The sequence below is a fragment of the Hydra viridissima genome, unplaced genomic scaffold (assembly GCF_058129835.1).
Source record: "Hydra viridissima isolate aposymbiotic clone 2 unplaced genomic scaffold, HvirCarnegie_v1 scaffold_10, whole genome shotgun sequence".
NCBI classification, from domain to species: Eukaryota; Metazoa; Cnidaria; class Hydrozoa; order Anthoathecata; family Hydridae; genus Hydra; species Hydra viridissima.
The window spans coordinates 11,291,474-11,395,800 of NW_028324309.1; the positions used below are offsets into that span (position 1 = coordinate 11,291,474).

Here is a 104,327-nt window from a genome sequence, read left to right on the forward strand (position 1 = left end):
TTTTTAGTATTTGACTTTTTCAATAAAAATAGATTTATTTTCAATTTAGTTTTAATTATTGAAAGATAAAGATTAGATCATTTCCTAGCAATCTTGATGCTCTTTGTTAAATAAGATTCTTCAAATGGTTTTCAGTGTTTTTTGATGGTTTTGATTGGTATTTATTTCCATTTACCTGTTTGATTGGTTCTCTCATTACATTAGTGATAAGTTTGATTGGTTCTCTCATTACATTAGTGATATTTTTAATTCTTTCTTTTTTTATTATGGTTGTTCAACAATAATGCTTACAATTTAAGTAAAATGCAGATAATTTGTTAATTTTTTTTAAGATTTGTAAAATCAAGTAAAACTTGGTCCCATTACTCTCTTTTGGATAGGTTTGCTGCTTAAATAAAACATCTCTGTTTTCACTTTAATTGATTTTTTACTAACCATTAATCAGCTATGATGTCTTGTAAATATATCTTGTTCTCTTTTTTCATTATAATGTTGTTTTTTTTTTGCTTTTTTTTTTTTCCATTATGTTTTAACTATTTTCTCTCTGACTTACTACTTTTTGTTCTTTATACCTTTATCTGTAATTCACTTAATTATTTCCAAGTTGCTAAGGTCACTAATGGCTGCATGGCTTAAATCATTAAAGGCAGTTAAAAATATTGATACTGTCTAAAAAAGCATTTTGTATGTTCTCATAAATTAATTTGAAAAAAAAATTTTGCAAAATGATTGTTATAAAATCTAAAGTTTTTTTTCTACAGCAGCTAAGTTTCTTTCTTTTTTTTTTTTTAATTTTATTTTCATATATACTATGCACCAATCATAACCTTTAATATTTTAGGGAAATAACAATTACTATTTGATTCTATTGTGAAACACTAAAGTGCTTAACATTAAAGTCTTGTTGGATTTCAGTTTCTTAACATGATTGGTGGTGAGGATGATAATGATCATCCAGTGGTTGATGAAGAGCCAGTCAATGCAGAAGATTTGTTTGGAGAAGATCTTGAAATATCTTTAACAAGTAAAGATGACAATGAAGCTACTGTCACAGAAGTTGCACCAAAAAAAAGGAAAACTGTTAACAGGCTTCCTGCCCTCAACCAAGCATGGCTCTTAAACGAGAACCATGAAGGACTTGCTCAAGTAAATAGTTATTTTCAAGGATTAAAGTTTAAAGCAGGTCGAGGACATGAACTCACAAATTTGAAGTTAATTCTAAAGCGCTATGAGTATTGGGCTCAGCAGTGCTACCCCAAATTTTGTTTTCAAGATTTTGTAGAAAAAGTTGAGGATTTGAGTAGTAAAAATGGAATTCGAAGCATTTTACAGCAGAATCGAAATAAAAGTCGAAATATGCCTTTTTCTAATGCTCGTTCTTCAAATATAAACAATGAATCTCCTAGAGGAGAAAGTAATTCAATTCTATTTGGCGGAGACTCACCTAACAAATCAAAACAAAATTTAATTGAAATGATGCCTGAATCATCTGTAGTAATAACTGAAAATTTGAGAGAGAGTATTTTGCGAAAAAGAGAAGAAGCTATTGCAAAACGAAAACTTAAATTAGAACAATCAATGATTCAATCAATTGAGGAGAATTCAATTGACTTCTCAATTACAGAAACACAAGTAGATAACACAAGTAGTCCATTTGATAAATCTTCAGTTTCTGAAAGTGTTCATGACAAAATAATTGAAGAAATTAACAATTGTGCCTCATGATTAAATTTTTTAGAAATTGTTTTTTCTGTGTTAAATATTATAGACATTAACTTTTTGATTTGTTTTCTTAATTACTTTTTAAATAAACAAGTGCATTTTACTTTTTTTCTTCTGGTGAAAGAGTTTTTGGAGTGTATGATTTTCATACACCAAGAAACTTACCAAAAGTTATCCAATCCAGAAAAATGGAATTAATCATCTAAGACTACTTATAAAAAATGATTTCAGACACTTAGGAATTGTTATCAGATACAAACATCTTTTTGTTTATTGTAAATTTAAATAGATAGTTAGAACATTTATAAGAAATAGCCTTAGTTTTCTTGTTTAATTTTTATCAACTATTCTATTTATTGATAATTCACAATCTAAAAGAAGACTCACCACTCATTTAACACTGATGAAAAAGTTATTTTTAAAAATAATTTTAAGATTTTTTTTATAGAAACATTAAGTTTATTGAAAATATCATTAGAAAACAATGAATGATGATGGTGCAGTTATTTATGGTGTTGAATTTCAAGCTCGTGCATTATGCCCACAGCATGGAGAAACAGATGCAGTTCGTTTTCTTGTTGGCACACAGTCCTTAAAACGTACAAACCAGGTTCATTTGGTTGATTTTGATGAAGAAAGCAATTTGATCAATAAAAATATAGTGACTCATGAAGCTGGGGAAATATGGGACATAAATTCAAATCCTTCAAATAAAAATGTTATTTCAACTTGTTACAATATTTCAGAAGATAATAAAATCCAAACAAAAGCATCCTTGTGGCAAATTCCACCATTAGATGATATTGCTCCACCAAGTTCTCATAATATGTTAGAATCATTAAACCCATATCATAGTTTGCAACATATTTGTGACCTTAACACAGAGCATGGTCATGTTCGTAAAGTTCTTTGGAACTCAGCTGGTGATTGTAACAAATTAGTGACACTATCAGAGCATCATATTGATATTTGGGATAATAATACTGTACAACTTACAAACAGCATTTCTTTAGATGGAAAAGTTCAATTGCAATACAGTAATGGTCGATTTAGTCCTCATCATAGTGGATCACAAATAGCAGCTGGAATTGATACAGCAGTAAAAGGTTATGATCTGCGTAGTATGTCTGTTGCTTTTACAATCGAAAATGCGCACAGTCAAACTGTTCGTGATTTGGATTTTAATCCTAATAAACAATACTATTTAGTTAGTTGCTCAGATGACTGCAAGGTTAAGTTTTGGGATACGCGGAATACCAATTCCCCACTTATGATTAGGACAGATCACTCACATTGGATATGGAGTGTGCGATACAATAATTTTCATGATCAATTAGTCTTAACGTCTAGCAGCGATAGTCGTGTTATTTTATCCAACATTGCATCATTGTCTTCTGAACCATATGGTCATATTGATGAGGATGATAATAGTGAATCAAAAGAACCAGATTCTGATCGTATCATCAATATATATGATGAGCATGAAGACAGTGTTTATGCTGTTGAATGGTCTGTTGCAGACCCATGGACTTTTGCATCTTTATCCTATGATGGAAGATTAGTTATTAACAGAGTTCCTCGTGTTGAGAAATATAAAATTTTGTTATAAAAAAATTTTAATGCATTTTTTTGTTGATTTATTTATTGCATAAGATTTTTTATGAAACAGTTTTTTATAATTAGTTAAATGTTTTCTCTTTGATGTAATTCCTCTTACACAAAGTGATTTATTGTATCGAAATTTTATTGTAAGAATGTTATTATAGTAAGAGTATGTAAAAAGAGTGCTTTGGGATTTTGCTCTGATTTTTTTTTTTGTATTAAGTCTTTCAAATTTAAATTTACTAATTTCAAAAAATATTTAAAATTTAAAAAGCTTCATATTTGAAGTAAATTACATCTTCATTTTTCAAAGAAATAATGAAGACGTAATCTACCTCTTGGCAATAACATTTTTATCTTTCAGAATCAGATATGAGTTAACAGCATAATGAGCGAGTTTAAGGTTCATCATCATGCATCAGAATTACTTAAACTTTTTGATATTCAAGGTGGCGATGGACCAGAAGTTTATGCAGAACTTCTCACAAAAGATATAACCCCCTATGTTACTTCTCAAATATCTAGCCACACTGCAAAGCGAAAAATTGCTGAACACAGTCCAGTACCTTCAGAGTTTCAAAAAAAGTATGAGGAGTTAAAGTTAAAAAATGTGAGAGAGTTGGATTCTTTTGTGTACTTGCTGTCTTCAATTGTTCAAGAGCGGAGTATTGTTAAGTTTGTTGAAAATAATGAAAAAGAACGCAGAAAACTTAAGTCAACTGCTGGTGCTAGTAGAAAAAACTCAGCACCATTAACTCAAACAGGAAAAGAACTTGAGGAACTTGTAAAATCTATCCCTAAGTCATCTTTTATGTCTCAACAAGATGTACTTGATCTTAAAACCAAGTTAGCAAATATATCAGCAAATGCCTCTCAAAGCTCAACTGATGATCTTGTTAAAGCATTACGAGATAAACATGCTAATAAACTTGGAAAAGGTTTGCCAGTTCTGCCTAACTGGACATATGAGCGACCTTTCTTAACTCATAATTATGTTGAAATATATCGCTCAAATTACAATGAGCCCATAGCTATTGGAACCTTACCATTGAAAGCTCAACAAATTATGTTAATTGAAGATCTTCTATTTTTATTTATGGGAGTGGAAGGAAAATACATAACAATTAAAGATGAAGTGGTGAAAAAACAGGTACCTAGTTTTGTTATTGACAGAACGCTAGATAGCTCTTTTCAAGAAATCATAAACCGAATTTTACCTCTTTGTATTAACTATTCAACAGTGTGTCAGTTTATTGAAGAAGGTTCACGGTTTGAGAAAGGACTTGTGAGTCATGGCTTATGTTCTGCTATGCGCTCTCTTCTCAAAGACTACTTTGTTTTTGTTGCTCAGCTTGAGAAGCAATTTAGAAATGGTCTTCTTACGTTGCAAAAACTTTGGTTTTATGTTCAGCCTTCTATGAAGACCTTGGATATTCTTTCCCACATATCTGTAATGATAGAAAAGGGATCTTGCAGAGGAGCTTCAATACTTACTGTTTTACATGAGAAAACAGAAGCATATACTGGTGACCCAAAAGGAAGAGATTTGTGCTTGTATCTTACACAAGCTGCTTGTGTGCCATACTTTGAAATAATGCAAAGATGGATTTATGAGGGTATGCAGTATTTATGAATTTTTCTTTATAGTATATATTTACATAAATGATTACTAGTTTAACACAAATGTTAAAGTAATCAAATGTTACATATATGTATATATGCAAAGCCATTTAAAAATTTCAATCTTATATTTTGGTGTACATTATTACAGGAGTGATTAAAGATCCATATGGTGAATTCCTTGTAGTAGAACACGAATCTGTGCATAAAGAACGAGTTGCTGAAGATTTTAATGATCAATATTGGGAGCAACATTATACAATTGAAAGAGAGAGAATTCCAAAGTTTTTAGAGAGAGTAGCAGAAAAGATTTTACGAACTGGAAAATATTTAAACGTCATACGGCAGTGTGGCCTTAGTATAAACTGCCCTCATGCTCAAGAGATTGTTTACTGTTTGAGAGAACGTGACTATGTAGAACATATTGAGAAGGCTTACGATTATGCGTCTTACACATTATTGGATATGCTAATGACAGAGAAAAAACTTTTGCAACGATTACAGTCTATCAAGCATTATTTTTTGTTAGATCAGGGAGATTTTTTTGTTGGATTTATGGATTTAGCAGAAGATGAGCTAAAAAAAAATATGGATGGTATATTTTTGATATTTCTCTCTTTTTTCTATATTTGTGTTTTTTTTACAATATAATAAGTATAAGAGTAAAAGAATTTTTTTATTTTTTTCAATGTTATAAAACTATATAAAGTCCTTTTTGAATAAATAGGTGTCAAATTTTTTATTATATATTTATTTAGATATAGTACCTACTCGGCTTGAAGCTCTATTAGAATTAGCAGTTCGTACAAGCACTGCTAATAGTGATCCTTTTAAAGACGATCTTAAGTGTGATTTACTACCATACGATCTGATTTCTCAGTTGTTAAGGATTTTATCCGTAACCAGTGATAAAAACGCTCCAAATCATCGAGATACTGCCGAACAGCAAATTTCGGGACTTGAAGCATTTACACTCGATTATGAAGTAAAATGGCCGCTATCTTTGATTCTTAGCAAAAAAGCTCTTACTAAGTATCAGATGCTGTTTCGACATTTATTCTACGCAAAGCATGTCGAACGATTACTTTGCAACTTATGGTCAAGTAGTAAAGCCACAAAGAAGCATATGTTTTATAACCGAGCATGGTATTCTGTTGCGTTTGCGCTTCGTCAACGCATGATCCACTTTGTGCAAAATTTTGAATATTACATGATGTTCGAAGTGATTGAGCCAAATTGGCATACTCTGGAAATTAATTTGCGATCAGTCGTAAATATTGATGGGGTGTTAGAATTTCATAACGATTTTCTAGACAGATGCTTAAAAGACTGTATGCTAACAAGTCCTGAACTCTTAAAAATTGTTAGTAAACTAATGGCTGTGTGCGTGACGTTTAGTAACTGTATAATTCGGTTTAATTTAAGTGTCGAGGTGCCTCAAGAAAGCGAATCCTCTAGAACAGCTTCTAAAATTTCCATGCATCATTTTGACAAAATGATGTCTTCAATTGAAATCGAGAAAACGATTTCGAACTTTGAAATAAATTTTTCAAGTCTTTTAATTGATTTACTGGACAAGCTAAGTGTGGTGTCGAGTACCGAAAAAGAGCAAGAAATGATGAATCTCGTGTTCAGATTGGACCATAATAGCTTTTACTCGGAAACTCAAAGAAAACAAATTGCCGAAAAGGGTTCATAATCAGCTCTGAACTTTTGTGCAATGTCTTCTTTTCTCGTATATTTTTCAAATCTTTCAGTAAATTAAACTTATTCAGCATTAGCTCTTACATGAAAAAATACGATAAGAATATAAGCCCAAAAAAAATACACTTTTATTCTACAATTATTTTCTATTTGACCACGAGGTTCTGCAGCAATTTGGTTTCCTTAATTTAAACTTGGTGAAAAAATATTTTAACTTCAATTTGTAAAAGTGCAGGGATATTTTTATATTGATATCAATGAGTTTGATGGTAAATAATCTTGATGAAGAAAAAATGTGATTTAAAATCTCTTTTAATATCAATAAAGGTTCTTTTCGAAAAGCATTCTTTTTGACGTGGAGTTTTTTTTTTTTTTTTTAGATTGCAAGCATCCCAAATCGTATGGGTGTCCTTAAAATAATACTGTGAATTTCACTTAAATTGTTAAGTAACGATGTTGCCAGAATTATGATGCCGTTAAAATGATGTGAACAAATTTTTTTATTATCTTGTAAAAATGTAATTATAGATGTTTAGTTATGCATACGTTACATTACTAATACATTAGCAATACTAGTAATTTTTAGGGAAAAAATATTTGCGCCATTTTGCGTTTTTTAGAGACTTTGTAATTATATTATCTACAGCACCTTAAAATCACTAAAAAAACCTAGTAACAAAAAAAAGTGTGAATTCAAAACTGTTTTAAGGAAAAATAATTTGTTTTAAAGATTTCTCACTTGAATTTTAAATATATTACTCAATAGGCCACTTTGATTCGAATTAATTCGCACAGCTTCGATTCTAGACCACTTACAGCTCTTCTTGATTGCACGCCGTTGGGTATGACATTCCACTGCTTAATGATGAAGATCATTAGGGCAGTCACTTATGAGGAGATACTCAAGCCCTTTACTCAATGTATTTCCAGATTGAGTAATCAAGTGGATTTAAATCTGGTGCACAAGGAAGTTAAAAAACTTTTCCTCTTAAATCACGTAAATTTTCGCTAATCTTGTCTTGGGTGTATCAGGAGGAGCTAAATCTTGTTAGAACTTCTTGAATCGAGTTATAAGGTCGTAAACAGTCTTTTTAGCCATCTCTTATCTTGGTATGTTCTTGGTCTTGAAAGTAAACTACATTTTTGTTTTTTAACACTCATTTTGAAAGTTGTAATAGCATTAAGGTGAGTTTCCGCTCATCCTTTTTAGCTACAGGAAAGGGAAAGGGATGGGAAAATTAATCACGTGAGCATTTGCAGTGATTAATTTTCAAATTTAAATTAGAAACTGCAAATGTGTTGGTTTCTCAAACTCTTGTATTTCATCTTTGTTCTTAGCCTGATCACCTTATTCTGCGCATTAAATTTTATTTCAGGCATTTTTTTCAATTCATTTTGCAGACTTTCCTATGATGGCAACTCCTCGGTATGCCATCATAGGAAAGTCACCATATTTATTAAAACAAGCTGTGTCTTCCTTACTCTACACATAGCATTAAAACAAGTATTCTAATAAATGCACAAAACCTGCAGGTGAATTGCATGAAAATTTCACTTCTGTATGATGTATAATAAAATCGTAATCCTAAATATATGAGGGCATTAAAAATACAACACCACATGCGAAAATTTATGTTTGTTGATTGCAAAAGCATTATTCATGACAGAGGGACGAATTTTTACCAGAAGTAATGAATTACTAATATACACATGTTGGTCTAATTACTTATGCACCAAAACCAATATTTTTGGAGATATGACCAGTATGCCATCATAGGCGCTATGCCATCATAGGCACCTTCCCCCTATAAATATTTTTAAAGCAAAAAAAAATGGCTGTTTTGGAGCGATTTTGAAGAATATTCTATTGGGATTAAGATAATGACAAGTTCTTGGGATCATCAAAAGAAGACATGACATAATTAAATCGGTCATTAAAATTGCAATTTTGAAGAAATTTATAGCGCATTTTATCTTATTTTATTATGATCATTAAAAATTATTTTAAAAACGTTAAAAGGCTTTTTTTTGTTTGTTACATATGCACGTTGTTTGGTTTAATTCTGTTTTGCTTTATAAACTTGTGTTTCGTCATGTGCTTACCTAAATTCAAATAAAACTGCCCACACACATCGCATCTTTTAGAAGATTTAATTTTATGAACTAAATGATAATGTCTGTTAATATCAGTAAAAGTTTTATCGCAGCGACTGCAAAATCCTTCCAGCGCTTCTTTACTGACTTGTTGACGAACACATATATGTTTTTTTAAAGTGTAATTGCTATGATAGTGACCTCCACACATTTTACACACAAATTTTCTCATTATGCCATGTAATTTTAAATGTCGTTCTAGTAAATCTGTTCGCTTAAAATATCGATTGCATATATTGCATGCAAAAGGCAAGACCTTTTCGTGATTAGCACTGATGTGTCCACGCAGATTATCAGCTCTTACAAACTTTTTGCAGCAGAAAGAACAAGAGTAGCTTTTAATATTCGTAAAAACAGCGCACGTGTGAACCAATAAACTAGATTTATCTGCAAACGTTGAGAAGCAAATCTGGCATTGAAATCGCGTCTCGTTCCCAAAACGGTACTCAAGTAAACGCGAAGATACAACAGGTTTGTGAGTATTTACTAAAGGCATTTTAAATACTGTTAAAGTGAAAAGCTGTTATATAATAATAATAGAATTTATTGCAAAATTATAAACATAGTTGCAGGCTAAGAAAGCTGTTTAAAACTTTCTAAAAAGAAAAAATCTAAAGAGAACAAAAAGGTTTTATGAATTGATTATTAAAACACTACTAAACTTGATGAATCCAGCTTAAGGTTGATAAAAAAGAATAAAACTTGTTGTAAACGCTAAAGTACGTAATGAAAATATGTATAGTGACAAATGCAAAGAAATATTAATAACAATGATAAGAAAAAAAAAAAAAATAATAACAATAACAATTAAGACAACACTGTTAAAAATTTCCGTTAAAAAACGGAAAAATATTCTGTTACTTGCACGGAAAGTATCCGTATATCCATGTATGGGATGTACAGATACATTATGTACGGAAATTTTCCGTATCTGCGGCCAAATTTTCAAATACGGAAGTTTCCGTTGTATTAATAACTGCAGTTATAATCAACATGTTAAACCGCCATAAGTGATGATTTTTCAAACTTATATTTGGGTACACATTTAGCTTCAAAAAGAAATAGAAATATTTATAAAAGTTGACAATTGCATCTTCTTCTTCTTCGATTATTTACTGAAAAATTTGTAATGCTTTTATCAAAAGTTGGATTTCATTCTAGATATAATATTTATAACATAACTTTTTATAAAATATAATAATATTGTATATTAATTTATATAAATATTATATATATATATATATATATATATATATATATATATATATATATATATATATATATATATATATATATATATATATATATATATATATATATACTGATGTATTATCAACTCCAGGGATATTAAATTAATTATTTTTAATTATTTTGTGTTTAGCAAAAATATTAGTAATAAAGAGAGATATAGTGGTTTTGTAACAATTTTTAGCTTAAGCAAGAAAAAGTTAATTTTCAAACATTCTTAGAATAATGAAATGTTATTTCATAAATTTAGTTTTTTTTTTAGCGATGATTTAGGACCAGATGGGTTAAAGTTATTAATTTTCTGTTATAAAATATTCATTTTTCATTATATTATAATATATAACAATGGTATATAAAATAAGTAAAATAACTTAGTATAAAAAATTTAAAATTTTATTTTTTAAATGGTTTTATAATAAATCAAAATAAATTTTTATTAAAGATTAGAAAAGAACATTTAGATTGTTAAAATGTTTATTAGAATGAATAATTGTTATTAGAGTTAAAATAGAGTTTTAAACTTTTTCTTAATTTATCTGCTGCTCAAAAAATCATCGTATTATTTGGTAGGTAAATTTAGTAATTGATTATTAGAATTTGATTTCAAAGAAGTTCTAAAGATTTTTATTTACTTAATAATATAAAAAAATCTAATTTTCTAATTTTAATTTAAATCTAATTTAGTACTGGCACCAACAATGGTAAAAAATTGGCCTTCGCTAAATCAGTCATATAGAGTAACAACTTTAAAGTAATCAATCATTGCACACAATGAGTTTTTTTTTAAATTTATTACTTTATTAAATATTAAAATGTTTCCTTACTCAAAAACTCATGCATTTTTATTTTTAGTTGATTCGAAATGGATAAGAAAGGAAATACTATATTTTTTTGCATTTGAGTTGATTTATTTATATTTTACGAAACTAATATATATATATTAGATAAAAATAAATTTTTATGTACTGTGGGGTGCAAAAAAAAGCCACACTGATATTTTTTCTTGATTTCAAGTATAAATTGTATAATCAAGCAAAACAAAAAAAATTGGATGTGGCAGTGAAAAATTCAGGAAAGAAGAGGTATGCATATATATAAACTAATATTTATATAACAAAAATCATTAGAGATACAGAATAATATGGGCACATTTAATATTTTAGAAAACAGCAAACGGATATAGAAATTGGACGAATTATTGAAGCTGCTGACCGAGGAGAGTCTCATAGAAGCTATGTAGAGCGTTTTAAACTCCACTATTAGCAGATTGGTGAAGAAATACAAACAAAATGGTACAACTGAAAGCTCTATTGGATCAGGGAGAAAACCTAAAACTTCAAAAAAGGAAGATCGCTACATTCTTAATGTTGTCAAAAAAGATTGTAAAATCACATGTAGTGAGATAAAACTAGATTTGAACCTTACTAATATCTCAAAGTGGATAATATCTCATCGAATAAAAGTATCAGGTGAATTTTTTTCTGGAAAGCAAATAAAAAAACCATTTGTTAGTGAAATCAATCGCAAAAAAAGATTAAAGTGGTGCATTGAGCACAAAGATTGGACATGTGAACAATAGGCTAAAGTTATTTGGAGCGACGGGTCTCCTTTCATCTTGTTTTATAATGGTCGACCTCACTGTTGGAAATTAATTGGGGAAAATTCAACCCCCAAACATGAAACGCAACCATTAAACATGACAAAAAGGTCAATGTGTGGGGTTGTTTTAGTGCACACAAAGTTGGACAACTTTACCGGGTGAAAGACACCATGGACCAGCATTTGTATCACAAAATCTTAGTTAATCAACTTGGACCAAGTGTAAAAGAATTTTTTCCTAATGGTGACTACATCTTTCAACAGGATAACGATCCCAAACATACAGCACGGTTGAATAAGAGATATCTAGAATCTAAATTGATACCAGTTATGTCTTGGCCAGCACAGTCTCCTGATTTAAATCCAATTGAAAACCTATAGTCTATATTGGATAAAAAGTTGAAAGATCGTAGGGCAACAAATGAAGATAAACTGTTCCAAACTCTTCTTGTTGGTTGGAATGCTTTGCCAAATGACTTATTAAAAAGGCATGTAGATAGTATGCCTTCTAGATGCGCAGAAGTCATAAAAAACAAAGTGTGGCCAATTAAGTACTTATACAACTAAAACTTGAAAAATACTTCACAAATCCTAATTTCTTTTTATTATATGCAATATAGAATAATGTCAAAAGCATTTCTATCAAAATTGTCTTATATCACTTTTATTATATGAGTTTGAGACATTTTTTATTGCTTTTTTTTTATTAAAAAATTGAGTGTGGCTTTTTTTTTGCACCCCACTGTAAATTTATATAGGATTATGTAATATAATTATATTATTATGTACTAATACTTTATTAACTATTTTTTTTATTTTTTATTTGAAGTTGTTTATTTACAAATTGATTATTTAATCACGGAAAATTTAATATTTTATTGTAAATCAAAAATGATTTGTTTTAGATAATATTTTCGATAACATTCAATCTATTTTACATTTAAAATGTTCACTTTTTAAATTTTCATATGAACAACATTCCTTTCATTTACGAAAACTATACGGCAGTTGAGTTGCCACAACCTTTCTGTTGTTTAACGGGGAAAACGCATTGATTTTCAACGGAAATTTCAGTTTATATGCGGAAAATTTCCGGCAGCTGCGATGACAAAACCTCCCGTTATTTAACGGAAATAAACGGAAAAAACCCATTGTATTTAAACGGAAATATCCGTTTATTTACAGAATTTCCGTTTACATGTGATGGGTTTTTCCGTAAAATAACGGGAAGTTTTGTCATCGTAGCTGCCGGAAATTTTCCGTAGAAAACGCGATATTTTTTTAACAGTGAATAATAAAAGAATGATAATAATAATGATAATAATAAAAGAATAATAATAATAATAATAATAATAATAATAATAATAATAATAATAATAATAATAATAATAATAATAATAATAATAATAATAGTAATAATAATAATAATAATAATAATAATAATAATAATAATAATAATAATAATAATAATAGTAATAATAATAATTGATGATGATGATGATGATGATGATGATGATGATGATGATGATGATGATGATGATGATGATGATGATGATGATGATAATAATGTTAATAATAATAATAATAATAATAATAATAATAATAATAATAATAATAATAATAATAATAATAATAATAATAATAATAATAATAATAATAATAAAAATAATAATAATAATAATAATAAAAATAATAATAATAATAATAATAATAATGATGATGATGATGATGATGATGATGATGATGATGATGATGATGATGATGATGATGATGATGATGATGATGATAACGTTAAAAAGCATAAGAAAAAAAGACGGAAAAGCATAAGAGAAAAAGACAATTAAATTAAAAAAACAGAGACAAAATGACAACAAAAACTAAAAATTGAAAATGATTAAAAATAAATAAACTATAAATACCTGAGGAATCTAAAATTAAGTCAAAACTTTGGCCATTTTGTAATTGTTGTTTCTCCTCTAAATGGAAAGGAGGCACACAGTAGTGATCAGTTTCTCCAAATTCAGGGTTAGAAGATATTGGATTGCACTGAGTAACAGCATCGTTTTTAACATGAAGATTCTTTGTTAAAATGTCTTTATCAAACAAAGCAGTGCGATCAGCAATATTTAAATTTTCTTTTGCATTTTCATGATTACATAAAACATCGCTTTTTTCATTGACGAAAGATAAACTCTCTAGAAAAGAACATTTTTCACTTTGCTGCCTTAAAAGATCCTTAATATCCACATCTACATTGTGTGATTCGTTTCTCATTTGGATTTCTTCTTTTAAATTCCGTTCTTCCAGCAATAAGTCCTCCTTGATAACCAAACTTTGACTTTCATTAAGAATGATGTCATCAATCAATAAATTTTGTTTTTCATAACCTAATTCATCAGGAAAAGATTCTGTTTTTGTTTGACCATTGCTGCTTATGCCTTTAATTGAATTAGAAGATGCAACAAATATCTCACGCAGCTCATTACCATAAGCATTTCCATACCATACTAAAAGCTCCTAAAAATTTTTTTTAAACTTATTTTCTTTTTATAGTTAAAATTATTTTTTTTTTATTTGCAAAGTTTTCTTATTCATCATCTTTTAAAATTAAAGATTGCACCAACCACCTAAACAACTAAACTAATTATATCAGTATATAACCATTGTATTCAATAAAAGACAAAAATAACTGACAAAAATAATAGACAAAAATAACAGATAAAAACAACAGACAAAAATAACAAAAATCTCAAAAATCTTTTTAAAAATGCACTATCAATTGTCAAAGTATGTACAACCTAGAATTAGTAAAAATATATCATAATATATTTTTACAAATTCTAGGTTATAATCTAGATAGATTCTATCAGCCTCTATTTGATGTTTTATGGCCTAAACTAAATCATGGTCAAATGAAAATTTATATTGGCTACCATAATCTCCATAATAAAATTTATCCATTCAAAAATGTTCATTACTTACATCCCCTGGCAATATTTTTTTGTATGCTTTGTAGTAAATTCCATCACCATATTGCTCAGCTATCAGATTTTGCTCTTCCTCAAAGCGAGCACAATTAACAAATCTCATCCAGTCACTTTTTGTTTCATCTTGACAGTCAAGGTAATGCAGAATTTTAGTATTTTCATCATTGTATACCTAAAAAATGAACAAAGGTGATTTCAGCATTTAAAATTTCAATTTGAGTTTACTAACAATGTGTCAGTATTTTTACATATAGACACACACATGGTAAACTCAAATTGTACTAACTTGTATATCGACACATAGTAAACTCAAAATGTATTAATTTATATGTAAAATTGATGTTTATACATTTAATATAAAAATTTGAGAGTGAAAACTAATACAAGTATTAACTCTTACCAATAGAAAATTAGAAATCTACTTATACAAGAAAATAATATTTGCATAAATGAAAGATTTTAAAATTATCTTTTTAATTGATTATATTTAAATATTGACTAAAATAAAACTACATAGCACTTAGTTCTCTAACATATTATAATGTGATTTTAGAAATTATCCAATTATAATGTGATTTTAGAAATTATCCAATTATAATGTGATTTTAGAAATTATCCAATTATCAAAACAAAACAAATCAAATTAAAAAATTTTACCTCCCAGACATAAGCTTTATTTACTCTGGCATTATACTCATTTTCATTGAGGACTTCTCCCTCCATTTTTCCAAACACTGAACCTGCCTCATGTACAGCAACTGCAAAAACACCAAGTCCAGCATTTGGTATTGAAGACTCTTGAATTGTCATACCAATAGGGAGAGAAAGTACAGCTTTTGTTTGTTTTAACTTTTTCATTGGATCTCCGTGCTTCACGCATGTTCCATTTAAATACCTCTTGCAAGATAGACAAACTAGATGTAACCCATATATAACTAGTACAGCGACATGCAATCAAAATAAATTTGAAAATATTAGAGGTACAAATAAGTTTTGAGGCAATATTAAGGAATTTGAGGAAATATTAGAGGTACAAATAAATTTTGTGGTTTTTTTGTAACATTGAATCTTTATTCAGAGAAATTGGTAGAATGCATTATATTCAAAGTATTGTTAATCGTTCCCTACAACTCATCCTCATTTTTCAGGCAGCATGCATATTTTGGATTAAAAAAATTTCTCATCTTTTGAAGTGCTCCAAGAATCAATCAAATTTTTGACTTCTTTGCAAAAAGTGAAGTGCTGTTTTGGGTTGTCGCAGTGGATTCACTTTTCATCCCCCATGATGATTCAATTATAAAAACTCTTCCAATATTGCCTTTAGAGTTATTGTTTGTGCATGAAAAAAAAAAGCATTTGACCTTTCTTAGCTTGAGTTCATACAGAATCCAAGTTCCTTGTTTTTGCATCTGTGGCCTTGAGATTGAAAACATTTGTTGAGCCCAAAAGTTTCAATGAGCTTCTCTTCAGTTTGTAATGAACTTTAGTCTAATAATCCCTCTAACTCATTTTCAAACTTTACAGGCCTCTATATGCACTTTTAAAATTCTGAAACCAGTACTCAGATGTTTTTATTGATAGTGCATGTTAAGCTTCTCACAGCAGTTAATGTCCATCAACTACACTTGTCTTCAAATTGAAACAAAAAAGCAGTGCTTCACACTAATTGTGTTTTGCTGGTACAAAGGTTGACATGGTTAGAGAATAAAGAAACTATTGTTTACACTTCAGCAAAATGATACATACTGGAGAAATGGAAAATGATGACACTTTAACATGAATATAATTACAAGATAGTCAAATGCAATTTAATGCTAGCTATGCCATTTTTTGTAAACCCCTCAAGATTTAATTGTACTCCAAGTAATATAATTATTAGAAAAAAACATAGGACATGCAGATACATTTACATAGTTTGCAATATTTACATAAATTTGAAAACAGTAAAATCAATTAGATATATTCAAAATAAAAAAAAAAATAAAACAGTGATAATTGTGCTGCCATCAAAATTTATATACATAAAATGAATTAAACTGTATACAGTTTCTCAACTTTACAAAGTTGTTACTAATTTAGTAGTTAAGGCAACTTGTGAGATGCTGTTTTATCTGTATAAAGATCAACTTAAAGGGTAATAATTCTTTAAATTATATGAAAACTAAAAAATACAAAAGTAAAACAAGAAAAGTACCAACATTTTGCATTTGTTTCAGATTCACTGAGCAGAAAGAGGCTTTCAGCAACACGAAAAAGTACATCATCTGGTGCAACCTTTGAACTTTGAGAAGCATCTTAAAATGAATTTTAAAAATGCTTTTAAAAATCATCACAATCTATAACAAATACTTATATGTATTATTTACATACTATATATCCTAAAAAATCACCAAACAATATCTATTTCAAAAAACATATAATTTACTTTCTATAACCGAAGTCAGATAAAATGTTTAGCTGAAGAAAACTTTCAACTTAAAATTTGTGTAAAAAGACTTTCTACTATGAGAATAATATTAAAAATACAATCATAAATTTTACAGTTTTGTAAATTTATATGCTCACAATGCCCAATATACTAAATAAATATCTAAATATTATTTTCCAAATCATGTCTGAAAACTAATTAAAATAACTGTAGCAAAAAAAAAAAAAAAGTAAAGTAAAAGGCTTCTCAAATCAGATCATTAAGAAACATACTGCAGTTTCTCACAAGATTTTAGAGCTGTGCTGATAGTAAATGTTTCAGGTTTGATTAATCTTTCATTTTTATTGCTTTTATTAAAAATAAAAATCAAAAACAATCATGAAAACTCTACTATTAAAAACAAAAACTTAGAAAGAAATTCGCTAAAGAATTAATGCAATTACCTATGGCTTAATAAAAAAAAAAACCATTTAATTTATCTAATGATTATTTTAAAACTAGATACAATTCTACACTGCAATTATGCAGCTTATTTTAATGAGAATTAATAGATTATTGATTACTATCAAATGTTATACATTAATGTGTAAAAAATGTTTTCTGGGGATTTGAAGGACTAAAAAAATAGTTAAAAGACCTGATAATATAAAAATTTATAGCACAAATTGTACAAATTTAAAAAAAACAAAAAAAAAAAAACAAACAAACAATTATTTAAAAATAATCGAAATGTGAAAATGATAATTGATTAATCTATCTATTAAACTCAGATCCATACCATTCCACGTAAGAATTTTTAAACATCACTAATAATCAAAAGAATGCAAAAAACTATTACTTCAAAGTATTCCAATGATCAATGATTTGAGAACAAAAATCTTAGATTTCCACAAATATCTGGATGCAGAAATCATCAAAAATTTAGGAACTTGATACAAAAATTTGTATGAATTTAAGGGCTACTTTAAATACTCTTTTATTTTCCATTTTCCTCATTGGATCCTTAAATTATTATTACAATAATTGCTCTTCTAGATATACAAACTTACTGTTGCCCCCTCCCCTGCCAGCTATAGGTTACTCTTAGATGACTTAAAAGATAGTTAAATAAAAAAACATAAAAAAGAAATTATGACATTTTTATAACATTTTCTTCAAGTTTAATCATTGATCAAAGTTCAGAGTTAATTTCCATACTTTTAGAGCATAAAATAAATTCTAACTTAGTGTTGGCTCAAAAAATACCCTTTATTATCTACTACTTCTCAAAACTATACTTTCTTTAACATTTACTTGTGTATTCAGTATAGGTACTTGTGTGCTGAATAAATTTGATCTGACATTAGTTTGAAAAACATTTAAAATCTAAAGAGATTCACAAAATAACAAACCTGAAATCTCTTCTTCAAATTTAGTGGCTGTTTTCAACAAAGTATTCTCTAGACTTGAAGAAATTTTCGAACTGTTATCATAATCAGATTTTCTAGAAACTATTGTAAAATCAATGTCTTCATCATAAGAATCATTTGAACTTTTCAAAAGATCTTGACCAACCAAAAGATTTTGTTCAACTATTGGATTTTGATCAACTATAGGATCATGATTAATAGGTTCTTGTTCAACAATAGGATTTTGATCAACAATAGGATCTTGATCAAGTAAAGGATCTTGATCAACTAAAGAAATATTGTCAAATAAAGGATCTTGATCAAGTAAAGGAATATTATCAAATATAGGATCTTGATCAACTAAAGGAACTTTGTCGACTATAGGATCTTGACCAATTAAATGAACTTTGTCAAGTTTAGGATCTTGATTAACTAAAGGAACTTTGTCAGCTATAGGATATTGATCAGCTAAAAAAACTTTATTAATTCTATGGTCTTTTTTAGCTTCAGAGGTAAAAACTTGCCATGTTTTTGTTTTATTTTCTTTGTGTTTCTGAATTAGATATTCTAAAACAGCAGTGAAATCATCATCAGTAGGGTCTTTGTTAAAAACAACAGCTATAATTCTTTCACCATCTCTTTTTAAGATTAATTTTTTCATTTTTTTAACAGGTGACAAAGGTTCTGGAAATTTTACTAAATCATCAATATCAAGTTTATTCCTCTGTGTTTTATCCATAATTTTTCCTGTTTTTAAACTCCTATTTTTAATTCTGATTGATAATTTTCTCGTTATTGGGTATGGAACATGATTAGATTCGTGGTCATATTTTTCCAAAACAACTTTGCAAGGTTGAGTCATTTCTTGCACTGTTTAAAATATAAAATTTTAATGTCAACAGTTTGATACCTTACTAAAAAATGTTTAAGTATTACTATCATGCTATAAATGAAATGCTATTATGTGGTATACTCAAATAATATAAAATGAACTATTCAATTTAAACCAGTTAAATTTTAAAAAGCAGTATCTAAATAATTAGAAGCTGGTTAGTAAAATTAACGACACTATATTTGGCAACTAAAAGCTTTAAATCAAATTTAAAGTATTTTTTAACAAAAAATATATTAGCAGCATCAGGCTCAATGTGTTTTATCAAAGGTATCTAGGAGAAATAGAAAAAACAGTCTGAACGGTTGATTTAGCACGCTGAGTTAAATCGACTGTTTAGGCTGCTACCGTGTTAGTTTTTTCACCCTAACGTATCTCACAGTGAATCCGCTTAATACATATTTGACGATATCATATATTTAAGTAATTTGGAATTTTCAAAAAAAAAAAGAAAAATTTGGGAAGTGATTTTATCATGTGAAATAAGGGTATGCGTTTGCTTTAAACAACCACAAAGTTAACGAGAATAGCAAACGAGCAATTACGATAAAATCGTTTGAAATGCGTCCGTTAAGTTTTGGCCTGTGATCGCGATCGTTCGATATACGATCAAAAGTTTGTAAATTTTGTTATAATTCGACTTTTAGCAAACGAGCATTTTTAAGAAACTTAAAACTTAAAAAAACTATTTAATTTTTTCAAAGCTTTAGCGAGGTTTAGAAAGCAATGCGGAATTTTCCGAATTTTAACGAATTTTTTTGCTTTTATTCTTGTGATTCTTTCATAATTTGTTCTTATTTCTTTCTCAAACCTTCTGATTTCAATAAAACCTTTTTAGAACCAGAAGTGTTAATGAGTTATTGCTAAGATTCCAAGTACCTTTAACTGTGATTGCAGATTTTGTAGAAGTCAAAGTTAGCAGTTTAATAATTTAAGCTGCTATATAATTAATTTTAACGATTACTGTTAGCTATTTATGATTTTTACATAATTAATTTTTACGAATTTTTCAGGAAAGAGCATTACCTCTGGGATTTTCTATTTTTTTTTGGAAGACATGAAAAATTAAGCTCCTGTCAAAAACGTTTAGTTTATAAATTTCAGTTGGAAAAATTTTTCTGATAACTGCTAAACATGCCTCGAGCTAGAAATCCGATCTTGTAGAACTATTTTATGAAGTTAGAAGACTGTTCTAATGTTGCTCAATGCATCAAGTGCAATCATCGACTAAAAAATAATGGAAGCTCAACAACTGGACTTCATCGTCATTTTTCAAATGCGCACCCTAAGGGCTTAGTTGTCTTCCAAGAAGAACAACTATCAAAAAAAAAAGAAAGCAAAATGGCCTACTTCAGCTTGAAAAAACTGATAATGAAGAATTTGAAGATGCTTGGGATGGCCAAACCCATGTGTGCTTGGAAGATCAATTAAAAAACAAAATTTTTTTAGGCAAAAAAATCATAAACTAAAATGGAAGCCATTAAACATAGGCCAGCTTTGATTTGATTTGGAAGTGATGAAATGCCTTGTACGTGATAACGTGACTACTAGGAAAAGCGGATTCTGAGCCATTGATATATTCCTATACTTAATCCTAGCATACAAGATGGCGTCGTGTTTTTTTTCCGTTCTAAAATTATTTCTTTCTGCAATGTTAAGGAATGGATCTGATTTTGTAGTGTCCAATGGCTAGCGTATGTATTCCATCTTCCAAGATGAATCTTTTATCGTCGTTAGCGCTGAGTGCTACTTTGTTGATTTCTTCAGTGTAGACATCGTGAAGATGTGATCGTATAACATTCATGGTTGCGAGCTTTTCTTTCTTGTTCATTAAGCAGTCGTAATAATCTTGATGAGTGATGTGTTTTTCAACGACTTTCTTTTTAACCCCTTTGCATTTTTTGTGTTCTTCTTTTTCATTAAACACCTCATAGGAGTAGAGTTTAGGTCGAAGCCCAACAAACTCTTTAATTTGCTTACCAGCAGTCTCGTCCTTGAACATTCCAATAACTTTTTTGTTTAAACCAATCTTAAGCCCAGCGTTTTGAATGGCAGGATGATCTTTAGGAAATTCGCTGGTGTCAAATTTTTCAAGTACATCGTCGGCAATGTCCTGATAAAAATCTTCCGTTTCGATTTCGTAAAACAGAGAGTCAGTATCAGTCATTAACAATTTCAGCTTATCCCCGTATTTAGGCTTCATGTAGTCGTAGTGGTGCTGAAACATGAGAGTTTTGCTGATGTCTAGGATGCTCATTCCCAAGAAAACAGGCTTGTCGTAAAAGACACTTGTTCTTTTCATGTGGATGGCGATTAGGTTTTCATCAAAATGGTATTTCGCTCATAATTAGGTTTTCTTGATAATTTTAGAGCTTCTTTTCTAGTGGTGATAAGCCTAACATCAACGCGTTTTAGAATATTCTCCATAGTTTGTTATTTTTAAAAAAACTTTATTCTTTAAAAATTTCACCACAAGGTATTGATAACTTCTTGAAAATCAAGCCCTTCATTCAATTTTTTTAAAACGTAAAGACACAAATGACCACAATAAGACGTATCACCAAACTGAACTCTCTCGCTGTTGTAAAAGATAGGACTTTTTAAATAATCAATGAGCTCTACAAGAGGAGGTTGAGCATAAGAGTCAAAACTGTATTTCTTATCACCGTCTTTAAACCAACACACCCAATGAAACCCACCAGTGCTTGAATCTCCCGTATTTACGATTCCACATTCTTTTTTTCTTATCTTTTTTGGTAAATCATCCCTCACAAAAACACCTCGAAAGTTTTTCAATTTTAACTGTTTAGCAGCCTTTATCAATTGAAAGTTAGTTAAAGCCTCATTAGGTAAAACAATTCCTTCTACGTCAATCCATTGAAAGTCGATCATTTTTTTTAATTTCTTAAAAAGTTTATCCAAGTTTTTGAAAAAAGGTGAAAGAAGTTTCAGAGAATGGCGCCTAAAAAGGGGATGTTTGAGAAGGGTGAATTGGGTCCGAGCAATAAACCAAAACCAGTGCTAATACGTTTGTAACCTTTTCCAGTTTTAATGAAGAGTCCATCACCGTGAACATTTTTAGTCCATGGGGTGATAAACAATCCACCTCCACCTACAGTTTTTATCTTCATTCCTTTTCCATTTTTGCTCATGTAAAAAAGACCTCGCCCAGCGATTTCGTCAACCATGGCAGAGCCGGCAGAAGCTCCAACACCTGAAAGCAGACCAGTGGCAAGAGCAGGAACAACCTTTGTGGCTAGAGTTCCTAATAACGGTAAAAGAGCCCCAATGAAGCCATCTTCGACTTTCGAGTTGTATGCAATTTGTCTTTTGCTCAATTTAAGAGTGACCCCTTTTCCAGTTTCATACGCTTTTCTAATTTTGTTCAATTATTGATATAATTAGTGATAGCGAGAACATGTTTACCGTTCAAGTCTTGATGAGAAAGCTTAATGCTAGTATCGGTTTTGTCTTGAATGGCTTTTTTAATTTTATCAGATTGGCTCTGCGAGATATTAATTTTGATATTTTGATAATTGCTCATTTTTTATGTATTAAAAATTATTTATTTCACTTCTCGAATATGATATCGTATTGTAATATCCTCTCCACGAAAATCAACCAAATCTCCATTCTGATCAATGATGCGAGTAACCATTGTTGAAATTTCAAACAGTTTAACAGGAAGATAAATCAAATGCATTGGTCTCTCGATGATTTTAAAGCCTGGACTAACATTTGGATAAAAGGAGTAAATGCAATTTAATTGGGTTCCATTAATATAGGATGATCCGATAACGTTGTTAACGATTCTGATGGTGTTAATGCTTGAAATTCTAACGATATGATCCGACTCGTATTCGGAATTGGAGTTTAATTTTCTTTTAGTAAACCCTAAAACTGAAGAGATGCTGTTCTCCACGTTAAAGTCAATCAAATAATTCAAGCCAAGTTTAATGGTTGATTTTAAAGTATTAAGATTGATTCTAATTTGAAGGTTGTTTGGAGAGTAATTAATTTTATTTGCAATAATATAACTTCCACGTTGAGCTGTTTTTATTGTGTTTAAAATAGACCTTTGCAAATACTCATTGATGTCTTTAATGTCATAGCTTCCTGATGGAATGATAATGTTCTCCCAATTAGCTCCATTGTTCATGCTGTATTTGAAAGAATTGTTTTTACTGCTTACATTTGGAATGCTGTTGTAAGTCTCAAGACCGAGAAAAGCCATTTCATAACTTTTTCCTTCGTCAAAAACGATTTTATCCAAAAAATCAGTGGTAATAACACTTGATTTTCCATCTACATCGATGATTATACCTGACATTTTTTAAATGAGAATTATTTTTTAAATTGTTTTAGAAAAATAAAAAATCATCAAACCCGCTTCGGTACTTTCCCTCGTTCTTTTTAGAAGAGAGATCAATGACGGCAAATCCGTGAGGTTCATTCCAGCAATGATTGCAAAAGGCTTTAAATTCTTCTATTTTCATGTCGCACGAAACGTGATCTTGATAAATGTGGTTAACGCTTTTTTGGTCTTGTTTAAAGAGACAAATAAAGTTAGCATTTTCTCTGATGGTATGTCTTGGAATCTCGAAATAGTTTTGAGCGAGATAAAAGCAGTCAACGTTGGAGTGTCTTCCTCGGATGTAATATTTTTCGCACTTGTTTTGATTGGTCAATTGCAAATCGTCAAAGATCATCAAATTGTTTTTAGTTGAATCGAGATCTTGAGGTTCAGGTACATCTTCTTCACTTTCAAAGAATTGACACTCCATACCATCGTTACCAGGATATTTTTTTGAAAGGTTGTCAATAACATCTTCAGGGTTTAAATTCAATTTTTCACTTTCGTCTTGTACATCATCCGTAAACAAATCAACAATATCCTTTTTAGGAAGTTTATTTTCGAAGGACCTTTTGAGTATTTTGTATTCGGGTTGGAAAAGGGATTTGCCAAAGACTTGCAAGCGGTTGTAATCTAGCCACCCAGGTCTTAAAAGTAAATTTAAGAGCAACGTTGTTTTTCCGCAACCGGACTTTCCAACGATGATTTCTCGAATGCTTCTTGGTAAAAGCTTGCTGTTGTTTCTTTTGGTTTTCCCAATTTTACACGACAAATTCATCACTTCCATTTTTTATATAAACTTTTTTATATATGTTAAAATGTACTGCGTTAAGTGTAGAAGAGAGACTGAAACCATTCACTTGAAAAACGAAATCACAAAAAACAACAGACATATGTTAAAAGGGATTTGCGACTCTTGCGGGACAACCAAATGCAAGTTTGTTTCTTCTCATGGATCATCTTCAGCAACAAAAGGATTTGGTGTGAGCGATTTGAAATGGACGGATCAACTTGCAGAGGAGCTTCATAAACCGGTGATTCATCATTTTAAAAGAAGAAAAGTGTTTGTGGACGACATTGATGAAATATGGGCTGTAGATTTGGTTGACATGCAGTCGTTTTCAAAATTCAACAACGGAATTAAATGCTTGCTCATGGTGATCGATGTGTTTTCAAAGTATGGATGGATTGTTCCGTTAAAGAGTAAAACTGGAGTTGATGTAGCTAACGCTCTAAGCAAAATATTTGAGGAGAGAAAGTGTGTCAAAATGTGGGTGGATAAAGGAAAAGAGTTTTATAACAAGCATGTAAAAGCTCTAGGTGTGCAATTATACTCCACTGAAAATGAAGAAAAAAGTTCTGTTGTTGAACGATGGAATAGAACAATGAAAGAGAAAATGTTTAAATACTTTTCAGCTAACAACACCAATAAATACATTGACGTTTTAGACAAAATGGTTGATAACTACAACCACACCAAACACTCTTCCATTAAAATGACTCCAGTTGAAGCTAGCGATGAAAAGAATAAAAGCAGGGTATGGATGAATCTAAATGGAAAGGTGAGAACAGAAAGACAAGAACCTAAATTTTCCATTGGAGATAAAGTGAGGATCACTAAAAAGAAATCACATTTTGAAAAGGGGTATACACCGAGATGGACAGAGGAGGTTTTTACAGTGTCAAAAGTTCAGTATACGAATCCGCCCACGTATAAAATCTCTGACGCTAACGGTGAAGAAATTCAAGGCACCTTTTACGAGCAGGAGATGCAAAAGACACATCAAGACATATTCAGAATTGAAAAAATCATTCGCAAAACCAAGAGCAAGTTGTTAGTCAAATGGTTGGGATATCCAGACTCGTTTAATTCATGGGTAGATAATAATGAATTGTTAAGTTTGCAAAAATGATCTAAAAATTTATTTTTAATATGTAAAATGCATGCTCCTCACAAGTTTTTTAGAAATGTTGTATCAGCAGAAGTTCACAGTTTGGATTTGCAATTAAAAATTTTGGAAGAGAGAGTTAGAGAGTTGGAGGAAAGAAGACCGAGTAACATTATTGTGTCTACGAAAACGTTAGATCATCCACCTTATTTCAACGTTAACGAACAATATGAGATTTTTGCTCAGAAAGACATTAAATTTGCTGCTCTCTCACATACAATGTTAGCTTTATCCATTGGGCTGAATTTGGAGAAAGGTGTTGCAGTGATAACATTAATGAATAAAATTACTGATCAATTGAATTATAGAAAAAACGAAGTTATTATTTCAGAGTCTGTAGATGATGTTATTATGGACGTGAATAGTAACAGCAAACAGGACGTGATTGTTAAAAAAGGAGAAAAACTTTGTAAGATTAGTTACATTGATTTAAAATAGTTTTTTTCTTAATAAAAATGGAAATATTGAATGAAAAACTTTATCCAGTTCTTCCATCAGCTCCTATAGAAGAAGGAGGGCATGTTTACCGTCTTCAGAAAATAAGCGAAATTCAGAAAGAGATAGAGAGTGAAAAAGCAAAGCGAGTTCATCTGAGCAAAAAGTATCATCGCGTGTTTAGGATCATTTCTAATGTGGATAATACAATGCAAGCCTTATGCATTGCTTTAGGTGTGACTGGAATTGGTCTTTTATCAACCATTATTGCCAGTCCTGTTGCGATTGCGTGTGAAGGTGTGGCTATTGGCATGGGTTTTATATCCATTGTAGGAGGGCAAGTCAACAAAAAACTAGCATTAAAAGCGGAGAAGTATGAAAAGATCAAAGTGTTGGCTGAGTCGAAATTGAATACAATTAGCGAGCACATTTCCAAAGCGTTGATGGATGGAAAAATAAACGATTCAGAGTTTCAATTGATTCTTGGTGAGCTTCAAAAATTTAAATCCTTGATGGAGGAAATACGAGTCAAAGCCAAAAACGGAATAGATGAAGTTACTAAAGAAAACTTGATTCAAAAAGGAAGAGAAGATGCGATTCAAACTTTCAATAACATGTTTAAGAAAGGATCAACGTAGTCGTAAAACCAATTTATGTTTTTTTTCCACGTATTTTAAAAAGGATCAACATAATCGTAAAACCAATTTATGTTTTTTTTCCACGTATTTTAAAAAGGATCAACATAATCGTAAAACCAATTTATGTTTTTTTTCCACGTATTTTAAAAAGATGTTTTTCTTTAAAATACACGATCCGAATAAAAGGGATGAAATTGTGAAAGAAATTAATGACAGACGAAAGAGAATTTATCAGAACAGCGTGAATGACAACATTTCAGATACGAATTTTCAAGCTGATGTGAGCAAGCTGTTCAAGCCGATCATCGAGAGCAATGAAAAGATGATCGAAAGCCTGTCAGTCGATCAAAAAAAGAAAAGACCTTTCGAAGTGAACAAAGTTGGAGATAAAATGTACATTGGAAAAATGGAGGTTGAAATAGATGGAAATGATATCATTGTTGGTGATGAAAGGTATGAAGGAACAAAAGGCCTTTGGGAACTGGAGACTGAATTAACAATACCAAAGAGTTATACCGATGAAGATTTGCAAAATTATGAAAAAATTTTAATGGACAGTGATGCTATAAGATCTGATTCGCAACCGCATAAACCGAAATCATCAAGAAGACCAAAGTATCAGCAACTTATTGCTCCTATTTGGGAAAAAATGATGCGTATTGAAAAAGGTAAAAAAGGTCGTGGTGTCATTATTCTTCCAGGCGATCCTAATGCGTTGGTGGAAAAGCTTGAATTGAGTGTAGCTGCATGGCATGCTGGGAATAAAGAGTCAAGAAATGTGGCTGTTGCTATTTGCGATGAGCTGTTGAGACAGGGGGAGATTAATAAAGAGGAATATAAATCGTTAATGAGGACTATTGATAAAATTATTTAAAAAAATTGTTTTATTTAAAAAAATGCTCATTGTGAACAAAAGAAGATATGTGAAAAAGAACGTTGTTGGTGGAGGTGGTATTGTAGACATGATTAAAAATTTCATAAAAAGAGCAGCTGCGTCAAGTGTGTCAAAAGCAACAGTGAATTTGCTTAAAAATGCTGCTGCAAGTAAAATTGGACAAGAAGCGATTACAGCTGCAAAATCTGCTGGTACAGAGTTAGCCCTTTCAGCCATTTCCACTGCTAGAGATGTAGCTATTGATAAAGGTAAAAAGACCATTGAGAAATTAAAGACTGGTTCATCTATTCAAATTAAGAAAATGTCTAAAAAGAACGCGATTCGAATCCAAGACCTGGTGAAAATGGGGCAGGGCATGAAAATAATATGAAGATAGCATTTTGTTGCGATGACTTGCAATGAGAGACATTTAAATGAATTAAATAATTTTTTTATTATATAAAAAATGATAAGTACAGAGCGATTAAGAGTTACTGAGAACCCAGAGTATGATATTGGTATTGAAAAAGTTGATTTTTTTGAGTACCTTCCAACCAATCTCGATTTAAATTCTTCAGGCACGATTACTTTTGAGATTGACTGCCAATCGATTCAGTACCATCAGAGGCTTACATTCTTATTGAAGGAGTGTTGAAAAAGAGCGATGGAACCTTTTATGATGCTAAAGACAACATTGCACTGGTGAACAACGCTTTGATGTATTTGTTTAATGATGTGACTTATGACTTGTCGGGAGAGCAAGTGGAAAGAGTGATGTATCCAGGTCCAGCCACCACCATACTTGGATTGATGAAATATCCTTATGGATTTCAGTTTGCTGATGGATTAAAACAGATGTGGTATATGGATACGTCAAATCTTGTTGGAAATTCAGGATTCAATGTTAGACGAGACCACTTGTTTGCAGACACTACATCCGTTGGAGCTTTTTCGTTTAAAATTCCGTTGAAACACATTTTTGGATTTTGCGAAACCTATGACAAAGTTGTTTACGGGTTTAGACATACCATCACCTTTACAAAGAAAGAATGCGTTGATGCAATTTATAGAGCGGAAAGTGTTAGTGCAGGAATGATCAACCTTAAAAAATTCAGACTTTATATGCCTCGCGTTGAATTGGATATTTCGAAAAAGACTGATTTCATGAATTTAATGGCTCAAAAAATCCCCATTCAAGTGGCTTATAAATCAAACAAATGTGAAAGACAGCTTATTCCAGCCGGTCAAACAGAATTTACCTGGTCGCTTGGAAGAGTCACTGACAAAAGCATTCCAAGATTTATCTTGTTCGGACTTCAGACAAACAGAAATTCCAGTCAAACAGTTAATCCGTCACTATTCGACCATTGTGATGTTAGCAATTTTTACGTGACTGTTAATGGAATAAAGTATCCAAATTACAATTACGACTTGAATTTTGGAGAAAAGAGAGTGGTTATGGCTTATTCAGATGCGTTCTCTTTTGATGAAAAATATTACGGCACAAATGATCTTGTTTGTCAATCAGGGTTAACCTTGCTTGAATATATAAAATTATATCCGTTGTTCTTTGTGGATATCAGCAAGCAAAAAGAAAGAGTGGCGTCGGAAACAGCTGAATTAGTGGTAAACCTTAAATTTCGAACTTCAACTATTGCAAATACAGTTATTTTTGCAGTGGTTATTTCTGACAAACTGCTTAAATTTGTTTCAGATGGAACCAACATAACTGCTGTTTATTAGTTTTTTATCTGAATAAAAAAATGGATAGCAAAACGGTAAAAGAATTGCGTGAATTAGGTAAAAACCATGCGATAAAAGGTTACTCGGAAATGAAAAAGGATGAGCTTGTGAAAGCAATAAAAAACACAAGACCAGTCATTGGAGAGTATTCTAAAGAATCATGATTTTTGAATTGACTTAAAAAAAATCTTGTTATAATAAAATGAGATATACAACATTGTATTTGAAAAATTTGTTGAATGAAAACGGCGTTAGTAAAACAGCAGATGATTTAATAACGTTGATGATGCTTGCGGTTGAAAATAATTTGATCAGTAAAGATGAGATTTTAGAAAGAGCAAAAGAAAAAAAAGTAAAGCCTCCTCCAAAAGAAAAAAAACCTGTTGATCCAAAATGGGAATGGCTTAGTTTTGTTAAGAAAAAACCCATCACTGTGAGAATAACCAACATTGAAACGGGTGAGGTGGTAGAATACAAGTCTCTTTACAAAGCGATGGCAGGAACTGGGCGTGGATGGAGATATTTAGAGCGTCGAGATGGAAAGGTGGATAATGGAATCAAGATTGAATTTTTAAATTCTGAAAAGCTTGAAAAACGTAAAAAGCAGCAAAATTGATTTTTTAACTTTTGTCATGTTAAAAAATTGGCTTAAATAAAATTCTTGGCATAAATAAAAAGATGGAAAGCATGCAAAAGGATGATCTTTTAAATGCTCTTGATGATAGCTTTGAGCCAACTTCTGATACGGCTAAATCAAAAAGTTTGCTTAAATTTCTAAAAAACATAAGAAAACTTCCAAAGGAACATCGAATCATTTTCAAAGAAATGGTTGAAGTAGCACCTTTTGAAGAAGTGATCAGAAATATAAAAGAAGACATTGATCTGCGTAATAAATTCCTGATCGGAACAAATTGGAAACTAAATGCTAGCGGACGTAATAATTGTCGTAAAATCACTGAACATATTAGAGAGATTAAAAATATGTATTCACGTCTTTCTAAATAATTTTTTAATTCTTTTCACGGGAGAATTAAAAAAAAAGGTAAAAACTTTTCGAAGAAGAAAATATGCTGAAAGTGTGCCAAGATTTAAAAAAATTGAATTGACTTAAAGAAAATCTTAGTATAATAAAAATGAGTATCTATTCTTCAAAACCAGAATTAATTGCTAAAGAGCGAAAACTTGAATGCATCGAAAAAAATTTTCTTTCCCTTAATAAAATGGGTGATAAAACTGATGCTAAAGAGCAAAAAGCAAAAACTACCGCCAAAGAGCGAAAAATTGAAAGTGACATAAGAAAAATCTTTCCGTAATAAAAATGGAAAGTAAAACTGTTAAAGATCGAAAAGATCGAAAAGTATCAATGGCATCATTAAGAAGGGATGCTAAAGAAAGAGCTATAAAAGGCTATACCAGAATGACTAGGGAAGAGCTTTTTGAGGCTATTAAAACAACAAGACCTGTCATTGGTTATGGACCTGCTCCTCGTAGACGAACGACTGAGGCAAGACCGTTGCCAGTTGTTGCGAGACCTGTCATTGCTCCGAAACCAGCGATCATTCCACCAAGACCTGTCATTGCTCTAAAACCAATTCATTTACAAAATCCTAATATTCAAAGACCTGTCATGGCTTCAAATCACATCCTTGATGAGCCTGTTTCAGATTCATCACCTGTCATGACACCAAAACCAGTCATTCCACCGAGACCTTCATTTTTTTCAAGTCTGACGGCAGTTGCAAAAAGTGTGACGTCATATGTTGCAAATAAGTTTAATAATATTAAAGAATGGATAGATCCCTACGTTCCTGAAGTAGTCAAGAAGAAGGTAAGCGAATCAGTGGAACAAATCGATGAAAAGGTAAAGTCTATCAAATCACTTGTATTAAAAACAGTGTATAAACATCCCGCGTCAAAACCTTTTACAGTAAAGTTTAATATGACTGAACATTCAGCAGAGCGTGCTGCTAGACTATTTTCTTACACACCTTCTTCTCATTATCAAGACATTACTTCCTTTTTTAATTTGGTAAGAGAGTCTGCCATTCAAACCATGGAAGGAGAAAGAAACACCAGAGTAAGAATTATTTTAACGTGTGAAATGAAATCCGTAAGTATCACGACTGGTGAAGAAGTGACTCGGGAAGCAACCTTTTCATCAAGATCAGAGATTATTCTAGCGACTACAGATGTAAGAACGTTAATGAGCGAAATGGAAGAAAAAGTCTTGGAAAGTAGTGTCAACTACAATGCTTTAGGATCTAATTGCACCATGTCAAAGATTTTAAGAATGGATATTAACTTTATCGATTACGAACCTCTCAGCGGTTCCTCATATATTGAGCTGTCTAAAGAGCTGAAAGACAAAAAGGCGATCATCAACATGGAAAACCGTGAAAACCAATGCTTTAAATGGTCAGTCACTCGAGCTTTGAATCTGAAAAATATGCATAACGGAAGAATTGATGAAGACTTGGTTCTAAAATCAGAAGAGCTCCATTGGGATGGAATGGAGTTTCCTGTCAAGCTTAATAAAATCGACAAGTTTGAGAAAAATAATCCAACTATCAGCATTAACGTCTTTGGGTATGAAAATAAAAAACCTTACCCTTTGCGAATATCTGAATTTGTTGATCGAAATCACTGTGTTGACTTGTTGTTTATTTCAAACGAAGACACTGACCATTACTGTCTCATTAAAAGTTTGAGTCGATTATTGTCTACGCAAACATAAAAAACAAAAAGAAAACAACATTATTGTCGAAATTGTCTGCAAGGCTATGACCAGGAAGAAAAGCTCCAAAATCATCAACCTTATTGTTATGACAACGCTTCAGTAAGAATCGAACTTCCTAAAAAAGGGGCGACCGTCCAGTTTAAAAACTATAACAAGTCTATGAGGGTTCCGTACGTCGTATACGCAGACTTTGAGAGTTTTACCAAACCTGTTAACACTTGCACACCGAATTCGAAAGAGTCATACACCAAACAATATCAAAAGCACGTTCCAAGCTCCTTCTGCTATTATATCAAATGCTTTGACGACAACCTATACAAAGAAAAACCAGTCATGTACACAGCTGAAAGTGATGATGACGATGTGGCTAAAAAATTTATAACCATGCTTGAAGCAGACCTTATAAAGATTTTCGACAAGATTGATTTAATAAAAAAGAGAGTGATGCCTGTTAAGGATAAAAAGAATTTTGAGGCAGCAACTCTATGTCACATTTGCAATAAAAATCTTAATGGTGATAAAGTCTTAGACCATTGCCATTTGACTGGAAAGTATCGTGGAGCTGCTCATAACAATTGCAACTTGGATTATAAAATTCCAAAATTCATTCCCATTATTTTCCATAATTTGTCGGGTTACGACAGCCATTTGTTCATCAAGAAATTAGGTGGAAAGCTCAATTGTATACCTAACAATGAAGAAAAATATGTCAGCTTCTCTAAGCAAATCAAAGTGAGAGAATTTACTGATAAGAAAGGTAAACTTCGAGAAGTGTGGAAAGAGCTAAGGTTTATTGACAGCATCAGATTCTTACCCTTCGGTTTAGACAAACTATCTAAAAATCTCACCGATAATCAGTGCAAAAACGTAGCTGAATATTATCCCGAAAAGAAACAGTTTGATTTGATAAGGAGAAAAGGGATTTACCCTTATGACTGGGTGGACTCGATTGATAAGTTTTCAGAGACGAAATTACCTCCTATTGAAGCATTCCATTCAAAACTGAAAGATGAATCAGCAAAAGATGAAGACTATGCGCATGCGAAAAACGTTTGGGATGTATTTTGCTGTAAAACGTTTAAAGACTATCACGAGCTGTACAACGTGTCCGACGTGCTGATACTTGCAGACATTTTTGAAGATTTCAGAGACACTTGCTTGAAACATTACGGCCTTGACCCCCTTTGGTATTACACCTCTCCTGGTTTGGCTTGGGACGCTATGCTAAAGAAAACTGAAGTCGTGATAGAACTTCTAACCGATATTGTATGCTCAACATGGTTCAAAAAGGTGTACGTGGTGGAATCAGTATGATCTCCAATCGATATGGAACTGCCAATAACAAATACATGGGTGATTCCTACGATCCTTCAAAACCATCCACGTTCATCCAATACTTGGATGCTAACAATTTGCATGGATGGGCTATGTGCAAACCTCTTCCTGTTAGAGGATTTAGATGGATGGCTGAGGATGAACTCTCCAATTGGAAATCCATACCTTGCATTCTCGAAGTTGATTTAACCTATCCTGAAGAGCTTCACGATGATCATAATGACTATCCTTTGGCTCCAGAAAGAATGACTATTGGAAAAGTGGATAAGCTGGTCCCTAATTTAAACAACAAGGAGAAATACGTCGTTCATCATGAAAACCTAAAACTCTATGAACGGATGGGTTTAGTTATTACCAAAATTCATCGTGGTATCACCTTTGAAGAAGAACCTTTTATGAAAAAGTATATTGACCTCAACACTGGATTAAGAGCAAAAGCTGAAAACGAATCTGACAAGGAATTTTTCAAGCTTATGAACAACTCCGTCTTTGGGAAGACTATGGAGAATATTCTAAAACGCGTTGATGTTAGGCTTATCACCACTAGAAAAGAAGCTCTAAAATTATCAAGAAAACCTAATTATGAGCGAAATACCATTTTGATGAAAACCTAATCGCCATCCACATGAAAAGAACAAGTGTCTTTTACGACAAGCCTGTTTTCTTGGGAATGAGCATCCTAGACATCAGCAAAACTCTCATGTTTCAGCACCACTACGACTACATGAAGCCTAAATACGGGGATAAGCTGAAATTGTTAATGACTGATACTGACTCTCTGTTTTACGAAATCGAAACGGAAGATTTTTATCAGGACATTGCCGACGATGTACTTGAAAAATTTGACACCAGCGAATTTCCTAAAGATCATCCTGCCATTCAAAACGCTGGGCTTAAGATTGGTTTAAACAAAAAAGTTATTGGAATGTTCAAGGACGAGACTGCTGGTAAGCAAATTAAAGAGTTTGTTGGGCTTCGACCTAAACTCTACTCCTATGAGGTGTTTAATGAAAAAGAAGAACACAAAAAATGCAAAGGGGTTAAAAAGAAAGTCGTTGAAAAACACATCACTCATCAAGATTATTACGACTGCTTAATGAACAAGAAAGAAAAGCTCGCAACCATGAATGTTATACGATCACATCTTCACGATGTCTACACTGAAGAAATCAACAAAGTAGCACTCAGCGCTAACGACGATAAAAGATTCATCTTGGAAGATGGAATACATACGCTAGCCATTGGACACTACAAAATCAGATCCATTCCTTAACATTGCAGAAAGAAATAATTTTAGAACGGAAAAAAAACACGACGCCATCTTGTATGCTAGGATTAAGTATAGGAATATATCAATGGCTCAGAATCCGCTTTTCCTAGTAGTAACGTGCGATTCATTATAGGCAGTGCGCGTTGTTTTTCGACTGACATCTGGACTAGCAGAAATAATGACGGTTATATGTCTCTGACTTTGCATTACATAACCAATGAGTTTCAGTTGAAGAAGTTCGTAATTCACTGTTCTCCTTTTGAAGGGTCTCACACTGGAGAAGCAACTTCTGGAAAAATGAAAACGTAAGTTTTATATTTTATTAAACTATTAAAACTAAATCATAAATATTTCATTAGCGTTGTTAAATTTAATTTGACTTACTTAAAGTTTAACATTTGAAAACATTTCTGTTATTTTAACTAACTTCAACAAATTTATTTATTTACAATCAAGTTCACGATGTCCGAGGCATTAATCTGCTAGCAATCATTCACGTTAATACCAAGAACATAAAGAATGCTTCGAAAAACACAAGAGTGATTGACGTGTTTAGACCACAGCTTTTAGCTGGCGGTCAATGGTACTATTGATGAAGTTCCAGAAATAAAAAAGGCCGTTGCTTTAGTCAAAAGGCTGGCCAAAAGTATACAAATTAGCCTTATGTGAAGCAAGAATCAAACGTGAGGTGAAGAACCACAACGAACTTGAAGACAAACCTGTTAGCGAAACTCCGATTGTTTATCGAAAGATTATTCAATCTGTTGTTACACGATGGAATAGTACTTGTATGCTGATTAAATCCATTTTGAATCTTTGTAATGCACTTGAAAGAATCAGAGAATTTCCAGGTAAAATTTATTTTAATCTTTATTTTCAAAAGCTAATTATGTTTTATTACATATTAAATTCAGGCAGCATCTTATCATCTCATCTTGAAAATTACCAAAACTGAAGATGCAATAACTCTTCTTGATACCGGTCCAGCCAAAAATTTTCTTCAAAAACTCATTGACAACTTGAACAGTGGGAGATGTTCTGAATTCAGTTACAGCCCGGTGCAGTGGATGATGATGTCTTGGGAGTTTAGTTCTTACCAACCAAACCAGCTCCAACAAGATGCAGCTGCAACTCAACCGCCAACAACAGGTCCAGCTACAAATCCTCGTCCGGGTGGTTCTGGAACTCAATCAAGATCAACTGGTCCAACTGGCTCGGCTCTACGCCAATCTTTGTTGAAGTTCAAAAACACTTCACGTCGCCACCATTCAAATAAATTCTTATGAGAAAGTTAAAACTTTATACTGAATTAAATGTTCTTCATGATACAAAGCTTTCTAATTTAAATTTATGAATACTTATTTGACTGAAAATGAAAAAATTTCATTTGAAACATCATTTATTTTAGGTAAGTAAAATTTAGATCAATACTGCTCGTTAAAGTTCAAAAACATAAAGTTTGTTAAGTTCGATTAAGTTCGATTAAGTTCGCTTAGTTTTTAAAAACTTTGTTAAAAGTCCGTTAAAGCTCTTTCGCGATCGAAATGGTTCGGAAAAAAAATTGATGCCAAAAGGATCCGTTCGCGATCGTTTGGAATAAAATTTCTGAAATGAAAAATACAATCGGGATCGTTCGAGATAAAAAATGTAACAAACGCCAACTCTTAATTAATAATAAAAAACCCCACGATTTCTATGACGCGCACTTAAATAAAAATGTAATTTTTCGGACCGCACCATTTTAATTAACGATTTATATAATTCGCTGAGCGAATTAAAATCATATTTATTCGAAATTTTTTTTTTGGATTAGTGATCCGAACATCAGAGAAAATCCGCTAAATGAAAATTCGCTAGTTATTTTGAAATTAATTTTTGGATTATAATTTGTAAAATATTTGACCATCGGACTGTTATAATCCGCAAAATAAATCAAATCGACTTTTTAGCGGATTTTACGAACCAAATCGCTTGTGCCCAAAAAATTTAGGCTTAAAAACTTAGCGCGATCGCGAAATGTCAGTTGACAAAGCTGCTGAAGTAGCAAATTTTCAGACCACAGAAACGTAGCTATTTTGATTAAAAAAAGAAAAAAAAAAAAAAAGATTTGGAAACGAAGCAAATATTTATGATTTTATCTTACGTCATATGATCTTAATCAAAACAATGGGCTTCACACTCCTTTCGTTCTTTCGCTCTCTTTTTTAACTCTAATAATCTGACATACCTAATAAAGCATTCTTATATAAAAGCAAAAAATGATGATGCGAAAAATGAAATCTAGTGATGAAATTTGCGGTGGCAGACAGTTGAACCGTGACGAAATATTAGCTTATTACGTAAATCTAAATTCACCGGTCACTCATAAACAGCCGCGATAGTGGTTATTAAAGGCAGAACATCAAGTGTTTCTATCCTATCATAGTCAATGTTAGTCAAAAAGGTTGGCTACACTTCAGATGAACATATTTCTGCAACAGAAACGCGTTCCTGCAACAGAAACGCGAGCTAAAATTAAACTTCAAGCTGGAAAAAACAACCAAACAATTGAAGCGCAAAGTGAATTTCTAAAAAAAATCTCCCTTACCATTTGTCATTCACATTAACCAGCAATTGGGAATGTGATGAAAGCTCTAATCACAGAACTTGTAAACAGAAATTTAAGAACTGCGATCCTACTGATGAGATTCTTTACTTGCTTTAGCAGTAGCAATTTTGTGTGCCTTGAATTCTCGTTGCAGCCCTATCACGTCCATGTTCCATGTTTTTTTAGGCTGACAGTCTTTTATGACTTCTTTAAGTGCGTTAAAATATTTAACCTTAGCACCTTCATGAACTGCTGCTGTTGAATCTGTTTGTCAAAGGGTTACCTTTTTCTTTTGCCGATTGTTGAGTAGCTGCTACCATTTATTGGATAGCTTGTCATTCTTGAAAGAATAGTTATATTTGTTTGCAAACTAGAGCTTTTCTTTTCTAAATCCTTTCTTTTCTAAAAATCTAGTTTTAACGACTATTAAGTACGTAAATTATATAATAGTGCGAATAATGGATATAGATAAAATGTTTAACTTTTGTGATATATTTGGATGTTCAAATCGATCGTGATAAAAGTAACAAATAAATAGAAAATAAATCGATTGTAAGAATCAAGAGCTTTATACGCTTTATGTTGTGCCTTAGTAAAGGACTCGGAGCGAAGGAGTTGTTCTTAACCCATTAAGTCCCAAATGCAATACTTTTTTTCACTTTTCTTTTTTTTTTTTTTGTGTGTGTGTTTATTTTACTTCTAAAAAATAATGTCTAGTAGCGACTAGAAAACAAGGTCAGTTAACCTGCCCTAAAGTTAGCTTTCCGTCTAAAAAAGGAAAATGGGTTATTCGATGTCAAATCATCCAAACCAGTTTGCAGTTTGGTCCCTACTTTCATAAACGCAAAGATTTGCTATTGAGCGGTCAACTGATTTAGCAGATCAACTCTAATGCATTTTATATTTTTTCATTTTAGAGAAGGATATTTACACAAAAACTGACATAAAAATTACAGTTCAAATTCAATTTGCTGGCAATTATTAGTAAGATAACGTCACTAATTGCCACCTTAATACAACTATAAAAAACAGACGTCAGGCGTATTTTACATTAGTTTACACAATTACGTTGTTCACTAATGTTTATGACACTCGCTCAAATGGTATGCTTTCCCCCTTCCCCTATAGTGTTAGGGGATAACACTATAAAACACCAAAGTAATTCAAAAGTATTTCACTAGATTAATAAAATCATGATATAAAAATGTTAAATTTAATATTGAACGTAAAATCTTGTTATTGGAATCTTTCTTTCTCGTAGGTCCTTCCCCAGTCCAGTTAGGGAATCCATGTTCAATTCTTTCGCTGATTTGCTTGTCATCCTGAAATCATCGATTCTTGGTGGATGACTTAAAATGGATGAAATCATAGATTCTTGGTGGATGACTTTATAGTGTATGAAAGTCATAAAAAAAAACTTACTTAAGAATTCATTTATTGAAATCATTCAAAGAATTGGATTCACGAGTATTTTACAGAAAGCAGAAGTTCGCAACCAAAGACATCATATTCATCATAAAATGATTATCACTTAACATTCATCATGAAGAGATTACAAAAACATCGGCGTTTTGATTTTTTTGGTGACAACATATAATAACGAATAAATTACAAACTTCTTTCAAGGCATTGAACAGAAGTTGCAGTTCGATTGAAAGCGTTTGACTATGACGTATGAATATGGATTAATCTCACTGAAGACCTTTGCTGTTTTAAACGCATAAAGAGTTCTATTTTAAAAAACTTCAGAAAATTTGATTCATCTTAAAAGATTAACAAAATTTTTTATTTTATTCGTTATCATGGACGTATAATCGATGGACGTACAACTAATTGTTTAACACCAGAGGCCGCAGAATTCAGCGAACCATGCGAGTTTCCGACAAACTCTAAAATGGCTGCCGGCAGATTTAAAGAAGAAACTCTGATCACGTGGTATTAGTTTAAACTTTTATAACATTTGTTTAATAAGACTATTCACGATAAAGTAACTACTTCACGTGTTGACAAATGACTAAACAAATTACATCAACGTAAAAGAAATTAGTTGTCGGCACGAACAGATTTTATCATTTTTTCAAGGTGAACATTTGTAAATTTGGGAACTTTTTTCGTGTAAATAAAGTCTGTCAATGACAAAATACACATGTAAGGATAATTTGAAAATGACTAAAAAAAGTATAGCGAAATATAAAATAGCTCAAATAAATTTTTTTGTCAAAACCTGGTTTCATTCAATTTTTGGTCCTTCATTCACCAGCCTTGATTTGGTGTATTTTTTTAGTATTTTTTCCGATATGTCGCCATTTTTTGCCTCGACTACTCTATAAGCTCCACAATATAAATTCCACTATGCATTATTTTTTCAGTAGGTGCATTCTCAAATGGGCTTTTTTTGTAATTCATTTGATAAAGAAAAACCTTTTAAAAAGTTATTAAAATCTATAATTATCTCTCAGAATGCGATCAAGTATTTCATGTTTTCGTTTTTCATATTTCATATATTATTTCATTCGTAAAAAGCACATTATAACCCATTAGTTTTTGTCAAATAAAATTCAGTTCATATATAGCTGGCAAATCATATTATGTTAATATCAAATACTTAGTTATTCTTGCGGTTTGCCATAAATTGGCTTTGCTAAATTCTTTAAAACTATGACAAATTATTCTTTTTCTTTATTGTATTTATATCCATTTTATGTATAAGTTATTTATCCTTAATTGTATATATTTCTGTTGTTAAACATAAAAATAGAAAATTCTATAATATTCATAAACTGGAAGTCACCACCAATATAGTAGATGGAGTAGTTTTCTGGACATGAAACCATTGTGCTCTAGGTAGTTACAAAACTAGTTGATATTTCGTATTACTTATTACATCTCTAGTTATACATGTACTAAATTACTTAATTAAATGATCTCAATATCTATATCATCATCAGCGTTATTTCTTAAAATATTTAGTATGTCTAGCCATATAAAGTTAAGCTTAAAACTTGGTTCTATTTCTGTTGAATAACTAAAACTTCCTTTTAGTTATTCAAGATAACTAAGAGGAAGTTGATGTGACTGGTTAGATGAGACCAAATATTTTCGACGAATCTGACAGACTTTAAGGGAATTTAATTATTAGTTTAAAACAATTGATTTTGAACAATGCGCAACGAACATGGTTCGAAATAAAAAACGACAACGTTGTACGTCCGTATCTTATACGTCCATGTTCGTTACAAAACAGAAAAACCAAACGCCGATGCTTAATTAACACTACATAATGTATCGCGAGATTAAAAAAAAGATTTATTTACACGTAAGCAAAAATAAATTTATAATATTATAAACTTCTATGACACAGGTTACTAACAGTGATGATAAAAGCCTCAGTTATTCAATTGCAACTCGATTACTATCAACAGCAAGTTCACACTGTGTAACCATATTGTTCCAGAGGATGAATTGTTTCGATAAAGTAAATATCTATTACAGCGAGTTATAGAAAATAAAAATAAAATTTTGATGCAGTTAAAAGGACATTTTTTAAAACGAAACCTTTTCTTACTAAATTTTATGTGACCTTGTTTTACAATCCTTTCAACATTGAAGATAATTTGGATTTGAAAGCCTTACTATCTCTCTTTCTGCATGCTTTAAGCCTACTTTCATACTTAAAAAAAAAATCATAAAAAAAAAAACAAAAAAAATCTTCTAAAATGTATTTATAGTAGATCTGAAAAAGTTTTAGATCTACTATAAATACATTTTCTGCAAAAAAAGATACAATGTTATTGTAACTACTTAACAACTTTTCCAATCTTTCATTTAACTCTTTCATTTCCTTCTAAATTATGCAAAAATATTTTCTTTAATTTCAGAAAATAAAATAATACTAACAGATCAAAAAAAAAAAAAAAAAAAATTCTGCATTATGAGACAACAAAAATTAGATAAAAAAACAAACCTCCTGATCAATTTGAATCTGCATTAAAGGTAAAATACGTTGCGAATAAACAGGAACATCTTTTTTTTTAACAAAAATAAAAAATAAATTATTACAAAGTTAAAAAACAATTTACCAAAGTATTTATGTTGAGTTGCAAGATTAAAACTTGAACATCTTTGAAAGTTTTCAACAAAAAAGACACTGAATGTTTATAATACAGATAACAATAAAGATTCATCCTACTGATTACCTTTAAGAGAAGGATGATTTATTACATCCTGCAGATTTTTAAGTTCCTCCAAATTTTTAGACAAGTTACGAACATTTTCTTCATCTAAATAAAAGTAACTATAATAGTAAATTTAAAAATGTATGAAAATACAATACAAAATGTAAAATTCACCTAAAAAATCTCAAAAACAAAAACTTCTTATTTTATTTGCTTTCCAGAACTCAGGTTTTATCAGAATATTCAATTTCCTGACAAAAGAACCACTTTTCAAGAACACTTCAAATTTCCTGACAAAGAACCACTTTTTAAGAACACTCTTGTTAAACAAAAATGCTTTCATAACTTGAAGGGTCATTGTTGCTCATTCTTTTAATGATTGCATTATTACACAATAAAATTAATTTAAAAATAAATTTAAAAAATGATCAACATTTAAAAGATCTTACTTGCAAGTATTAAACTTGTTTTCACTTCATCAGTAAGTCCTATTTTTTGGATAAACTTGGTGTCTAAAAACTCTTCTAGCAATGGCACTAAAAATTTTTAAATTTTGCAAAAATTAATAAAAAATAAATAAAAAAACCTCTTTTCCTTCTTTTGTCATCTTCATAAAATAATGTAAATGTTTAAATTATACATTAAAAAAAAAATAATAATAAATACACATTTTAAGATAAAATCTTCTTTACAACAAAACAGATATAGATTTTAGTGGTAAATTTTTTAATTTTTATTTTTTCATATTTTTTTTTTTTTTTTGTTAATTTTTATCTGCATGCTTAAAGAAGTCTAACAAAAAGTACTTTTAAATGAAAAATGAATATTGCACTGAAAACCATGCATTTAAATTTTAAAAATAATAATGTATTCTAATGTAAACTTAACATTTTAATACAAGCATTGGTACCTGTATTTTGAGTAGATTGCAGCATTCTACATTACCATTAGGTTTCAACACAATGCATGTATAAAAACCTTATATTACTGCAGAATGCTGCAAGGTACTATGGATAATAATACTCTCTTATCAATTTTTTAGGAGTAGGTTTCTAATAGACTGTAGCTTAAAAATCAAATCTACTTGCAAACAAATTGTTATTATTCATAAAAAACCTACATTTCTTCCAAAGTTGAGTAACCACAGCATACCGAGTTTCAACTTCTTTTAAGGTGCATTTTGATTGTTCAACTACCTCATATATCTAAAAAAGTTAATAAACTAAAATCAATATAAACATCAAAGTAAAGTTAAACCACTAAAAACAAATAAAGAAAAGGAACAGTGTGATAAATTTAATAAATTTTTTTTTAAAAAAAAACCTTTAAAAGCACATGTTTTTTAAAATGATTATTGAAAATAATAGTAATTAAAAAAGGAAAGAAAAGAAAAACAAATATGAATTGCAGTATTAAAAGAAATACACACTTTACTTGTAAAGCCCGGTGTTGTGTGGCTTGAGAATACCAAACGATGGAGTTTTTTAATTCTTTCATCAAGACAAGTAATGGCATTTTCATACGATGCACTCATTTTTAACTTTACCTATTAAAATTTTTTTATCAACTACCCTACATAACAAACATTTATATAAGGAATAGCATTTGATGGGATTCAGAATATGTGTGTAGAGCTATGCCTATGTATAGATGTAGTAGAATTTATATTTATATATTGGTATGGGTAAAAAATATATAATAATATCTCTCTTGGAATATTAAGTACAGAGAATACTTCACTAGAATACTTCTCTCTCTCTCTAAGTAAGTTAAAGGCTGAAAAATATTGACCTTATCTAGCATTAAACACAACATTACAAAAACTTATAAAAACAAACAGATCTCTATAACTTTTTTCCTTGTCCCCTTCGGAAAAATAAATAAATTAAAAAAAAAAAAAAAAACACTTGATTTTTCTACTTCTCTTGAAAGTATATTTTAATATGATGAAGAAATAGAAAAACCCATAAATGATTTTTATAACTTTTTTTCTTCTTTGTTTTATCTGTTTTCTTATTATTATAGTTTATTTTAAGTTAACAACTGATCCAAGGCACTAATAAATAACGACTCTAACTTCCACACAAGTTTAGTGTATTATATCTTTACTTTTTAAGATGTCTATAATTTTTAAACTTGTCTCTACTTAAACAAATTTTTTTAAATTTGGTTTATTGTTCAAATCTCGATTGTTCAAAATTTTTATAGAGTAGGGCAAGTCGACCTTTTAAAGGCCGCTTTATTAAGGAGACACTTTAAATTAGAGGAGACTTTCGATTGCGATTTAACGAAATTGCGTCAGTTTAAATCGCGAACGAGGAAAGTTTTAATTTTCCTAAAATCGAATAAACTAATTGCATTTTTCGTTGTTATTTGAATCTTGATTTTAATTAACGGAATTAATTGTAAGATTTAATCGAAATAATATGTATCTTACATCAGTTACAAATTTTCAGCTAATAATTTGCGTTAAAGTTCGTAAATAGCGATATAGATCTTTTTATAAACGGTGTACTAAATCAGCTCTTGATGATTCGGAAGAGAAAGGAAACACTGAGATCTCGGATTTAGAGAAAGACACAGATGATGAACAGTAAAAGAGCACTTGGTACTCAAAACACCTCTCAGTCTCAATTCTCAACAACAGCATGTTTGGACACCATGCAGGAAACAATAGAGAAGATACGACAAGAACTAAGCCAAGGCAGTCAAATGAGAAGTTTTGATTGTTGTTAGAAGAAACATATTCAAGCTTGTTTAAAATTTTAAAATTCTAAACATTTTTATGACAACTTCAATAAAAGTGAAACTGTTCTAATGTATGTGTATAACATTCTTTAAGAGTGCTTTAGTAACAAATGAGTTTGTAGAAAAATCTTCGACAGTAGTTATCGAAAGAATCGTCAGTTTCAAAATTTAATGACAATTTAACGGGAAAAAATAGAAATAAGCTTATTGATGGTTCTCGTAGTTTTTAACGGAAAATTCGAGCAAGTTAATCGATCAGTTTCGTCGATTGTAAAGAACCTTTCGAGCAAATCACTTGAAATCACGAAATAATTGAATCAACTACTCGTCGAGATTTCATTTTTACAATTTAATTGATAACGTTAATTGTTCGTTTAATTTTAATATTTAATTGTTACCTTTACAAAAAAAATTCGCAAGTCTTCTCTACTTCAAAGACTTCTGTTACTCATATTAAAAAAGGCTTTTGAAACGTCTGTTTTAATTTGTATATTTTACTGTAAAATGGCCTTGAATTGGTTTAAAGCTATTTAGGAACTTTTGTTGTTCGTGATGAAATTTGAAAACCACTTTTACTCATTATGAGCATTTGACCACTTATGTCCACGCCTTGAAATAGAATTAACATAGCCGTTACTTGAATACTTATTTAAAACTGTTTGTATCGTTTGTTGATTTTTATTATATTATAGGATTTATTATTATTGATTAAACTTTTCTGTTTTCTTTTTTACAAGTCAAAAGTAATCACTAGAAAAATGATCATGTGACAGCAGAAAGCAGAACACGTGAACAAAAACTGTAATGAAAAAAAGTTCAATTTCATTTTTCAGAAATTAGTTTCACAAAATGCGATTTCTGTTGTAATAAACGGATCATGTTGACAAAGAGCAGCGGAAACTCAATTTGGTGTACTAGAGCCACACTTGGAAGATTAAGATTGGATCAAGTCCAATTCCTCGTCTAAAACTACACTGTTAAAAATTTCCGTTAAAAAACGGAAAAATATTCTGTTACTTGCACGGAAAGTATCCGTATATCCATGTATGGGATGTACAGTAAGGTTGTTCACGGAAGCAAAAGTTGAATTTTCGATAAAAAAAAAAGTTTTCGAAACTCTATTTTTGTTTCGGTAAGTTCGAAATAATTTCAAACTAATTAATTTTGCATCGAAACGATTTTTTCATTTCGAAATTGTCAAACTTGCTTCGAAATATTTTTGCGATTTCGAAATTCTGAAAATATTACCGAAACGATTTTTTCATTTCGAAATTGTCAAATTTGCTTCGAAATATTTTTGCGATTTCGAAATTCTGAAAATATTACCGAAACATTTTTTCACTTTCGAAATTGTCAAATTTGCTTCGAAATATTTTTGCGATTTCGAAATTCTGAAAATATTACCGAAACGATTTTTTCATTTCGAAATTGTCAAATTTGCTTCGAAATATTTTTGCGATTTCGAAATTCTGAAAATATTACCGAAACATTTTTTCACTTTCGAAATTGTCAAACTTGCTTCGAAATATTACAGGGGTTAGAACCCTCAGGATAAGATAGGGAGTTGATATTTTGTGACGTTTTGTGGAAAAGGGAGGAGGGGGATCTGAAAAGTTTTTTGCGTGACATAATTTGCGAATGACCCCTTACATCTACAAGGTGAAATGTTTCATATTAATCATTAGCCCTCTCAAAGTGAATAAAACCTACCTACAGCAAAAGCTATTTAAGTTTTTTTGTTAACAATTTAAATTGTAAATTTTGAACATAGAATTTTATAAATTTTTATTATTGAAATTTTTACTTATTAATTATTGAATAAGAAAAATTTGAACTTCTAGTTCAAAATTAAATTCAAAACTAAAATGTGGTTAAACTATAGTTTAAACTAGTGTTGTTACGACTATTAAAGAATCAATGATATATTATATATACTAGATGTCTAACTTCGATCCGAAAAGTGAAGCCGTGGAAGCCATTATTAATTCGGGCAAAAACATGTATTTTTAACTTTTATTTCGCACGTCGGACATAGCTTTTGCCCTTATTACAAATGGCGGATTCAATTTGTAAACATAAAAAGCGGCTTCACTTTTCGTCCAATAAAATCCCGCAAGTTAGACATCTAGTATATATAGTATATCATTGTAAAGAATTCGACTGTCGACTAAATCGACTAATATATTTTCAAAAGTCGAATAAAGTCAGCTTTTGAACTTATATTAAAATTTTTGAAATTATATTTTGAACGACTAGCACTTTTTTGAAATCGACTAAGTCGACTAAAAGTCGATTTAGTCGAGTTGTGAAAGGGTGGTGGTGGTGGTGGGGGGGAATTTGATATAAGAAATAAAGTAATTTATGTTTGTTTTATATATTTTAAAATTATATAACTTAGATATTAATGAAACAAAACAATATAAACGCCACGCAGGATAAATTTTGCTAGGTCCCAATGATTTAATATTGTGAAAAAAGTCCCTTTGATTTCTTGATAAATATATAATTCTAAAATAGTAAAATAAAAGTAAATATAAGTTTTAAAGTATACTACTTAGATATGGAGGGTCTCACAATTTAATTATCCTTAGAGCCCTAGTTAAAGAACGGAACGGATCGGCACTGTATATCGGATCGGCATTGTATGCAAATATTTTTAATAATCACATGCAAAGACTGCAAAAAAAAAAAAAAAAAAAGCAACACATAACTATAAAGTTTTTTAAGTATGATAATTATTGTCATATGTTATAAAGTTGTTTAATAATGCAGGGCCGTCAAGAAAAGTCTTCAGACCATAAAAAGGTAGATCTCAAAAAGTATGCGAAAAAAACCTTTTTTAGCGAGCCCTCATTAAATGATCAGTCGTAAAGCTAGAAATACGGAAGCTAACTAACAATATTTTGGATTTAAATTAAGTGGAATATCGAAAAAAGAAATTTGTAATTTTGATTATTTATTATTTATAAAAATGCTAAAGAAATGAAAAAATATTTTAATATAGTAAAAATAGAGAAAACGTATACAAAAATAGCGTAAGATAAAAATAATATTATTTGTACTAACACACACCCAATTAATCTTTCCCAGCCTCTTTTCAGACCAAGATATTTGTACATTATTTTTAGATACTATGTTAGAACTAAGATTCGCCAAGTTACTTACTGTTAACATTACGCATTGCTAACGCGGAATTTAATTATAGTTACTATACATAATTACCGGAAGACGTTATGAAGCTACTTTCAGTATATTATAAGTTTCTCTTGAGTTACTTTTAGTTGTTCTCAAGTTACCGCAGATACCGGTACCGGTAACTAAAAGTAATTTTTTTGGAAGTTGCTGAAATCCCCGAACCCTTAATAGAACTTCAAGAGAGTAAACAAAAAACTTAGTGCCGGATTAGGAGATTGTTGGGATGGAGGGAGATACTATATTTGAATTTTTAATTTAATATGAAAGGAATGGGGGGTTAATATTTTATTCCTCTAAAAATACATTCTACATTCTATTCAACAGTTATTTGCTTTTGCAAACAAAATAAAATTAAAAAGATTTATAATGTTCAATCAAATAAAAAGATGTATAAGTACTATTATTCGACTAAATTGACTTTTAGTCGATTAGTAGAAAAGTCGATTAGATCGACTCTTAGATTTTTCAAAGTCGACTAATTTTGACTTTCGACTAGTCGACTTTTAGTCGATTTAGTCGAAGTCGATAACAACATTAGTTTAAAAACTTTTTAATTTTAAATTTGCATAACGTAAGTTTAAACTTTAGATTTAGAATTTACGGAAAAGTTCGTGCGCTTTTCCCTAAATGATAAATCACGATATTTAAAAGTTATAATATGCAATTCCCTAGACGATAATTCGTCTGACTTTTTTTCTTCGTGAACTTTGGGAAGTCAGACGAGAAAACTCTTAGGTTTAAGGACGGGGGTAATAAACTTTTTAAAAATCAATTATTAAAAATCAACTATTTTCAACCAATTATCAATCATTTTGCCAAATTTAAATAAACGTCGAATATATTTTATAAACCTGTATTTTGTACTTTCAAATTAATGTTTTTCACAGCCTGTTGGTTGGCAAACAAAACAACCTATGCCATTGCTGAGAGCTATAAAAGCTTCTTTTTGGTAATCCTTCAAAGATTTGATAAAAAATAAATCACAAATTATTTTAAAAGCTCTAAATTATCCTTTTCGTTTGTCATATTGCTTCTGAATAGCACTGATAATTTCATTAACTACATTTTGGCACAACCTTTAGTTAACCCCCCGAAACTTTACGATATTTCAATAAGATCAAAGAAAAGCCCCAGGAACATATTTGTTCTGGTAGATGATAAATTGCATTAGCGCAAAAACCAAAGTTTTCTCGTCTGACTTCCCAAAGTTCACGGGAAAAAAAAGTCAGACGAATTATCGTCTAGCAATTCCCTTAAGGCCTCTAACGCACGCATATGAAATAATTGTTGCAACGTAAACGGCTAATTACTCTCTAGTGGTTAAAAATGTAAATAAAGTTATAATAACCTCCTTAATCGCTCGATAACCTAAGTGAAGTAACATGTGTCACAAGTTTACTAATAGCATAAGTAACTAATTTATTAATATTTGTTATATGCGTACGAGTAAAAAAACTACTTGCTTTTTAGTTTGAATAAACATGTCAAAAACAAATAAGTCTGTTATTATTAGTAAGAAAGGAATAAGAAAACGAAGCTTCGTTTGGACATATTTCGAAATAGACCAAAAGAATCAAACAAAATGCAGCATATGTTATAAGATTCTACCTTACAACAGTTCGACAAGTTCAATGCAATCCCATTTATCAATTGATCATTGCATTAATTCAAAAATATCTAAAAAATCAACAATTTTACTCAACGATGACGATATATCCGATATTGAGAGCGGTAATGAGTATGGTTTTGAAGAGACTGGTCATAAAAAATTAAACAAGTTATTGGTGAACTTTATCGTTGGTACTGATCAGCCGATTTCGATAGTACGTCATCCAGATTTTGTAAATTTAGTTAGTGAGTTAAACAAAAGCTACAAAATGCCATGCATAAATACGGTGAGCAAGAAATTAATTCCATCAATTACGGACAATCTAAAATCAATTTTAATGCTAGAATTGAAGGGATGCCAATTCATTACAATTACTTGTGATGGTTGGTCATCATTGAGTAAAAACAGCTACCTTGGTGTGACTTGTCATTTTATTGACAAAAATATGATTCTGGTTGACCGAAACCTGGATCTTAGGTTTATGTCTGAAATGTGGGGAATTATTTATACTTTCCCTGAGACACTAAAGAGTCACTTTTTGAACTTGATAATATATTTTACATCTGACTGCGAATCAATATTTTACAAAATACACACTCTTTTTATACACTTTTACAATCGCGTCATTTTCACACATTTTATCCATTAACAATTAAATACCTTAACACCTAAAATATTAACACCTTCAAACACGCCTTCACACAAACACACCTTCAAACACGCCTTCACACAAACACACCTTCAAACACGCCTTGAAGACTTTATTCACGACACCCTCCCCCGATTAAAGCTGAGACTTCGGCTTTAATCAGCTATCTTCCATCTCGTCTTCCATGATGTAATTGATCTTTTGTCTTGCATCCAATTTCGCCAGTCTCGTTTCTCTTTTCAAGGTATCCTCTTCGGCTCTGGTTTCCAAATTCTCGTCCGATTCGATTTCGCTTTCTGCCCCACAACTCATTTCCAAGTCACACACCAACTGAATTGGTCGTTCAATTACATAACCATTTCCCAGTCGTATTTTAAAGCCACGAATAACTCCATCTTTCCCTTTAATGTTGTTTTCAATTCGACCGATGTTGAGAAGTGCCTTGTCCTTCACATCGTCTTTAATGAGAACCATGCTTCCGACACCTGGGAGTTTTGCATTACCTCTCTTTTCCTTTGCTTGTTGTCGTTCTTCCATTGCGTGCACGTACTCGTTCATCCATCTTTTCCTTAAGTGATTCTTACAATTTTTCACAAACTTGACTCTCCGAAGTGCACAATCGCCCCTTGTTATTAAATCAATATCTTCTTCAAGCAAGATTGCAGGTCTCCCCCTCATTAATATATTTGGCGTCAATACTTGATTATCGAATTGGTCACCTTGGTAACATAGTGGCCTATTGTTCATAGCGCATTCCACATCCAACAATACTTCTTCCAATTCAAAGAAGCTCAGGATGCCTTTACCGATTGTTTTTGACAAACTTTTCTTCATTATTCCAATTAATCTTTCAAACAAACCTCCCCACCACGGCGCTCTTGATAAATTGAACCTCCATTTTATGGCTGTAGTAGCAAGATAGTTTGCAAGATTTTCATCCTTCTTAAGTGTTAGTAACCACTTCCCTGTTGCCACAAATGTCTTTGCGTTATCACTAATCATCATTTGTGGTGGTCCTTTTCTCGCAACAAACTCCTTTAAAATTCTCTGAAATTCTCCTGCCGATAGATCATGACAAAGTCTAAGGTAGACAGCTCTTGTACATGCGCATGTAAAGAGTGCAACATAACATTTTTCGACCAACTTTTGTGGCGTTTTATATTTTAGCGGACCAGCAAAATCAACACCTGTAACCGTAAACGGTTCGATATCTTCAGTTCTAAAGCGTGGCAACATTGCTCTCGTTGGCGGTAAAAGCGGCTTCACTCTATATCTCTTACATAGATTACATTCACGAATGACCTTTTTTACGGCAAATCTCAAATTCGGTATCCAAAATCTTTCTCTTATGCTACTCATTGTATCTCCTACTCCCCCGTGTAGCGTTTTTGCGTGATGATGCTCAATAATTCTTAGAGTTAGTTGGAATCCTTTTGGTACAAATATCGGATTATACCCAGAGACTTTTCCGTGACATCTCCAAAGCTGTTTCTCATCCTGTTTAAGTTCCACATCGGACTTTATTGCAACAGCTTCTTGTAGTAACTTAATGTTCATTAACTCCGCTTCCATCATTTCCTCAGCTTTTAGCGGTCCTGTTATTTTTACTTCATTTCGACAATTGTATATAAACCTTTTTATAAAGGATGATATTCTTATGATCTTCCAATACTTGTGTTTACTCAATATTTCTTTAAATATATTATGTCCCTTTATTTCTTCAGTTGCCATACCGACGTTCTCTTTCACACTAATAGTTTCACATGATGCATTCGGGGCTTCGATTATTTCTGGTTGGATTGGCCAATTTTCCTTGTGTTTCAACCATATAGGTCCATTTAGCCACAAGCTTGATAATTTCTCAGGACTCACTCCTCTTGTTCCAAGATCACTTGGGTTTTCTTTTGTTGGGACATATAGCCATTTTACTTCTCCATTCAATAAGATCTGCTGAACTCGGTTCCTGACAAACTGTGACCAACTGCCCCTTTCCTTTAACCAGTAAAGTACCGCAGTACTGTCAATCCAATGATATACTTCAATGACATTATACTTGGTTAATGTCTTCCTAACATGATTCATTAACTTGCTCAAGGTGTGCGCTGCTACCAGCTCAAGTCTTGGAATACTAAGATCCCTCGGTGCAATCCGTGCTTTTGCTACAAGTAAGTTGCTTGTTTTTGAATATTGATGACTCACTGCAACGTAGACGCATGCACATACTGCTGATTTACTTGCGTCTGAAAATCCATGGAGCTCCATTTCAATGATTCTTCCAGACACGACACTCCGCGGAATTGAAATAGTTCTCTTGATGTTTATTGCCTTGATCCAGGTTTCCCATTCTTCTAAAAGTTCATTTGGAATTTGTTGATCCCAACCGAGTTTTAACAAGCATATTCGACTGTATAGTAATTTTCCAGTGATTAATACAGGTGCACTAAATCCCAATATGTCAAAGACACTGTTGAGAGCTGATAGCATTTTCCTTTTTGTTATTGCTCCTTTATTTCCGATAGTGATGCATGCAGTATAGTCAATCGATAGTTGATCCGATTCTTTGTTCCAAGGAATCCCAAGTATTTTTGTTGATTTAGCCTCAGCGTCGCTTTCCAGATTGCTGACGTTGCTATGCCATTTGTGCAGCTGGAACCCAGCTTCCATTAAGATTTGCGTTGATTCATTTTTAAACCTGATAAGTTCTTCTTCTGTTTCTCCACCTGCCTGTATATCATCGACATAAGTATCTTCTTCCAAAGCAAGCACCGTTTTTGGATAAATGTCCTTGTATTTTGATATATGCTTTTTAATCGTGGCGCCAAGAATGTAAGGACTTGAACTTGAACCAAAAATTACCCTTGTAAATCGTAACTCCGTTAATTCCATTTTCTTTAAGTCCTTATACCAAATTAAGCGTTGTGCGTCTCTATCCATTTCGTGTATTCTAATTTGTAGAAACGCCTTCTTCACGTCAGCTAACACGCAGAGTTTATTCATCCGATTTCGTATGAGTATGTCAAATATCAAAGGTTGCAGCGATGGTCCCACTTCTAGACAGTCATTTAATGAAGGTGATTGGGCGTCTTTCCTAGCTGAGCAATCATAAACTATTCTCATTTTCGTTGACTCAGCATTTTCTTTGATTACTGCTTGATGAGGAACGTAGTGAATAATTTCTCCCGTAGGTTTTTCTGGTGCCATTTCCAATATTCCCTCATTGATTTGTTCCATCATTATATCATTATACTGTTCTAGTTTTTTAAGTTTTTTCAATCGAGTTGTTACACTTCCCAATCTTTTAAGAGCCAGATTTCTGTTGTTTGGCAGTTGAACAATACCCTTTTTCCACGGCATTCTGGTTTCATAGTAACCTTCGCCGGTTTGATGCAGTTTTTCGCTGAAGTCTTGGTGGAACATTGACTCACTGTTTGTGTCTGATAATCCAAGTACTTCTAAACTACACATTTGCTCAAACTCATCACGACCAGTGTTCAATAAGAAACTTTTCTCAATACCAGAACAAAATTGTGTTCGTCTCCCAGAAAGAGTCCACCCCAACATAGTTAATTCTGCTCCTGGATCTTTATCCGGATTTTTTCCGAGAACTACCGGTTCCGTGGTTTTTATACGTTGATAATCAGCAGCACCGAGTATAATGTGAACAGGTTGAAGTTCGTCACTCCCTTCATCATCGCTAAATTTCAGTCTCCTTAGTCTTGCAAAATGCTTCTTAACATCCTTAATCATCGGATTGGGTAAAAAGGTGAGTGTTTCTTTTTCTGCGTTGGTGCATTCAACCTTAATTCGAAATTCCGGTATCGTTGTTGATTCTATCGTAACGTTATAGATTTCCACACGCTTGTCCACCGTTCCATAGAGCTGTTCAATACTTTTATATTCCTTTCGTGTAGGTTTCAGCTTTAGTTTCGTAATCAAGTTTGTACATATATAGGAACTTCCCGCACCCGTGTCCAACATTATCCTTGCTTTTTCACCATTTACTTTTGCAATCACTGTCGGGTGAATAGTTGTACTTGCATTTAGCACCGCTCCCATGGTTTCTTTTTTATTTTCCATTTTACCATCCATCGTTGCGTTCCCATCTTGACAAATGGACGTGTGATGTTTTTTGTTGCACTTTCTGCATCCTCTTGATTTACAATTTGCCGCCGAGTGTCCGTAACCAACGCAGTTGTAACATAATCTTTTGCTTGTTAAAATCTCCCTGCGTCTTGCAACAGTTAGCACTTTTGTACAATCCTCGCTTTTGTGATTTTGTAACCCACAGTAGATACATTCATGCTTACCACTAGTTGCCATGATTTCTTTGTCATAAAGACCGCCATTGTACTGTTTGAATGTAGTGCTTCGATGTTCATAGGACCTTGACTGCACGTTTGTGTACTTTTTATCGCCCTTTGTTTGTTCGTCGCTTGGGTTAAAAGCTGAGTTCAACGGATTCCTTTCAATGTACTTTTGCAACTTTTCGACAAGTTGCTCCAGCCCCCATTCTTCCCATCCATCATCGTTTTGTGTGAGTATTTCACGAACTGGTCCAAGTTTATCCATCAATGAATACACGAATGATTGAGCCGTTTGAAGTTTCTGCATAGTTTTCAATGTTCGTACAGTTCTCGCAAGCTTGTTGTAAAAGTCGTGAACTTCTTTGATTTTGTGCATGCTGTGTATAGCCGTCAATCCTTCCAAATCTTTAATCAATGCTTTGTGAACCCAAATATCTTTTCCGTAAGTTTCTTGTAGTATGCGTTTAGCTTCATCGTATCCCTCCAACGAATGTGGTAAACCAAGTATGTCCTCTCTGGGCTTTCCTTCGACGAGTTCCAGTAAGTAATTGAATTTGCTGATGTTTGATATGTTTGAGTTGTCGACTTCTACCGTGAATTGATTCCAAAATCGCAACCAGTCCTTATAATCGCCATTAAATTTTGTGATTGTGTACTTTTGTAGCTTGACGGATTGTTGAGTAGTTTCGTTTTCGTTTCCAAGTGATTTACGCATTGTTTCTTTCATTTTTAGTTTCTTTAGATACCATTCTTCTTCGCTTTGAAGTTTTCTCAATGAGGCTTGTTCCGCTTCTTTTTGAATCGTTAACTGCTGTTCCATGATTTGTTTTTCATACTCGAATTTTCTGACGCATTCGTTTTTGTTTATCGAATCCAACTTGTCCACCATTTTGTTTTTGATTTCAATCACTGCTTCTACTTCCATTACTGGTTTCGAAAGCCATTCTTCTACCGAATCGATGTTTTCGCCGTCGTCGAGCATTTTTCTGGTCAGCTCATCCTTTGCCATTTCAAATCTTCCCAATAAATTTGTTATTTTGTCCAGCGCTAAGATTATGCTTGATTTGTCGCCATTAATCGTGCTGCGTTCTATGCCTTTAATGTTTATTCTTATCATTTTGATTTCTCTCTGGTAAATTTGCTCTTGGTCCATTCTTTGCTAACTCGTAGGTTTCGTTCGTCCCGGCAGTAGTCGCCACCAAATAGTGTGGGGAATTATTTATACTTTCCCTGAGACACTAAAGAGTCACTTTTTGAACTTGATAATATATTTTACATCTGACTGCGAATCAATATTTTACAAAATACACACTCTTTTTATACACTTTTACAATCGCGTCATTTTCACACATTTTATCCATTAACAATTAAATACCTTAACACCTAAAATATTAACACCTTCAAACACGCCTTCACACAAACACACCTTCAAACACGCCTTGAAGACTTTATTCACGACAGAAATGAAAACAGCTGAATATTTATTTAGTACGTTAAACGAAATCTTCAGTGAATGGTCAATCAGTAATAAGATTTTTGCACTGGTTACTGACTCAGGTGCAAACATTTTCTCTGCAGTAAATAAATTTGATGATAATGTTCTTAAGATTCCATGTGCTGGTATCCGTTTGAATCTTGTGATTAACGATCTTCTGAACACGAGAGATATAAAAGTAAAAAAACTAAAAAATGGGTCAAAGCGTTACGAAGTAAAAGATTACGACGGTAATGGAAAATTAATTAATAAAGAAATTACGGAAAGTGAAGTTAAAGAAATTGCAAAAATTAACGAAGGCAAATTGGAAATCGCCAAGGTAATTTCATCCTGCAGGCACATTGTTGGTTTATTTAAGCATTCGGAGATGTTACAAAAAAAGTTAAGAGAAATTCAAGAAACACTTCGATATGAAACTAAAATAAAGTTAGTACAGGATATAGCTATTCGCTGGAATAGCCAATTCGATATGATTGAATCTATATTAACTAATAAAACTGCGTTGGATATGATAAGCATCGAATACCAAAATATAAAAGACTCTCTTCCCACTGCTAATGAATTTAAGGTGCTGGAGGATTTATGTGATTTGTTACACCCAATTAAAGAGCTAACAAAACTTTTTAGCGGAAAGAAATATGTTACAGTAACATTTCTGTTTCCAACATTGTATTCTCTACTAAATGGAATACTTGAATCGCAACCCATTTTTACAGAACTAGTTAAGACTTTTCAAAAGGAATTGTTAAGGTCTCTAAAAGGGCGTTTTAAATACATTTTTGCTAATGACTTTTTCTTAGCAGCTACTTTTCTTGATTTCAAGTTTCGTAAATTTGAGTTTATCAAAAGTGATGTCGATAGACATGAATGCATTACAAAGGCAAAAATGTTTATAAAAACATTTTATGAAATGCATCTAAAAGAATCCGAAGAAATTGATATAACAATTGAAACAAATTGTTTAAATAACACTTTAAACTCATCAAACAGCTCAACTGACAATATCATAAAAACATTTCAGCAATCGTCAACGCCACCGTTTGCAAATACTAATACTTTAGTTAACAACAAAAGACGAAAGCCAATTAACTTAATTGAACTAGTAACAGATAAATCATGTTTTAATTTAATTGAAAACAATGATAAACTTGAAAAAGAAATAAACGATTACAGTCTGCAATACTTTCAGAGCTACGAAAATAGTGCCACCGAATTTTTCCAAGCAAATCAAAAATTGTTTCCGATTTTGACACAAATTGCACGGGTAATATTTTCAGTTCCAGCGACATCGGTGCCATCAGAATGCTTATTTAGTTCAACCGGTTTAATAGATACGGAGCTGCGGAACCGGCTTGCGCCGAGCTTATTGAAGCAGTTAGTTTTTATTAAAGAAAACAAATAATAAAAAACAATTCTTTATCAAATAATGTTTTGTTAAAAGAGTTCGAATTGAACTTCTTAGTAATTTAAAACACTTGTATTCTTTTTTGTTTATCTGATGAAATTTTTTACAGACAGCTTAATTAATGACAAGTTGTTTTCTTTCCAGTCTTTATTTTCTTTTCCAGTCTGGAAAAAACACCAGTATTCAATCATTGCGCTAGTAGGTGTCACTTGGTGGGGTGGAAATAAAATTTTTGCGAAGTAAAAAATAAGGTTCTTGTTTTTTGAAAACACGTGTTTTACAACACATTTTTGGCCATTATGGATGGTAAAATTTAAAAAAAAAAAAAAATAGCTGTTTTTTATTTTATTTTAATCAAAATAATCAAAATTAATAAATAATCAAAATTATAATTTTTCTTTTTGATGACAATAAATATAAATTTATTGTCATCAAAAAGAAAAAATCATAATTTTGATTATTAAAAAAAAAACAACTCGTTTTCAGTTGTGTGCCACCTTATATTTACCAAAATAGTATTATTTTGTCATATATACACATATATATATAATATATATTTTGCCAATATATACATATTATATATAATAAAAGGTCTACCTGCCGAAACACCCCGTGGTAAATTATTTAGGCACCCGGTTATTTTAATATTAAAATATAAGGTATTAAAATTACTTTTTGGAATAATTTTAAATTTACAAAATTATTTTTCTTTGTTCTTGAAATTAAATAAACTTTTCGAAATCTAATTTTGTTTTCGAAATTAATTTTGCTTATCATATATTGTTTGGTTTTTTTCGAAATTATTTTCACATTTCGAAATTCTGTTTTTTCTTTCGAAATTAGTTTCACTTTTCGAAATTCTGTTTTTTCTTTCGAAATTAATTTCACTTTTCGAAATACACTTTTTTTTTTCGAAGTTAATTTCACTTTTCGAAATTCTGTTTTTTCTTTCGAAACTAATTTCACTTTACGAAATACACTTTTTTTTTTCGAAGTTAATTTCACATTTCGAAATTCTGTTTTTTCTTTCGAAATTAATTTCACTTTTCGAAGTGCAATTTTTTATTTCGAAATTAATTTCACATTTCGAAATTCCTTTTTTATTTCCGAAATTAATTTGGCTAGTTCGATTATTTTCATAAGTTTTTATAGATTTCGAAAAAAAAGAAGTATTTCGGTACCGTTTTAATCGAAAATTTTCGAAATTTACTATTTCGATAATGAACCCTAATGTACAGATACATTATGTACGGAAATTCTCCGTATCTGCGGCCAAATTTTCAAATACGGAAGTTTCCGTTGTATTAATAACTGCAGTTATAATCAACATGTTAAACCGCCATAAGTGATGATTTTTCAAACTTATATTTGGGTACACATTTAGCTTCAAAAAGAAATAGAAATATTTATAAAAGTTGACAATTGCATCTTCTTCTTCTTCGATTATTTACTGAAAAATTTGTAATGCTTTTATCAAAAGTTGGATTTCATTCTAGATATAATATTTATAACATAACTTTTTATAAAATATAATAATATTGTATATTAATTTATATAAATATTATATATATATATATATATATATATATATATATATATATATATATATATATATATATATATATATATATATATATATATATATATATATATACTGATGTATTATCAACTCCAGGGATATTAAATTAATTATTTTTAATTATTTTGTGTTTAGCAAAAATATTAGTAATAAAGAGAGATATAGTGGTTTTGTAACAATTTTTAGCTTAAGCAAGAAAAAGTTAATTTTCAAACATTCTTAGAATAATGAAATGTTATTTCATAAATTTAGTTTTTTTTTTAGCGATGATTTAGGACCAGATGGGTTAAAGTTATTAATTTTCTGTTATAAAATATTCATTTTTCATTATATTATAATATATAACAATGGTATATAAAATAAGTAAAATAACTTAGTATAAAAAATTTAAAATTTTATTTTTTAAATGGTTTTATAATAAATCAAAATAAATTTTTATTAAAGATTAGAAAAGAACATTTAGATTGTTAAAATGTTTATTAGAATGAATAATTGTTATTAGAGTTAAAATAGAGTTTTAAACTTTTTCTTAATTTATCTGCTGCTCAAAAAATCATCGTATTATTTGGTAGGTAAATTTAGTAATTGATTATTAGAATTTGATTTCAAAGAAGTTCTAAAGATTTTTATTTACTTAATAATATAAAAAAATCTAATTTTCTAATTTTAATTTAAATCTAATTTAGTACTGGCACCAACAATGGTAAAAAATTGGCCTTCGCTAAATCAGTCATATAGAGTAACAACTTTAAAGTAATCAATCATTGCACACAATGAGTTTTTTTTTAAATTTATTACTTTATTAAATATTAAAATGTTTCCTTACTCAAAAACTCATGCATTTTTATTTTTAGTTGATTCGAAATGGATAAGAAAGGAAATACTATATTTTTTTGCATTTGAGTTGATTTATTTATATTTTACGAAACTAATATATATATATTAGATAAAAATAAATTTTTATGTACTGTGGGGTGCAAAAAAAAGCCACACTGATATTTTTTCTTGATTTCAAGTATAAATTGTATAATCAAGCAAAACAAAAAAAATTGGATGTGGCAGTGAAAAATTCAGGAAAGAAGAGGTATGCATATATATAAACTAAAATTTATATAACAAAAATCATTAGAGATACAGAATAATATGGGCACATTTAATATTTTAGAAAACAGCAAACGGATATAGAAATTGGACGAATTATTGAAGCTGCTGACCGAGGAGAGTCTCATAGAAGCTATGTAGAGCGTTTTAAACTCCACTATTAGCAGATTGGTGAAGAAATACAAACAAAATGGTACAACTGAAAGCTCTATTGGATCAGGGAGAAAACCTAAAACTTCAAAAAAGGAAGATCGCTACATTCTTAATGTTGTCAAAAAAGATTGTAAAATCACATGTAGTGAGATAAAACTAGATTTGAACCTTACTAATATCTCAAAGTGGATAATATCTCATCGAATAAAAGTATCAGGTGAATTTTTTTCTGGAAAGCAAATAAAAAAACCATTTGTTAGTGAAATCAATCGCAAAAAAAGATTAAAGTGGTGCATTGAGCACAAAGATTGGACATGTGAACAATAGGCTAAAGTTATTTGGAGCGACGGGTCTCCTTTCATCTTGTTTTATAATGGTCGACCTCACTGTTGGAAATTAATTGGGGAAAATTCAACCCCCAAACATGAAACGCAACCATTTAACATGACAAAAAGGTCAATGTGTGGGGTTGTTTTAGTGCACACAAAGTTGGACAACTTTACCGGGTGAAAGACACCATGGACCAGCATTTGTATCACAAAATCTTAGTTAATCAACTTGGACCAAGTGTAAAAGAATTTTTTCCTAATGGTGACTACATCTTTCAACAGGATAACGATCCCAAACATACAGCACGGTTGAATAAGAGATATCTAGAATCTAAATTGATACCAGTTATGTCTTGGCCAGCACAGTCTCCTGATTTAAATCCAATTGAAAACCTATAGTCTATATTGGATAAAAAGTTGAAAGATCGTAGGGCAACAAATGAAGATAAACTGTTCCAAACTCTTCTTGTTGGTTGGAATGCTTTGCCAAATGACTTATTAAAAAGGCATGTAGATAGTATGCCTTCTAGATGCGCAGAAGTCATAAAAAACAAAGTGTGGCCAATTAAGTACTTATACAACTAAAACTTGAAAAATACTTCACAAATCCTAATTTCTTTTTATTATATGCAATATAGAATAATGTCAAAAGCATTTCTATCAAAATTGTCTTATATCACTTTTATTATATGAGTTTGAGACATTTTTTATTGCTTTTTTTTTATTAAAAAATTGAGTGTGGCTTTTTTTTTGCACCCCACTGTAAATTTATATAGGATTATGTAATATAATTATATTATTATGTACTAATACTTTATTAACTATTTTTTTTATTTTTTATTTGAAGTTGTTTATTTACAAATTGATTATTTAATCACGGAAAATTTAATATTTTATTGTAAATCAAAAATGATTTGTTTTAGATAATATTTTCGATAACATTCAATCTATTTTACATTTAAAATGTTCACTTTTTAAATTTTCATATGAACAACATTCCTTTCATTTACGAAAACTATACGGCAGTTGAGTTGCCACAACCTTTCTGTTGTTTAACGGGGAAAACGCATTGATTTTCAACGGAAATTTCAGTTTATATGCGGAAAATTTCCGGCAGCTGCGATGACAAAACCTCCCGTTATTTAACGGAAATAAACGGAAAAAACCCATTGTATTTAAACGGAAATATCCGTTTATTTACAGAATTTCCGTTTACATGTGATGGGTTTTTCCGTAAAATAACGGGAAGTTTTGTCATCGTAGCTGCCGGAAATTTTCCGTAGAAAACGCGATATTTTTTTAACAGTGTACCAGACCACTTTGAAATCAAACTGGTAAACTATGTCCTACAAAAAAGCATGTTTGGAATTTTTGTTCAGGAAAAAAAAAACATTTTAAATAATATGCTGAGTAAAATTTATACAAAACAACTATTTAGAATTTAAACAATAATCGCGCAAAAGGTATATATATAAAATCCGAACATACCACTCCACCTAAGAATCGGCTATTTTTTCAAGCTACGTTATTGAAACATGATTTTTTGCGAAAGTCAAAAAGAGATTTTGCTGTTCGGCATTGGTGCGCATTAATTCGAAAAGTTCCACAATACTTTTATATGCTGTATAAAGTTTTGTAGAAGAACGGAAAATTCATTAGGCTATGAATTAGGAACGTGTAGAAGTCTGGTTGTCGGTTGAGTTTGAGCAAATATAAATGCTGCAAAAGGTATAAAATCTATTTAATCATGTGATCTGTTAAACATAAAACTTACAATTACAGCTACTGTAAATTGTCATGAACTTATAATTATTCATCTAGGATTTACCGTGGACAAATCCAAATTATGTGGAATCAAATATTCATAGCAGAGACATCGTATCTGGGTTTCAAGGATGTGGTATAGCCAGTGAACGACCGAAACTTCAGCCGAAACCTTAACCGAAATTTGAGTGAAATCGAAGCCGAAACCGAAACAAGACGAAACTTGAAAAACAACTTAATGCCAAAATAACATGAAATAACTATTTTACACATATTTAAATGATCAGTATGTAACATGGTTAGGGCCAATTCATGGCAAAAAAAAGGTAAAATTCATGGCATCATTGTTAAAAAATGCCATGAATTCTCGTTACAAGCGGGGACAGAAGAAAATTACAGTAAAAAAATTCCTATGAAAGCTTTGAATTTAATTCTTGTCCTTTTCTTATTTCACAAAAAAACCACGGAAAATCATGGCAAATGCACGGAATTCATGAATTCCTTGACTCGGTGAATTTTTATTGGCCCTAAAAATAAAAAGTAGAACATGTGAAGACGTGTTAAGATTTTAAATTTACTTCTAGATTAATTTGAGAATCATGCTTTTTTATGAAGTTTGAAGACGATTCTAATGTTGCTCAGATGCAGTTACCTCAACCGCCAGCATCAGGTCCAGCTACAAATCCTCGTCCGGGTGGTTCTGGAACTCAATCAAGACCAACTGGTCCAACTGGCTCGGCTCTACGCCAATCTTTGCTGAAGTTCAAAAACACTTCACGTCGCCACCATTCAAATAAATTCTTATGAGAAAGTTAAAACTTTATACTGAATTAAATGTTCTTCATGATACAAAGCTTTCTAATTTAAATTTATGAATACTTATTTGACTGAAAATGAAAAAATTTCATTTAAAACATCATTTATTTTAGGTAAGTAAAATTTAAATCGTTAAAGCTCGTTCGTGATTGGAATCGTTCGAAAAAGATTTTGACGTCAAAAGTTTCCGTTCGCGACCGTTTGGAATGAAATTTCTGAAACAAGAAATATGATCGGGATCGTTCGAAATAAAAAGCGTAGCAAATGCAGACCCTTAATCCTTTGACTGATTTTTGATAACAACTTATCATCGTTGGTCCTGTAATGCGTCATTGTTGGTCTTCTTATGCGTCAAAATTAAAAAATTAACAGAAAAACTACAGATAAAGATAACTGCATTATTCTAAAAATTCACAAGTTTCTATTATTGAATTTAATTTGTCATTATCATAATCTTGCCATTATGATGTTGGATATTACAAAAAGCTTAAAATAATAAAGCCGTGAAACTAGAAAATATTACAACGTACGCTGCCACACATATTTTATAGCTTTTAAAGGTGGCTACATTGATGAGAGCAATTTATGAATCCCCTCCCCCTACCCTTCTTCCTCTTTCAATTTGTAAGTTGAATAAAATAAATGATATATACATATAAATACATATATACATAAGTACATTTTGATATCACTTTTCTTTACACCTTACATCTGAGTTACAACTGAGAAAGTTTAATCTTATGTTGGTTCTTGTCAAGCTATTTTTTAAAACGTTTCTAAACTGAGCGTTCATTACTGAATAAATAAAGAAGTCCAGCATTCCGTTAAAATATGCAAAGAACATTGCGCAAAAGCTAAATGTTTCTGAAGCTCTATTGTGAAAGACTCCTTCGTAGAATAATAATATGGTATAAGGTGTAAAGCATAGAAAAAAACATCCCATAACCATTAACAGCATAAAAGTCAAACGAAGTTCTTGTAGCTTACTGACAGTTTGAAGTCGATCTATGCTTGTGCTTAAACGTTTACGGCTGGTATTAGTATGACGAATGACATTGTAATAGCAAAAACCTATAACTACCAACGGTATAGTGAAGGAAAATAGCTGAACAAACAACAAATAACTTAAGCTATGCTCCCAAACAACCATGCAATGGTAACGGAAGGCATTGTATTTTACCTTTCCCCAACCTAGCACCGACGGCAGAGCAATTAAAATAACGATTATGTAGTTTCCTAGACATATAATGGGTAACTTTACTTTTGAAAATACTGCATCGAGAAGCTTCTTCTTCACAACCAATAAATAGCGATATACAGCTATTAGACATAAGTTAAAATTAGAGAATAAAAATGACATTAAGATAAGAACCCCATGTAGCTGGCAAAATAAATCGACTGTCAATGGCCCGTTTTTTAAAACTATATTTACTGATTGAATAGGTATGCTTACGATAACGATTAAGATGTCAGATACAGCCAAATTTATTAAAAGCTGATTATTTCTTGTTTTTATAACTTTGTTCGTAGAGATAACAAAAATAATAATTAAGTTGGTAATAAGCGAGACAATCCCAACAAGATTGAATAATGTGAGTTGCAAAGCAGGGTGAATGCTCTTACTAACCATACTTGTGATATTTTGATTGCCATGTAATACAATACGCTCCATCTATAAGCTTTGATCTGAAATGAAAATCCAATAGGCTACCATTAGCTTAGAATTATATTTCATATTCTGGGTTTATAATTCAGAATTAATAATAATAATAAATATTATTATTAAATATTTCTGCTCGATTAAAAACAAGTCATAGATATAAAAAAAAAACTCAAGATATTGTATAAACGGAATGCTGACTAGGGGACAGAGTTTATGCTTACTGTAAATGTTATTTTTTCATCAATTTTTTTTTCTCGTCATGTTTCTTTATTTTAGTTCACTAATTATTTAATAAACCAAGTTTTAATACATTCAAAATAATAATAATAATAAACAAACATATATACTACATTTTTCTATATAGTACCTAAAATTTATACAACTTAGCTAAATTTAAAAGTTACATTAAATGATTAAATAATGAAGATGATTTAAAAAAAAAAAACATTTTTCATATTTTTTAATTCAACTACGGCTTTAAGTTTTGAACTGTTCATTTCATTCATGTATAGACAACACTATTGAATTCCAGAGCAATATCAAGACTATAATAAACTTACCATGTTATAATTTACTGCTTCTTATACCAAATATATAGCATATTCCCCCTCCCCCCTATCCAGAAAAATACTCGCACTTTTTTCCCTAGTTTTTTTCTAAATTTTTTTAAAAGCTGTTTACTAAATAGAGAACAGATAAATTTTAAACATGGCATTACTACTCCAGCTTTTCTTTTCAAAATCCTTCATATTAATGTTGGGAAGACCTAAAAACTTTAATTCATTATTTACTATAACTTATTTTGCTAAATAACTATAGTTTTATTTTGTAGGCGGGTCGAGCTGCAACAACTATTTTTTATATTCAACGCTGTAATTGAATTTTAAGTTTGTAAATGTTTAATAAATTTGTCGATTTATTTGGATTTGGACAATGTACTGGGCGAAAAGTTATATTATAGAAACTGCGTATTTCCCGTGAAATGGCAGCCAAGTGGTAAGGTTTAATTAGTTAACAAAAGTTTTAATCATTTTCGCACCATAACTGTTGACTTTTTTAATATTGCCGATTGTAATAAAAGTCATTGCTGGAAACTTCAATGTTAAACATTTTAAATTGAAAAAAAATGTAGTAGACATCACTCATCAAAAATCTTAGTTTTCTATTAACAATATCCTAAATACAAAGTTGTTTTTGATTTCCACTTCAAAATGAATTCATTAAAAGGAAGCAATCTCAAAGCTACAATTCTGCACATTACAATATTTTTTTACAATTTTATTAAGATTTTTAAAATAAAATGAACGTCACATTAATGAAATTACAAGCAAAAACCGAGATCTCCTTCCGCATTTTTTATTTGCAAATGATTTTTACAGACGAATACATTGTTTATAAGCTAAAAGTCAGCAGTTTATTTTTAAAGCAGCAATTTTTTTAAATAAGTTAAAACTACAAAAAAAAAAAAAAAATCCTTAAAGTATTGTGTTACATTAGCGATAATAGTTGAATGTACTAAACAGCACCGTGTGAAATTAAATTAGCGATAATAGTTGAATGTACTAAACATCACCGTGTGAAATTAAACAGCACCGTGTGAAATTAAACAGCACCGTGTGAAATTAAACAGCACCGTGTGAAATTAAACAGCACCGTGTGAAATTAAACAGCACCGTGTGAAATTAAATCAGTTTGCAGTTACAATAATACTTGTTAATAGCAGAAAACATGCAACAGCTAGAAAATGATAACAGCTAGATAATGCTAGAAAACGAGTTAGTAACTAGCTGACAGTTTGAATTTCAGCTTAAACACCGATGCATCCAACAAACGGTATTAATTTTCTAGAATATTTTTCTTTTCATTAGTCCAATGCAGGGCTGCTTTAAGAAAGTTCTAGGAAAAAAAAGACACAGAGGCCCTCCTCTCTACCAACCCAACTCACCCGTAAAAATAATAAGGTTAGATATAAACGGGCAGTTTATAAAATCAAACAGATTTATTGAAAAAAATAATTTAAAAAAAACAGCAACAAAGAAATCATAGTAAACTTTCATACTAAGGGAGAATCTTATTGTTGATGCAGATGAACAGAATGAAAACTAAATTGGCAGCTGGGATTTTTTCATGTAATCACGATTCTTTTTATTTGTTTTCATCAGTTTTTAACAGCTGATGAAAATAAATAAATTGTTCGTTTCAAGGATCATCCATATTTTTTTTCTAGTATCAAGATAATTATTTAACAACCGGTGTGCCGATAGAATGCATAATATGGATTTTAGCTGCACACTGATTATAACACTGCACAACAAGAAAATACTTTTGAAAATATTTATATAAGCTAATGTCTGTTTTTATACAACTAGAACTGGAAGTTGTTATCTTTAAATAACAGTCTTATGTAGGGTTCCATAAAAATTCCCTTTTTGTCAAGCTCAATGCAGGAAATTTCTGAATCAGGTATTTAATGGCCTCTCTTTCTTTATCAAGGGCTCTTACCAGCTGCTTACCAGCTGCTTAGTTTTGTGTGTGGCAAGATGACAAAATCGCAATTTGACAATCAACTAAAGAAAAGTTGGCTGTATTGCTCGTGCCAGAAATTGTGAACTGGCGCAGTGACCAATTTTTCCACGTGTAATGCTCAGCAGGATTGCATAGGCAAATAAAACAATAATATTTTGTGTATATTGATTGTAGCTACGAGAACAGATGTAGATTGTCATTGTGAATTGCTTTATACTAAATTTAGATACATCAATGAATAAGCGCCAATCATGAGCACGTGGTGAATATTTCAAAATTTGATGATAAGAGCAGGAGTATCATTACAATCACATAGTTCTCCACTCATAGTAAAGAAATGTTTCAGGCCGGCGGATCGCTTGCAAAAATAAATAAGTCTTACGTCAGCATTTAACAAATTCCAAGTAATTCACTTTGATTTTTGATTTACTGAAGATATCTGCCTGGTCGATTAACCCACCTGTCATTATAATATGAGGCACAGACGATGCATTTATGGATTTATAAGTTGTATCAATATGGTTACTACTGCTTTCGCTGTTTACTAATGAAATGATTGTTGGTACCACTTGCACAGGTAACTGGTAATACTGCGTAACTTGTCGAATGAATGATAGCAAGCTGGGGTAAACAATTTGCTTCCTCTTTTTTTCCTTGATTGTTTTGATCGAGAAGGTCGAGAAATAGCAGCTAACTACATGATCAAGATGTTCGCGCTATATCGGGTTCCGGTGCGTTCCGGGTTACTTTAACTCCTAAGTACAAACAGAAAGCTAACATAAAAAAAAAAAAAAACTTTTTTTTAAAGTGCGCAACGAAAGTAAAAAAGTTCTAGACAATATAAATGACGCACATACAGAGCATCAATACTTATATACAAAAATTATTCAACACTGATCCTAACATTTGTTTTTATGATTAAAAATATTTTTATATTTATGACTAGAAAAATAAATGAAGACTCCACGGGAAGAAACTGCAGGGTCACATTTTGAAAGTTTCGACTTTTTACACTTTCTAGCTTTACTAACCATAATAGCATATTTTGTATTTGAATTCAAATCAAATAAATGATTTGATGCATATTTAAAGTTTTTCTAAATTTTCCTAAAACTTCGAAACTTATAAAGGTTTAAAAGTTTAATAATGATTTATCTCAAAATGAAAAAATGTGACCCTGCCGTTTCTTCCCGTGGAGTCTTCAAATGTCAGGGTTAGTTTTGAGGCAAACTCTTTCTTTTTGAGGCAAGCAAAAAGAAAGAGTTCGTCACATGATTTCCGGCCGTGCAGAGTGTGAATCGGAAAATATTTAAGGCAACAAAAAAATTGGAGGGTGAAAATAGACAAGAGGATTAAGCAGTGCAAGTTAAATGTACATCGTCAAATATGAAGGGAACAAATCCTGTCGTAATTGTAATGGCGGCATTGATCTGTTTGTTTGTCTTTTATTGAAAATAAAATTGGAAAAGTTTAACGGTTCTTCAGCCTTCGGTTCTTTATATAATTTGCTTAAGGTAACCTAAAATAAAAATGTAACCAAAATTTTGTCTTACAAATTTTCTGTTTAAAGTTTTGATAATTTCAAAGTTACCAACTGCTTTGCAAAAAGTTATAACTTTTTTAGTTTTTACTTCTTTTGGATTTGTCAGCTGAAGGCTTTCTTCCTGATCCTGGCTTAGGTTTGACATGTTCTTATTCTTTCAAACTGTTTTTGACTCTGTAAACTTTGCTAAGAGATGTTCCAACTTCCTTCCTTTCTGTGGAAATCTCTTAACGTTTGGCTTCCATTGAAAGAAATAAGAAAGATTATATCAGGCAACAAAACTATTTTTCGTTTATCTATAGCAAGTTTTCATTACAAAGAAAGAAAAAAAAATTTGGAATAATTTTTTATTTCCAGCATGAAACCTTTTTTTAGAATAAATGTATTTTTTGCGACGCAATCTTGTATTTCATCTTAGATTATAAAAACATCCGAGCGTATTTACACTGCGCCAGTGGAGGATTAAGACTTTTCGGGGCCCGGGGCTATTTAAAAGTAGGAGGCCCCGTTCCACTAACAACGACAAAAATGAGTAAAACTAAGACTTTCTTGAAAACGCTATCACGGATATTTATTTATATACAAATTTTATTTTTATTTTATTGAACTAAGTTGAGTGATTTTTTTCTGCTTTTCTTCCCCGCAAACTCTGCAATCACATCGCTGAAATCCAAAGTTTCTAATAATTTTGACTCAATAGTTAATCTTGCTATATTACTTAAACGACTATGGACCATTGTTGATCGGTGCATGTTCTTAACTCTTTTAAGAGTAGAGAATGATCTCTCAGCCTCGCAATTTGTTATGGGAATAGTTAGAAACAAGCGATATGCTATATAAACATTTGGAAATACATCAATAATATCGGTTTCAACAATCCAATTTAAAACATCCAGAGGAATCAATGTGTTTTCAGTCTCAGATTTATCTTTTTTATGCGAAAAAAACCCCGGAGGCTGCAACCTTAATAATGTTACAAATTGTTTTATTACAAATATGAAACTATCTTCTAAATCATTTGAGTACACGTCAACAATTTTTTTCGCGCTAACTAGCAATTCCATGGTACTAATAGTTAACAGCTTCGATAGAAATCCAAATAACTTATTTACGTGGTTGTAACCATCACTTCTTATAGTCACAGGTTTGTCAATAATGACAAAAAATGTATTCACTCGAAACTTGTCGGATACGCTTAAAGAACCAACTTGGTTTTCTCCGTTGATCAATTTTTTAATTACCTTTCTTTTGTTCTTATCCGAATAGTCTTTTTCAATAAACGAGCTAAGTTTTTTTTGTAGAAGTAGTTGCGCTCCTTCGTTGTCAAAGACCGGAAAAAAATATATAATGCAGCGTTTTTGTTGACAGTTATTTTATTTTTGTGCTTTTGTTTTCAGATAATTTAGTAAATTTAACTTTGGCTCTTTTAAGTTAATAAAAGATTTAATTTTCAGAGTTAATAAAAAATTATTTACTTTGAATCGGGGCCCCTAAAATTGTGGGGCCCGGGGCTATAGCCCCCCCTAACCCCCCTTGATCCGCCACTGCACTGCGCCATCAGCAAACTTGTATGTTATACCTTTTAATAATGAACTTTTATTACATTTTGTTAATAAAATTGTACAATAGTTATTTTGTATTTTCTTTCTTTTAAATACATTTTATTCATATATGTGAGAGAATTCACATAGTACTTAAGACTTATGTATAATTTGTTATCATATTAATTGAATTAAAATAAATTAAATATGAGTGAACATGTGCGTTTAATACTACGAAATTAGGGTGCGGTTCTTTTGTAAAAGATGAAAAATGTGACTCTTATTGCGGGGCTCTCTCAGGGCGACTCTCAAATGAGGCTCATGCGTTTGAGAGCCACATTCCGTTTTTCATTGATTTTCATTTTATTCATTTTTTATGAATGTTGTAAAAATGAGTTAGGTTATTCTTGTTAACAATGATTATAGCTGGTTAGTTAGTAAATACCATGACTTCAAAGATTATAGAGAATCGCCTTCAGATATGTTTTTCGGATTTAACAAAAAGTAACGTTTCGGTGACTTGCTTCTGTCTGGTAGAGCTGTGGTGGCCAGATGCTTTAGCACAATTTTAGGTTGTTTCAAAGCATACTAAATCTATTCGCAAATCATTTAAATTATATACTATACTATATGTTATAAATACATACATACATACATACATACATACATACATACATACATACATACATACATACATACATACATACATACATACATACATACATACATACATACATACATACATACATACATACATACATACATACATACATACATACATACATACATACATACATACATACATACATACATACATACATACATACATACATACATACATACATACATACATACATACATACATACATACATACATACATACATACATACATACATACATACATACAAATCTTCAGAAAGAAAATTAAAACGAAAATGTTCTGCGATTAAAAAGATAATAATTGACAAAATGTTTATTTATAATTATGCACTAATAAAAAAGTGTTCGTATTCTTAAACTGTGGTAATTCGTTCTGCCCAAACAGGAAATTATTCGAAGATCCACCACTGAAAAACAAGAAACTTTCTGATGATCCACCAATGAAAAACTGATAACTGATGAAGTTTCAGTAAATTTAATTTAAAGTTTTGACTTAGTCATTCGCTACAGCTGATTTTTTAAAAAAAATCTTAAAGCTTTTTCAAGTCTTTTAAATACCCATTTACATTTATCTTAAAACACTTGCTTAAAAATTGTTCATTCTGCTGTAGTATTGTTTGCTTGCTATAATATTGTTTGCTTGCATTAACACTTGCTTAAACGTTGTTGGTTCTGGGTACGCTATTAGATTTTTGTGGCATTACAACAGTAGATAAAATTTTATCTGACATTTTGTAGCATTAGATGCCTTTATAATTATAGTGGTTCCAGGTAAAGATTTCTCGCAACCACCGGTGGTTATAGTCACATATACGACTTTAACGTGGTGGCAACCACGGTAAAATCGTTTATATTACGATAGCCAAATTCTATTAGGGACTTAAGGGTTTCTAATGGCAGTCCTCATATTAATGATACTTATAAATAATGAAGACAAAGTGTACAGCCGTGTTGAAATATAGTTTGACATTAAATTCAACTATAACATTTCACGAAATTTTACGAGTTAAGGATTCATCACGAAATGCAAGTGATGAGTTAATCTAGAAAATCCAATATGAAAATTAATAAAAATTTGAATCAAAGTTTTTTTAGTTTTTAGTTTTTACTTTTCATATAGCTTACAAATTGTCTTTGTTGTGAACAGTTAAATTTAAACTACGAACCAATTTAGGGTATTCATTAAGTATTTTCCACTGTCAATGCACAAATAAGTCATTAGTGTACCTTTATTATTTCAAACGTTGATTATTTTCAATTATATCTCTCGGCATGTTTCTTTTGCTACTGAAAAATTAAAACAAATGTTTGTCTGCGTTTTGTTTGAATTATTGTGCAGAAGAGGAGCTGGGCGCTCATGCGCTCAAACCGAAGTCGCTAACGCTGCAATTTGCCGCAATATAAGTCGACTAATTAACGCGGTTATTTGCCTTCACCCATTGAATTTTTTTTTTTTAACACAATATATTAACATAATTTTCCGGATTTCAGCTAAATGTCAATCTGATGTCGAAGAACTCACTTAGACGAGTAGTAGAAACCGTCGTTTATGACGTAATATGAACCTTATTTATTATGAGAGTTTTTCTTCTTTTTATTCTTCTGCTCATACATTCTCACAATGCAAAGAAATCACCTCTTACCAGTCGAAGAAAATCAAAGCGGCATGAGATCAATGGTAAGTGTAATTCTCTTCAATTGAAATTTACAAAAATTAAAGAGTTTAATTTTTTCTCTATTTTTCTAATATATTTCTATTTCTACTTCTTTGTGTTTTGTGTTTTAAATCTTAGTATAATAAGTCTGAAAGGTTTTCTGGGTTCATGATCAAACTTAAAAACCTCTACATGTTTGTACTCTTTTGATTCTACTTCATAGTCGAACTCTGTTTTTATGATAAAACTCGATGTGCTTTTTTAAAATTCGAATGAAAATTTCAAAATGCTTTTTTAAAATTCGAATGTATCTTATATTCTAATGATAAAGCCTTGAAATACGTTAATAATTTATCTTTTAAATTGATATTTATTTTTTTTTCATCTTAACGAAATTTCTTTTTACTGATTGAAGTTTTTTCAGTTTGCTTCTATTTAATTTTTACTTTGATTGAGTTTTTAGTTTTCTCAAAGTATAATTATTGCGATTATTAAATTACAAATTGCAAAAAATGGAATTTTTAAAAAGCTCCGACTTTGATAACCGATTGAAAAAATATAGATTTTGAAAACTGCAACATCGCACATTCATTTGATATTGATTGGAATATGATGAAAAAGTTGGGGGCTATGGCGTTAGTGGTAACTCAGCGTTTTGAAATTTTAAAAATATGTGCCACCCTAATATCCATTTTCATTTAAACTCTTTAAAAAATTCTTTTCTTTTAAGATTTAATATTATACCGAGTAAAGTTTTACCCAAGTTCTTTTTCTTAAGTGCCCGATTATTGATCATTGAACCCGGTTTTTTTTTTCCTGCTACAACACTGTACTCAACCTCTAGATGTCCGATTTAAAAACTATGAGATATTTTAGAAAAAGTAACAACCTGAATAAAATCAAATCCATTATAGAGAGCGAACTGGAAATTTCCATGGTGACTGTTTGGAAAATGAAAGGAAAAAATATTTATCATTTTCATGAATATTTTTGATTTTTCATGTTAAATTTGGGCCCGAAAAATTTGTGAATGGAATCGATGGAATATATATTTTTTTTATTGACGGTTTTATTTTTGTTACAACGATAAAGTTTATACATTACATATATATTTATACATTTATACATAGTTTATACATTATAGTTGCTGACAGCTGCATTTCAAAGAAAAGATTGTAATAAATAAAAAAGAAGTAACTTTACGCGGAATTTTATTTAAAAAACTAGAAAAAAACAAAAATTTACAGGTGTTCAAAAACTTATTTTGAGTAACTTTATTTTAAATATTTTAACGTTTTTTCTGCTTTACGTATAAAAAGAAAACTTCTAAAATATCTCCACCGGGTGGGTCGAGATATCTTAGAAGTTTTTCTTCCAAGTCTTTCTTCCAACGAAAAGATGTTTGAGCTGCATAGGGGTGATGTTTAAGTTGCATGGAGATGATGTTTAAGCTATAGAGGTTGATGAAAATATTACTTTGATTTGGTTTGCATGAAATCGTATTGTTCTTACATTAACATCTGTGTTATTTTTTATCGTATTATTTTTTACTGTGTTATTTGTTTCTAATAAAAAGAAATATTTCCTATTTCCAGACGGCCTGTAAGCGCAAATGGATAAGACGGATACTCCTCATTCAGTTCTTGAAATATTGTTACAAAATCTTGAAAATCAATAAAAAATATTGTTGAAAATCTGTCTTAATTGTGTATAAATTTTCATTCTATAATTGTATATCTTACATTTAATTTAACTGTTTCGTGTTACTTTTAATAATATTGTTTATCTTACATTATAATTGTATTCTATATTTGTAGATTTACTTCACAAAAGATCATCCGCGTTTCGCTCGGTTCAAAATATACCAGAAGATCCATACTCGCCCACAAAAAAGTATTCTTTGATAATTACATCAGACGACCCAGATGCTAAAGAAAATAAAAAGGATAACTTTGTGGAGCAAACTTTTATAAAAGAGAAAACAATTAATGTTCTTCCTGATGATAAATCTTCAGGGCATCTGAAGAGGGACAAAAAAGGATCATCAAGTGTAATCAACTTGAGCAGTTGGCATCCGAAAAAGAGAGGGAAAAACGTTGAGGAATCTGGTATAATGGTATTGAGATTACATGAAATTGATTTTGATCAGCTGTTAAGGAAGATACTTGACAAAGAAAACAGAAAGTATACAAATGAGAGCGACAGTATAGATCATTTGAAATCGGAATTCTATGATAAACCAAAAGAGCGAAAAGAAGATATCCAATTAGCTAATTCTTATATTGATCAAAGTAGTAGACAAGCGTTTATAAACTCTGGTTTCAAATTTCCACATTCAATAAAAAGCGAACGCGTGAACCCTATAAAAAATAGTTCTCAATCTTTTCCAGAGAACACAGATATTAATCTAGAAAAAGAAATTTTTTTGGGGAAAGAAAAGTATCAAAACCAGTCCGTAGATGGCGAAAATACAGGAAATAAAAAAAAATTAGCAGAAACTACTACTGGACCTGCGTTGTACGAAAATAAATTAACACAACTGAACTTTTCAAGTGTAGAGCAAAAGTCGGAGTTGTTAAACGTCACCAAAACTCAAAAAACAAATGTGGATAAAGATGATTATCATTTTTTGATAAAACAAAAAAAAACATCACTAAAATTATTTGACGATGAAAAGCCAATGGACCAACATCTAAAACATGAATCTACCAAACATGCTACGACTTTACTTGAAACGTCACAGCTCTTTAGTCACGACGTTAAATCTACGAGCACAAAAAGCAATCAAAGTGATGTAACAAACGGTGTATCTCAAAAGCTTTTAGAAGATCATCTAGCCAATGAAGATGTCCGCAATACTTTCACACTTCCATTGAAATCTTTACTATCTTTTGATCATCTTAAAAATAATGCGCCAATTAACGATATTGGGAAAGAAAAAATGAACAATATAAAAGCAATACCAAAAAAACTAATAGGAACAATTGATAATAAATCGGACGGAAAAGTAAGCTCTGTAAAAATTAAAACCACAAATGCAAATACACCACGTTTTCATTATTCTGTAAATTCAAACATAAAACCTAAAGTTATGCATGATCACGGTCACTCCCCACAGAATAAAACAACAGTTCAAAAAAAAAAATTAAAAAAAAAAAGACAACCTGGTAGCAGCAGTGTTCGACCAAATGCTAAAACTAGAAGATACTTTTATCCGAATTTCATTGTGCCATCAACAAGTATGTATGAAGAAAATTCCATAGCAAGAAGAACACTTGAAGGTTTAAAGCACAGAATAGAAATGTTGAATTTAAATCCAATAAATAAAACGAACAATCAAATACAACCTCATTTTAACACATCCCACTTTGATTTTCAAAAATCAGTTTTTAAACACCCTAAAAATATTCTTAGAGAGATGGATAAAAATATTAATGATTTCTACTCTTCAACGAGAAGAAAAAAATTGTTTGAGGTTTCGCAAGAATATGACTTTTCAAAACCAACATCTTTTGATAACAATAAAAGTTTTAACTCTCCAGATAAACAAACAATTGAAAAAGGATCTGGAACAGACACAGCAAGCGGTAGTAGCGGCGTTGAGAGATATCAATTAGAATTAAGCGGAGAAGACGAAGAACCGAATGTTACCGAACATCCTACTAACAAAGCCCATAAAACAATTCGGCAAAATGTATTCAGAGATAAAATAAAACAGCTGCGCACATTAAACTCGACTTATGAAAAAAATAACCAATCTAATATTTCATTCAGAGATAAAATTCCTCACCCAGGCTCTATAAATTATAAAAAGGATACATTATACTCTGTTCCTGCCATAAGTGAGCTGAATCGCTTTGGGGACCAAAGCCTTGGCTGGCAAGATTCTATTGATCAACAATACTTAGATGTTGAAGGATTGGACCAGAAAGAAAAAAATTTCGTGAATAATTTTTTGTTGGACGAAAGTGCAGAAGAGAAAAATTTCAACGGGAACAAAGATTTATCCGTTTCTGCAAACTCTTCAAATATTTCCAGTTTCTCTTCAAGTATGTTTTTTTTATTTAATTGCTTTACAAATAATCTTCACGTACTTAATATAGAGGATGATATGCGCAAAACTTTTAATCAATTTAAAATTATATTCGAATGTTAAAACTTGTATTCGAATGTTAAAGGATAAGAAATTGGTTTGTTACAAATACCAATAAATGTAGCGTTTGAAAAATTTAATAAATAAAATTTACAATTGACAAACATAAATATTTTTGGTATTTAAATTATTTTTCATATAAGTATTACACCTGCAGTTAATCTTCAAAAATCTTTTCATACAATCGGCTTGAACTATTTTTTTATTTTAATTTATTCTAAGGGTTTGATGATGGTGTTTATGGAGATAAAAACCCTAATAAAAATCCTGATTTGTATGGGCTCAAAGATACTGCTTCGTACGAAGATGTCAAAGATACTGCTGCGCAAGAAGATGTCAAAAATAACGCTGGTTTATATGGCGATAATAAAATTGCTATACTTCAAAAAATCCGCAAAAAGCAAAGAGAACGACTTTTATTCTTAGTGTTGCAAAATGTGATTCGTAAAAAAAAACTGGAAAGATTGAAGAATTTAAAGGAGCGTCTTCTGACATTAAGACGTTTAGAGCAATCTCGGTTAAAGCAGTTAAATTCACCATCTTTAAGTCATTTATCAGATCAACCCACATCGTCTTCGTTGAATGATCAGTATGAACGGATGTATGATAATATACTACAAAGTGGATTTTCAAATAAAGGAGTTGAATCACAGGATGCCAGTTTAACAAAAACAGAACAACAAGATGACTATTTAACTCCGGTCATTGGCGATGAGGTAATTATTAAAAACAGATTTTCAAATCCCTATAGAAAGAAATAAAATGAGTTTTACCCTTTTTCTTTGGCCAAGAATAATGATCGAGAAGCAATCAGTTATTTGCATAATTCTTTTTTCCAAATAGCAATTGGGGTTCGATAATAATTTTCTATTAACTTAACAATAAAAGGAAAGAGTTTTATCTGCTTTGTACGATTTAGATCAATTCCACTCAAAAAGCTCTGTATGATCGTACAATTATAAGCGGACGAACCAAGAGTTTTCGTCATCAACAATCAGAGTCAAAACCACGTAAGATTTATTCGATGTTCAAATCAAATTTGACAATAAACAGTGCAAATCCAATAACCGGTAATAAACGCTTTCATCTAAAGAAAAAAGAAAAATGGCTCCCTTCTTCAGATGGAACAGCTGAGTTAAAAACACCAGTACAACAGCTGTTACCGACAAGATATATACACGATGAATCTGACGATTTGCTGAGCATAGATGAGTCTATTCCTAAAAAACATGAGTTAGAGTTACCAAAACAAAACATACCTTTGATAAAGAACGAATTAGATAATGATGACCTTAAAAGTAAAAACAATACCTTTTCGCCATTGGTTGCAGGTATTTCTAGCAAAGAAGATCCAGCAAAGCAAAATATTCAGCTAAACACGCTCCAAAAAAAAGAGATACCTAAAAATTCGGAAAATTATTTTTTGGAAAATTCATCTACATTCAACTTAACATACGCTACAAATTCAAAAAGTATAAAAAAACAAGAACTTGGTAATGGATCTGAGTTAACAGATCAAGTCAAACATAAAGAGAACGATACTCAGTCTAAATTTATCAAAACTTTTGATAGAGATAACTCTGATTCCCAGGATAGTCTAAATTTGCCGATTTCAAGTTTTTCAAAAAAACCACCAAGTTATCTCTTTGAAGAGTTGAACCCAGTTATATCTGCACCACTCACCTTTTACAAACCAACAGCACCCAACATACAAAAAACAGGTTATAAACGACAGTTTCAGAATTTTTCAAGTTTTTCATTAGAAAATCTCTCAAAAGAACGTCTCAGTTCTATAAAAAATTCAAACATAGGTAATCCAACCATAAGCTCATCGAATAACCTTAATAATGATAGTGTCAATTATTCCTTTCTTAACGGAACTTTTTATAACAAACCATTAAACTTGATGACTCAGGGTATTTACGGACCTTTTGAAGATTCAGTCAGTATTCCTGTTGAAAGGTTTTTGGAAAAAGGTAACTCTCGAGTGATGACCAACATTTCACCATCTTTTAATCAAAATCATGATCTTATGCAACAAGAGCCTTTAAGGACAGCTGAAATGCCGTTTACTTCGACAGGAACAAATTCTTTAACAGATATGTCTGACCAGACAAATCTTTTCTACAACCTAAAATTAACCGAACCACACGAATATCTTCCTAACTATAACGGTGGATTTTATACATACAGTTCGGTAAATCCAACTAGTGCTGCAACAAAATCAACCCCTTATACTACAACACCTCCAAAAGAAAGGATCATGGTTGTATCAACTTCAAGGCAGCAAGCTAGCGCCATTGTTTTTCCAAGCCCAAGGCCGTTTATGATTCAGCATCACACTATAAGCAGCTTGAGACACGAACTTGAAACGGCATCTAGTTTTTCTGGGACTCGTCCACCAAAGCATTCAACTAAGAGCCTTTACTCTCCAACAACGACAGCATTTAGCAAAGTCGATCACCCGTCTCAGCCAAATACAAACAAGTTATTTTCAACTCAACTCCATGGAGAATTTATGAACAATCCACAAGTCACAAGCTCAACGGACATTGATACAGTAATGAACATGGAAGACATGTATTGGACAGGTTAATTTTTTTATTGAATACTTTTGGTATCTCCGTCATATTAGATAATATTTTGTGTTTTCATAGGTAAGATCTTTTATTGCATAATCTTAAACTTTTAAGTTTGCGGTATTTTTGAGTGGTTAAGGTACAAAAGAAGAATTAAAAAAATTAGAATGACAAACGGGACTCAAAAAACTTAGCTTATTAATAAATGATAATTTCGAATAAAAAGTTCGATCATTTTGATATTTTCAGAAAGGTATGTTATAAAAAGTTAGAGCTGAGCAAAAAACATTCATTTTCTCTATTATATAGATAATTTAGATTATACATCAAAGACATAAAGCATAATTCTATTCTAGATTCCATTGAGGAGATAGAAAATACTTGCAAACAACAAAAAGGTGACTCTCAAAAATTTTACTTACGATAACGATAACAGCAATAATTATATTATTTATAAAGTAAAAATAATATTGATAACAGCAATAAAAGTATAAAAAGATGGATAATTAATTTGTTCCAAAAATTTAAATAAAACTGTCGGTATTTTTTCAAGGAACAAATTCAGTTGTAAACATTCTCGCGTTTGGTGATTCTCTTACACGAGGGTATTACAACAAAGGCAAAAGTCATCACCCATATACAATGAAACTTCAGTATTTACTGAATAAATTAGATGAAAAGCGGTGTTTTATTGTCGAGAACGAAGGTCGAGATGGAGAAATTGCATTTGGAGAAATGCCAAAAAGAATGGAACAAATCTTTGATAACTCAAGTACGAAAATGTTTACCTATATTTAAATTTGATTTAAGAACCAAGATTAAATATGCTAACTATTTTGTTTTAGGCACCTACATTTTAATGGGCACTAACAACAAGTAAATAACAAAAATGTTTTTGTTTTTTCTTTTAGGAAAGAAGTTTGATTGGGTTATTATTTTAGGTGGAACTAACGATATTTATAATAGAAAACACGCTGGCCGACATTCTGCTACAGAATTAACCCAAAACCTATTGTCAATACACAACATAGCTCTACATCATAACTGCCGAACTGTTGTAGTAACGGTTCCTGAAGTATTTTGTGAGTCCATTGAAATGTGTGCAGATATGAAACAGGTTCGCGAAACTTTAAACGAAAACTTACGCAATTACGCATACGATCATAAGGGAGATGTAATATTATGTGATTTAGCTAACATGTTAGGGAGATATAAAAATAACCAAAAGTTATTAGCCCAGTTCTTTGAAGGCGGTCTTCATCTGAAGCCTCGCGGATATGAAACAATGGCTAGACTAATATTTGAATCATTAAAACCGTTCTTTGCAGTTTAAAAAGCATAAGACTAATTTAACGAAAACTAATGTGTATATTTTCACTTTATATATAACGACTTTCTTTTATAATAACCTGTAAATAGTATATTTTTTAAAATATGATTATTAGTAATAAATATAACTAAGATAGAGTAGTAAAATTGTATTCAAGTTAAATATTAAAAGATATTTAGCCTGAAATCTTTAAAAGTAAAAAAAAACTTAAAGTTCTAAAGAGTTTGGTCTTAAAATGATGTGGACGTGGACTTACTTCTTTTCTTCTTCAAAATATTTTTTTAACATTTGCAAAAATTCACTGGGATTTGATTGTAGAAAGTTCATCGATTGAAATTTTGTTTTGTATCATTAAATTTTGTTTCTAAAACTTTTTTGTTTCAGTTTTTTTTTTGCGATTTTTAAAATGAAAACAAAATTTCAATCGCTAATTTAAAATAATTTTTGCAAAAATTCGTTGCAAAAAATTCAGTGTAAATAAACAAACTAAAAACAATATAAATATGCGAAAATATTTCACCAACTGGCTAATGCTGAAATGATTGAAATTGATTGAGACGTTGAAATGATTGAAATTGATTGAGAAGTGTCAACGTAATGATAGCCTGAATAAAACATCAGATCACCAATTCCCTTTACTTGTGACCGTAAAGTGACGCTTCTTTTAAGGTTGATAACGAAATACCCAACAGATTCGGATTAAACTACGTCAAAATTTAGTTCTTGATCATTTACATAGTTTTAGCCTAAAAAAAGTTAAGAGAAAAAAAAATATATATATATATATACTGCTACTTACGGTTGCAAGTATTTCATGCCCAGATGTAAACGTATGTGATGTAAATTAAATTTATTTCGTAAAATTTAGGTCTAGCAGTAAAGTTAGGGTGATTATTGATTGATATTTTGTTAACTACACTTTACAAAAATTATATTATTTTATTTTTATTTATTTATTTATTTATTTTATATTATAATCTTTTATGCATACATTCGCATTTATTTCTTTGCAGTAATATTTTATAATTTGATGCAAGATTTTATTGACTATTTGTAACGAATAGATTTTTTTAGATTCAATATATTTCGATTTGACCTGGGCAAGACAAGAAAAATTTATTTGCATTGAGCAGAGTTGAAATTAAAACTGAGTTTTACGTCAGATGAAAGAAAAGGTACTAATTTATGACACCCTAAAAAAATTGTAACATATTAACCTCATGCATAAAAAATAGAGCATTGAACATTAAACTATTTTGCCACAATAATTAAGGTCAAACAGATGCCATAATTCATGTTTAATGATTAAGTCTCGGTTTGAAGGTGAATAAGAGCCAATTTAGTATGGTAACGAGCCCTAATAAGAACACCCAGCAAATCCTAATATGACACTGGAATCGTTAATGAGACTTCAACTACTAATGTCATAAATGCTATAAATGTTACATATAAGAGATGAATATATAATCTAATAAATACAGCTTACAAGAGAAGTTATAAATGAAACATGCATATATACCGCAAATCAGCACACAAAATTTGTCCAGTTGTCATAGAAATTTTGGAAATGTCCAATAATTTGTATTCATCCCGAAAATTGTCTCGGAACAAGAAATATCGAAACGTCCTGGAATATGAAGTTTTTTAGGTTTTCGTTCTTCAAATTATTTTTTTATTTTTTAGATTCTTACTTCCCAGTGGGCATCGTCCGTACGACATCCGTAAGACGTCGTGCGGACGATGCATGCCCATCGGGTTGATGGTAGTGATTAAACTTTTTACATGAAACGACTAAAATTGAAACCCACTCTTTTAACTATTAATGCGGAAGATTTGTTTGTCTAATAGTGGAGAATATTTATTAAAATTAATTTATCTTTAATATATATTGTGTGTTTTTGGTTTCATTTTTCGCAAGATTTATTTTTGTCTTATTCTGGTTTTGCTACGTTTAAGTATTCAAATCTTAAAATTATTTTGTGGTAAAATTATTTCATTTGATGCATTTTAGCTAAATTGTTAAAATATTTTAATTAAATAAAAAGTTGATTATTTTTTTTGCTCCCTTTCAAAAATATTTTAAAGTTCTTAAAATTTTCCAAGCATTAAATCTCTTTCGTCAAAAAAAGTTTATCACATAACTGCATGAAAATATTCGTTGCTCTTTCAGATTCATTCTTTTCGTAGCTTTAAATTTAAATGTATCAATAAATGATTCTCGCTTTTGTTTGTTTCCACTAATTTTCATTTATTTTCAAACTTTTAAAATACGATATCAAAATGTCAAAGCGGTGCTGCTTTTAATAGCGATTGGTTTGAAAAAGCGTCGAACCGCAACTTGGTTTCACTATGGACGTGTAAAAGATGGACGTGCAATGTTGCACAGTAAACCCCTCACAACTCTTTTGTAAATATAGTGCCCTTTTTTTAATAATAATAAATTACAATGATTATTTATTTAAAAGGTAAAAACTTATTTTTTATATTTTTATGGTTAAAAAAAGTTAAAAAATTCCAATGTTATTTTCAAAGAAGTCTGAAAAATGAGAGATTTTTATTTAGTATAAATGGAGACTTTTTAATCTAAATTAAAGTCTGTATTTACTTTTAAGACAATCTTTTAACTTTAAATATTTCAAATAAATTGAATAAAAAAAATCTGAACTTTTTTGTTCATAGAAGAATTTTCTAAAATAATATAAAATTTATGCATACTTTTTTGTTTTAAATATCAGCTAAAAAAAATCCAAGGAGATGCTTTTTTTTCAGTTAACTAATACTTTTACTTTTAGAATGTAAAGGGATTGCTGCGGTCACCTGCGGTATAGGTAGTTATTAAAGAAATACAAATGTTAGTGAATCCATAAAAGCTTTGTTTTCCGCCATTTTTTAACAGTCGTTTATTATATCAAAACAAATGAAAATGGCGGAAAACAAGGTTTTTATCGACTCATTGACATTTGTACTTCTTGAATTTGAGTTTTTTACTAGTATAACTTGTTTTAGTATATCAAATATAGTTTCAGGTGACATAGTTTTGTCATCATGTGCTACTTAAAAGTTTGTTAAAATGTTTTTTTTTTTTAATAATAATTTTTTATTCAAGAAGTAATAGATATTTGAAATAGCATTACTTAACAACTTTAGTATTTACTGTAATATAGAATTAACATTATTTACTTAAACATTATAGGGAACTTAATGTGATAATTGTCAAAGAAATGATAACATAAAATGTTAAACAGTTTATAGTGAAAATTATATAAAGTACTCAAAAATGTTTCTGATATATGTTAATGATTTTATTAACTTGGCGATTTTTAAAAGCAATAACAATAAAAAGATTAGATCTTATCCCGAATATACGTGAATTAGGAGTGGATAAATTAGGATTATGGAAGGATTTACTTAACGAAATCATATAAAACTTGAGAAATTAGCAAAGAGAACATAAATAAAGGGTACTTTAGCTACATTTATTTCAAAAGTGAAGAAAAAACTAAAACAATATGTTAGAAAGTATGATTCGTTTATAGAAAAACAATATCAATAGCTTTAAGAAAATCTTATGGCCAATAAAAGAAACTATTTTGGTTCTGGAAAACCCTAAAACAATAGGTGGTCCTTGGAGAGCAAAGCAAAAGAGAAAAAATAAAAGAAGTAAGTGTCGAACATGATTGTTCTATTTTTAGTCTCTGCAAGAAGTACATTTTTTAAAAAAAGTCAAATGTTTTACAGAAAATTCAAAAAAGTTAAAGACACTTTGGATAAAAACTTTCCTTTAAATATGAGTGTAAAGCAAGCTCTTGGTTTAAAAGTGAATACTGACCTCAACGATAAACAATATTAAATGATCAAAAACTTAGCCCTTGGACACATATTTATCACCTCTCTGCACAATATTTTTGTGGAAAAAATTAAATACCATCCTAAAAATATATATTTTTCTCTGATTTCAGTTGTTACCATTAATATTGCTAAAGCTGTGTTTATATAGACGATGTAACAATACCAATAGTAGCAGCTGAAATAAATGATGGCAATTCTGCCAGAAGCATGCAAATATCAAGTAGAGTAATGTACCAAGATATTGTGTATTAGCTTGAAAAATCTAAAAATTTAATCAAGATTATTTTTTACGCGTGCAGCCAAACCTCATGCGCGCGCGAACGGGTATTCGCACAATATACGCGTCAAAGTTTCGGCTAAAAAATAATTTTATAAGCAAATTTGAATTCTTTGACCCAAAAAACTATAGTCTCAAATATAATATTTTTATTTACAATTCTTATCAAATTTTATTGAGTTTTTGCCGTTTTTTGATCATCCTCAGTCACTGTTCGTTGCTTTTTTGCAAACCATGCTTGTTGTGGATTGTTCAAAATCAATTGTTTTAAACCATAGAAATTTAGTTCTCTTAAAGTCTGTTGGATTCGTCGAAAATTTTTGGTCTCCCTAACCAGTCATATCAACTTCCATTTATTTGTTGAAGATAACAGCAATAGAACCAACTTTTAAGCTGAATTTTATAGACATTCTTAATATTTTAAGAAATAACGCGGATGATGAAAAGAAATTGAGATCATTTACTTGACTATTTAGTAAATGTATAATTTGAGATATATAAAATAATACAAAGTATCAACTAGTTTTGTAAAAAGTATCAACTAGTTTTGTAACTACCTGGAGCACAATGGTAGAAAAATCTAACAGTAATGATGGACACTGACTTGTTGCAGCAATTGAAATAGAGAATGAAGTGCCCCGGTTGGAAAGGGGTGAAGCAACAGTCAAAAACAAAACAGGAGTAGGAAAAACAAAATTTGGACGATCCGATAGCCGAAGTCAGGTAGTTATTTTTTTAGTCTGATAGTCCGATGTTTTTTTACTTAGTCCGATAGTCATCGGAATATCGGATATTTATTATTGCCAGTCCGATAATTGAAGTCCACTACATATATTAGTCCGATAATCCGATATTTTTTTCTTAAGCCGGTACTAGCGGAATACCGGAACTTTTATCGGAAGTGCCCACCTCTAGTTAAGATTACTTTTAGAGACCCTTATTTGGAAATGCTTATTTAACTTAAAAAGTGACGCACAAGGTTTTCCTTTAAAATTTTAAGTAATTTCCGGAACAGAATTCTCTCGGAAGCTAAACATGTGCCGACTCAACAGAAATTAAAGCATAACCTTTGGAATTAATCTTATGATATAGTTATAGTTATTTTTACTTAGTAATTAGTAAAGTATGTACATGTAAGTATGTAGATACATATATTGTTTATTTTACTGATATTTTATCGCTTTTAAAAAAAGTTTTGTGAAATTCTGTGTTGTTATGTGATGGAATATTCGATGGAAAGTATATACCGTTTATACTCATGTATTTTAATTATACTCATGTATTTTAATAATACTCATGTATTTTAATTTCCTGGCTCGTGCATTAACCGCAACCATCACTTTTTGTGTAAAAAAGTGCGGTTAATAGATGAGTATATACGGCACATATACTTGTGTGTGTGTGTGTGTGTGTGTGTGTGTGTGTGTGTGTGTGTGTGTGTGTGTGTGTGTGTGTGTGTGTGTGTGTGTGTGTGTGTGTGTGTGTGTGTGTGTGTGTGTGTGTGTGTGTGTGTGTGTGTGTGTGTGTGTGTGTGTGTGTGTGTGTGTGTGTGTGTGTGTGTGTGTGTGTGTGTGTGTGTGTGTGTGTGTGTGTGTGTGTGTGTGTGTGTGTGTGTGTGTGTGTGTGTGTGTGTGTGTGTGTGTGTGTGTGTGTGTGTGTGTGTGTGTGTGTGTGTGTGTGTGTGTGTGTGTGTGTGTGTGTGTGTGTGTGTGTGTGTGTGTGTGTGTGTGTGTGTGTGTGTGTGTGTGTGTGTGTGTGTGTGTGTGTGTGTGTGTGTGTGTGTGTGTGTGTGTGTGTGTGTGTGTGTGTGTGTGTGTGTGTGTGTGTGTGTGTGTGTGTGTGTGTGTGTGTGTGTGTGTGTGTGTGTGTGTGTGTGTGTGTGTGTGTGTGTGTGTGTGTGTGTGTGTGTGTGTGTGTGTGTGTGTGTGTGTGTGTGTGTGTGTGTGTGTGTGTGTGTGTGTGTGTGTGTGTGTGTGTGTGTGTGTGTGTGTGTGTGTGTGTGTGTGTGTGTGTGTGTGTGTGTGTGTGTGTGTGTGTGTGTGTGTGTGTGTGTGTGTGTGTGTGTGTGTGTGTGTGTGTGTGTGTGTGTGTGTGTGTGTGTGTGTGTGTGTGTGTGTGTGTGTGTGTGTGTGTGTGTGTGTGTGTGTGTGTGTGTGTGTGTGTGTGTGTGTGTGTGTGTGTGTGTGTGTGTGTGTGTGTGTGTGTGTGTGTGTGTGTGTGTGTGTGTGTGTGTGTGTGTGTGTGTGTGTGTGTGTGTGTGTGTGTGTGTGTGTGTGTGTGTGTGTGTGTGTGTGTGTGTGTGTGTGTGTGTGTGTGTGTGTGTGTGTGTGTGTGTGTGTGTGTGTGTGTGTGTGTGTGTGTGTGTGTGTGTGTGTGTGTGTGTGTGTGTGTGTGTGTGTGTGTGTGTGTGTGTGTGTGTGTGTGTGTGTGTGTGTGTGTGTGTGTGTGTGTGTGTGTGTGTGTGTGTGTGTGTGTGTGTGTGTGTGTGTGTGTGTGTGTGTGTGTGTGTGTGTGTGTGTGTGTGTGTGTGTGTGTGTGTGTGTGTGTGTGTGTGTGTGTGTGTGTGTGTGTGTGTGTGTGTGTGTGTGTGTGTGTGTGTGTGTGTGTGTGTGTGTGTGTGTGTGTGTGTGTGTGTGTGTGTGTGTGTGTGTGTGTGTGTGTGTGTGTGTGTGTGTGTGTGTGTGTGTGTGTGTGTGTGTGTGTGTGTGTGTGTGTGTGTGTGTGTGTGTGTGTGTGTGTGTGTGTGTGTGTGTGTGTGTGTGTGTGTGTGTGTGTGTGTGTGTGTGTGTGTGTGTGTGTGTGTGTGTGTGTGTGTGTGTGTGTGTGTGTGTGTGTGTGTGTGTGTGTGTGTGTGTGTGTGTGTGTGTGTGTGTGTGTGTGTGTGTGTGTGTGTGTGTGTGTGTGTGTGTGTGTGTGTGTGTGTGTGTAATTTAATGTTTAACAGTAAACATACATCAGTCAAAATGTTAATTGTATAAAAGTTTATATTTATTAGATTTATATAATAAATTTTCCCTAAAATTTAATTTACAATATAATGTTAAAATGTTTTTTTTTTTTTTATGAGTTTTCAACTTTAGAATATATATAAATACAAAATGATCAATACTTTATAGACATTCAAGGTGGTACTAAATTTTGGTGCTTTCTCAAAGACTTTTCTATTTAACTATTGTCTCAATTCTTTATGCTGTTTAAAATAAAATCCTTGCTTCAGTTTTACATTGTAAGTATTATATTTATATTTTGATTAGGAAAGTATTTGTCTACATGTATATATACTTAAAAATTAATGCCTAAATTGCTTAGAAAGCAGTTTTATTAGTTGTCATATAGATTTTTGAAAAATATTAATTTGGTATAGTTTTTTTAAAAGGTCATATGCAAATCACAAATCTATTAAATAGTTAGAATTCTTGTAGAATTTTTGTAGAATTCTACTTAAATGAGTAATTAGTAGCAATATAACATTAAAAATTGTAGATTATTTAGAATAATTACAATAATATGCAATATATATATATATATATATATATATATATATATATATATATATATATATATATATATATATATATATATATATATATATATATATATATGTATGTATGTATGTATGTATATATATATACTGCTAGATACAGCATAAGGTTGACACTGTAAAATGCTAAATTAAAGCAATATAAAATTTTTATTTCAATTTTATTGCGCATATTTAACATTAGCATGTGTTATAAATAATGTGTGCTAACTTATATTACAAATTTAAACATGATCTAGTACTAAAACATCACAACTTGTTTGAGCTGTTCCATTTAGTTTGAGAGTAGCTAGAGGACTTTTGACTTTAATTTTTTTTATCACTAAAATGCATCAAAAGTTGACAGTTTTTAAATTTTATTAAAATTGATTATCTACCTTTTTGGAATTAGCAATAGTTAATATAATCAATATTTTAGTGTTTTTCAAAAGTTATAGCTTATCCAAGTCACTGTCAATAACTAGTAATGATAGAAAACTATTATACATTGTAACATTTATTCTTTTTTGTTAACAAGTAAAAACTAGCCCTAAAAACAATACATTTTTTTAAAATCCAAATGAACTTACTGACAGTGACCACTTTCCTATTCTTTTCTTCTCTTTTTTGTGTTCATTTTTAATAATTTTTTTTTGCTAAAATTTAAAGTTAAAATAGAAACTTTAAGCTATACTACAAAAACCAAACAAAACTCTAATCAATATACATATTATGCCATAATAAAACCTTACACTAAGCGAAGTTTAGAAGATGTTTTCCAACTTTAGTAATTTCTATTAAGTAAAAACACAATATCAATCCAAGTTATCTTTTTGGAAAATGAAAAATATTTTATGCTAAATGTACAACAATGTTCATTGACTAATAAAATTGTTTTATTCAAAAAAAAAAAAATTGCTGTAAGTTCAATATATAAACCTAAAGTATATATAATTTATTTAGCTGTTTGTGTTTAAATTTGAATGACCCATCAGTATTCTCTTCTTTTATTCATTTGATAATGAGATAAATCTAATAAACTCTTTTGAATTTAAAACTTCAAAGTGAAATAAAATAAAAACATAAAAACCATGTTTTAAGATCAAGAAAAAGTTTTAACTGATTTGGTAGATCTAGATTCACCATAAAATCAACACTATTTTAAAAAAAGGATTTAGATTTGATGCTTTTATCAGGTTAAAGAAATTATGAAAACTAAAGTTGAATAAAAATCACACAAATAAACTGAAGAAGTTTTAGATGCTTGACTAACTTTTCTAGATAAAGCTGGATAAAGATCAAGTAAAAAAAATTGTTTAAAAAACTATTGCAAACATTTGGAAAGAATAAACATGTTGAAAGAATAAATATATCATTGAAGTTTATAGGCAACTCAAAAACTTCATAATGGCCAAAATTTTTCTCCATTCCTTTAATTTATTCCTTTGTAAATAGAATGAGTGGATATTTTGAATGTAGCAGCAAAATGATCTAATGCTTAGGAAAAACTGCAGATAAAAAAAGATAATGTATATTACAAGAAGCTAATGCATATAAAACTCATCTAAATAAGTCACATAAAATCTTTTTCAATTCTAAATATATCTTCTAATCCAAAATCAAACAAACTTTAGTATAGACTTTATTGATACACCTTGTACGGTTTAATGTATTTAGTATAATTATTTGATATACAATTGTATAGCTAAGCTATAAACTGTTTTAGATGTGATCTAGTATAATTTTTTTAACATCAGATAGGATTTATTTAGCTAGCTATATTTAAAAATTACAACTGTAAGGAACTGGTATAATTGGTAACTCAGAAGCTTGCATTATTATTAGATGGCATAGTTTGATAAGCATAACTTAAATTCTTTCTAAAGAGAAATAATTATTTATGATTTATAAACAAAATAAGTTAACACAGCTCTTCATATAAGTGTTATAAAGGCGACACTTTAGCTGGCATAAGTTTACTCACGTGGGTTTTTTGTTGTGTATATGTGCAAAGAAAATTATAAATTCAAAATACTTTACAAATTTCTTGTCTGTAAACTTTTTCCTTGAACAAGATTTTTTTTCCATGAAGAAATTATTTAGTTTTAGTAGAAATTGTGAAAATATACAACTTTCATCTTTAGATTTCAAGATAGATACAAATGTTGCCTTAGTCACTAATATTTTCTATTCTATTCTAATCACTAATAATTTTCATATTCAAAGATATACATTTTTCCATCAAATATTTATGAAGAAAAACTGCCATTGCAATATTAAGGTCATGGTAACTAGGTCTCTGGTTTACAATTGTCTTAAAATATGGAAAAAGATGTTATAAACCCAGGTTAATGTAATAAATGTTATATGTTGTAAAGGTTTATAACATCTAATGATCGCTATTGTGTGAATCTTTAAGTAATGTAATATAAACCAAACTAATTATTTAGTTTGTGTTATAATAATAATAATATATTCGCTCCACTTATTCTACGCTGTATTAAGCACTCTCACTGGAAATATTAACATAATTTCTACAATACTATATATATATATATATATATATATATATATATATATATATATATATATATATATATATATATATATATATATATATATATATATATATTTTGCATATATTGAGTTTTTTTTTTTTAGCTTTAAAGACAACCAAACAAAAAAACTGGATTTATAGATAGATACCAAATTAGTATTTGAAGTAAAACCAGTGGAAAGATCTTAATTTCATGCTCTTTGAACCAATCTTGGACTGACAATGTTGCATAAGCAGTAGCTCCATCCTGCTGGAATTTCCATACTTGACTTTCACCATTAAAAAGTTCTCCAGATGGTAAAAGCCCAAGGGTGTCTTTGTAGGTGAATTAGTTAACTTGGACCATATAAAATTTGAAACATTCAGTGGCCTTTGTGGGAAATCCAACCTCAGATGGCAGCTGAGCTTCCTTGGCCTTGTAATCTTGGTATAAGGAATCAGTCCACTTATTGTTCAAAACTCTATCTCTTTACCATAACTCTTGATTTTTGAATGAAGACCTCAAAATTTGTTTCATCACTGAAGATGATTTTGGTCCAATGAAGTCTTTCTCTACACCACTTTACCCTTTTGAACCTAGCCGTGACTTAGAGTAATGGCTTTCTAGCTGTTTTATATGAACTGATTTCTTTTTTTATCTAAAATCTTTTTGTTTCCCTACTAATAATAATATTTTTAAACTTGCTATTAAACTCACAAGCAAGTTTACTTTTGCTAATTAATTTTTAGAATATTTGACACATTTCTTGAAAATTAATAATTTGCTTGCTAATGTTCTATTGCTTATCCTGGAAACATCATTTATACCTCTTATCTTCCACTTTTTTTGCTTTCCTTAATGCTTTTCAACCCATTTCCATGTATCTTAACTGTTTAAAAATTAATTCCTTTAAGATACATACGAATGTGTCAATTCAATATCAAATATTTTTTTAAAGTTTTTGTCTCTAAAGCGCAATGTTATAAATACATAATTTGATATTTATTATGCATTTACAACACTTTTAAAATCAACAATTTTAAAAGTGTTATAAATACATAATAAATATCTAATCTATATCAAATATTATTCAAATTCATTAAATACATCATTTAGATACATATTAATACTAAATATTATGTGTCTTACCTTGTATAAAGCAGTTATTATAAGTCAAATCACAAGTTAAATGGGATTTTACTCAGAAATTTAAAAAATTCATTGTAATTTCTTATTCCCCTGAGTCTCACAGATGGAACACTACAGTTTGAAATTTAAACATGAAACTGACTTTTCTTGAACTTATTTTTATGTGATGGGCCACCCGTGACCCAGTGGGCCTCAGAGGGTTAACTTTGAGATCTTAAAGTTTAAAAAAAAAAGTTAAATGTGACTAAAGTGGTCATCATCAGCAAATATTGACAAAATAGTTATAAATAAGTCAGTTTAAAAAGAAAATGGAATGATAATCAGTTTCAAACTTTGTGCGGTTATTATTTTTAACAACTTATTTTCAGTATGTTTTTTGATATGATTAGAGAATGTATGTTGTATATCTCCTAATCACACAGAAATATAGTCAAGTATCTAAATCTTGTTGATTTTGTTCAGGACACTTTCATTTATATGTATGTTAATATCTTTATTATATTCCTTGCAAAATCCACTTTAGTTTTTTTATATGAACCATTTGCCACCATTTTACGAGATTTTTTTTCTAAATCTTGCTTAACCAGATTTTAGAGAAGAAAAAAAAACAAATCTATAAAAAAATTATGAAGCAGTTGTTGATTTGATTAATTTAAAAATTAATTAAATGAAAGTCTGGCTGTGGTACATTTTTTTACATAATAAAGTATATACATGTCAATACCTTGAGTAAACCTGTATTAAGTTACATTACCATAGTTTGTATATAAAAGGTTATTTCTTTATTTAGGTCTGATTTTTAAGTACTAGCCAAAAATGGCAATACTTTCAGATTCACAGCTAAAAAGGCTGAAAGAGCACAAATATGCTTCAACTGGTTACACTTATACTGATGCAATCTTACAAGTATGGTGGAATACAGTAATATCAAAAATGCCACTTTGGGTTGCCCCAAATATGATCACTTTGTCTGGTTTAATGATTAACTGTGTAACATCTGCACTTGTTATAATAAATTCACTGCAAGCAAATTCTAATGAGGTTTACATTTGAATTTTATATATACAGTACACTGCAAAAGAAAGTAGCACCTAGGAGATTTCCAATAAATTCTAGAAACATGATAAAAAAGTAACATTAAAACTAAAATATTAGTACATATATATAATTTTTTAATAAGTTTTATTAGAAATAATGTAAATCTGATTAAAATTATTTAAATTTCTTACTGTAGATAATGATTTTACTAATATTTAGTATAACCACCTTTGTTTGTAATAACACCTTTACTTATGCTATGATAAAGATTTTCAATAAATGTGTTGGGGATATTTTACCATTCTTCTTGTAGAATGTTCCTAAGCTCATTTATCCACCTTATATATATATGGTTCAAGGGAGCACTTCAAACTATGCCTTAGGTCTGAGTGAGCAAAAGTGTAGTTTAAAGTGCTCCCTTTGCTTCCAGATTTGAAAATTTTTTTTTTTGCTAATATACAAGTATGTTTTGGATCATTTTCCTTGTGCCATTCTTTTTTTTTTGCCACTCAATATGTTATTTTGAAAATTTTATTCTTTTTTTTTATTGCCTTTGTGTAATAAAGGTTTTTTTGATAGCCATACAGCTTCTTAAGTCAGATCTTAACAAAGACTGCACAGTACATGGATATAGTTCTGAAAGCTCTTGAACACGTTCTGTGCTTACTTTTTTTTACAGTTTTGTAATGCTGATACTTTTAAAAACTGTTATGTGGAGTTAACTTTTTATGATGACCAAATTTCTTTTTATCCACTACACCACCATTTTCGATGTATTTTTTAACTATTTTTTGAACTTAGGATGGGGAACAATTTACACATCAGCTATTTTCACTTGATTATAACCTTCTTCATGTAACGCAATCACACAATATCTGTCATTAATTGATATTTATAGCATTTTATCAGTGTTTAAAAAAACTTTTACTAAAAAAGAAAACTTTTTTGAACTCAAAACAAATTTTTTTTGATGAAAAATGTTTAAGTCACAAAGAGAATTTAATAATAACTAAAAAATCTTTTTCATTTTCATTCATTATCTTTGTTTATCAAAAAGTATTCAACAAAAATAAACTTAAAGAAATTAAATAAATGATAAATGGTTAATGTATTCATTTTTAAGAGTTGATACATGTTCCTAACAAATAAACAAAGAGTATAAGTATGTGAAAAATGATATAAGTTTAGACCACTTGAGATCATCTAGTAATTATCAATAAAAATAAGTCTCTTTTAAACAATAACAATTTTTTTCCTATAGAAACTCAATATTATTTATTTGTTTAAACATTCATTTTTCAACAAATTTCTTAGGTACTACTATCTTTTGCACAGTTCTGTGTGTGTGTGCTTGTGATTATATGAAATTTTATTACTTTAAAATTCTTGTTAATATACAAATAAAAGTTTATTAACTTTAGATTTCTTAAGAACTTTTATTTACTCTTTTTATTAACAATATTCTTGTCAATATTTTTAAAATTTGTTCTAGGTACCCTCCAAATATTTTTTTGCTGCTGGATTTGGTTTGTTTATTTATCAAACTCTTGATGCCATTGATGGCAAGCAAGCAAGACGAACTGGTACTTCATCGCCCTTGGGAGAATTATTTGATCATGGTTGTGATTCAGTTTCTAACCTTGTTTTAACTTTATCAGGTGCATGTGCGTTGTCGCTGGGAATTTTTCCAAACTTCATGTTTTTTTTCTTTGTCAACAATGTTGTGCTGTTTTACCTTGCACACTGGCAGACATACTGCTCTGGTTGTCTAATATTTGGCAAGTACGTGCTTATTTTCAATATCTTTTTTAGTTTTACCATTTTTACTCTATCCATCTGGAAATATTGTACGTAGTTGCATTCATATCAATATACAAATGCATGATAAGTTATAACCCTATGTTATTATTTGTAGCAGTGTTGATTTTATCAAGTTTAATTAAAATTTTGGCATATTTGAGTTTTAAAACACTGTTTTATATTTTTAGTTTAAAATAAAGTTTCTTAGTCATGTTAAATATGTACATCCTATGACATAATAACAATCTCCTTAGGATAATGGTGTAAACAAAAAAGTTGTTTTTCATGATCCAGATAAAGCTTGGTTGCTGTGGAAATTATAATTTTACATGTATAATCGCTTACTGTGGAAAGTATAAATATAATCTTGTCACATGCCCTGAATTTAAAAGCTTTTACAGATGAAGACCCAGTAAAATATCTTATTGATGTTATTTCCATTTGCAAAGATATTTTCACTAAAGTTAAAATAAGTAGTTGCAAACACTCTTAGTGTCCTAAAGCAAGCAATTCCACCTTTATTGAATAGTGTATTGACAATGCTTGAATCTATCTTTGATAATTTAAGGCAATCAAAAGAAATTTCCAATAATTGGATTATGCAAAAACATTTGCTTTGTATAAATAGGACTTCCTTGTAGACCTTATTAAAGTTTGCAGAATCCTTTGCAGATGTAAATCTCAAACTTGTGAGACAAGTTAGATAAGTAAGGTCTGATCTTGCTTTGTGGAGTACTGAGCCAGTAGGATGAAAGCATTTGATGATTAGATTAATTGCTGGCAGAGGCTTGGAAACAACTCTCACAATTTCACATTCACTTTAATTACCTTGATGAGTTTTATGGTTTGTTCTTCAATATTCAAAGTTTGAGGAACTCTTACCTAAAAATATTAATATTGAAAGCAAATAAAGTTTATGCAAATGATATTTCACAATGTTGGTAGTTGTTACAACTGCAATTCGTCTGTTATTAATATCTCATCAAGTTGGTGTTAGACCTATGGGGGGGGGGGGGTATTAAAATTAGCAGTTAGTCAAATACCTTTTTTGCATCAAGCTAGTTGCAGGTGTTAAAGTAATTAAAACACCAATTATATTTGCCAACAGATCTTTTTTAAAGAAAGTAATCAGAACTTAACAAATAAGTAATAGAAGTAGTAAACTAAAAAAAAGTTAATTTCTGATGGTTTTTAAAAATAAAAAAAAAATTTAAAAAAAAGTGACTAAAAACATTTTTAACTGACTTTACTCTCTTTATTAATCAATAAAAATGCAAAGTAAGCATAATTAAATATTTGTTTTGTTTAATAATCTGTTGCACTTTTATTCAGTTGACTTTTACATCTTTATAACAAAGGATATTTTTAACGAGGTAAATGATTTATTATCATGCAAATCAAACTATTAAATCATGAATTAATTTCTTTACTATTTTCAATTATGAGGTTTGTGCTACTAGATAATAGAATTTAGTTATTACATTGAAATACAAAATTTTGAAGTACTTTCTTGTAGAGACAGTTGAGGGAAACTTGTAATGATAGTGGCAGTTGAGGTAGCTTTTTTGATACTGGATTAAAAGAATCTAAAATTCATATTTTCTTTTTTTTTTTTTTTTTTTTTAAGGTTTGATGTGACTGAGATCCAACTTAACGCAATAGCTCTTTATTTTATTACTGGTTTTCTGGGACCCCATTTTTTTATGCAACAGGTATGTTTTTTTTATGCAACAATTGATGTAAAATGTTTATTTTTTAACTGAGGTCAAAATCTAAGGATGAAAGCTTTACACATGATGATTAAGTTTATAACCACAATTTACACATGATTATAACCAGATTATAACACAAGTTTATAACCAGAATTTACACATGATTATAACCAGATTATAACACAAGTTTATAACCAGAATTTATAAAGTTTAAGTAAAAGTGTTGCTTAAGATTCGAAAGCAAAAATATTTTCATTTTTGAGACAAACTAAATGTAAAATAAAAGTGTTCAAGATAACTTATCAATCAATAGAACAATCAGTATTACTCTTTAGATGATCCGTATTACTCTTTGGGTAATAGATCCCTGTAGTATTTTTGTTTCTTAAAAGTCAATTTGTAAATTTTTTTCTTTCTTTTTTTGTGTAATTTGTAATTTGTTTTTTAGATTTCTTTCTTGCCATACAACCTGCCTTTGATAAAATATATGATTTTTTTAATGGCCTTTGGATCATGCCTCTATTCTTACTATGCTTTCAAGCGAATATTTCATGGTGGCGTTGGAAAGAATGGAACAACTGTTGCAGTATGTCTTCGTTTTTAACACCTATTAAGAAATATCTTCTCCCGAGGGTTTATAGGTTTTTTAAATTTATTTTTAATTATTTACATTTTTATATTATCATTTTCTTTTTTTCTTTTTTTTTCTTTTTTAAATATTTTTTGTAACTTTTAATTCTGCTTGTTTAGCATACTAGTGTGCTATCACCAATCGTGCCACTTGGTATAGTGATGTCATGTGCTTTTTATGTCTTTAAACATAGTGGAGAAAATCTTTTCAAAAACCAGCCTATCCTATTTATGCTTATGTTTGGTACTTCTGCTGCTAAGTTAACCTGTAATTTAATTGTAAGTTGTTGTTGCTTTTTTTTTAATTGATTAAAATTTTTCTCTAAACAATTAATATCTTAAATACAAATAGTTTTCTGGTCAAAAGTGAACTAATTGATATATAAAAATTATTACTTATGATAATATTGTTAACTGTCTCTAGGTAGCTAGTATGTCGAAGAGTACGTTAGATATGCTTGACTTTTGCATGATTGGGCCTATAGTTTTGTCTGTGTACATCTACTTTGGTATTGGAAATTTTGCCTCATATGTTAATATACCATTATCTGAGCATTATATTCTTCTATTGGCATTTGTAAGTATAAAATCCAAATTATTGCGTTTGAGTTTTTGGCAAGAGAAAGGTTGCTTAAAAATGGCCATAGACCAATCAAGATTAGTAAGTGAAGTTTAAATGTTTTATTTATGTATTGAAAAAAAGCTCTTTTTTTAGATATACACGATTTTGCATTTCATCATCTACTGTGTACGTGTATGTAAAGAAATTAGCAGTAATTTCGGCATCGCAATTCTCACAATACCCAACTCGAAGTTGAACTAAGTACTGGAACTAAGTACTAAGTACTGGGAACTAAGTACTGGAATGTTTATGAAAATATTGATAGTTTTTTTCTAACACAAAAAAAAAAGTTTTTTTTCTTGTTAAAACTCTGCGGGTTTTTTTTTTTTTTTTTTTTTTCATCGTTTTTTGTTTTAATCTAAAAATAATATTTTCTAAAATTGCGTTTTTCTGAATAAATTTTTAAACTTGAATTCAAAAGAATTTTCAAACCTGAATATTCTTTTGAATTTAAAGTTCAAAGGAGATAATTTTTTTGCATTATGTTTTGGTAGGAGGAAAATAGTTTTTGCAGGTTTTTCGCTGAATTTTGTGGAAGTGTTCTGCGAATTATTTTTAGAGAGTTGTATGTGAATGACATTTTATCTTACTGGCATATTTTTTCATTGAACCGTTTTATGAAATTTGGTCACTCTCTGCTCATCTGGTTGTTAGTAACGAATTTTTCTTTCCGTTTTAAGTAAAATTACTTCGACAGTTGCTGACGATCGAATAGTATATTTTTGGTAAATGTAATAGCGAAGCCTTTCACGTACAAATTTCTACGTAATCGAAAGTAAAATTGAGATATTTATTCATATTTTTGTACTATCAACAAAAATATAATTTCGTTGATATCGTGTCTTTTTCTTTTTTTTTCTCCATACTCGTTTTCGTTTTTATGCGTGTCAATGATTTGGAAATTTCGTTGATATCGTGTCTTTTTCTTCTCCATACTCGTTTTCGTTTTTATGCGTGTCAATGATTTGGAAATTTCGTTGATATCGTGTCTTTTTCTTTTTTTTTCTCCATACTCGTTTTCGTTTTTATGCGTGTCAATGATTTGGAAATTTGATAGTTGCCTTGTAGCAGAAAACCCAAGTTTTAGAATGAAAAGTCTAAAAATGGAAACCGAAAGGTTAGCCATCATGTCCTTGGTAATTAAATAGGGTTACCTCTGCAATGTATCTGTAATGATGCATTACTGGTACCTCTACTTGGTAGCCTATAAGCGGTAAGAATTAAGATCTAAATGTACAGTACCCTAGCTAAGTACTGTATGTTAAGATCGACTAAAAGTTGATTAACTTTTTTTTTTTTTAAAAGAATAAAGCATTTCTGTTTAATCAAACTTTAAACTGTTTTAAAACTAAATTAATTTTTCACAATGAATTAAATGACTTCGTATGAATAATGAGTTCATGAAGTTAAATGTGTTACTAAAATGTTAAATTGTACTTAAATGTTTTCTGTTAAATTTTACCAAATTCTATGTTAATTTTATTGGAATGAACTTGAGCACGACTCGTTTTAATACTTTGCGCTTGTCCAATAGATAAATGATTTTTATTTCTTATCAAAAAGCTTATAACCCAACCTACACCAGGGAGATTCTCTTTAAAATAATTCGTCCTTCTTTATCTTAGACTCGTTTTGCTACCAGTCTAATGTTAAATTATGTAAGACTTTAAATCGTTTGCATAACATTTTTGATTTAGGATCAGTATTTGTTTTACTTTCTGGCTCTTCAGGATTTTCTTGATTTATTTGATACTCCTTTTTTTTTTTTTTATTGAGAAAACTTAATTAAGGTGGCTCACCCCCATTAAAAATCAAAAAAAAAAATTTTTTTTTCTTTTGAATTATGTTATATTAAGCATCGAAGTACAAAATTCATAATATATTTTTACTATTATATGCTTAAAAAGTAACAAAAAATACCGTTATTGTGGTTAATACAGTTTCCTACTCCTTAGCAACGCCATAGCAACGGTGTAAACAACAAATTTATTCATTACTTCTTGAAGGTTTTAACTTAAAGTTTTGAACTATTTTTCAATGTTAGATCTATTATGCTTTTCTACTGTTCTGTAAAATGTAATATTTCTTAAAAATGTGCTCTGTATCATTAATTCAATGTAATTTAACTGAAAACTATCTGGATATGGCGAACAAAAGGAATAAAATTAGAAATTTAAAGAGAAAATATCATGGAAATAGGTATACAAGGAGAGCAGAGGAAGTAAATGGTTGTAGCAGGAAATCAGAAACAACAAGTGCATCAAAGCTTAAGAAAAAACATAACTTTAGTGCTGCAACAAATTGTGATTCCGAAGTTGACAATTTTTTCTTTATTTGTAACTTTAGAATTATTAAAAATATATTTGAACAGTATTCCACATGCAGTGAGTGTAATAGCAAGCTAACTTTTTTTCATAATGAATCTATACGTATGGGATTTTCTATTGGAATTATAATACAATGTTCAAACTGTGACTTTGAAAGTACATTTTATTCATCACCATCTGTAAATCAAAGTGTTTCTAGTTCAAAACCATATGAAATAAATTTACGTGCTGTTATGGCATTTCGTGAAATTGGACGTGGTAGAGAAGCTATGTCTACTTTTACTGCTATAATGAATATGCCTCCACCTCTTACGAATCACAGTTATAATATTACAAACAATAAACTACATAAAGTTTATAAAGAAAGCAGTTCTCAGAGTATGAAAGCTGCTGTATCAGAACTACGGGAAATTATAAATGCAAATGCTTCTGATGATGAAATTATTGACTGTGGCATATCAATAGATGGAACATGGCAACGTCATGGGTACTCCTCCCTAAATGGTGTTGTTGCTGGTCTTTCGCATGAAAATAAAAAGGTGATTGATGTTTGTTCTTTATCTAAGTTTTGTATGCAGTATGAAGTACATAGAAGAATTAATAATCCTATTGATTTTGAATATTGGAAAGCTACACACACTTGTCAAGTAAATCATTTTGGCTCAGCAGGGTCAATGGAAGCTGCTGGAGCTCAAGAAATATTCCATTCGTCCATACAAAAGTATAATTTAAGATATACTAAGTACCTTGGAGATGGTGACTCAAGTTCATTTTCTAATGTTGTTAAAAGTAAACCATACGGTGATTATGTTATTGAAAAGCTAGAATGTATTGGCCATTATCAGAAAAGAGTAGGCTCTCGTTTGCGTCAAAAAATTAAAGATTTTAAAGGCAGGTTGTTAAGCGATGGCTTAAAAATATCAGGAAAAGGAAGGTTGACCAATAAAACTATTAACACAATGCAGAACTTTGTTGGAATGGCTATAAGACAAAATACAAATAACCTACTGAGTATGAGAAATTCTGTAATAGCTGTACTTTACCATTGTACAAACTTTCCATATGAAGTCACTCGTCATCAATTTTGTTTAAAAGGGAAAAGCAGTTGGTGCAAATGGCAATCAGATAAAGTTACGGGTAAAACAAGCTATAGACAAAAAATAAATTTACCTGTAGCAATTATGGAGGAAATTAAACCTATTTTTCAAGAATTATCAAACCCTGAAATGCTAAGAAAGTGTTTACATGGGATGACACAAAACTGCAATGAGTCATTTAATGGTTTGATATGGCAGCGATGCCCTAAAACTACTTTTACTGCAAGGAAAATTCTTGAAATATCTGTTTATTCTTCTATTTTAAATTACAATGATGGATTTTCTTCTTTAAGTTGCATTTTTAAAATGCTTGGGTTTTCTGGAGGTGTTTATTTTGAAAAAGGAGCTTTCAAAAAAGATAAAAACCGACTATCAAATATGTCAAGAAAATCGACTGATGTTAGTAAAACACGAAGAAAACATATAAGATCAATAAACAAAGGTTATTTAGACATTGACAAGGAGAATGATGATATGAAATCTTATGCTAGTGGCAGTTTTTAGTAACTTTTTATAAAAAAAACTTTTTGTTTTTATGTTTTTTTTTTTAAAATGTGTTTTTTAAGACTTTCTTATTTTAATATATTTTTCTTACGAAAACGTTAATATCTTCAGTTTGGTTAAAGCTTTTATCTTCAAATTTTCACAGAATGTTGATTAACTTATTTATGAGGGCTGGGACTAGAATTATAACATTTTAAGCATAAATAAATTAGTTTGAATGTAGTTTGTTAGACTGACACAGGCACTAAATCAATTTCTGCACCTTTATTGCTGCCATTTTAGTTTTTTTTAACATTTGAAAAAAATTTTAGTTCCAGCCCTGGAGCAACTATTTAGCTACCATTTGGCAAAATATGGTGTATTCAGTGCAAATTTTACTCAAGATATCATTGTTTTAGCTAAGGTAAGATTTTAGACAAATTATGCTGACTCAGCATCAAAAAATGGAAATTTCATTTTTCTTTTAAGAAGTTAAAGTTTTAATAGAATTTCCTTATATAAAAAATAAAAAACAAGTTTTTAACCTTTATAAATAAAAAGTTAGATTTAGAGGGGGTGAGCCACCTTAAGTTGATCGTAAATTCGACTTCAGATCTATCAGCTTGGTTGTTACTCTTAAGACTTGTGTAGATTTTAAACGTATTTAGTCTAATAATTTGATATCCAGGAACGGTAAGCGCAAATTACTTAACAAAAGATTATGAATCATTTTAGTTAACTATCATTTCCCATTTTACATAAAATACAAACTACAACTTATTCATCGCAGTACAATATTTTGTAATACAAATTAAAAAACAAAACAATTTTACATACAAAAATATATTCAAAATGTTTGCGTCTCACCTTATATATTATTGTTGAACTTGATTAATGATTTTTTTTTTGAGGGGGAAGAGAATTTTCTTTTTAATGATAGCAAGACCTTTAAGCAATCATTAAAAAAATCTTCTGTCTCATGATACATTCCTAAAGAGACTTTAGCTGATAATTTCTTTAAGAACTTTTTTAATCATTTCAATACTTGTTTACAGTCATATCTTTGCTTAGGAAGGCGTGGCTTCCAAATAGGTTTGAGGAGATGAAGGTATTTCATCATTGGGCTTATCTTCTAGATTCTCATTTCACAAAAATCAGTATTCTATGAAAGGTGATAATCTTGAATAGTTATCCTTGATGAATATTCACTGACTTACCAGGTCTGGAGGATTGGAGAAGAAAATATAGTTTGTAAGGGCTTAAATGATTAAGACGATAATGACAAATTTGCTATTGAAAAAAATTTTCTTACCATTAAGTTTTTGAAAAACTTCCAATCAGGTGATGGCATTTTGAGGCTTTGAAAAAGTCTTTTTATTTCAAAGGTTTTTTTACAACTAGCTTTTAAAACTATAAAACTGTCGAATATATATTAAATAATGCTATTTTCATGCTGATGCTAGCATCAGGTGATATTTCATTACCAAATGAATTGACTTTTTTTTTCCAAATGGGCTGACAATTAAATTTTAAATACCATTTTTAGAAAAAAAAAAAATTCTTAATTGGTATGTGATAGACATGATATTTTAACTTTAGATACCATCATGTCTAAAAGCAATTTTTTAATTTTGGTATTAGCATATACTAGACGTATGTCAATTAATTTCTTTAATGGTAAAACTCTTAACTGTCATTGAATAACAATCGCTATAAAGCCTTGTGGCACAAAATAACAGAAAGCGCAGGAAACCATACTGGAAGTGTTTTTGTTGCCACTTAAAGAGATTTTCATTAACTTTCCTAACAAGAAAAATATCTTTTTGTGGTCAGATGTGTTTCACAAAATCGCAGCAACGTTATGATAGTGATAACATAATCCGGCTATAATAGAGATAACGCAGAAATATAATAGAGATAGCCCTTTCAGTCTATTCATTTTTTAATTTTGATAAAATTTGCTTTAAATATAATTTATTTTTAGTTTTTTTTCTATGTGAGCCATTTTACTTTTTTACTTCTTATTTCAAACTTATTACTTTCCACTTTCGACCCATTCTATCATTCTATCTATTATAAAAAGAATATATTATTATTTTCCAGATTGAGCAAATTGTGATAAGAAAATCCACACAATTTAACGTATCATATAAAAATGCTTTAGTACGGAAGCATATTCTTTTTAAAGAATCACTAGACAAAAAAACAAAAAAGAAATATCAAAAGAATAATCTTTATTTACACAACTGATAAAAGCCACTCCAGCTTGTTGAAAGAAAAAAAATATCTATGAATAATTTTATTCCTGCTGCCGACCAAAAATTTTACAATACGTTCACTAAATAATAACAGGAACACAAATTATTGCATTACCGAATTCTATTTACTTACATTAGCATATTTAGCTTTTTCACACCTAAGAACTCTATTCTTAAGAAATAACTATCTTCAATTTTATACACTAATAGTTAAAAATCTAAAAAAACTTCAAAGACTATTTCGCATAACTATGGTATTAAGAACTACTACTTTTTTAGATATCTTAAGGTTTAAAAATAACTTTGTACAAGTTTAGGAATATTGCAACCAATTAACACCCCCTCTAGACCCTTATAGCAGGCTATTAAAGATGTAGTAAGTAGCTCCTAGGATGTCCCGGCCACCCTTCTGATAGTTATCTCTGAAGATTCAAGCTCCTTAGTCACTTTTCTCATCGACCTCACAGGTTTATTGATCTTAGAAATTATTCTTTTCCTTCTACTAGTGGTTTCATTTACTGAGGATTTGGTATATCGCCATAGATATTTAAATTGATTTTAATTTTGGAAACAATCGTTTTTAACACAACACTTTTAAAATTCTTTGAGCTTGAAAGAGATCACATCTTTTTGCTCCTTAATTGATTTTCGCCTTACTTCATCGCAAGATCGTATTAATAATTTTCAAGAGAACATTAACCAAACTTTTTGATGAACTTTTTTTGATTCCTTTAAGGTTTAACTACAAATCTTTTTGAAAAATTAATTCTGTTCATATACTTCTAAAAT

At 30.4% G+C, this 104,327-nt stretch overlaps 12 protein-coding genes and 1 long non-coding RNA gene across 18 annotated transcripts in view; 8 read left to right on the forward strand and 5 right to left on the reverse strand.

Annotated features, from left to right (window-relative positions):
• Window positions 1-1,823, forward strand: part of LOC145181184 (peroxisomal biogenesis factor 3-like) — a 5,532-nt gene extending 3,709 nt beyond the window's left edge. Inside the window, exon 3 of the mRNA XM_080056211.2 lies at window positions 1-1,823. This exon is cut by the window's left edge and continues 551 nt beyond it. The gene's annotated coding sequence lies outside the window, so the exon portion shown is untranslated.
• On the forward strand, window positions 925-1,823 carry LOC145181185 (TIMELESS-interacting protein-like). Its single transcript, XM_080056212.2, has one exon. It carries the CDS (start codon window positions 925-927, stop codon window positions 1,723-1,725), a length of 801 nt encoding a protein of 266 aa, XP_079912338.2. The 3' UTR covers window positions 1,726-1,823.
• A 383-nt stretch (window positions 1,824-2,206) lies between these two features.
• On the forward strand, window positions 2,207-3,519 carry LOC145181869 (EARP and GARP complex-interacting protein 1-like). Its single transcript, XM_080057052.2, has one exon. It carries the CDS (start codon window positions 2,207-2,209, stop codon window positions 3,329-3,331), a length of 1,125 nt encoding a protein of 374 aa, XP_079913178.2. The 3' UTR covers window positions 3,332-3,519.
• Window positions 3,520-3,686: 167 nt separating this feature from the next.
• Window positions 3,687-6,954, forward strand: LOC145181135 (gamma-tubulin complex component 2-like). The gene is made up of 3 exons (XM_080056145.2): window positions 3,687-4,940; window positions 5,096-5,539; window positions 5,703-6,954. Exons 1-3 carry the CDS (start codon window positions 3,713-3,715, stop codon window positions 6,641-6,643), a joined length of 2,613 nt encoding a protein of 870 aa, XP_079912271.2. The 5' UTR covers window positions 3,687-3,712; the 3' UTR covers window positions 6,644-6,954.
• Window positions 6,955-8,570: 1,616 nt separating this feature from the next.
• Window positions 8,571-19,769, reverse strand: LOC145181742 (uncharacterized). Its single transcript, XM_090099826.1, has 6 exons — window positions 18,456-19,769; window positions 16,835-16,930; window positions 15,294-15,550; window positions 14,632-14,808; window positions 13,569-14,166; window positions 8,571-9,288 (listed from the first exon to the last, which is right to left on the reverse strand). Exons 1-6 carry the CDS (start codon window positions 19,312-19,314, stop codon window positions 8,684-8,686), a joined length of 2,592 nt encoding a protein of 863 aa, XP_089955952.1. The 5' UTR covers window positions 19,315-19,769; the 3' UTR covers window positions 8,571-8,683.
• A 20,780-nt stretch (window positions 19,770-40,549) lies between these two features.
• LOC145181637 (dynactin subunit 3-like) lies at window positions 40,550-43,027 on the reverse strand. 2 transcript variants are annotated; one of them, XM_090099845.1, is made up of 7 exons: window positions 42,871-43,027; window positions 42,562-42,646; window positions 41,891-41,977; window positions 41,463-41,546; window positions 41,231-41,289; window positions 41,051-41,110; window positions 40,550-40,749 (listed from the first exon to the last, which is right to left on the reverse strand). In XM_090099845.1, exons 1-7 carry the CDS (start codon window positions 42,973-42,975, stop codon window positions 40,657-40,659), a joined length of 573 nt encoding a protein of 190 aa, XP_089955971.1. In that variant the 5' UTR covers window positions 42,976-43,027; the 3' UTR covers window positions 40,550-40,656. The 2 variants fall into 2 exon arrangements, with proteins under 2 accessions (XP_089955971.1, XP_089955972.1); XM_090099846.1 differs by having other exon boundaries at window positions 42,876-43,020.
• Window positions 43,028-49,801: 6,774 nt separating this feature from the next.
• LOC145198607 (uncharacterized) lies at window positions 49,802-55,063 on the reverse strand. Its single transcript, XM_080074143.2, has one exon. It carries the CDS (start codon window positions 55,061-55,063, stop codon window positions 49,802-49,804), a length of 5,262 nt encoding a protein of 1,753 aa, XP_079930269.2.
• A 346-nt stretch (window positions 55,064-55,409) lies between these two features.
• LOC145185402 (E3 SUMO-protein ligase ZBED1-like) lies at window positions 55,410-56,964 on the forward strand. Its single transcript, XM_090101010.1, has 2 exons — window positions 55,410-56,543; window positions 56,956-56,964. Exons 1-2 carry the CDS (start codon window positions 55,410-55,412, stop codon window positions 56,962-56,964), a joined length of 1,143 nt encoding a protein of 380 aa, XP_089957136.1.
• Window positions 56,965-63,276: 6,312 nt separating this feature from the next.
• Window positions 63,277-64,935, reverse strand: LOC145181382 (melatonin-related receptor-like). The gene is made up of 2 exons (XM_090101011.1): window positions 64,812-64,935; window positions 63,277-64,274 (listed from the first exon to the last, which is right to left on the reverse strand). Exon 2 carries the CDS (start codon window positions 64,258-64,260, stop codon window positions 63,277-63,279), a length of 984 nt encoding a protein of 327 aa, XP_089957137.1. The 5' UTR covers window positions 64,261-64,274; window positions 64,812-64,935.
• Window positions 64,936-71,859: 6,924 nt separating this feature from the next.
• LOC145181003 (uncharacterized) lies at window positions 71,860-80,379 on the forward strand. Its single transcript, XM_080055980.2, has 7 exons — window positions 71,860-72,200; window positions 73,995-76,226; window positions 76,553-77,046; window positions 77,250-78,921; window positions 79,266-79,307; window positions 79,463-79,681; window positions 79,821-80,379. The coding sequence occupies exons 1-7, from the start codon at window positions 72,098-72,100 to the stop codon at window positions 80,240-80,242; spliced, it is 5,184 nt and encodes a 1,727-aa protein (XP_079912106.2). The 5' UTR covers window positions 71,860-72,097; the 3' UTR covers window positions 80,243-80,379.
• A 343-nt stretch (window positions 80,380-80,722) lies between these two features.
• On the reverse strand, window positions 80,723-90,012 carry LOC149883119 (uncharacterized). 2 transcript variants are annotated; one of them, XR_016456243.1, is made up of 4 exons: window positions 89,926-90,012; window positions 88,638-88,679; window positions 88,476-88,541; window positions 80,723-80,985 (listed from the first exon to the last, which is right to left on the reverse strand). It is a non-coding gene; the product is annotated as an uncharacterized LOC149883119 (long non-coding RNA). The 2 variants fall into 2 exon arrangements; XR_016456242.1 differs by lacking the exon at window positions 89,926-90,012 and having other exon boundaries at window positions 88,638-88,758.
• LOC149883120 (cholinephosphotransferase 1-like) lies at window positions 85,363-98,207 on the forward strand. 4 transcript variants are annotated; one of them, XR_016456239.1, is made up of 9 exons: window positions 85,363-85,498; window positions 87,482-87,591; window positions 92,362-92,612; window positions 94,102-94,391; window positions 96,037-96,121; window positions 96,570-96,762; window positions 96,872-97,030; window positions 97,176-97,328; window positions 97,467-98,207. XR_016456239.1 is itself a non-coding variant. In XM_090099842.1 (9 exons), the coding sequence occupies exons 3-9, from the start codon at window positions 92,388-92,390 to the stop codon at window positions 97,572-97,574; spliced, it is 1,158 nt and encodes a 385-aa protein (XP_089955968.1). In that variant the 5' UTR covers window positions 85,363-85,498; window positions 87,482-87,591; window positions 92,362-92,387; the 3' UTR covers window positions 97,575-98,207. The 4 variants fall into 4 exon arrangements, 2 of the variants coding, with proteins under 2 accessions (XP_089955968.1, XP_089955969.1); XM_090099842.1 differs by having other exon boundaries at window positions 96,570-96,707; XR_016456238.1 differs by lacking the exon at window positions 85,363-85,498 and having other exon boundaries at window positions 87,426-87,591.
• Window positions 98,208-99,317: 1,110 nt separating this feature from the next.
• On the forward strand, window positions 99,318-101,537 carry LOC149883121 (uncharacterized). Its single transcript, XM_090099833.1, has one exon. It carries the CDS (start codon window positions 99,466-99,468, stop codon window positions 101,299-101,301), a length of 1,836 nt encoding a protein of 611 aa, XP_089955959.1. The 5' UTR covers window positions 99,318-99,465; the 3' UTR covers window positions 101,302-101,537.
• Window positions 101,538-104,327: the final 2,790 nt, after the last annotated feature.

What these genes read in the sequence shown, in the direction of transcription:
- LOC145181185 (XM_080056212.2), top strand. Translation starts at nt 925, where the DNA reads ATGATTGGTGGTGAGGATGATAATGATCATCCAGTGGTTGATGAAGAG.
- LOC145181869 (XM_080057052.2), top strand. Translation starts at nt 2,207, where the DNA reads ATGAATGATGATGGTGCAGTTATTTATGGTGTTGAATTTCAAGCTCGT.
- LOC145181135 (XM_080056145.2), top strand. Translation starts at nt 3,713, where the DNA reads ATGAGCGAGTTTAAGGTTCATCATCATGCATCAGAATTACTTAAACTT. An exon ending in GCAAAGATGGATTTATGAGG is followed by an intron (nt 4,941 to 5,095) that starts GTATGCAGTATT and finishes ACATTATTACAG; the next exon opens with GAGTGATTAAAGATCCATAT. An exon ending in GCTAAAAAAAAATATGGATG is followed by an intron (nt 5,540 to 5,702) that starts GTATATTTTTGA and finishes ATATTTATTTAG; the next exon opens with ATATAGTACCTACTCGGCTT.
- LOC145181742 (XM_090099826.1), bottom strand. Translation starts at nt 19,314, where the DNA reads ATGACTCAACCTTGCAAAGTTGTTTTGGAAAAATATGACCACGAATCT. An exon ending in ATTTGAAGAAGAGATTTCAG is followed by an intron (nt 16,931 to 18,455) that starts GTTTGTTATTTT and finishes ATTCATTTTAAG; the next exon opens with ATGCTTCTCAAAGTTCAAAG. An exon ending in ATAAAGCTTATGTCTGGGAG is followed by an intron (nt 14,809 to 15,293) that starts GTAAAATTTTTT and finishes TTCATTTTTTAG; the next exon opens with GTATACAATGATGAAAATAC.
- LOC145181637 (XM_090099845.1), bottom strand. Translation starts at nt 42,975, where the DNA reads ATGAGTGCATCGTATGAAAATGCCATTACTTGTCTTGATGAAAGAATT. An exon ending in CACCGGGCTTTACAAGTAAA is followed by an intron (nt 42,647 to 42,870) that starts GTGTGTATTTCT and finishes TAACTTTTTTAG; the next exon opens with ATATATGAGGTAGTTGAACA. An exon ending in AACAAGTTTAATACTTGCAA is followed by an intron (nt 41,547 to 41,890) that starts GTAAGATCTTTT and finishes ACTTTTATTTAG; the next exon opens with ATGAAGAAAATGTTCGTAAC.
- LOC145198607 (XM_080074143.2), bottom strand. Translation starts at nt 55,063, where the DNA reads ATGATAAGAATAAACATTAAAGGCATAGAACGCAGCACGATTAATGGC.
- LOC145185402 (XM_090101010.1), top strand. Translation starts at nt 55,410, where the DNA reads ATGAAAACAGCTGAATATTTATTTAGTACGTTAAACGAAATCTTCAGT.
- LOC145181382 (XM_090101011.1), bottom strand. Translation starts at nt 64,260, where the DNA reads ATGGAGCGTATTGTATTACATGGCAATCAAAATATCACAAGTATGGTT.
- LOC145181003 (XM_080055980.2), top strand. Translation starts at nt 72,098, where the DNA reads ATGAGAGTTTTTCTTCTTTTTATTCTTCTGCTCATACATTCTCACAAT. An exon ending in TATTTCCAGTTTCTCTTCAA is followed by an intron (nt 76,227 to 76,552) that starts GTATGTTTTTTT and finishes ATTTATTCTAAG; the next exon opens with GGTTTGATGATGGTGTTTAT. An exon ending in GGAAGACATGTATTGGACAG is followed by an intron (nt 78,922 to 79,265) that starts GTTAATTTTTTT and finishes ATTCTATTCTAG; the next exon opens with ATTCCATTGAGGAGATAGAA.
- LOC149883120 (XM_090099842.1), top strand. Translation starts at nt 92,388, where the DNA reads ATGGCAATACTTTCAGATTCACAGCTAAAAAGGCTGAAAGAGCACAAA. An exon ending in CCCATTTTTTTATGCAACAG is followed by an intron (nt 96,122 to 96,569) that starts GTATGTTTTTTT and finishes TTTGTTTTTTAG; the next exon opens with ATTTCTTTCTTGCCATACAA. An exon ending in ATATTCTTCTATTGGCATTT is followed by an intron (nt 97,329 to 97,466) that starts GTAAGTATAAAA and finishes CTCTTTTTTTAG; the next exon opens with ATATACACGATTTTGCATTT.
- LOC149883121 (XM_090099833.1), top strand. Translation starts at nt 99,466, where the DNA reads ATGTGCTCTGTATCATTAATTCAATGTAATTTAACTGAAAACTATCTG.